Below are 121,459 nucleotides of genomic sequence, written 5' to 3' on the forward strand. Positions count from 1 at the left end.
CAACACATTAAAAAACATAAATTTCTACCACAAACCAAAAAGCACCCTTGAAATTAGAAGATAACATGAAATAAGACAAGAGTGAAATTCGAGCCTCAAAAAAAAGCAATTAAATTAAGTGTCTCCCTTGACGTCCTTTAAACAGATGACCTAATGCGCACCTTGTACCACCGATCGGCCACTCTTCATTACCTAATTTCTCATTTAAAGCTGCAGACAATCGTCGAAGCTGTTTTTGATGTTCTGGGTGCAGGTCACACATCTGCTGCTCCGGGGTACCTCCTTCACTTTTATTAAGAGACTGTCCCATTCTGATTTACGTCTGATGTCCGAATCACAATTTACCCTGGCCTCACTGCCTCAGATCGAATTACAATTTATCCTAGACTATGTTTCCAAATGAACAGTATTTCAAAATGAACTCTGTTTCCCAAACGAACTCTGTAGTACTACTTTATTTTTCCAAATGAACTTATCTTATTTACCGTACAAAGTTACTTATTCCATATGACCTTATTTATACCAAACAAACTTACTTATTCCATACGAACTTTAAGTACTTATTTCACCACACGAATTTACTTCTTTTCAGACCGTACGACAGTCTTAAAAATAACACACTCCTACCGTAAATCTCTGCTGGTTCTTTGGGATTTCGACAGGGGAACCAGATCAACCTCGGATGAGGGACCACAGTGTTCTCGGAGATCAATGTAGGAGTCAGGCACAAGGGGTCTGAAGGCACCTTGTTTCTCCCGTTGACCTTCCAAATGCTGTCGGCCACTTACTCAGTCCAGAGGTGTCCAAGTCCCTGTGAAATCCTGCCGACTAATGCCAATGTCAAAGTCGACCCGTGCTTCTGTAAAGAATCAGACAACAGCAGAACCAAAGAACTTACGATAAATGCTTTATTAGTTTCGCTAGTGGGAGTGGGGGAATACAGAGAGAGAGTAAACTATGTAACCCTAACTCTATACTGAAACCCACTCAAAGAAGACTCCGCTACAGCGTCTCTTTACACTCATTTTCGTGGGAAAGCTAGGTGGGAAGTTACACTTACACAGGCAATAAAGTTTCCAGCATAGCAAGATATGTCTAAAAAACTACTTCTTTCCCACTTGCACCTGGCGTTAAAACTAGACAAAACTAACTCACGCCATGCCTGAGATCATTCTTTACCTTGGGAACCCACTTACAATGAGAAGCATACTAAGAAGCATACTATTAACTCTTACACTACCAGTCATTAACCCTTGCGTTTCCAGCAATCTTTCACAGGCTGGAGGAATGGGCGGATGCATGGCAGATGAAGTTTAATGCGGAGGAGTGCAAGGTGCTGGATTTTGGTAAGAAGAATAAAGAGAGGCAATATAGAGTCTTGTTCTAACAGGGGTGCAGGAGCCAGGGGACTTGGGGTTTGGGTGTACAAATGTACAAAGCACAGGAACAGGTCAATAAGGCATACACAATTCTAGGTTTTACCAATAGAGGCATAGAGCGTAAAAGCAGGAAAACCATACTGAACCTTTGGAAATGACCTGGTGTCAGCTGGATTATTGTGTTCAGTTCGGATCCTCTCAACATAGGATGTGGAGGCACCGGAGAAGGGCCAGGGGAGAGTTATGAGAACGGTTCCTGGGATGAGGGACAACAGTTACAAGGGTAGGCTGGAGAGAATGAGACCGTTTTCTTTGGAGAGAAGACCGAGGATAGAAGTATATTAAATAATGAGGGGTCCGGATAGAGTAAACAATGAGAGGCTGTTCCTGTTGATGAAGGGGGCAAGGACTAGAGCTCATGGGTATAAAATAAAGGGGAAGAGAATTAATAGTGAGGTGAAGAACAACTTTACGCAGTGTGTGGTTGGAATCTGAATTGCATTGCCTACCGATGTGGCAGAAGCAGGTTCTATAGTGGCCTTCAAGAGGGAATTGGATAAATATCTGGTGAGGAAAAATTTGCAAGGTTATTGGGAAAGGGTCAGGGGTGGGAGTGATGAGTTGCTCTGGTAAAGAGCCAGGCCAGAATCGGTGGCCTCATTCCATGCTGTGGCCCTTCTGGTTCTATGATAGGAGTGACACAGGTTTAGAGATGGCTTCAGCCAGGAGTTACTTCCACCAGGCTTCCACCAGGAGTTAGGAAAATTCAAAGCAGTCTTTAACCTGACTCCTAGAGAGTAAGAAGAGTTAGGCTTTTATCAAGAGTTCCTGACTTTAGAACATAGAACATAGAATGGTACAGCACAGGAACAGGCCCTTTGGCCCACCATGGCTGTGCCGACCATGATGCCAAATTAAACTAATCCCTTCTGCCTGCACATGATCCACATCCCTCCGTCCCCTGAATATTCATGTGCCTGTCTAAAAGTGTCTTAAACACCACTGTCATATCTGCCTCCACCACCACCCCTGGCAGTGCAATCCAGGCACCCACCAATCTCTGTGTAAAAACCTTCTCCTCTCACCTTAAAGCTATGCCCTTCAGTATTCAACATTTCTACCCCATCAATGCCTCTTGCAATTGTATAAACTTCTATCAGGTCTCCCCTCAGCCTCCAACGCTCCAGAGAAAACCCAAGTTTGTCCAACCTCTCCATGCCCTCTAATCCAGGCAGCATCCTGGTGAACCTCTTCTGAACCCTCTCCAAAGCCTCCACATCCTTCCTGTAATGGGGTGACCGCAACTGCACACGATACTCCAAGGGTGGCCTAACCAAAGTTTTATACAGTAGCACATGACTTCCTTAATCTCTATGTTCCTAGCGATGAAGGCAGGCATGTTGTACACCTTCTTTACCACCATATCCACGTGCTGCCTCTATCTACTTTGGTCAGGAAGTGGGGGCATTAGGGGCTGGGTTTGAACTAATGTTAGGGGAGGCAGGAGTGGGCTTTGAGGCAAGTTAGGAGCAGGATTTGACCTGGATTTATGAGACTGAGAAACTGTCTTTGAGCAGGATTGAGGAGTGTTTGGAGCTTGCTTTGGTCAGGATGAGGAGAGGGGAGGTGGGTCTTGTTAAGAGAGAGGAGCTTTAGGGGCTGGTTTCAGCCAGGAGTTCAGAGAGTAAGGGTTGGGTTTGACCAAGATTTGCTAAAGAGCAAATCATGTTTAACCAATTTAATAGAATTTTTTGATAAGGTAGCAGATTGAGTTGATGAGGTTAATGCAGTGGATCTGGCATACATGGACTTTCAGAGGCTTTTAATAAGGTGCTGCATTATAGACTTATCAGCAATATAGCATAAGGCAAGTAACGTCATGGTGAATGGATGGTTGTCAGACTGTAGGAAAGTGAACAGTGATGTTCCCTGGGGATCAATGTTAGGAACATTTCTTTTATTCTTCATTAAAGTCCAGGATTTGGAAATGCTGGGCACAGGTTCTAAATTTGCAGATGACATGAACCTGGCTGTATTGTGAAGCGCAAAGAGCTTAGTGATAGGTTGCAGCAGGATACAAAGAGGCTGCTGGAATGGGCAGATGGGAGGTGAAGGAGTTTGGCAGGAAGAACGAGGACAGGCAATTATAGAATAAAGTAATTAAACCAGAAAATGCTGGAAAACCTCAGCATCTGTGGAGACAGAAACAATGTTTCAGGTTCAGGTCCTTCATCAGAAATGGAGAAGAGGGAACGAAGTTAGTCTAGGTAGGAGAGAAGGTGGGGGAAGGTGATGTTTCTCTGATGGGGTGAAATAATGGGGCACTTCTTTGTTTTGCTCATGTTGTATAGTCTGTGTGACACTGTATGGTCTGTGTAACGTTACACTATTACAGCGCCAGCGACTCAGGTTCAATTCCGGCCACTGTCTGTCAGGAGTTTGTACGTTCTCCCCGTGTGTCTGCGTGGGTTTTCTCCGGGTGCTCCGGTTTCCTCCCACATTCCAAAGACGAATGGGTTAGGAAGTTGTGGGCGTGCTATGTTGGCGCCGGAAGTGTGGCGACACTTGCGGGCTGCCCCCAGAACACTCTACGCAAAAGATGCATTTCACTGTGTGTTTCAATGTACATGTGACTAATAAAAATATCTTATCTTAAGTTGTATAGTCTGTGTAATGTTGTCTGGTGTTGTGAGACAGATTCGAAAGGTCTCGAAAGTAAAGGACTCCGAACACAGTCTGGCAAGGAAGGATTTTATTTACAAAGACAAACACGGGAAAAGATAACAGGGGCAATACACACACGCACACAGGTGATCGCGAACGTGGGGGGGAATAGTAACAAGGGTGAGATGCACGCACGCGCGCACACACACACACACACACACACACACACACACACACACACACAACAAACTGGGTACAAACGAATCAAGGAAGAAACGATACGATGCCTGCCTCCCTTCCATCTCAGTGCAAGCACGGTTTTATGCTAGAGGGATATTCTAACTAATTTCTCTTAAGCAGTGCACAGCTTACTTCGGCATCCCTTGTAGACAACAAAGAGGCAGAACCAAGCATGTGGCATTCTTTATACTGCTGGAGGGCTGGGTGGTCCAGCCCAGGTAGTTCAAAAGGGCCAATGGTCAAGTGTGCCAGGTACAAAGGTGTTTAAAGCAACCAGTCGTCAGGTGTACCCTGAGGGGCAAGGGTGGAGTCAAACCTTGATTGACAGTGGTGTGTCTTCCAACCAGATGAGGGTCAGTGTTGTCATGTGACAGCCATGACCCTCCACAATACATATGGTCTGTGGGTTCGATTCCCGTCACTGTCTGTAAGGAGTTTGTACTTTCTCCCGTGTCTGCGTGGGTTTCCCCCGGGTGCTCCGGTTTCCTCCCACATTGCAAAGATGTATGGGTAGGTTTATTTGGGTTTAAAATGGGCGGTGAGGACTTGTTGGGTCGGCAGGGCCTGTTACCACACTGTAAATAAAAGTTAAAATTTAAAAAAAAATCTGTGTAATGTTGTATGGTCTGGCTATATAAAAAAATGTAAAAGAAGAAAGCATGGCAGAAAAAATGGGCAGTTCTTATACAAACAGAAAGAAAGAGAATAAATGATCTAATAAAGAGAATGAAGGGTACTTTCTATCAGGGTGCAGCTGCAGAGGTATAGGTGTACATGTCATTGAAACGAGCAGGGCTGTTTGAGAAAGTGGTTAATAATGCATACACAGTTCTGGGTTTTATATACAGAGGCATAGAGAGTGGTGGACTCAGCCCAATACATCACAGGCACATCTCTCCCCACCATCGGGAGTATCTACAGGAGGCGCTGCCTCAAGAAGGCAATACGTATCCATCATCAAAGATCTCCACCATCCAGTCCGTGCCATCTTCTCCCAGCTACCTTCGGGCAGGAGGTACAGAAGTCTGAAGTCCCACACCACCAGGTTCAGGAACAGCTACTTCCCTTCAACCATTCGGTTCTTGAACCAACCTGCACAACCCTAATCACTGCAGTATAGCAACACTGTGACCACTTTCAACTACAATGGACTTTTTTTTCTAATTGTGTTCTTTCTTGTATAATTTTATATAATTTATGCTGTTAATTTATGTTTTTCTTGTGAATGTTGTGTCTCTGATGCTGTGTGCCTGTGATGCTGCTGCAGGGAAGCTTTTCATTGCACCCGTGCTACATGTACTTGTGCATCTGACAATAAACTCTTTGACTTTGACTAAAAGCAGGAAAGTTGTACTGAACCTCTATACAATACTGGTCCAGCTTCAACTGGATACTGTGTTCAGTTCTGGTCACTACGTTACAGGAAGGATGTGAAGGTGTCAGAGAGAGTCCAGAAACTGACAGTCTCTGAGTTGGGGGATGACGGTTACAAGGGTCGAATGGAGAGACTGCGGTTGTTTCCTTCAGAGGAGGATGAGGGGAAAGCTGATAGGAACCCACAAAATGATAAGGAGTCTGGACAGAGCACAGGGTGAGCGGATGTTGCCACTGATGGAATTGTCGGGGACTAGTGGTTACAAGGATAAAGGGAAGAGAATTAAGACAGACATGAGGAATAACATTGTTACACAGTGCATGGCTGGAATCTGGAAAGTACCTCCTGACCATGAGGTGGAGGCAGGTTCCACTGTGGCCTTGAAGAGCAAATTGGACAAATATATACTGAGGGAAAGTTTACAAGGTTACGGAGAAGGGACCCAGGGCCGGAGCGAGTGAGCTGCTGACTACGATCTGTGCTGGAGTTCCAAGTCTCAAGAGCTGCCCTTGATCAGGAGATCGGAACGATAGGAGCTGGTCTTTGGTTAGGTGCGTTAAAAAATTGTTTTTGTATGGAGTTAGGAGAATTAAAAAGCAGGCATTGGTCAAGAGTTAGGAGCGTTATGAGCCGGCATAGATCAAGAGCGAGAAGATTTAGGAGTCAGCCGTGGTGAGAAGTTACAGGAGGAGCTGGAGTTCGTCAGGAGTTGGAGAATTAGGAGCTGATAAGGCCTCAACGGTGGTGAAGTTATTGCTTACAGAGGTTATACCAAGGTTTGGGGTACCCCGACAGATAAGTTCAGACAATGGCCCCCACTTCATAGGGAAAATAAATAAGGAATTGTGCAAGGAACTGCATATCGAACAGCAGTTCCACTGCACCTACCACCCTCAGTCAGCGGGTGTAGTAGAACGAGCTAACGGCACCCTTAAGAATAAACTAACCAAATTAGTGTCAGAGACAGGTCTAAACTGGCTGAAGGTTCTCCCTTTGGCATTATACCACATGAGAATTACCCCCCACTTGGCCACCAGGGTATCGGCTGCCGAAATCATCTATGGACGTCCGGGAAGAACCCCATGGGACGCCGACACCCAGCCCCCCACCCAGGTTGACCTTAATATCATGGGGGATGAACTACAAAGGTATTTCAGACAACTTACGTCCTCTTTAAAGTTTCTTCATTCACAGGTGGAGAGCACCTTGAAACCTCTTGAAGGACAGAACGCGGAATTGCCTGACCTGGAAATCGGAGACTCGGTACTGATACGAGATTGGGAGTGCCCTAAACTGGGACCTCGGTGGAAGGGCCCCTTCCAGATACTGCTCCAAATTCCAACAGCCGTGAAAGTAAAGGGCCAGGAACGCTGGATTCATCTGAGCGACTGTAAACGATGGCCACCGGAGGAAAGATGATATTTCTTAAATTCGGACTCCTTACCGTTACTAGTACTCTTGTGTGGGCATTAGAGGAGAATTTGTTTTACAAAGTACATATGCAGCTACATGGGAATCGCACCATTTGCTACCCCTTGGCAGAGTCAGTGGAAGGTCTTTCTGTAGCCACACCAAGCTGGAGCCCCAGGGCCCTCTTAAAGTATGAATACTCAAAAACAAAGTGTATTGGGCAGACGGGAACTTACTGGAGGGTGCTACCAGGTAAATGCTTGCAAAGAACAGTAACAGGTCCTAGTAGTACAACCCACTACCAGTCCTTCTCTCGCTGCTTCACCGGCAGAGGATGGGGTTGTGGGATAGCAATTGTACAGCACATGATATTATGTGCCACCACTACTTGTACAGAGAGGAATTGCAGGTTTAAGGGGGGATGGTTTAGGTGTGAGTGCGCTGCCACTAGGTGTGTTAGGTTACTTGCAGGAGGGCGATGGGTTTGTGGGGAAGGGAACGGGACCCATGTGAGATTGTCTAATGTCTCTTTGGAATGGCTAACCAGGGAGAATTACCTAAGGGAGCATGAGAGAGATGTTGCTGGGATCTCGGTATTCTCAGATGCCCAGTCCACGGCAATTGGGTAATGTAACCTGCTACTGGGCTAAGGAAGGGTATATGTTCCTCTTTAATGGCGCTTACACCACCGCCACCCCCACTCTGCCAGCCTGGTTTGCAATGGGGACGATTGGGCCAGTCACGGTCCCCTGCCCCCAGAAGGCTCATGTCCGACGAAGACCTGTGATGCAGTCAGTTAGTGAGGAGTTCTGTGAGGATTGGAGGGATCCTATGTCATTGGGGTCTCCCTTATCATCGTTAGGCTATGGATTCCTGAGTGTACTCTCTCTCTGGGGGGGTTCGGCAGGAACTATAGCCACAAAAAACCGGAACTACCTTATTTGTAGACTGGCCGCACTGGGAAACAGTACTATGGAGGGCCTGAAGGCAGTGAACCGGGAACTGACGGAGCTTCGACTTTATGCCCAGCAGACCCGGTATGCTGTGGACTACCAGTTGGCTCAGCAAGGAGGAGTACGTGCCATAGTAGGGGACAAATGTGTCACTAATGTGAGAGATGAGTCCTACAACATCTCCCATGCCATTCAGGACATTCAGAGGCAAGTAGATAGTTTTAGGCAGGGATTTTCGGGAGGGACAGGTTGGTTGGGGTGGCTACTAGGAGGATCGTGGGCATCACACCTGCTGCATGGAGCGGTGGGACTAATCCTTATTATAATAGTATGCTGTGTGGTGCTGGCCTGTCTAAATACCTGTTGCAAGGTCCTTGTTAATAAGCTCTCGGCCCCGTTCTCTGCGCCGCTCTGGTTTATCATGTAATGATAAAAAGGAGGGAATGAGGAAGAAAAGGGTTAAGAATTGTGACCATACCTAAAGCTGATAGAAAAAATACCTCTCCAGCAAGAGCAAGCAAGCCGCTGACTCACTAGATGGAGTGTTAAATACTTTGTTCCGGGTATTGATCTGTCCTGATCTGCTAGACTGTAGCGATACTGGGTGCAATAAACCTCGAGGTGGGAGCTTGGTCTAAACAATGACGGGTGATACCTGCCTTTGAATTTCTTGATTATAACCCAATTATAATAAACAATAGGTGCGATGTCTGTCTCGGGTTGACCGAAACACGCGGCACCGTATGCATTAAGTGTGCGTGATAATACCTGTATAAACCCCTGTCTATCCCTTTGTACCGGGAGAACTCGGCAAGCGACTCTTGATGAGTGCTGAAGAGCCTTCTCCTTAGTGGTGCACTGCTAATAAACATGTTTTATCGAATCGACCTCGTGGCACTGAGTAACTTTACGTCGGACAGCAGTGAGGATTGAATTACAGGACAACAGCAGGAGGAGCTGGTGTTTGTCAGGAGTTGGAGGGTTAGGAGCTGACTTTGACCAGAAGTTAGGAGGAAGTGAAGCTGGCTCTGGGTAGCAGGCAGGGGAGGTAGGAGCTGCCTTCGATCAGGAATTAGGACATTAGGATCTGGCGGGATTAGAAGACTTGGGAGTTGACCAAGCGATTGGAGAAGCAGGAGCAGGCTTGATCAGGAGTTAGGAGAGAAAGGACGTGGTCTTGACTGGGAGATGGGAGAGTTAGGTCCCAGCCTTGATCAGCAGTTTAGAGAGCTGTTAGTTAACTTTGATCAGGATTTCAGAGGTTTGGAGCTGGATTTGACCAGGAATTAAGATAGTTTGGAATTAGATTTAACCAGGAGTTGGGAGAGATCGGAGGTGGCTTCAGTCAGGGGTGCGGGGAGCTGTGAGGCGGTTTAGTTCATGAGCTGGCTTTGATCAGAAGCTATGAGATTTCAGAGCTGACTTTGACCGAGTCTTTAATCAGGCCACAGTTCTGATTTCCACTACATTTGTATTTTACTTCTAGGTTCTTTAATTCTTGTCTTTTTTCAACACCTGCTTCATTTCTTCAAGAAAGAATTTTCTCGTAAGTCACCTCTGACAGGAATGCATCTTCGTCACTGCTGCTTCAAGGTCAGTGATCTGGAACAGTCATTGGGTAACATTTCTCCAAGTATTGATGTTCATATCTCCGGAAACATTCAGGCACCTCTTCAATTATTTTATTGATTTTCTTTTCCTGTATGAAGATTCTGTGGGAATGACAAAACCATTTGAAATGAAATTCTGCATTGCAAATCAATGGTCTCCCTTGCTGCAGTGAAAAGCTCAGATAACTTTAGACGCAAGCTGAGACATTGGGAAGGAAGCAGAGGACTGTGCTGAAGTAGCCAGTGCGGTCTCATGGCAGGTAGCGCTGCTGTCTCAGAGCTCCAGGTTGGGTACTGTCCATGTGGAGTTTGCATGCTCTCCCTGTAGCTTCCTCTGGGTGTTCCAGTCTCCCAGAGGTTGGTAGGTTAACTGGCCCCTGTAAATTACCCCTAGTGTGGGTGGGTGAAGGGAGAATTGGAGTTGATGGGAGTGTGGGCTTTTGTGTAGGATTAGTGGTGGTTGGTGGTCAGTGGTCAGCATAAACTCAGTGGGCCGAAGGGCCTGTATCTGTGCTGCATCTTTCTGCGACTCTATTAGAAGGACTTATTTTCCTGTCATAGATGGCACTGTAAGCGTTATGTGTCACCTGGGCAGCCCTGCTCCCACCCTACCACACATCACCTGGTAGCCGTGACCACATTGGACAGACTTACTGCTCCAGAAAGAATTATTTTAAAGATGGTAAGCTCTCCACGACTATCTACAGACAGTCTATGGTTTACGACTGTCTGTGCACGGTCTGTGTCAGGGAGGAGGGGAGGAGGACCTCTCTGTGAGAGCCCACCATCTCACAGGGGCCAGCGGTAGAGCTGGAGCTGACATCAGGATTCAGCAAGTGAGGACACACACCAGACGGCAGATGCTGGGATCAGGAGCAAGAAGGAGGAACTCGGCGGGTTGAGCAGCATCTGCGGAGGCAGAGGGATGGCCGATGTCTCGGGCCGAGGCCCTGCCTCAGGGCTGAGAGTGTGGAGGGGAGGTACGCTGGCTATCTCCCCTCCACACTCTCAGACCTGAGGCAGGGTCTCGATCCCTCTGCCTCCACGGACACTGCTTGATCCGCTGAGCCCCTCCAACAGTTTGCTTCTTGCTTCAGAAAGTGATGCTGGACAGAGGAGACAGCTGATTGGTAGGAAAGATGAGCATTTCCCCTATTTTTAGAGTTCAATAGTTTTAGCTAAAATAACAACAAGGGGATTAGTAGTGCGATTAGAATTTTTTGATTAAAATGAGTAACTTAGGGGTAATTTTCTTTCTACATATTGCTCTTTATGTAAAGGGCTTTTTAAGCTAAGAAGTATGGTGGGGAGCTCAGTCCGTGTGTTCTACAGTCTGCAGTACATGGGAATTCTTGCAGTCAGGTTGTCTGTGTGCAGGAAGTGTCACCAGTTTGACCAGCTGGAGCTCTGGGTCTCCAAGCTGCAGCCAGGACCAAAGACGCTGTGGTGCATCCGTGATAGTGAGAGCTATATGGACATTTCTGGAGATGGTCATGCTGCGGCCGAATGGAATACAGTCAAAGAGAGAACGGGTGGAGGGACGGAGGTAAGTAAGTGGTCAGGGAAGCACCTCACTGTGATAGAAAATGGTGGGAGGTGAATGTTCCTCTGGGGTGTGTCGTCAGAACCAAGATCACGGCCCTGGGGCTGGTTTAGTTGCACAAGTTGAGCAGGAGTCCAAGGTCAATACCAATAGGAGACTTGAACCAGATAGGCGTTCCCGTGACTGCAGACGTGAATCCAGAATGGTGTGTTGCCTCCCTGGTGCCAGGGTTAGGGATATCACTGAATGGTTGCTGAGCTTTCTAAAAGGGGAGGGTAGACAGTCAGAGGTTGTGGTCCATCTTGGTGCCAACAACAATGTCAAATGAGGGACGGGGTCCTGCAGCTTGAATTTAAGGAGATTAAGAAGCAGGACCTGTAAGGTTCTTATCTCTGGGTTATTCCAGTGCCCTGTGCTACTGGGTCTAGGACTAAGAGGTTCAGTCAGAGGTGTGTGTGGCTGAAGGGATGGCCCAGGGAGGGCTGCATCACAATGACTGGTTTGAGGAGGTGGAACTTGTGCAAGTTCAATGAGCTGCACATGATCCGGAACAGGTCCAACCCCCATCCCAATGGGGAGGCTGAGGGGGTGGGGTGGGGGGGTGTGGGGACAAGCTTACTATTGCTGATGGGGAGGGTGCAACCTAATGTGGGAGATGGATGGGACACAGAGTAGGTGAGGAATGTGGAAGGAAGGCTAAGTCAGTCTTGTAGGCAGAACATACAGAGCCATGGCAGGAGTACATCTACTCTAATGCATGCAGCCCGATTGGTAATGCAGAGGTACTTAGAGTATTGATCAGTAGTGTGGATGAATGAGGGCGGTGTGGTTGATGTAGTCTACATGGACTTCAGTCAGGCCTTTGACGTTCGAGACCGGTCCAGAAGATAAGAGCTCACAAGGTCCAAAGCAATTTGGCAAGTCGAATCTGAAATTGGTTGGTGGAGGGATGTTTTTGTGATTGGAAGCCTGTGGTCAGTGGTGTAGCACAGGGACCAGAGCTGGGACCCTTACACTGGTTACATACATTAATCATTTGGATGTGAATGTGGGAGATATATTCCTAAGTCCACAAATGACACAAAGATTGATGGTGTCGCTAACAGTGAGGCGGGTAGTCTCAGCCTACACAACAACATTGGTGAGTAGGTAAGGTGGGCAAAGCAACGGCAGATGGAATTTAATCCCGATAAGTGTAAGGTGATGCACTTTGGGAGGCTGAATAAGGCCGGGAAATTCTCAGTGGATGGTGGGACTGTGGGAAGTACTGAAGGACAGTACATGTTTAAGCAGCCACGAGGTGGCAGTGCAGTTCATTATGTGATGAAGACAGCATCCGGGATACTTGCCTTCATTAGCTGGGGCACATGAAGTTCAAGCAGAGAGATTATGGTGCAACCACATAGAGTTGTACAGCAGGGAAAAAGGTCCTTCGGCCCATACGTGTCCATGCTGACCAAGATGTATATCCAAGCTAATCCCATTTCCCAGCACTTGGCCCATATCCCTCTAAACCCTTGTCATCCATAGAACTGTCCACATACTTCTCAAATGTATCTGATGTACCTGCCTCTCCCACTCCCTCTGGCAGCTGGCCCCGTGTACCTACCACCCGCTGTGTAAAAAGTTGCCCCTCAGCTTCTTACTGAACCTTTCACCTCTGACCTTAAAACTATGCCCTCTGGTTTTCAATTCCCCAACCCTGGGGAAAAGACCACTCACCCTATCTATGCCCCTCTTGATTTTATTTACTTCAATGAGATCACCCCTCGGTGTCTAAATCTTTAATATAGGTGACAAATAACAATGGGCCCAGCACCGACCCCTGGGGCACACCACTAATCACAGACCTCCAGTCTGAGAAACATCCCTCCAGCATCACCCACTGTTTCCTACCAACCAGCCAATTCTGTCTCCAGACAGAGGATACAGATTCTTCACTGTCTCTACACTGTACCTTCACTGTCTACAGAATCTGTATCCAGTTTGCTCACTTTCCTTGGATACCATGTGATCTAACCTTCCAGAGCAGCCTACCATGCAGAACCTTACCAAAAGCCTCACTGAAATCCATAAATACTATGTCTACTACCCTCCCCTCATCAACCTTCCTTGTCACTTCATCAAAAAACTCAATCAAATTCGTAAGACTGGACACGAAGCCATGTTGGCTGCCTTGAATCAACCCCTGCCTTTCCAAATGTAAGCATATCTTATCCCTTAGAATGCTTTCCAGCATCTTACCTGCACTGATGTTAGGCTAACAGGTCTATAATTACCAGCTCTATCCTTACAGCCCTTCTTAAATAAAGACACAACATTTGCTATCCTCCAGCCTTCTGGCACCTCACGCGATTGGTTAGATTGGTAAAGCACTGGTTCGACCACAGCTGGATTTCTGTGCACGGTTCTGGTCATTACACTATGGGAAGGATGTGTTTGCACTGGACAGGGTGCAGAGGAGGTTCAACAGGAGGTTGCCTTGGATGGAGCTCCTCAATCATGAGACCATAAGATACAGGAGAAGAATTAGGCCATTTGGCCCATCAAGTCTGCCCTGCCATTCAATCACGGCTGATTTATTTTTTCCCTCACAAACCCATTCTCCTGCTTTCCCCCTGTAACCTTTGACACCCTTACTAATCAAGAATATATCAACCTCTGCTTTAAATCCACCCAATGACTTGGCCTCCACAGCCGTCTGTGGCAATGAATTCCACAGATTCACCGCCTTCTGGCTAAAGAAATTCCTCCTCATGTCTGTTCTAAAGGGACGTCCTTCTGTTCTGAAGCTGTGCCCTCTGGTCCTAGACTCTCCCACTACTGGAAACATCCTCTCCACATCCACTCTATCCAGGCCTTTCAATATTCAGTAGGTTTCAAAGAGATCCCCCCTCATCCTTCTAAACCAGTGAATACAGGCCCAGAGCCATCAAACACTCCTCGTGCGTTGACCCTGTCATTCCCGGGATCATTCTCGTAAACCTCCTCTGGACCCTCTCCAACGCCAGCACATCCTTCCTTAGATATGGGGCCCAAAACTGCTCACAATATTCCAAATGTGGTCTGACCAAGGTCTTGAGGACAGACTGGGATTGTCTACACAAGCGAAGAAGGCTGTGGTGACCTGACTGAGGTGTATAAAATTATGGGAGGAATCGACAGATAATGAGAAACTGTCCCCTTAGCAGAGGTGTCTAAAACCAGCTGGGAACATCCTCCACTTGCCCTGTATACCCTCCCTCCTCAGTAGAAACTTAATGTAAATAGGAATAATGAAACTATGGCAGCCACAGGACCAGCAATGCCAGTGCTGACCAACTCAAAGTCACTGAAAGACAACATTGTAGAGACGCTCTGCAATTCCTCGTTTTCCAGGATAACAGATTTGCTTTTTCTAGTGTTGTTTACAACAGGCACTGCCCTTGTGTCCATGTCCTATGGTAGCTTACTTGATATGTTTGCTCTGGGTTGTCCAGGCAGCTCCACTGACCAGTGGTTCAGATTATTAGGCATCATGACACAGGATGGTTTGTTTTCCTGCAGTTAACCAGTCCCAGAATCGTCATCCTCTGCTGTAGTCAGACCCTTCTCTCGTCCTTACACTTGAAGAAAATTTCTACTGCAAGGAATTGCATTTGGGAGCCGATAGCTGACTGGACGGGGATCTGAGGACAGCAATAGGACCAGTGGCTTACATCTTATCCAATGAAATTCAAGATCTGGAGGAATGATAGAGCAGGAAATAGGGTGATGTAGAAAGAAATAAAGAGAGGGAAAGATTAGATTAAGACAGACAGGAAGAAAGGGACACATGAAATGTAAGAAAAGAATTAAAAATATAAATTTGAAATAGAAATTTCTTTTAAGAACAATCTACCAAGAGCATGAGTGTGATTGCATGGTTTTGTCCTCTTTCTGGGCCAAAGAGGTTGTGTTGGGAACACACCCTGTTAGTATCAGGCCCTGGTTTTCTGCATTGGCTTTTTTTGTCATCAGGTCCTTGATGGCCACGGATCAGACGATGGCCCCCATCACTTTCACAAGACGATCAGCGGAGCAGCATTAGTTCCTCAACTTAAGGGGCTTTCTCTACTTCAGAACAAATTGTTCAATGAGTTATACTTTTGTGGTGGTGTGTGCCATTAAACATCCCATTACTTTGGCCCAGAGGATTCCTCATGGGCCCTTCTGTTCATTCAGGTCTGACAGTTGCCTGCAGATGTGTGTGTAAGGACAGCCCCTTCCCTTTGACTGCCTTCTGATAATTACTTTGTTTCTGATGAAAGCTGCAGTTCCACTTCCAATTGAGTTCTGAGGTAAAACGTTAGCTCTGTTCTTCTCTCCACAGATGCTGCCTGACCTCCTGAGTACTTCTAGCATTTTCTCTTTTATGTTTTGTTTGTGAACATTTTTTGAAGTTTATCAGGCCCCTTGGTCATTATCACATTACTAAGGAATGGGGACTTCTATCTAAAGCACACATTGAAATTTGGAGGGATAAAATAAGATAGTTATTTATTAGTCACATGGACATTGAAACACACAGAGAAATGCAACTTTTTGCGTTACTGAGAATGTGCTGGGGGCCACGCTTCCGGCGCCAACATAGCATGCCCACAACTTCCTAACCTGCATACCTTTGGAATGTGGGAGGAAACATGATTCCTGCACCAGGGCACAAGCTAGAGTTCAGTAGGAACAAATCAGAAGATGGCAAACATTGAACATGGAACTGACCCACCATCCGGGCCGTGCCATCTTCTCGCAGCTCCCATCGGGCAGGAGGTACAGAAGCCTGAAGTCCCACACCACCAGGTTCAAGAACAGCTACTTCCCTTCAAATTTTCGGTTCTTGAATCAACCAGCAAAACCCTAATCACTACCTCAGTGTAGCAACACTATGACCACTTTGCACTAAAATGGACTTTGTATTTTTTTGTTCTATTTGTGTTCTTCCTTGTAAAAATTGTGCATAATTTATGCTTAATTTATGTTTTTCTTGTGAATGCTGATGGTGCTGTGTGCCTGTGATGCTGCTGCAAGTAAGTTTTTCATTGCACCTGTGCAAACCTGTACTTGTGCAGATGACAATAAACTCGACTTTGACTTGGAAACTCAACTTTGATTTTGACCTGTTTATTCCTACTCTCTGTGCTCTGTCTGTTAATTTGCCAAATAATTGCAAATATATTATCCCAGCTCTAATTTTGTGTAATAACCTTTCACTCTCAATGCATTCTGAAATTGAAATATACTATATCTACTGGTAACCCATGTTGCAGTTGTATAAAACTTTGGTAAGGCCATACTTGGAGTATTGTGTGCAATTCTGGTCACCCCATTGCAGGAAGGATGTGGAGGCTTTGGAAAGGATGCAGTAGAGGTTCACCAGGATGCTGCCTGGATTAGAGGGTATGAGCTATAAGGAGAGGTTGGACAGACTTTGGTTGTTTTCTCTGGAGTGTTGGGGGCTGAGGGGAGACCTGATAGAAGCTTATAGGATTATGAGAGGCATAGATAGGGTAGACAGTCAGAATCTTTTTCCCAGGGTAGAAATGTCAAATACTAGAAGGCATGCAATTAAGGTGAGAGGGGTGAAGTTTCAAGGAGATATGTAGGGCAATTTTTTTTTATGTAGAAGGTGGTGGGTGCCTGGAACAGACTGCCAGGGGTACTGGTGGAAGCAGATACGATAGAGGTGTTTAAGAGGCTGTTAGACCCGTGAGTATTCAGGGATTTGAGGGATATAATCATGTGCAGGCAGAAGAGCATCAGTTTAATTCAGCATCATGGTCAGCACATACATTGTGGACCGAAGGGCCTGCTCCTGCGCTGTACTGTTCAATGTTCTATGTAAACAGCTTGCATACAAGATAAGATCAGGCAGGCACGGTAGTGTCGCGGTTAGCGTAACACTTTACAGCGCCAGCGACCCAGGTTCAATTCCCGCCGTTGTCTGTAAGGAGTTTGTATGTTCTCCCTGTGTCTGCATGGGCTTCCTCTGGGTGCTCTGGTTTCCTCCCACATTCCATAGACATACAGACTAGGAAGTTGTGGGCATGCTATGTTGGCGCTGGAAGCGTGGCGACACTTGCGGGCTGCCCCCAGAACACTCTACGCAAAAGGTGCATTTCACTGTTTCGATGTACATGTGACTAATAAAGAGATTTCATCTTAAGATCAGGAGCAGGCCATTTCGCTCTGACATTCCACACAACCTTCAGGAGCCTGTCCATGTTTTCTCCCTGTACAATGGGCTGTGGATGCTACTCAGCAGATTCACGAGGCTGGGACCCGTTCTACAGGAGAGTCGAGGGCTACAGGGACCAGGCAGGAAAGTGGAACTGAGGCCAATGATCAGCCATGATCTTATTCAGTGGAGGAGCAGCACTGAGGGATTGAGTGGCCTACTACTGCTCTTGTTCTGATGTGTATGGAAGAGCTCGGTGGGGCTTCTGAAGTCTGGGCAGTTGTGGAACCCCTTCGAGTTGGCAGCACTCCACTGGAGGATCTTTGCTCGGGGACGTGTGGTGGCTCTGGGTTTCCTCTTGCTGGGGCCTCCTTCTGACCCATCACTGGGAGAAGGGCCTGGGGTCTGTCAGCACAGAGGGTGATAAAGTCAGAGGTGCACACTGGCACAGAGACGCAAGAGACCGCAAGTGTCCATTTCCCTCCACAGATGCTGCCTGACCCACTGAGTTTTTGTGCACACTTGCATCATCTGCAGGAGTACAGGAAGAGGCTAGAGAGCCTAGTGGCATGGTGTCAAGGCAACAACCTCCCCCTCAATGTCAGCAAAATGAAGGAGCTGGCCATTGACTTCAGGAAGCAGGACAGAGCACACACTCCTGTCTGTATTAATGGGGCTGAGGTGGAGGTGGCTGAGATCTTCAAGTTCCTGGGTGTAAATATCACCAACAACTTGTCCTGGTCCAACTATATAGACATGATAGCCAAGAAAGTGTCACAATGTTGAGCAAAGAGCAAGCTCGCAGAGAACCCAAATGTGGCACACTGGTACGAGACTGGAGTCAGGATGCTTCCTCAGAACCAAACACAGGCAGCAATGGGAAGGAGTCTTGCCTTGGGGATCTGAGGTGGGGTCCCAACACAAAAACTGGATATCCTAAGAGGAACAGTGAAACCAGGACTGCTCTAGAACCGATAACTCCAAGCAGCCAGGAGACAAAGTATACCCAAAGGTTGACCGATATTCTAGCAACTAGTGCTAGAGAAACCCAGGTACTTATGCTAGGCCCCTGATGGGGCTCAGGTGTGTGTCATAATGCAATTAGTCGAGCATGGAATCCATGTGCTGTACAACAAAGCACCATCAATGGAGCCAAATCGAGGGCCAGTACTTGGAACCATGGCAGAAAGTACACCAATGTCTCTGCTTCCTCAGAAGGCTAAGGAAATTCGACATGTCCCCAAAGACCCTCAGCAATTTTTACAGATGCACCATAGAAAGCATCCTGTCTGGGTGCATCACAGCTCGGTATGGCAACTGCTCTGCCCAAGACCGTGAGAAATTGCAGGGAGTTGTGAACACAGCCCAGTCCATCACATAAACCAGCCTCCCTTCCATTGACTCCGTCTACACTTCCCGCTGCCTCGGGAAAGCAGCCAACACAATCAAGGACCCCTCCTGCCCTGGTCATTCTCTCTTCTCCCCCCTCCCATCAGGCAGAAGATACAAAAGCATGAGAGCACATACCACCAGGCTCAAGGACAGCTTCTATCCCACTGTTGTCAGATTCTTGAATGGACCTCCCAAAGGACAAAAAAAAACTCTTGAACTCCTGATCTCCCAATCTACCTCATGTGGCTCTTGCACTTTATTGTCTACCTGCACTGCACCTTCTCCATAACTGCAATACAATAGCCTGCATTGTGTTTTCTTTTTTATTACATCAATGTACTTATGTGTGGCAGGATCTGTCTGGATGGCCCGCAAACAAAAATCACTGTATCTCGGTACATGTGACTATAATATACCAATACCAATCTGTGGATTTTTTCCAAAGGTCACGGGTTAGTTGAAGGGTGAAGGAGCAGAGTGCTTTTATTGGGTCACAAAGAAAGGGCTGTTATCATAATTATCACAAAATAAAGAATGAAACAGACACACAACCCGTCACAGAATGGAATGGAGAGGTCAGTCAGACAGTGAACGGTACATCAGTCACAGGCAACAGGTTCACCTTAAACTAATCAGGGTGTTAATCCAAGGTCAGCATGGAGGACACACCTGAGGAGCTGCCTCCTGTCTATACCCTGTACAAACTTACATTTTAAGAGATTGGCAAGTGCCTGGGTTGGTGGTTGGTGTGGACTCAATGGGCTGGAGGCCTGTTTCCGTGCTCTATCTGTCTATGACTCTATGACCATAATCCCATAGGGAGCGACTGTGACTCACTGCTGCATCCTTCAGGCCAGTGTGGGTATTGCAGACTTAGATCCCAAGCTTTGAGGCCGGTGACCAGCTTGAATGACCAGAACTGGTGGAACTCTGTGATCCCAAGCATGATTGCCAATGCCTCCTTCTCTGTCTGAGTAACACGAAGGCAACGGGCTCTTCCTGGCTGCTCCCCGTAAACAGAGGCATCACAAGGGAGCTCTGGTGCGTGAGTGGTGTCGCAGTTCACTGTGGAGGACTCACCGCTCGGATGTTGCTCACCTTCCTCCGCCATCCTGGGACATCCTTCGTCAGCATGAGGAGCATCGGGAGGTCAGCCAGAGACCTGGCTTAACATCGGACGGTGCAGAGGATGAACCAAAGTTCAGAGCCATAGAGCGGTACAACAAAAAACAGGCCCTTTGGCCCATTATGTTCATGCCAACCATTGTCCATCTAGTCCCACTTACCTGTGTTGGGTGTACAGCCTTTCATGCCTTGGTGATTAGAGTCATAGAGTCACACAGTACAGAAAACAGGCCCTTTGGCCCAACTTGTCCATGTCAACTAAATTGCTTAACTGAGCTCGTCCCATTTGCCTGCATTTGGATCTTATCCCTCTAAGCCTTTCCTATCCATGTACCTGTCCAAATGTCTTTCAAATGTTGTTATTGTACCTGCCTCAACCTCTTCCTCTGGCAGCTCGTTCCACACACCCACCACCCTCGGTGTGAAAGATTGCCCCTCAGGTCCTTTTAAATCTTTCCCCGCTCATATTAAACCTTTGCCCCCTAATTTTGGGCTCCCCTACTCTGAGGAAAAGACACTGGCCGTCCACCTTATATCTGGCCCTCATTATTTTATAAACCTTTATAAGGTCTCCCCTCAGCCTCCGACGCTCCAGGGGAAAAAGTTCTCGCCTATCCAGCCTCTCCTCATAACTCAAACCCCTGCTGGTAATATCCATGTAAATCTTATTTGTATCTGTTCCAGTTTAATGACACCCATTCAGGCTCTTGTCTGTGTGTTTCTTAAATGTTGCCTCCACGCTGACCTCAGACAGTGGGTTCCAGATTCCATCCACTTTCTGTGTGAATAATTGTCCCTCAGGCACCCTCTACACCTCCGACCTGTTTCGGTTGGGTTCTCAGGTTCTCCAGCCTTCATGACAACCTCGACCTCTTCCTCAATCAGCTATTAACGGTGTTGTCCTCTCTCAGGCACGGTCGCTCTTCATGAGCATGAAGCCTCCAGGTTCCCTCTTCAAGTATTCAGAGAGTGTGCTCCCCTGCCAGTTGTGATAAAAATCTCACCTGGTCGTGAGGACAACGTTAGAGTCCCTTCATCATAGGCGGAAATATCTTGGGCAACGATTTCATGCTATAAAGCAGCTTGGTAGAAGAATAAAGCCCCAGATGAGTGTAAATTGTTAGAAGGTGCCGGCTTTCTTTGTACACGCTTAATTGTGTGTGACAGGTCCAACGTGGCAAAGGCCTCGTCCTCTGCTAATGCAGTGTACAGGTCCATAAGACCATAAGACATAGGAGCAGAATTAGGCCATTCAGCCCTTCGTCTGCTCCACCATTCAATCATGGCTGATTTATTTTTCCCTCTCAAACCCAGGGGCAGGCAAGGTAGTGTAGCGGTTAACGTAACGCTTTACAGTGCTGGTGACCCAGGTTCAAATACCGCTGCTGTCTGTAAGGAGCTTGTACGTTCTCCCCGTGTCTGCATGGGTTTCCTCCGGGTGCTCCGGTTTCCTCCCACATTCCAAAGACGTATGGGTTAGGAAGTTGTGGGTGTGCTATGTTGGCACCAGAAGCGTGGCGACACTTGCGGGCTGCCCCCAGAACACTCTACACAAAAGATGCATTTCACTGTGTGTTTCGATATGTAAGTGACTAATAAAAATATCTTATCTTATCTTCTCCCTGTAACCTTTGACGTCGTCACTAATCAAGAACCTATCAACCTCCGCTTTTTATATACCCAATGACTTGGCCTCCACAGCCGTCTGTGGCAATGGATTCCACAGATTCACCACTCTCTGGCTCAAGAAATTCCTCCTCATCTCTGTGATATGGGCAAAGGATATTGTCAGGGTAGATGCAGGGAGGGTGTTTCCCCTGGTTGGGGTATCTAGAACTGGGGCTCACCATTTCAGGATGAGGGGTCATCCATCCAGGGTGAAGGTGAGAAGTTCCTTCACCCAAAGGGTAATGAATCTCCAGAATTCTCTACCCAATAGGGCTGTGGGCACCCAGTCACTGAGGTTAACTTGTACACAGATCAGTAGATCTTTGGATATTGCGGGAAGCAGGGATGATGCAGGGAAGTGTTGCTGAAGTAGCAGATCAGCCGGGACCTCACTGAAAGGTAGAACAGGCAGGAAGGACTGAATGGCCTCCTTCTGCTCTCCTACTTACACCATTATTAAATTCTTGTGTCCGGGGTTCAGGAGAGGGTCAGCGAACCGGATTGTCACCAGTCTTCCCCATTGTGGGCCCCTCAGTGAGTATTGCCCCACCCCTCTCTGTGGTTTGGGTGACACACTGAGTGGTCCCAGTTAGTTCCCCTCCTCCTCTGACCGGTGTGGGACCAGTCAGGGTCCAAGGAGAGCGACGGGATGTCCGGCTTAATGCACATCTGGGCCTTGGGGCCCCTAACGTAAGGTCACCAATCTTCGATGATGTCTCAGTACAGCTCCAGATGTTTGTGTGGGCACGGGTGTGAGGTGGTGGATTCATAGAGTCACACAGCACAGAAACTGGCCCATCGACTCCGTACTCACCATCAACTGCCCCTTTACACTGATCCCATATTATTGTCCCCACATTGCCATCATCTGCCCCTACATTCCACACTCACCTATGCCAGGGGCAATGAACCCATCAACCTGCACGTCTTTAGGATGTGGGAGGAAACCGGAGCAGCTGGGGGGGGGGACCCACAAACCCAAACTCACAGGGAGAACCTGCAAACTCCACACAGACAGCGCCGGAGGTCAGGATTGAACCCAGGTCTCTGGAGCTGTGAGGCAGTGGCTCTACCCGCTGCATCACTGGGCGGGTGCTCACATTACTTTTCAATCCGTCTTTAACTCTTTGACCCAGGCTGTCCGAGCAGTAGCTTCACTTTTTGATCATTATCAGAAGTGACACATTGCCTCCGACTGTGGCTTTCCGACACCCCACCACCCCTCGCCCTCACGTTCAACACACGGTCCGTTCAGGTACTTTGCTGAAGACATATTTTCCCTGTCAATAATCGAACCGTCAACACCGATGACAACAGTCGTATCGATATTTAATTGCAGCATTTTCCATTGCAGCAATGTTGGGGAGGAGGTGAGGGAAGGGAGGGAGGGGAGTTGCGGGGAGGAGGCAGGGACGGGGAGGAGGGGCGAAGGTGGGGAGAAGGGGAAGGCAGGGAGGGGGGCAAGGTGATGGGGGAAGGTGGGGGGTGCGGGGAGGAGGGGGAAGGTGGGAATGGGGGGGAAGGTGTGGATGTGGGAAGGTGGGGAGCCCTCTCTGTCTCTGTGGTGGAAGTATCTCACTGCTCTACCTCGGCATACCTCTGCCAGCTGATCTCCACTACACCCTTCACAGGTTACTTGGGGTTAGTATTGCCTCCCCCACTGAAGCTGTTTGCCTGCACACCCCACGAATGCTAATGTCAGGCACTGACAGAAATTCTTCAGTGTTCTTACAAGTCATTTCCAGGAATATGACGCTTGAAGTACACACTCTGCCACGTACATCTTGTACAACACAGGAGGCCATTCCCCATTATGTCCATGCTGGCCCGGGGAGCCCTTGAGTCCAGGTGAAGGATCTCAGCCTGAAACGTCGACTGTCCATTTCCCTCCACAGATGCCGCCTGACCCATTGAGTTCCTCCAGTAATTTGTGTGTTACTCCAGATTCCAGAATCTGCAGTCTCTTGTGTCTAATAACTTCTCCCTCTATCCACTTTCAGTAATTGTTCTTTCTTATCGGTTTTATGTGCTTTTGATGCCTTCACTACAACACTGTGGAGGCACAGTTACAATATCAAGGATTCTTGTGTATTTTCCGGCCTACGGGCAAAATTGGTTTACGGACATCTGTAAAAAACAGAACCCATTCGTTATCCGGGACGGACTGTACTGACCAAGGGAAAACGTTCTTTCTTTATTTAACACAGCAAGACAGGCTCACGGGTCACTAATTGTACTCATTAATTAACTGATTAACTAATAACAGTGGTGGAAACCTTCCAGACCTCCCTCAGTCTGAATGTACAGTGACTGTGAGAAACCTGGTGTGGGTAGAAACGAAGGAAACTCCGATAATCCAGCATTCAATTGGAAATCCTGATGCTACAGCATCCGGCTCACTCATTAGTCCGGAATGTGAGCCGGGGGTCCAGGGTGTAAGTAGGGAGTGTGGCCGGGGCTGGGATTGGGATCCAGAACACCAGGGGTGGACCAGGGGTTCAGAGTGCCTGTGTATTTTCTGCTGCCTTGAAACTCACCAGATTCACTGGAAAATGTATTATATGGCTATGTAACGTGTAAAAGAAGTGAAATGAAGTGTGTTTGGGTGTTAATTAGCACAACAAATGTCCCAAGGGTACCAGATTGTCGGAGCTTTACTGTAACACAAGAGATTATTTTGACCTCCTATGAGAATTATTGTTGGAACTTGCATTTTTATAGTGTCTGTCACATCCCCTTCACGTGACCACAGGTGGTCCACCAGTAAAACAAGGAAACAGTAATCAGGGAAACATTGATGGGATCTTGCACAGGCTTGAGCTGACAATGGGGAGCCAGCTCAGGGTGGTCAAAGGCAAATCGTATTTGACTAACTAAATCAAATATTTGATGAGGGAGTATAGAAGGTTGATGGAGGAAATGTAGTAGATGTCATCTATATAGATCTTCAAGAGGCATTTGCACAAGTCTCACACAAAACTGATTAACAAATCAGGCCCCTGGAATAAAAAGATCTGTAGCAACCTAAATAGGAAGCTAGCTTGGAGGCAGGAAGCAGAGAATGGTGGCTGTTGTTCACCTTGGAGGATGGTGTGAAGTGTCCCTGGGCTGGGGGCTGGGTGCTGGGTGCACTGCTTTTAGTGATGTAGACATGCGTACAGTGTCAAATTTCCAAATTTGGATGACACAGAATTTAGAAGTGGAGCACAGAGTGAGGCAAATGGTAATAGGTTTGAAGAATAGATAGGCTACTGGAATGGGCAGACAGGTGGCAAAATGCAGTTTAATATAGGGAAGTGATACAATCTGGCAGAACATAAAAAGAGAGACAAAATAGATTAAAGGGCACAGTGCAGGAATAGGGGCCATTGGTGTACACTTGTGTAAATCCTCAACAGTGGTAGGATATGTTAAGAGACCAGTTCGTGAAGTTAGTAGAAACACAGAGTACGTGAGCAGACAATGCAATGTCAAAAATGCTGCATAGGCCGTAGCTGAGTATTGCGTCCTATATGGCTGTACTTTGGGAAGGATATGAATGTCCCAGAGAGGGGAAAGGGACAGTTTGTAGTGGCTCCAGGGAGGAGGGGGGTCTCCGCTCCAGGGATGGACTGGGGCGATTCTCCTCAGAGCGGAGCGGGTCAACAGAGTTGGACAAGATCATGACGGGTTTACATGTGGTAAAAAGGGAAAATCCGTTCCAGTTAGTGGAGGTTCAAGTACCACGGGGCAAAAGTTCAAGCTTTTCCACGAAGGATACAGAGAGAAAGTGAGGATAAACTTTTTTACACTGGTTCCGAAACCCTTCGTCATAGGTACACAAGCTCCCAGAGATGGTGATGTGACAAACAGCAAATGATGGTTTGGTCAGACAATGCTGGTCAGACTTCCTTGCTTTATCCACAGCAGGTGCCACCTGAGAGAACAGATTGCAGCTTCAGTTAAATGTCTGACCAAGGCACCGGCACCTATCACTGTGCAGCACTCCCTCCCTCCCTCTCTCTCTCCAGTGACGTGGGATTCTTCCGATGGTTTGTCGAGGTCCTGATGTCTTGCGTCCAGGGTGAGTCCTGTTGACATGGTTCACTGTGACAATCATTATTCTGCTCAAACTTGCTCGACCTGCCTGGACAGGAAGGTGAGGAGACTGCCCATGTGTGTGAAATTGTTTTATTAAAGGTCACAGACAAGACCTGGAACTTGACGGCTCTGGAACTGCAGGAGGAACCAGGACGTTACACCAGAGTGGAGGTTGGGCTGGAGAAAGAGTTTATTCCACTTGTCCCTGGGGTGTGCCTCACACAGGCAGTGAGAGGGAAACTGCCCGACCCAACACCAGCTCAGTGCTGATGGTTCTCCTACACTGCTCATTCATTTACAGGCGCCAGTTCAGAATGTATTGCTCCTTCCTAATTGCCTCTCAGCTGGCTCCTTGGACCACTGCAGGCCCTCTGGTGAAGGTGCTCCCACATTGCTGTTCGGGAGGGAGTTCTACGACGTAGACCAAAGCACTGAAGTATTTCTCACTTGGGATGGTGTGCCACCTGGAGGGAAACCTGTAGGTGGTGGTGTCCCCATGTGCCTGCAGTGCCCGGACCTCCTGTGGGGGCTGCTGTCAGAGGCCTGGGTGAGTAACCGCAGTGTGTTTTGGAGATGGTGTGTACTGCTGTCACCGCGTGCCGGTGGCGGGGTGATGATTGTTCACAGTGGTGGACGGGCTACTGATCCAGTGGGCTGCTGTGTCCTGGAGCTTGTTGAGAGTGGTTAGTGTTGCACTTGTCCAGGCAGGCAGAGAGAGAACCATCAGACTCCTTTTGATTTTAAAAATAAACTTTATTCATAATGTATTATACATAAGTACAAAAGGAAAATGAGCAGAAGATGGTGATATCCACACACAGGGAGGCTTTGACCTGAGTGCCTCCTCTGCCTGGCATCATCATCCCTCTTGTGCCCGGATCCTTCCTGATGGATTCAGCAAAGAGTTCTGTGCAGTACGCCAACAAGACAGGGCAACCCTGCCTGACATTGGAGATACAAAATCTCTTGGATTTGGAGATGGAGGCTTTTAGACAGGCACATCAATATGCAGGGAATAGAGGGACGTGGATTGTGTGCAGGCAGAAGGGGGTTAGTTTAATTTGGCATCATGCTCAGTACAGACACGGTGGGCCGAAGGGCCTGTTCCTCTGCTGTACTGTTCCATGTTCTGCATACTCCAAACTTGATGGGAAGCTGTCTGTTTCCCACCTATTGATGTGGGCTGTACTGTGATGTCTACGTAGAGCAGTTGCATCAATTCCTGATTCCCTCCCCAAAGCCCATTTTGATAGCACATCCATCGCGTATGGTGTGATATCCTGTCGAAGCCCTTCTCCTGGTCTGAGCTGATCAGGCAGGCATCCACCCTCCTGTCCCTGCACGTAGGCGATGGTATCCCTGAGCAACACAAGGCTGTCAGAGATTTTCCTGCCAGGTACAGCACAAGTTTGGTCCAGGTGAATCACCTGTCCCAGAGCAGACTTGACCTGGTTTGCAATGACCTTGGGCAGGATCTTGTAATCCACATTCAACAGTGAGATGGAGCTCCAATTCCTGATGTCTTCCTTCTGCTTGGTGATGATGCCCTTCCCTCGTGGATTCTGACACTCTTGACTTGTAGCAAGTGACATGTCTTTGGGGTATCAGGAGGTGAGTCACTCACCATGGGATACCCAACCTCTAACCTACTCTTACAAGTGATGGTGGCTAATCCATTTTCTGGTTTTGTTGCAGGAATTCCTCAGGACCCTGTCCTGGGCCCAACCATCTCCTCCTGCTTCATCAGTGACCTTCCTTCTGTCATAAGGTCAGTAGTGGGGATGTTCACTGATGCCTGCACAATGTTCAACTCCATCTATAGCTCCTGAGCAAATGAAGCAGTCCATACCTGCGGGCAGCAAGACCCAGATAACTTTGACAGAGAAGATTAAGGAGAATCCAAAGAGATTGGGTAAGTATATTAAGGGGAAAAGAGTAACTAGGGAGAGAATATGGCCCCCCAAAGACCAAAGTGGACATCTATGTGTGGAGTCTCAGGAGATGTGTGAGGTCCTCGATAAATATTGCTCCTCTGTTTTACCATAAGAAAGACTTTGGAACTAGGGAAAGTTAATGGGGACATCCTGGGGATAGTCCGCAGTACAGTAGAGGAGGTGCTGGACGTCTTAAAATGAATGCAAGTAGATAAATCTCCAGGGCCTGATCAGGTATATCCAAGAATACTGTGGGACTCGAGAGAAGAAACTGCAGGAGCCCTGGTTGAGATATTTGCATCATTGTTAGTGACGGGTGAAGAGCTGGTAGACTGGAGGGTGGCTAACGTTGTCCCTGCAAAGAAAAGACCAGAAAGTCTAACATCTCAGGAAGGTACGTTACTGGAGAGGATTCTGAGAGATAAGATATACATACATCTGGAAAGACAGGGGTTGATTAAGGGTAGTCAGCATGGCTTTATGCATGGGAGATCATGTCATACAAACTTGACTGAATTTTTTGATGAAGTGACCAAGGTTGATGAGGGCAGGGGAGTAGATGTGGTCTATACGGACTTCAGTAACGCTTTTGACAGGTTCCACATGGTAAGCTACTCTGGAAGGTTAGATCGCATGAATCCAGGGAGAGCTGGCTAATTGGATACACATTGGCTTGATAGCAGGAAGCAGAGGGTGATGGTGGAAGGTTGTTTCTCAAACTGGAAGCCCGTGACTAACGGTGTGCCTCAGGGGCCAATTGTTATTTGTCATTGATATCAATGGTTTGGATGAAAATGTACAAGACATGGCTAGTAAGTCTGCAGATGAACCTGAATCAGGAGGTTTCGTTGACAGTGAGGAAGTTTATCAAAAATTACACAGGTATCTTGATCAGCCAGATAAGTGGGCAAGGAATGGCAAATGGAGTTTAATTCAGATAAGTGTGAGGTGCTGCATTTTGGAAGGTCAAATCAAGGACTTTCACGGTAAATGGTAGGGCTTTGGGGAGTGTTGTAGAACAGAGGGACCTTGGAGTACAAGTACAGGGTTCCCGAAAGTGGGGTCACAGGTAGACAGGGTGGTGAAGGCGGCTTTAGCATGCGGGCCTTCATCAGTCAAGGCACCGAGTATAGAAGTTGGGAGGTTATGTTGCAGTTGTACAAAGCACTGGTGAGGCCACACTTGGAGTATTGTGTTCAGTTTTGGTCGCCCTGCTACAGGAAAGATGTTATTAATCTGGAAGAGTGTAGAAAATATTTACAAGGATGTTGCCAGAACTCAAGGGACTGAGTTCTAGGGAGAAGTTGGACAGGCTAGGATTTTCCTTGGAGCGTAGGAGACTGAGAGGTGATCTTATAGAGATGTATAAAATCATGAGGGGCATAGATAGGGTCTTTTTCCCAGGGTTGGGGAATCAAGAACTAAAGGGCATAGGTTTCAGGTGAGAAGGGAGAGATTTAACAGGGACCTGAGGGGAAGATTTTTCACACAGAGGGTGGAGGGTGTATGGAACGAGCCACCAGAGGAAGTGGTTGAGGCAGGTCCAATAACAACTTTTAAAACACTTGGACAGGTTCATGGATAGGAAAGGTTTAGAGGGATATGGGCCAAACCCGGGCAAATGGGACTAGCTTGGATGGGCATCTTGGTTGGCAGGGACCGGTTGGGCCAAAGGGCCTGTTTCCGTGCTGTGTGACTCTATGGCAACATTCAGGCACCAGGCGATCAATGGCAGGTAACGTTCATGCCAGGCAAAGAGAAATAAGAGAGAATCTAAGCACCACTCCTCAGCATCCAATGGTGTGACCATCGCTAGTCCTCCCTGGGGGAGAAAGGCTGCTAATGTGTTGGAACCAGATCAGAGAAGGTTCCTGGACCAATACCTGGAATGGGTGGGGTGTCTTGTGAGGGAAGGTCAGACAGGCTGGGCTTGTATCTGCTGGAGTGTAGAAAGTGATAGGGGAGTAGATTGAAACGTAAAATCCTGAGGGTCTCAGTGGTGTGGATGTGGAGAGAATGCTTCCTCCTGTGGGAGGATCTACAATGAGCGGTCACTGTTAGAATCATGGGTCAGCCGCTAAATGGAGGAGGCAACTTTCTTTTCTCCTAACGGGCTGTGAACCCAGAGCTCTCTTCCTCAAAGGATGGCGTAAGCAGGTAACCAAGACCTGGTTTAAATGGTGGAGCAGGTTCGAGGGGCTGGGGCCTCTTCCTGCCCCTGATTCATTTGTCTGCATGTAATAGAACATTAGAGTGAGGGACGAGGAATGCAGCAGGGCAGGGGAAGATGTTGTCCCTTCCCCAATATTCCAGGCAGCAGGATCCCTCCACACCCAGAGTTGTTGTGAATTTCCCTGGGAGACTGCAGCCTGTAGAAGGCTTCACTCTCACTGTGGGCAACTCATAGAACAGTACAACACAGGAACAGGCCCTTCGGCCCACTATGTCTGTGCTGAACACAATGCCAAATTACAATAAGCTTGTCTGCCTGCACATGATCCATACGCCTCCATCCCCTGCCCTGTTCATGTGCCTGTCTAAATGCCTCTAAATGCCTTTATTGTATCTGCTTCCACCACCACCCTGACAGCCCTGTCCCAGGCACCCAGCACTCTCGGTGTAAATACTCAGCCCACACATCTCCTTTAAACCTTCCCCCCTCACCTTAAAGCTAAGTGTTCGACATTTTCCACCCTGGGAAAAAATCTCTGATTGTCTACCCTATCTGTTCCTCTTGTAAACTTTATAAACCTCTGTCAGGTCTCCCTCAAACTCCGATGCTCCAGGAAAACTCGTGGGCAGAGGTTCAGTGCAGCAGTCAGCACAAGCCCAGGCTCTCTCCCCAGCTCCCACATCACTGGATCCAGTATCTGCATAAACAAGTTCACACAGATACAGACAATGGGACTATTGATGGAATCACCAATCATTCAACGCCGAGTGAGGTCTTTCTGTCATCACACCAGTGCTTCCTCTAATTAGTCCCTCTCCCCCACATTCTCCTATTACTCTTCTCTGAGAATATTTTTAACTTTCTTTGGAAAATGCTGTTGAATCTGCTTCCACCAATCTTTCAAGCAGCACGTTCCCCAGTCTGATTCGCAAGCTCTCTCCTGGTTGCAAATTATCCTCCAACCAGAAAGAATTCCTCCTGATTAATTCCATGCAAACCCTTCCGAATGTTATACACAGCAATTAACTCTGCTCCAACCACCATGCCTGACCTCTAACGGACAGTCTGCTCCTGTAGCTGGTCTCTGGTAGCTAGACCAGTGCAGTAAACAGAGCGGGTTGCGGGCAGGTGTGAGGGTATCCCCTTGTAAGATGTGAAGCATTGTTTACATGGCTTCAGACTATTACACGACTGTAGACTGTACCACCTGCAAAGTCACCACTGGTACATGTCTAGGCTACTCTGACAGCACCTCCCAACCCAGTAGGTAAAGGGAGGTGAGAATATCCCTAGGTCCCGAGGGGAAACCCTATTTCCAGCACCGTTTCTGGGAACCCATCTGGAGGGTCTCCTGCACCCCCTCTCCTGAATGTTCACTGTGCGACCCGTCTACATCAACAGTGCTGAGGTCAAGGGGGTTGAGAGTTCAAGTTCCAGGGAGTGAACATCACCAATAGCCTGTCCTGGTAAAATCACATAGATGCCATGGCCAAGAAAGCTCACCAGCGCCTCTACTTCCTCAGGAGGCTAAAGAAATTTGGTTTGTTCCCTTTGACTCTCACCAATTTTTATCGATGCACCATAGAAAGCATCCTATCTGGATGTATCACGGCTTGGTATGGCAACTGCTCTGCCCAGGACCGCAAGAAACTGCAGAGAGTTGTGGACACAGCCCAGCGCATCACGGAAACCAGCCTCCCCTCCTTGGACTCTGTCTTTACCTCTCGCTGCCTTGGTGTAGCAGCCAGCATAATCAAAGACCCCACCCACTCGGGTCATTCTCTCTTCTCTCCTCTTCCGTCGGGTAGAAGATACAGGAGCCTGAGGGCACATACCACCAGACTTAAGGACAGCTTCTACCCCACGTGATAAGACTGTTGAACAGTTCCCCTATACAATGAGATGGACTATGACCTCACGATCTTCCTTGTTGTGACCTTGCACCTTATTGCACTGCACTTTCTCTGTAGCTGTGACACTTTACTCTGTACTGTTATTGTTTGTACCTGTACTACATCAATGCATTCTGTACTAACTCAATGTAACTGCACTGTGTAATGAATTGACCTGTACGAACGGTATGCAAGACAAGTTTTTCACTGTACCTCAGTACAAGTGATAATAATAAACCAATTCCAATACCAATAAAACACAGGCAGTCCCCGGGTTACGACAGGGGTCCATTCCCGAGAACTGTTTGTAACCCGAGCTGTCCGTAAGTTGGAAGTGAACAACTGTGACGGGGGAGTGAGCAGGCGCGGGGAGAGGGGCTGCCAGCCGACCTCACTGACTCAGCGAGTCTGTACAGCGCTGCCGGCTCTGCTCGGCTCCACCCAGCCCCCGACTGTTGCAGTTCGGTGGGGAGAGGAAGGCACACGGAAATGCCCCATTCCCCACCTGGAGAAGATGGCCTGCAGCTCCAGAAAATCCACCCCGCCGGTCTCCCAAACGCCCGCTCTATGTACGGGCTGCCCATAAGTTGGACGTCTGTAACCAGGGCAGGACCTGGACTGGGGCAGTTACATCAAATAGCTCCTCTTGGTGGTTCTGCCTTTTACAGAGTTCCTGTAGAACGAGCAGACTGAGCCTCCTTCACCTCCCCCTCCAGTTCTAGGCACGTCTCATACACCCAGATTTGAATTCTTTGCATGTAGCAGTAATTTAAAAACTGATTGTAAAATTCAGTCTAGTAGTGCTATGGGTAACGATCCCCCAGGAGAACCTGTCTACAGTTCATCTTATTCTGCTCTCTGGTAACTGAGGTACGTATTACCGCAGCTGCAACAGTCTGAAAACGGAATAACAATTTCTGTTCGTTAGGAGGCAATGCACTGGCATTGCATTTGTCATAAGCTGCAGCCGGTGAGCACAGAATCCCATCTTTGGAAATCCAAGCTCTTACATTCTATTGTAACCACTGGTGGGTATGATAAATGCCAATCACACAATGGTCACAGCTCCCTTCACATAATGAGGGGCAGACAATGGACAAAACGTGAAAGGGGTTTAGGCTCTGTAGCCATGAGTGTGACTCAGTCAGATCCAAAGCCAATTAAATACTTCTGGGGCACAATTACTGGTGTAGTTTGGAAACACAGCAGACAATATACTCCCAACTAATAACAAAATAAAAACAGAAAATGCCAGAAATTCTCAGCAGGTCAGGCTGTGTCTGTGGAGAGAGAAACAGAGCCAGGACACCCTCTGTCAGAGACGTCTCTGAATCTGAATGGCAGTGGTAACCTAGATCAGCGATGCTCGTCCAGAAAAGCACCATTTTCAAAACAGTGCTGTAGTAATGTCTCACTCACCTTGGAGGGCAGAGACAGCCTTGGATTGAACTCTCACACCTCGACCTTCAGCACCACTCCCTCGTGTAACAGGCTGGACAATGAACTCCGCACTGAGACTCAGAGACCAGGAGCAAGGACAGATTATTTCCAGCAGTGATCTGTTCCCCCACCTGAGGTGTGTCCATCAAATTCTGCTCTTCAGCAGTCCCACAAATGAACCCATAGGACATAAAATATAGAACACACAGTACAGGCCCTTCGGTCCACAATGTTGTGCTGACATTTTATCCTGCTCCAAGGTCTATCTAACCCTTCCCTCCCACATAGCCCCCCATTTCTCTATCATTCATGTGTCAGATAGAGACTCTTAGATACTCTTAAATGTCCCTAATGTATCTGCCTCCACCACCTCTGCCGGCAGTGCGTTCCACGCATCCACCACTCTCTGTGTAAAAAACTTACTCCTGACATCCCCCTTATATTTTCTTCCAATCACCTTAAACTTGTGTCCCCTCGTGTTAGCCATTGTCGCCCTGGGAAAAAGTCTCTGACTGTCCACTCAATCTATGCCTCTTATCATCTTGTACACCTCTATCAAGTCACCTCTTATTCTCCTCTCCAAAGAGAAAAGCCCTAGCTCACTCAACCTATCCTCATAAGACATGCTCTCCAATCCAGGCAGCATCCTGGTAAATCTCTTCTGCACCATCTCTAAAGCTTCCACACCCTTCTGATAATGAGGCGACCAGAACTGAACACAATTCTCCAAATGTGGTCTGACCAGAGTTCTATAGAGCTGCAACATCACCTCGTGGCTCTTGAACTCAATACCCTGACTAATGAAGGCCGACACTCCATACGCCTTCTTAACAACCTTATCAACCTGCGCGGCAACCTTGAGGGATCTATGGATGTGGACACCAAGATCCCTCTGTTCCTTCACACTGTTGAGAGTCCTGCCATTAACCTAGCATTTTGCCTTCAAATTCGATCTCCTGAAGTGTATCACTTCACACATCCAGGTTGAACTCCATCTGCCACTTCTCAGCCCAGGTTTGTATTCTATCAATATCCTGTTGTAATCTACAGCAACCTTCTGCACTATCCACAACACCATCAACCTTTGTATTATCAGCAAACTTACTAACCCACCCTTCCATATCCTCATCCAAGTCATTTATAAACCCAATCATGCTAACCACCTTCCTCACCGATTACGCCATGTTCTGTTCACATTGATTCATCAGCCATCCTGACTCTGCTCAAAGCTCCCTCGTTCTTCTTCTGTGCACCATCCGGTATCGGAGTCTGAGGAGCGAACCCAGCACGTTGTGGAGGTCAGCAGCTCCCAGTTCCTTGTCATGTTCAAGAGCTTTTAGTGACAGTCACTTTCATGCATAAAACCTCCTCACCTCCTATGATATATCCCCAATATGTTCAATTGGCTTTGTTATGGACCCATTCACTACACCCGCTGTTAATATTCCTCCCCTTTGAATGGATCAGGAAGGAAGAAGTTCTTTCAAATCATGTTGCAGCTGTGTAAATCTTTGGTTAGGCCACATATGGCGTATTGGGTGCAGTTCTGTTCACCCCACTACAGGAAGGATGTGGAGACGGTGCAGAAGAGGTTCACCAGGATGATGCCTGGACTGGAGTTTATTAGCTTTAAGGAGAGATTGGATAAACTTGGATTGTTTTCTCTGGAGCGCCGGAGGCTGAGGGATGACCTGATCGAAGTTTGTAGAATTATGAGAGGCAGAGACAGAGTAAATCATCAGACTCTTTTTCCTAGAGTGGAAATGTCAAATATTAGAGGGCATAGTTCAAGGTGAGAGGGGGGTTGTTTAAAAGAGATGTGTGAGCAAACTTTTTACACAGAGAGTGGTAGGCGTGTGGAACACACTGCCAGGGGAAGTGATAGAACTAGATACAATAGCAATGTTTAAGAGGCATTCAGACAGACACATGGATAGGCAGGGAATGGGGGATATGGACCATGGGCAGGCAGATGGGATTTGTTTAGATTGATACCATGGTTGGTGCAGACACGATGGGCTGAAGGGCCTGTTCCCGTGCTGTACTGCTCTTTGTTCTATTATTCAGTTCTGGACATTGTCTGAGAATTTTAAGTTAAACCAAACCTTTGCCCCATCACTGACAATGTAACCTCTTTACACTGAACTCTAAGCCCTCTGCCATAGCAATCATCCACATTGTTTGATCTGTAATCAGCAGAGGGTTAATAGTTTACTAGTTTATTATAAGATCATAATAAGATAAGACCAGAAGGTACAGGAGCAGAATTAGGCCATTCGGCCCATTGAGTCTGCTCCACCATTCAATCAGGACTGATATTTTTTTCTCAACCCCATTCTCCCACCTTCTCTCTGTAACCCTTAACCCCCTCACCAATCAATAACCCATCGATCCCTGACTTAACTATACTCAATGACTTGACTTCCACAGCCCTTCTGTGGCAACAAGTTCCAGAGGTTCACCACCCTCTGGCTGAAGAATTTCCTCCTCAGTTCTAAAGGGACGCTCCTGTATTCTGGGCATCTCCAGAAAATGCGTGTGGACCCAGCAAGTCCATGCCCATCCATCCCACCGGTCTCCCAAATGCCTGCTCTATGTACGGGCTGCCCGTAAGTCGGGTGTTGTAACCTGGGGAGGGCCTGGGTTGGGGCAGTTACATCAAATAGGTTCTGCCTTTTACACAGTTTCCTATAGAATTAGTTCAGCAGACATTGTCGCCGAAGCCTCCCTCACCTCCCCCTCCAGTTATAGGCACGTCTCATACACCCAGATTTGAATTCAAATTTGTATCATCCACACAAGCCTCTGGATCTCTTCCTTAGTCCAAATCCCGAATCACAAGTGTTTCTCCGCCCTGCTCTCTGCCAAGTTGCTGCCCACTTCAAACATCTCCATTGAATTCATTCACCATCTGCTCTCCTTTTGTTATCATACAGCACAGAAACAGGCCTTTCAGTCCATCATGTCCATGCTGACCATCAAGCACTCATCTGTACTAATCCCGTTTAGCGGCACGTGGGCCGTACCCATCTCTGCCTTAGTAATTTGAGAACTTCTTCAGATATTTCCCAAATGTTGTGAGAGTCTCTGCCTGCATCACCCCCTCAGCCAGTTCACTCCACCCCCAGGGTGGAAATATTCCTCTTCAGATCTCCTCTAAACCTCTTACCCCTTACCTTGAACCTATGCCCTCAAGCTCTGACCACCTCTGATAAGGGGGAACATTTCTTACCATCTACCCAATCAATGCCCATCATAATTTTGTACACCCCTACCAGGTCTCCACTCCTGTAAGGAAACCAAACCCAGCCCCAGTCTCTCCTCGCGAGGAACGTCCCGCCCCAGGCAACGTCCTGGTGAATCTCCATTGTACCTTCTCCAGTGGATGGCGTCCTTCCTACAGTGTAGCGACCACATCTGCACACAGTACTCCAGCTGTGGCCTGACCAGCGTTTTATGAAGTCGTTATAGAAACATAGAAAACCTACAGCACATACAGGCCCTTCAGCCCACATGTGCTGAACATGTCCCTACCTTAGAAATTACTAGGCTTACCTATAGCCCTCTATTTTTCTAAGTTCCATGTACCTATCCAAAAGTCTCTTAAGAGACCCCATCGTATCTGCCTCCACCACCGTTGCCGGCAGCCCATTCCACACACTCACCACTCTGAGTAAAAAACTTACCCCTGACATCTCCTCTGCACCTACTCCCCAGCAACCTTAGACCTGTGTCATCTTGTGGCAACCATTTCAGCCCTGGGAAAAAGTCTCTGACTATCCACACGATCAATGCCTCTCATCATCTTCTACACCTCTATCAGGTTATGTCCCACTTAGTTTTAGCTTGGAGGGAGAGAAGGATGCAGCACAGGAGCTTCCTGTGTGGCCAGATGCACACGCGTCACTTTGCAGAAATGTTCCTTCGCTTTAATTTACCAATAACTGAGAGCTCAAAGAGCAAAAAAAACTGCAGATGCTGGAAATCTGAAACAAAACCCAAAACTGCTGGGAGCATTATCTGAAACATGAACTATTTCTCTCTCCACAGATGCTGCTCGACCTGCTGAGTTTTTCATGCATTTTCTACAACATTGGAATTAGTTGGAATTGGAGTTGTTTTATTATTGTCACTTGTACCGAGGTACAGTGAAAAACCTGTCTTGCATACCGATCGTACAGGTCAATTCATGACACGGTGCATCGAGGTAGTACAAGGACATTAGCAACACTTAGATAAGATTTCTTTATTAGTCACATGTACCTCGAAACACACAGTGAAAGCATCTTTTACGTAGAGTGTTTTGGGGGCAGCCTCATAAACAGGTAGGGAATGGAGGGATATGGGTCATGTGCAGGCAGATGGGATGATAGATTGACATCATGGTCAGCACAGACACGATGGGCCAAAGGGCCTGTTCCTCTGCTGTACTGCTCTGTGTTCTGTGTTCTGATCAAAGATGTATATTTTGAAACAATTCCTTTTCAGCTGATTCCAATTCCCTCTCCTGGTAGAATGACCACACTGCTGCCTACCTGTTCCTTCCTGCCATCCACCTGAGCTCCCGCTTTCCTCCCTCAGCTCCCGGCTACCGAGAACTTCCCTGTGACTACACTTCTACCCTTCACCCTGGTCTACAGACTGTTCCCGCAGCTCCTCGCTGCCTTTTAACAAAGCCTTCTTCCTGTACTCTTTGGCCAGGACTATCAGAGAGGCCTCTCCCCCCTACCCCGGCACCTCTCCTTGACCTACAGCAGGGGCAGGGGCAGGGTTCCTGGTTTAATTTAATTTGGCATATTGGTCAGCACAGACGTTGTGGGCTGAAGGGCCTGTTCTTGAATTGCATTGTTCTGTATCTCTCAAAGGTGTTCTATGCTTTGGATATTTAAAAATCCCAGTATATTAAGTCAGGAAGATCTTTATGGAAATCAATGTGTCACCACACACACGAGGTGTAACATGCTGTTCCTGTGAAGTGAGGCTCGGAGGATGGCGAATTTTGCAGCTCATTAATCACCGGTCACGTCGGCTTGTATCAGCTGATTGCTGGGTCCCTGAATGAATATCGACAGGCAAGGAGGAAAGTCATTGCTTCTTAATAAAAAGTAATTGTAGAGCAGTTAATAAAGGAGCTGTGAGGCAAGGGATGAGACATCTCACATAGGGACGCGGAGGCTGGAGAGGACCGGGTGGGTTTACAGAGACAAACAGCTGGTCAGCAGGCAGATGTTTCCAAACCTCACAGAGCTCCGTAGTCTGACACCTTCAGTTTTAATTTAACAACAGAGTCTGACTGGCATTCCAAATTAGACGGGATCAGAGGCATGAGACTGGAGGACTGAGTCTTCACCATTAGCCTTGGTATGGTGGGTAGTGCCCCCACCACAGAGGCTGTGGGTTCAAGTCCCTCTCCAGGTGAAACCTTGAATTTAAGACCATAAGACATAGGAGCAAAACTAGGCCATTTGGCCCATCGAGTCTGCTCCTCCATTCACTCATGGCTGATTTTTTTCCCCAACAGTATTCTCCTGCCTTCTCCCTGCAATCCTTAACTTCCTGACTAATCAAGAACCTGTCAATCTCTGCCCAGTGACTTGGCCTCCATAGCCCTCTGTGGCAACGAATTCCACAGACTCACCACCCTCTGGCTGAAGAAATTCCTCCCCATCTATGTTCTAAAGGGACGTCCCTTTATTCTGAGGCTGTGCTGTCGGATTCTAGACTCTCCTACTGATGGAAACATCCTCTCCGCCTCCACTCTATCCAGGCCTTTCAATATTCGGTAGGTTTCAATGGGATCCCCCTCATCCTTCCGAACGCCATCGAGTACAGGTCCAGAGACATCAAACGCTCCTCATATGTTAAGCCTTTCATTCCCGGGATCATTCTTGTGAACTTTCTCTGGACCCTCTCCAGGGCCAGCACATCCTTCCTTAGATACGGGGCCCAAGATTGCTCACAACTTGGCCTGAATCAAGAGCATAATCTGAAGAGAAAATAGTGCAAGAAATCTGGAATAAAAACAGAGAGTGCTGGGGACACTCCACAGCCAGGCAGCATCTGTGGTGAAAGGAACCGGGTGAACGTTCGGAGCTCCAATCACAGATATTCCGTTTGTCCTACACATCCCTCCTGCCTCCTCCTCTGCACCTTTCTACCTCTCCTTCTCAGTTCTCTGACCTGAAACATTACCTCTAGTTCTCCCTCCACAGATGCTGCCTGACCTGTGGAGCACATCCAGCATTTTCCGGCTTTATGAAGGTTTGGATTGGTGACCTTGGACCAGAACTGGGAAAAGTTGGAAATGGAACAAGATCAAAGTTGCAGAGAAAGCCGGTGGGGGAGGGGAGAAAACGACAGGGAGAGGCTGCAACAGGTCGGGAAGTCAGGAGAGACACAAGCGATGGAGTGCTGGCTGAGAGAGGGCGGGAAAGGTGAGTGACTATCGAGGAGGGGGCAGTCGTATGCGGGACAAAAACGCTGACGGAAATGTGCAGAACTTGGTTGGAAAAGTTGGTTTTCTGGCTTCTTATCTGTTGGTGCGATAACATGTCTGATATGGTAATTGTGTCTTAGCAACGCACCATGGCAACCAAATGTTGGAACTGCGTCTGCTCAAAAGGAGCCGCTGCCCAGCCTAATTTTCATTGAAGGCACATTGTCATCCCGCGGAGTTGATAGAGAGGCTTCTGTTCACATCTGTAAACACCCGAGGTGAGGTGGAAGGCTGTCCTGAGGGCCCATCAGCATGGAGTGGCTCCCAGTACGCACACCGGCAGGTCCACAACAGGATCAGTACTGGGCAGGTACTGTATCAGCACGGTTCAGTTACAATTAGGCAACGTTAAGCCTGGCAAGGAAACGTGTTAACGTGTTGATGTTCTGTCCACTGTCTCCCCACCCCTCCTGCAGAAACCTCCTCCTGCTGAGCGAGCAGAGATGGTGTTCAATCCGGAGAAGTGTGGGGTGGTGCACTTTGGAAGGACAAACTCCAAGGCAGAGTACAAAGTTAATGGCAGGATTCTGGGCAGTGTGGAGGAGCAGAGGGATCTGGGGGTTCATATCCACAGATCCCTGAAAGTTGCCTCACAGGTGGAGAGGGTAGTTAAGAAAGCTTATGGGATGTTAGCATTCATAAATCGTGGGATCGAGTTTGAGAGCCGCGAGGTAATGATGCAGCTCTACAAAACTCTGGTTAGACCACACTTGGAGTACTGTGTCCAGTTCTGGTCGCCTCATTATATGAAGGATGTGGAAGCGTTGGAAAGGGTGCAGAGGAGATTTACCAGGATGCTGCCTGGTTTAGAGAGTATGGATTATGAGGAGAGAATAAGGGAGCTAGGGCTTTACTCATTGGAGAGAAGGAGGATGAGAGGAGACATGATAGAGGTGTACAAAATATTAAGAGGAATAGGTAGAGTGGACAGCCAGCGCCTCTTTCCCAGGGCACCAATGCTCAATACAAGAGGGCATGGCTTTAAAGTAATGGGTGGGAAGTTCAAGGGAGATATCAGAGGGAGGTTTTTTACCCAGAGAGTGGTTGGGGCATGGAATGCGCTGCCTGGGGTGGTGGTGGAGGCAGGTACATTGGTCAAATTCAAGAGATTACTAGATAAGCACATGGAGGGATATGTGGGAGGAAGGGGTAAGATAGTCTTAGGTGAGGTTTAAAGGTCAGCACAACATTGTGGGCCGAAGGGCCTGTATTGTGCTATACTGTTCTATGTTCTATGATTCTATAACAGGCCATACGTGGGCCACAGGGTAAGGGACGGGTGGGGGGGAGGTGGAGGGGAGGTGGCTGGTAGGTTTGGAGTGGGACTGAGGATAGGAGGAGGAGGTCGGGGACGGGGGCCTTCATGGATCAGGTCTGGGCAGTAGGATGTGGCAGGGTGGTTGGTTTGGGGTGGGGATTGTGATTTGGTGGGGTCCAATGGTGACAGAGCAGGGGGAGGCAGTGAGACAAGATATCTACAGGAGGATCCACGTGATAAACTCAGTGAGCACTGACCAGGTCCCTAATGGTGTGGATCAGGTCTGACGTGCACTGTGAGAGCCACTCGTACATTGATGGGTCATGTCACTGGTGCACACTGAGAGGCTCCCCTGCATTTATACAGAGAGAACCCCCCAAGAACAAAGTCCTCAGTACGTGGGACCCACACAAAAAGGACCCAATCACCTGCAGTGGGGACTCTGAATAAATCCTCTTGTTCAGTACACTCAGTACATTGAAGACTTTCAATCTGTAATGCAACCTTTGCACTCGAGCATCTACAAGACTCAAGGACGTTGTCAGAACTGGAAGGCTTGAGTTATAAGGAGAGACTGGATAGGCTGGAATGAAGGAGGCTGAGGGGTGACCTCCTAGAGGTTTATAAAATCATGAGGGGCGGAGATAAGGTGAAAGCACACAGTCTTTTTCCTAAGGTAGGCGAGTCTATAAACCAAAGGGGCTGGGTTCAATGTGAGAGGGGAAAGATTTAGAGGGGATCTGAGGGGCAGGTTTTTCACAAGAGGGTGGTGGGTGTACGGAACGAGCTGCCAGAGGAGGTGGTGGAGTGAGGTACAATTACAGTGTTTAGAAGGCATTCAGACAGGTACATGGATAGGAAAGGTTTAGGGGGACATGAGGCAAACGTGGGCAAATCAGATTGGCTCAGGTCGGCATCTTGGTCGGCATGGATGAGTCGGTCTGAAGAGCTAAATAACTCTGTGACTCTGTGACCCTACCTCCAACCAGAACAGAGCGGTCCCCATGATTGACAACCCATCTGCCATTTGAAACAACCACCCAAAGTATTTGATAGAAACATAAGAGGTCTTGACAGATTGGATGTGGGGAGGAGGTTTCTTCCTGTGGGAGGATCTAGGAATGAGGTCACCACTTAAAAATGAGGTGTGGGCATCCATTTAAGATGGAAATGAGGCAAAATCTCTTCTCTCAGAGGGTCCTGAGTCTTTGGAACTCTCTTCCTCCAACAATGGTGGATGCCGAGTGTTTTTGAGGTTGAGGTGGACAGATTGAGGCAGAGGGGTGAACGGGAATGCGAATCAGATCAGCTATGATCATCTTGAATGGCAGGGCAGGCCAGAGGGGCCAAGTGGCCTACTCCTCTTCCCTATTCATACATCTACATGCACTCCCTCTACCACAGTGGCCCATCGCCAACTCTTCTCCAACAGCACCTCCTAATCCCACAGCCTCCACCCACCAACAAGGTCAAGGGCAGCGGACGCAGGAGAACACCTCCAGACCCAACTTTCCCTCCGAGCCTCCCACAGACCGACGTGGACACTTTGGTCTTCCTTCTTCGTCTAGGTCCTGGGAGCTCTGGCAGTTCTGTGCAAGTCACTTCAACACACAGATTACAACCGATCAACACAACCCAGGTCTTCCTACAGTGCGCTGGGGGAATGTGTAGTGCACCCCCGCAAGGCACAGTCAGCTGGTTAAAAGGGCAATGGCTCAACTCGTGGAAAATAAGGAACAAAGGAATTTGGAAAGAGACTGAACAAAGAACTTAAACCCCCTGCCCTTGCTAACCAATGGGCACAAGGGTTTGAAGGAATGAAGTCTCCCTGTTCCATCATCTATATCTTAGTCCTGATGCAGGATTTTGACCTGAAATGTTGATAGTTCCTTTCCTCCCACAGAATCTGCTCGACCCGCTGAGTTCTTCCAGCAGATTGCTTGTTCCTACATTCTTCAACTCATAAGAACTGGAAGCAGGAATGGTACATTCGACCTCCGCATCTGGTCCACCGTTCACAAGATCACGGCCGATCTTTTGCCTCAGCACCACTTGGGCCTCCATTTCTCCCTGGTCCCCTTCATACCTAAAAGTCTACAGAAGTCTGCTGGATCTTCACTCCGCAGGGTCACCAGGTCTCAAGGTCTGCTCCATGGCCTTCCGCCCTTTGTTCGGGCTGGAACTCCAGTGCAGGTCTGGGGCGGTACAGACTCCCCCACATGTCAGCCCTTGGGGGGGACTGGAACAGAGACCTAGTTCCAGGTGGGGGAGTGTTTATCCAACCAATCTCACTCAAATGACAAACAACAGTCACCTTGCCAAATTTATTGCCGTGTTTCCAGAATTACAATAGTGACCACACCCAAAGGTTTTGCATTGTGGGTGAGATGCTGTGGAACGGACTGAGGTCCTTCATGATCCTTAAACCTGGCAACGTTGTAAAGTCTCACCCTCCAGTCCCACTCCGACGGATCGGTCTGTGGCCTCCTGCTGTGACAGTTCCACTGAGGCCCAACACAAGCTTGAGGAACAGCACCTGGTCTTCCCGCTGGGCACTTCGCAGCCTTCCAACTCAGTGATGAACACTCCAGCTTTGAGTAGCACCCTCCCTCTTTCTGTATCAGAACTGGGCGTCTCTGCCCGGCTTCATTCTGGCTCAGATTTTCTATTTTTGCCCCACAGCCTCACCACCAGCAACACATTACACAGACAAGGAAAACTAATCTGATCTCAGCTGCCAATGACTAAAATCGGTGGTGTAGCGGACAGTGAAGAAGGTTGTTTGAGGATCTAGATCAACTCGGCCAAAGGAACGGCAGATGGAGGTTAACCTGGACGAGTGTGAAGTGATGCATTTTGGGAAGTTAAACCAGGGTAGGACATACACGGTGAACAGCAGAGCCCTGGGGAGTGTCGTAGAGCAGAGAGCCTCAGGGGTACATAGTTCCCTGAAAGTGGTGACACAGGTAAACAGGGTGGTGAAGAAAGTGTTTGGCACACTTACGTTCATCAGAAGGAAGGGCACTGAGTACAAGAGTTGGGATGTCACGTTACAGCTGTAAAAGACATGAGTGAGACCGCACCTGGAGGATTGTCCGAAGTTCTGGTCACCATAGTATAGGAAGGATGTGATTAAGCTGGAGGGTGCAGAGAAGTTTCACAAGGATGTTGCCGGGACTGGAGGGTGTGAGTTATAAGGAGACACTCGATAGGCTGGGACTGTTTTCCCTGGAGTGAAGGAGGCTGAGGGGTGACCTTATCGAGGTTTATAAAATCAGGAGGGGCATCGATAAGGGGGATGGTCACAGTGTTTTTCCCAAGGTTGGGGGGTCTAAAACTAGAGGGCATAGGTTTAAGGTGAGGGGAGGGCACCCGAGGGGCAACTTTTTCACAGAGGGTAGTGGGTATATGGAACGAGCTTCCAGAGGAAGTGGTAGAGGCGGGTACAATTATGACATTTAAAAGATATTTGGACCAGTATATGGAGAGGAAAGGTTTAGAGGGATATGGGCCAAATGCAGGCAAACGGGACTAACCTTGGTCGGTATGGATGAGTTGGGCCAAAGGGCCTGATTCCGTGCTGTGTAACTCCACAACTCTATGCTACTTACCTGTCACACTAAGTCATCTGGTCTCACCCTATCAGAGATATTCCCTTTGTTCCACCCGTCTGTGGCAATGAATTCCACAGATTCACCACCCTCTGGCTAAAGAAATTCCTCCTCATCTCTGTTCCAAAGGGACATCCTTCTATTCTGAGGCTGTGCCCTCTGGTCCGAGAAACATCCTCTCCACAACCACTCTATCCAGGCCTTTCAATATTCAGCGGTTTCAATGAGATCCCCCATCATCCTTCCAAACTCCAGACCCAGAGCCATCAAATGCTCCTCGTATGTTAACCCTTTCATCCCTGGGATCATTCTCGTAAACCTCCTCTGGACCCTCTCTGCAACTTCACACGCTCTTGTTTTCTCACAGCCCCAGTTCTGATGAAAGGTCACCTACATCAGACATTAACCATTTCCTTATCTACAGGTGCTGCCTGACCTGCTGAGTGCTTCCAGTATTTTCTGTTTTCATTCCATGTGTTAGCATTGTGCAGTTCTTCAGTAGAGGTTAGCGGGTCACGGGTATTGGAAACATATTGACCATAGCACCATGCTGTAATATTCTATTCCTTGTTAATGGTGTCTGTGTAGGGTGAATTGAGTGCATAGAATCACTAATTGTATTAATTGCCGTTACAGGTAAACGCTGCGAACGAACCTGGCAAAGTTTGCCGGGATACGTAACCACCGTAAGAGCTTTGGGGGAGATGTTTGTCTAGCGTTGGCTGGTCCAGTTGTACCAGACGGCCCAAGGACATGTAGATAAGAACATTCGGCACAGGAATGTTAATTGCTTTACTACCTGGAGAGTTGGGAGATAAGGGTGAAGGGAGAAGAGATGATTGGGACTGAACATCACAGGTGTAAGGGGCTGCTGTCACCGAAGGAAACAAAGACCTCCTGTCCCAGCAGACAGATAGGGTGCTGAGAACATCATGGGGGTTAGTGGGGTAGTCACCTGTGCATCAATACTCAGGAATAGCCACATCCCCTTCTGTCAACGGTCAATCTTAATTGTGTAGAAGAACCAATCAGGGAGATTCTGGGCGGAAATTCCCTCTGCATGCTGCCAATAATGGAACAAAGACGCCAGGCTCCTAACCCTGGTATCCAAGAGGTGAATGACACACATCACTGTGTGTTTCAGCAGGGTTTGTGGACAGCACTTGCCCCTTTCCTTAGCATGTGTTGGGTCCAAGATAGATCAGAGGATCTATCCTGGGCACAACACGTTGATGCAATCACAAAGAAGGCACACCAGTGGCTCTACTTCATTAGGAGTTTGAGGAGATTTGATAAGTCACTAAAGAGTCTTACAAATTTCCACAGATGTATGGTGGAGAGCATTCTGACTGGTGTGGAGGCTGCAATGCGCAGGATCACAAGAGGCTGCAGAGGGTTGTAGACTCAGCCAGCTCCATCATGGGCACACCCCTCCCCGCCATCAAGGATATCTTCATGAGGCGGTGCCTCAAGAAGGTGGCATCCATCACTAGGGACCCTCACCATCCAGGACATGCTCTCTTCTTGTTACCACCATGAGGGAGGAAGACCCACACTCAACGATTCCACCATCAGGTTTCTGAACAGTCCATGAACCCATGAACGCTACATTGTTATTCCTTTTTTTTTGCTCTATTTATTTATTTTTGTAATTTATAGTAATTTTATGCCTTTGCACTGTACTGCTGCCGCAAAACAATAAATATCATGTTATATAAGTCAGTGACAATAAATTCGATTCTGATTCATTGGAATTGGAATATTATTGTCACTTGTACTGAGGTACAGTGAAAAACCTGTCTTGCATACCATTCATACAGATCAATTCATTACACAGTGCATCGAGGTAGTACAGGGTAAAGCAATATACAATATAGAGTAAAGTGTCACAGCGACAGAGAAAGTGTAGTGCAGGTAGACAGTAAGGTGCAAGGTCATAACGATGTAGATGGTGAGGTCAAGAGTCCATCTTATCGTACTAGGAAACCATTCAATAGTCTTACAATAGCAGGATAGAGTCTGGTGGTTTGTGCTTTCAGGCTTTTGTATCTTTTGCCTAATGGGAGAGGGGAGAAGAGAGAATGTCCGGGTGGGTGGGGTCTTTGATTATGCTGGCAGCTTTACCAAGGCAGTGAGAAGTGTAGACAGAGTCTATGGAGGGGAGGCTGGTTTTCGTGATGTGCTGAGCTGTTTCCACAACTCTCCGCAGTTTCTTGCGGTCTTGGGCAGAGCAGTTGCCGTACTAAGCCATGATGCATCCAGATGAGATGCTTTCTATGGTGCATTGATAAAAATTGGTGAGTGTCAAAGGGGACATGCCAAATTTCTTTAGCCTCCTGAGGAAGTAGAGGCACTGGTGAGCTTTCCTGGCTGTGGCATCTATGTGGTTAGACCAGGACAGGTTATTGGTGATGTTCACTCCTAGGAACTTGAAGCTCTCAACCCTCTTGACCTCAGCACCATTGATGTAGACAGGAGCATGTACACCGCCCCCTTTCCTGAAGTCAATGACCAGTTCTTTTGCTTTGCTGACACTGAGGGAAAGATTGTTGCCATGACACCATGTCACTAAGCTCTCTATCTCTTTCCTGTACTCCGACTCATCGTTATTTGAGATACGGCCCCCTATGGTGGTATCATCTGCCAACTTGTAGATGGAGTTAGAGCAGAATCTGGCCACGCAGTCCTGAGTGTATAGGGAGTAGAGTAGAGGGCTGAGGACGCAGCCTTGTGGGGCACCAGTGTTGAGAATAATTGTGCTGGAGGTATTGCTGCCTATCCTCACTGATTGCAGTCTGTTGGTCAGGAAATCAAGGATCCAGTTGCAGAGGGAGGTGTTGAGTCCCAGGTCTCGGAGTCTGGTGACAAGTTTGCTTGGAATTATAGTATTGAAGGTGGAGCTGTAGTCAATAAACAATAGATGGAATTCTATGGAAAGCAGAGTGGAGATTGTTACCATCCTGAATTAGTCCATACCTCTCCCAGAGTAGAGACTAACCTCTCCAGCACAAAGCAGGTTATACTCTCTCCTCCATTTCATCTGTAATGTGGAAGGTTATTTTTTGAAGCAACACTAAATTGTAAGTTAAGAATATTTAATAATTCATTGCACATATAACAAGCCACAAGAGTTGATGATATATTTTAGCTTGGCGTCAAGAAGGGATTTATATGCTAACTGACTAGGGTTGAATTAAATGTGAGTGAATGTACGTACGAATTGTTAGGCATTAGCTGGAATGTGTTAGCAAGTTTATATTTATTAATTTAGTAACTCGGGGTGCACTGGAAGTTAGTTAATAATTTACTGCAATAAAAACAGGAAGAGCTGCATGGTCTCAGCAGATCAGGGAGCAACTGCAGAAAGAGAAACAGAGTTAAAGTTTGTATAAACCCAGATTCTCTGTCCACAGATGCTGCCTGACCTGCCGAGTGTTTCCAGCATTTCCTGCTTTAAGTTCACATTTCAGTTTTTTGATTTTTGTTTCATACTTTACGGCAGCCGGCACGACAAGTGACTCTCGTCTCTGAGCTGGAGGGATGCGTGTGCAGGAGCCACTGTGGAGTACCCAGTCCAGGCTGACACTGCTGTGCACCACTGAGGGAGTGCTGCACTGTCTCTCGGGTGAAACATTAAACTGAAGCCCTGTTTGCCCTCTCAGGTGGACAGAAGACATTTACAACCAGATTCAAATAAGAGCCAAGTGCTCCTGCCAAAGAATGTACTCAGCAGGCCAGGCGGCATCTGTGGAGACAGAACCCGAGGTAACGTTCCCTTTGACAGAACTGGGGAAGAGAGGAAGCAAGTGCGTTTTAAGTTGGAGGAGAGGGGAGAGGGGAGAGGGAGAGGGAGAATGTCTGTGGTAGGGTGCTAACCAGAGATGTCACAGTAACAATTACCTTAAAAAGCAACAGTTCAGAGACAGGAAAGAAGCTAAGAAATAAACTGAAATATTCCTTGTCTTCTATCTCTGAGTGCCAGGAGTTAAGGTCATTGTTACCATGACAACTTTGGTCTGCACTCTCTCACAGACATTCTCTCTCTTGCACCTCTTTCTCTATAACTTCAAGCACATTTGTTCCCTCGCTCTTCCTGTTCTGACGAAGGGTCACTGACCCTGAAATGTTGACTCCGTACCTCCTCCACGGATGCTGTCCAGCCGGCTGAGGGTTTCCAGCATCTGCAGTGTTTTGCTCCAAGATCTCTCGGGGTCCCCGAATATATGGTGCCAACCAGTTGATGCTCCCTGTCCCATTGCTGCCTGTGGGATCTTACTGTGCATCAATGGGCTGCTACGCTTCCCTTAATTACAATGTGCTTCATTACCTTCGAGCCAACCTGAGGTTTGTGAAAGGTGCTATACAAATGCAAGGCTGTTCCTTCTACCTACTTACTTAATATGTCCTTAATGTTATCCTCAGGGTGAGTGGAAAATGATTTGTGTTTGTTTGAAAGGCTGAGGACAAAGCACTTTAAGAAGTAGCACTGGAAAGAGTCACAGAGTCAAACGGCAAAGACACAGGTCCTTCGGCCCACCATATAAATGCTGCCTGCTGTACCTGCCGACACTAATCCCATTCACCCACATCACTTACCTGTCTAGATGCTTCCTAAGTGCCGTGAGAGTATCTTCCTCCACCACCTCTTCAGGCACTACATCCAGACTCCAAAAACTCCCCCTCAGATTCCCTCCAACTCTCCAACCTCTCACCTTAAACCTATGCCCTCTTCTCTAAGGTGGTCCTACCGTGGGAACATGATTTTGACTATCTCCCTTCACATTTTTGCATACCCCTATCAGGTCACTCCTCAGCCTCCTCCCCTCAATCCCCGCCTATCCAGCTTCTCTTTATAACTATAACGCTCCAATTCGGGCAACATCCCAGTCAATCTCCTCTGCCTGTTCTCCAGTTTTAGAGAAACTACAGGGAAGCCATTTCCCAGAGCCCAGAACACACGTGTTCCAGTCAGGAGACTAGTGGTCACTGGTATGACGGGTTGACCTACTCTTGGTGTTACCTGGGATCTGAGCACAACGGGCTTGTGTTATTGTACTACCACGGACACAGCCAACTGAGTTTGAAGGAGGAGAACTTTGTGTTGTTAGGAGACTTCAGCGACCTGTCTGATCTCAATGAAGAGGCCTGAGGTTCTTGGTGGTTCTCCATTTTGATTGGTTGGGGGCACGAGGATTCCCAGGAGCCGCTGAGGGTGTAACACATTTTCAAAGAGACTTTGAGAACATCCTTGAATCGTCTCCTCGATCTGTCTGATCCTCTCTGTTGCTCTGGGTAGTGAACCTGTTTCAGAAGTCTGGTGTTGGGCATTGTAACTACCCACTGGGGCATCAGACTGTGATCAGAGCCTCAGTGCAGGGGAGGTTGGTCTGGGAGAAGTCCTGATGTTGGTTTGCTCATCCTGCCAGTGGAGTCGGAGGATTTTTTAATCTGTCTTTCAATTTCCTTGTGACATAGAAGGAAGCCATTACAGCTCGCTGGGTCCACCCTGACTCACAGGGTAAATCCGTCCCCCACTAATTTTCCCCGTAACCTATTCCCTCACATTCCCAACAACCACACACAAGCTGGGAGCAGACACACCCCCTCCGTCCCCAGCAGGTCCCACTGGTCACATGCCAGGAAACAACTGCATCGACAATGTTTGATATGTGGTCACGGCAGAGGTGCCAGTCTCACCAGAACCTTTACTGTAGTTCGGCACAACGTCATATCATGGGCCAAAGGGCCTGTTCATGTTCTCACCTAACGACTATCCCACAGCTCAAGGAGTGTGTCCACCACACTCCAGGAGGTTTGACAAGGTTGGAGCTTTGGAGCAGCCCTTTGGAGGTTGTCCCAGGAAAGCCTGACTAGATGACAGAGTGTGTATGTGAGTGTGTGTATAAGCACGTGTGTACACATGTGTGTGTGTGTGGGGGCGGGTATGTGTGTGCATGTATGTATGTCTGTGTATGTGTGTACATGTATGTGTGTACTTGTATGTGCGTACATGCACACATACGCACACAACTTGGTGTTGAGGGGTGGGAGATGCCTGTGCATGAATTCTTCAGGCCAGACTGTTTGCAACTCAGCATCTTATGTGGATAACCTGTGCTTCTCAGCCCCAGTCGTCCCCGACACATCTGCATCAGTGACATTGCTCACCCTCCTGCCCCAGCCTAGCTGCTGGTGGAACTTCCCAGCACACCTTTGTCCCTCCAGACACACCCGTTCCCTGATCCTTGTCCACCCCCACCCCATCTTCGCCCCACCATTCGATGTTCACACAGACCTCTGCTTCCCCAACCCCTGCACGAACAGGTGTGACCAACTCCAATGAAGGTAGAATGAAACACTGAGAAGGATCACAGGGACATCATTGTTACATTTATTAAACCAAATGAGAAAAACAGGCAGGTATTTCTGATGAGCAAGAGTGCAGCCAGTGTATGAAGCCCAAGGAGAGCCCAGACCCGGTTTGCAGGTTAGAACTTGACTGTCAGAAATGCAACCTGTACATCAAAACTCTCCCGATTACCTCGTTGGGATTTACAACCCAAATGTTTCACCATTTCACAACCCCCAGTACGGGGGCTCCACGTTCCCCTTTGCTGAGTACTCACACCTCAATGCTGAATCACTCCACCGTCACTCTGACACATTCCCACATCCCGCTGGCCCTTCCCAACACAGACATGTGTCTGCCCGCTGCACCTTAAAGCAATTTCTTCTCTTAGCCTTCTTATCTTCTCAGGATACTCAGCAAACATCCATCCACAGCGTACGGTGAGTGGCTCTCCCGCTGCTCACCACTCTCCCTCCATCAATGGCCCTCCCTCCATGCTCTCTGGCTCTTGGTCTTTCCTTCCACCAAAGGCTCTCCCTCCAAGGCATCCTGTGGTGGTCCCTCCTGCTACTTGCTCCATCGGTGGCCATCCCACCCCTCTCTCCAATGACGACCCTACTCCCCACTGATCACCATCATGTTCAAGGATGGCCCTCCCTCCACTGACAGCGCTCCCTCCAGCAACCTCCTTCCTTCCACTGACCACGCTCTCTCCACACCAGGAACAGACGTTGTCTCCCTGTATCACTGAACACACGAAAGGGTCTGTTTTTAATTACTGTAACATTCACATAAAATCCAAAGGTGGGTCCTTTCACAACGTAAATGGCTGCAAACGCTTCTTCTCGAGATGCGGAGAGCACAGTAACAACCAGTACCTGGTGAGCGAAGATGTGGAACAAAGCGAGGCAGTGTCTGGGCCAGGTCAGTGGTACAGTTTATTCAGTGGGTGGGGAGGGAACACAGAACTTGCACCCTTCCAGTGTCGAGGTGCCGATGATGTGCAGGGGACTGAGAGCTCCACTCCGCTCGGCTGCAGTCTCCTTTGCTGCATCAGAAGGCCGTGTCTTCCATTGCACAGTGAGTGGTGTCACAAATGCCTCGTCAACAACTGGTCCTGGTGTCCAATTCACAAATGATTAGAAGCAAGGAGAACTCTCAAGTCTAGGGGTAGCCAGTGCTGGATTACCTAGCATCAGGGCAGTAGAGGTGACTTGGAGATACTTTAACCTTTTGAATGGACTGATATCCCAGAATGTCAATCCCTCAGAAATTTATTCAACAAATAAATTAAAAATTAGGCTACTTTTTGGGTTTTGTGCAAGTCCTCCAATGTTGAAGGCTTTGTGCTGTGGTAACAACACAGTGCGTTGGAGACGTGAGCTGGTCACAGTCTGTGAGTGGCAGTAGACGGCTTCTTCCAATTCTGGTCCCATCCAGTGACTACAAGAGGTAATAGAGCCTCTGTGTTGTCTGGTCCTTTGCTGAGTCACTGCGAGCCAACGGCTTCATCAAAACCTCAGGAACCTACTGTACTTGGAACATAACAAGACATGGGAGTGAGCAGATCACATGGTGTTTCACTGGGTTCCAAAGCAAAATCCCACCAGTTGTTTGATGTTAATTGAGGATAAACATGGAGTGATCATTTACACAAAATCAAACCCCACTTCCGACCTCACTGCAAACAGTGGCTGCTTGTCTCTGCATGAAGCTACAGCCAGCAGCGTCAGGGGACAGGCAGGTTCCATCTGCACACAAAGCGAGCTCCAATGACATTGAGGACAGACCCTGACCCCTCCGCTCCCCAATACCCCAAGCTCTCCCCACATGTTGGGATCACCCTGATGCCATTACCTGAGGAAACCTTGAATCTGTTGAGCAGTAGATTGGAAGAGGTGTCAGAAAATGGCCTCAGCTACTGTGCTGAAGTCTTTGCTGTGGTTGATGGAGGGGTCTCAATGGAAAAAGACAAGACCTTTTTGGATTTTAGGAGGTGTCGGAGGACCAGAGGATTTCACCTTCTACAACCTGTCAACAGAAGTAGGGCTGGGGTGAGGATGAACCTGGTAACTAGAGGTCAATAGTGGGAAAACAGTTAGAGACTCTCTCCAGGGACCCTCGGTGAAGTGTGGGTTAATAACAGACACCCAGCACCGATTGCGTACAATAACCTCACCCTCTTTTTCATGAAGTGATGATGAAGTCCTGCAGGCTCCACCATAGGTGTTGTACATGAGGGTTCTCAGGACAACTCAGTCGCACCTCATGGAGACTCAGACAATGGAGCTCATTATACAGACAGAACGCTGGTAACTTCAGTGCCGGTAATTTCCTAGAGTGAATGGTTTATTTTCAGACTATAGTGAAGTGTGCGGTGGGGTCTTCCCAGAAACCTTCTTCACCCAGAGAGTGGTGAGTCATAGAATGTACTGCCAGAGAGCGTGGTGGGAGCAGAGTCACTGACAGTGTTTAAGAAATGTCCCGACCAGCACTTGAATCGCCCAGGCAGAGAATGTGAGGGGTCAAGTGCTGGAAGGTGTGATCGATGTGGATGGGTGCCCACTGGTTGTGGACGTGGTGGACCGAGGGCCTGTTCCATGCTGTATGAATCTATGAGTCTACAGTAGGACCACAGCGTTTCTTATATATAAATGATCTGGTTATAGGGAGTGATACAAAACTCATCAATGTGGTATATAGTGAGGAGAATGGTGGGGAGCTTCATGAGACCTGGGCAAGTACTTGGCAGATGCAGTTTAAGTTGGACAAGGGTCAAACTTTAGGAGAAACAGTTGGTATGAGTAACTAGTTTGAGGTGGGTGGATATTCTTTGAAGGTCAGTAAGCAAGTGGATGAGGTGATTAAGAAAGCACTTGGAGTACACCTTTGTAAAGAGGGGAATTGAATATAGAGGTGTACAAAATCGTGAAGAGCATAGATAGAGTCAATACGCAGAGTCTTTTTTCCAGGGTTGGAGAACCAAGAACTAGAGGGCATAGGTTTAAGGTGAGAGGGGAGAGATTTAATAGGAATCTGAGGGACAACTTTTTCACCCAGAAGGTGGTCAGTATATGGAACGAGCTGCCAGAGGAAATGGTTGAGGCAGGTACATTAACAGCATTTAAATAGTAGTTGGATGGGTACATGGATAGGAAAGGTTTAGAGGGATATGGGCCGAACACAGGCAAATGGGACTAGCTTAGACGGAAAATGTGGTTGGCATAGACCAGTTGGCTGAAGGGCCTGTTTCTGTGCTGTATGGCTCTATGACTCTTATAGAATTACTATAGGATCAATGGGTGCTCGATGGTCATGTGGAATTGGTGGGCTGAAGGATCTTTTTCCTTGCTGGAGGAATCTATGACTCTGAGGAAGAGTAAGTCATGCTGACCTTTACAAATCACTGGGTGGCTCTCAGCTGGAGTCACCGCACAGCTCCGGCCCCTGACTTTAGGAGGATGTAGTGAACTGAGAAGGATATGTGGAGACTTACACAAGTGACAGTAGGTATGGCAGGAGGGCGGGAATGAAGCAGAGGGAAACAGCTTTCAATAGGAAGCTGAACAAACACTGCAGGAGAAACAATCGGCAGGGCGCAGGGAAAGAGTGGGGAATCGGACTGAACAGACGGTTCTGCCGGGAGACCATGGCTGCCTCCCCCACTGGAAAAATTCCACACTCACACGTTGTTCAATTGGAATTCAGTAACCAGAAGTTATCAGATTCGATGGGACCCATCAGAAGCCAAATGAACAGCCGGCTTACAGATTTATTGGAAGAAAGCTGGGGAGTAGGACTAAATCAGACAGGTTTTCAAAGAGCTTCCACAGACACGAAGGGCTGAATGGTCTCCTTCTGGCCTCAGAAAAGATACTGCTGGAAACACTCAGCAGGTTAGGCTGCACCTGTGGAAGATGAAACTGGGTTAACCTTTCAGGTTGCAGACCCTTCGTTACAACCAAGGAAGTGAGAAAAACAAAGTTAGCTTTGAATGACACGAGGACGGCAGAGTGAAGGTGAACAGGATAGGGGGAATATCTGTGATAGGGCGAGACCACATCTAATGGGTTAATGTGGCAGTAAGAAAAACATTATGCTTCTTCGTCTGTGTTGTGTATTGCTAACAGCAGGACCATGGGACGTGAGCTGTGGGTCAGGCTGTACTACCAGAGAGAGAAAAACTGAGCCAAAATCACAGACGGATAGTTACTAGAGAGATGAAGGGCCTTCGACCTGAAATGTTAACTCTGTTTCTCTTTCCACAGATGCCGCCTGACCTCCATTTCCAGCACTTTCTGTTTTTGTTTCAGATTTCAAGCATCTGCAGTTTTTAAAAAATTCTCCTTCTGAGTTGTGAGATTCTGACATGTGAAGTTCCCTTTCTCCAGTTCTATGAGCGTGGTTTCACTCAGTAGAACTGAAGCCGGCAGATCAACCAGCCTGCTAGATACCATGGAGACACGAGAGACTGCAAATGCTGGAATCTGGAACAACTCACAAAAGGCTGGAGGAATTCAACAGGTCAGGCAGCATCTGTGGACGGAAGTGGACAGTTGACCCGAAATGTTGACCGTCCATTTCCCTCCATAGATGCCGCCCGACCTGCTGAGTTTTTCCAGCCTCTTGTGCGTTGCAGCTAGACCCCAAGCAACAACCTTCAAGCTTGGAATTTTGACATCAACAGGAACATTTTTCTCCTCTGTTCCTCTGGGAATCATATTCACTCTCCTCCCCTTCCCTCTGACGCCAGATGTAGATAACTGGCCAGATCCCATGTCTAGATTTCTTTGTGCACACCTCCATTACACTGACTTCCACCAGGGTCCGACTACAAACAATTGGCAGTAGATGCAACGTTCACAGATAATTCAGAAATGAGAAAATTGCTGGGTGATATTCAAGTACAGAGCGTGAAGGGGGCTCCTTCTCTGATATTTTGTGGGGACAGAAGGTCAGGCAGCTTCAAGGGGCCTGAGGTTTCATTTGAATGGGTTTCAACACTACCTCAATGCTTGAGCTACAACATGGAGCAAGATCACTCCCCACTTCTAGAACCCTGTCCTGTCAAGTCACCACAGAGCAAAAAGGTCCCTGCTCTGGTGCATGGAAATCAAATGGTTACATTTGTTCAGATGCTGGCTTCAAGCTTACCTCTTGTGGGAGGTTGACTGGGAGGCTGCGTCCAGGAGTCCCAGCTGTTGCTCTAGTGAGAAAACTCTGTATGTCATGTAAATGGAGGATGCCAAGAGAATAATGACTCTGGAAAAATATATACCAGCAAATCCGTAAGTCCATAGGGTTTTAAACAAATGAACCCGTAATACATCCTTCAACAACAACAGCCAACTGTTGCACAATTTTGCATCAAGATCTGGGAGATACCAGTGTTCTTATGCAAACCATACCTGGAAGACCACAGTCTGTGATGCTCTGCCTGTTGGAGGCTGTGTGAACACTGTGCTCCATAAGATCATAAGACGTAGAAGAATTAGGCCATTCAGCCCATCAATCAAGGCTGATTTTTTTTAACCCCATTCTCCCACCTTCTCCCCTTAACCCCCTTTACCAACCAATCAAGAACCTGCCTTAAATACACCCAATGACTTGGCCTCCACAGCTCTCTGTGGCAACGAATTCCACAGATTCACCACCTCCAGATGCAAAAATTCCTCCTCATCTCAGTTCTAAAAGGACGTCCCTTTATTCCGAGTCTGTGCCCTCGGATCCTAGACTCTCCTACTGATGGAAACATCCTCTTCACGTCCACTCTATCCGGGCCTTTCAGACTCCAGGCTCCTGTCCCTGTTCCTCAGTTCCTGTTACCCTCTTCTATACAGACTGCCAGCCATGCTTCAACTCAGGCACTGGCCTGGCTCACATCTCACAGAGGCCTCCAAGACAGCCAAGTCTGTGCTACACAACACTCTGCCCCCAAGGTTGACTGGGATTCAGTCTCTGACCTCTGGGGTTGGGTTACATAGAGGAAAATGGAGCCACTTCCCACTTGGAGAACCACAAAGTGAATGGTCGGAGGTGAGAAGATTACGGACAGATGAGTCACGACTGTTCCTCCAGGGAACAAGAGGGAGCATCAGTTGAAGGAGAAACCACCCACAGTCGAAGCCTTTTCTCAATGACAGTACATTCAGCAATCCTGCAGCAGGGCTGGCCAGAGTTATCAGTAGAAGCAATGGGCTCTTCCCACCATCCCACTGAAAAAGGCAGCGGGTGCAATAAACCTGGCCTTGACAAAACCTTGGCAGGTGGAAAAACCTTTCCTTCAGTCACTGACCTGCCCATGGGTGTGAAGACCCTCAGCAGCATTATTTGGTCTCCATGATCTGGCATCACTGGCAAAACCAGAGTTTCAGCCAACTCCAATGGCCCTTGTACTCCATTAGTGGGTCTGGAGTCACATAAAGGCCACACCAAATTTCCTCCCCTGCACGGCATTAGTGATCTAGGTGGGAGTTCTGACAAAGAGTCATTGACCTGAACTCACTTTCTCTTTCCACAGATGATGCCTGACCTGTTGAGTGCTTTATTTTGGGTTTTCGACAACAGTTCAGTCACTTTCATTTACATTTCAGATTTAACAATTTAATCCCTCTGAATTTAAGTCTCTCAGCTGCCGAGGTGGGATTTGAACTTGGGTCTGGATTGTTAGTCCAGTCTCTGTGTTACTAGCCCAGTAATTTAACCTCTGCACAACCATTGTAACCTATTGTCTGTCATCTATACAGTGAGGTTTTTTAACTCCTGTTAACAAGTAACCTGTTAACAACATTTCATAAAGGACAACAATTAGTCTTCTTCCAATGCACAGAGGCAAACATTTTGAGGAACCGAGCACCCTTCTGTTTCAGCAGCATCAGTCTCGGGCATCTCCTTCACCGTCTCCATCTCAACTGATCCACAATGAGTTGTTTTTTTTTGCATTTAATGAGTGGCACCCATGTTGGGAGGCATTTCTTTGCCTTGGTCATCCCCAAATGCCCAACCCATCACACTAACACAGCAGCTGTAATTTATAAAAAGCCTGGGAGTGAACATCACCAACAACTTGTCCTGGACAAACCACGTGGATGCCATGGCCAAGAAAGCTCACCAGCGTCTCTAATTCCTCAGGAGGCGACAGAAATTTGGTTTGAAGATTGCAAAAAGCTGCAGAGAGTTGTGGACACAGCCCAGCGCATTACGGACACCAGTCTCCCCTCCTTGGACTCTGTCTTTACCTCTTGTTGTCTTGGTGTAGCAGCCAGCATACTCAAAGACCCCACCCACCCGGGACATTCTCTCTTCTCTCCTCTTCCATCAGGTAGAAGATACAGGAGCCTGAGGGCACATACCACCAGACTTAAGGACAGCTTCTACCCCACTGTGATAAGACTATTGAACAGTTCCCTTATACAATGGGATGGACTCTGACCTCACAATCTACCTTGTTGTGACCTTGCACCTTATTGCACTGCACTTTCTCTGTAGCTGTGACACTTTACTCTGTACTGTTATTGTTTTTACCTGTACTACATCAATGCACTCTGTACTAACTTAATGTAACTGCACTGTGTAATGAATTGACCTGTAAGATCGGTTTGTAAGACAAGTTTTTCACTGTACCTCGGTACAAGTAACAATAATAAACCAATACCAATAAAAGATAAGAGAGAGACTGCAGATGTTGGAATCTGGAGCAACAAAACATCTGGAGGAACAGCAGGTCGAGCAGCATCTGTGAGAGGAAAGGGATTGTCAATGTTTTGAGTTGAAACCCTGCATCAGGACCTGAAACATCGACAATTCCCTCCCTCCCACAGATGCTGCTCGACCCGCTGAGTTCCTCCAGCAGATTGTTTTTAGTTTCAAAAATAATCATTGCTCCCTTTAAGAGTGACATCTTGGTGCAATCTAACATTACTGAAGATGATTTAATACATTTGAATCACAGCATCAATTCAACACCAGGTTTAAAATACTGAAGATTGCTAGTTATACTGGGGTTCACTGATCAGTTTTTTAGGAAATTAAAAAACAATCTTCATTTGCTTTAAGATGTTGCTTCTTGGAGCTTTTGTGTCCAGGAATCTGTCGGTCCTTCAGGAGGGTTGAGGAACTCCTCCAGGAGGTGACAGAGTTTACAGTCCCAACAACAACCACAGTTTGCCTTGGGAGACACACTACCACATTCCTGCTCCTTTCACACCATGTGATACATGAAGCATCCCGATCCATTGTTCAATACTCACATGACAATTAATATCCTGAGGATTCGGTATTCTACTTTGCTGATTCCTTCGACTGAATCTAATTCAAGTATTTTTTCTTTCTTCACCAGTCTTTCTGCATGGTGAAAGCACACAGAATGTGGAATGAGAGGCAGCAGGGCACCCACATATGCAACTCATTAATAAAGGCACACATCTTATCCTCCACTGTGGCCAATACATTGACTGCAGATCTGCTCCCACGTCTGTAGCCACTGACGTACTTTGGCGTCAGATGCAGCCACATCTGGGCTGCAAATGTTCTCATCTTGTATTCAGATCCCTGGGTCTTCCCCCCTCCTATCTCTGTAACAACACCCCCCCCCCCCACACCTCCCCACCAAAGGGTCTCACTTCCTTCCCCTCTGGCCTGTCAGCAGGACCTCTAGCCTCCCTGGGCTCTGGCTCCCCCTCGCATGCTCTCGTGCTCTCTCTTCCTACAACCTTCCTCTGGGCATGTTTTGCTCACTTCCCTCTTTAACCTGGTGTCAATCGTTCTTGGTATTTTTAAGGCCATTCTAGAAATATCAAGGAAACAGGCCCTTTGGCCCAACTCACCCATGCCAACCAGGTTGCTTATTCCATTTTCCTGCAGCAACACACAAAATGCTGGAGGAACTCAGCGGGTCAGGCAGCGTCTATGGAGGGAAATGGACAGTTGACATTTCGGGTTGAGACCCTTCATCTGGACTTCGACCCCAAATGTTGACTGTCCATTTCCCTCCATAGATGCTGCCTGACCTGCTGAGTTCCTCCAGTGCTTTGTGTGTTGTTCCAGATTTCCAGCATCTGCAGTTTTTCTTGTGTCCTATTTTCCTGCATTTGGCCCATATCCCTCTAAACCTTTCCTATCCATGTACCTGTCCAAATGTCTTTTAAACATTGTGATTGTACCCGCCTCTACCACTTCCTCTGGCAGCTTGTTCCATACACCCACTGCCCTCTATAGGATAAAGTTGCTGCTTGGGTCCCCTTTAAATATTTCTCCTCACACCTTAAACCTATGCCCTCTAGACTACCCTACCAGGCAAAAAGATGATGACCATTCACCTTATCTATACACCTCATGATTTTATAAACTTCTATGAGGTCACCCCTCAGCCTCCTACACTCCAGGGAAAAATGTCCCAGGCTATCCGGTCTCTCCTCAAACCCTCCAGTCCCGGTAACATACTTGTCAATTTTTTCTGTACCCTTTCTAGCTCAATCACATCCTTCCTATCGCTGGAAACAATAGTCCAGGTGTGGTCTCACCGCCCTTGTGCTACTCTCACATTCTACTGAGCCCACTTCTCAGTGAGGACAAATTTGTCCACCCCCCAACAGCTAACTCTTGAATTGGAAGCAGAGAGGAAGTGGCATCTGCCCCAACTCATTTTATTCTCATTGTCAACTCCCCAATCTACCACTAATGCACACAATTTACTGCGGCCAATTAACCTATTGACGTCTTTGGAATGTGGGAGGAAACTGGAGCACCCGGGGGAGAAGGGGAACTTGCAAACTCCACACAGACAGCACCTGGGGTCAGGATCGAACCTGGGTCACTGGAGCCGTGAGGCAGCAGCACTACCAGCTGCACCGCCCCGTGTCGTCTGTGCTGACACACACTGGTCCCTCCCTGCATACCAGTGCAGACAGCTTCAGCCGCGCGGGGACCTGCTGCTGGCTGCGTGCTGGCAAGGTGTAACCCATACCCCGCATCCGTACTAACCTCTGAAGGTCTGACTGCTGCAACTGGAGCTCTCCACCTCTGGAGTACTCAGGCTGCTGGTGGAGTTTCCCAGCAGTGACTGGTGTTCTGTTTCAGGCTGTGAGGATGAGGAGCCATTAGATAGTTTTCTTTTCCAGTCCAAATGTAACCTATAGTCTTCCTGAGAAACAGCACAGAAAGTGATCTCACCCGATAACAGCGCCACAGAGTGCAGGCACTATCACTGTAGGCAACCATAATGTCGAGAGTAAACAAGTACAACACCACTCCCCTCCTCGGGCTTTCTATCTACTGTCTAATAAATGTGGGGCTAATTAAAAATAAAGAGGGAAAATGCTGGGGATACTCAACGGGTCAGGCAGCATCTGTGGAGAGAGAAGCAGAGTTAATGTTTCAGGTCAATGACCAATTGGGAAGGGGTTGTACCGGAGCTGCTGACCATCGGATGATGTGCCCAAACCTCGGCCCAGTCTACTTTGGGTAAGTGTAATAAAGATTTGCTATTTGTTTTGAGTACACAATAAGTAGCAGAATACTGAGTGGTGCGGAGGTACAGAGGGAGAACATGTCAGCAGATCCATAAAGGTAATGCTGAGGTTGGTTCGAGTCTGACCTCTGAGGCCTTCCGGCTGCACGTTCTCCCTGCGACCTTGTGGGCTTCCTCCGGGTGCTCTGGTTTCCCCCCACGTCCCAAAGACGGACAGGTCGTTGGGTTAATTAGCGGCTGTAAGTTGTTGTTAGTGTAGGTGGGTGGCGGCAGAACCAGGGAGGGGAGCTGAGAGTGTTGATACAAAGTGAGTGCAAGAATGGGACTGATTGGATTGCTCTGTGAAGCAGCACAGACTTGATGGGCCAACCGGCCTCCTTCCAAGAGGAGAGTAGTTTGGCCACAGCTCCAGTACTGCGCGCAGGTCTGGGTCACCACACTACAGGAAAGGAGTGACTGCACTGGAGAGGGTGCAGTGGAGAATTACAAGGAGAGTCCAGGATCCGAGGGCACAGCCTCGGAATAAAGAGATGCCCCTTTCAAACTGAGATGAGGAAGAATTTCTTCAGCCAGAGGGAGGTGAATCTGTGGAATTCATTGCCAGGGCTGTGGAGGCCAAGTCACTGGGTGTATTTAAGGCAGAGATTGATAGGTTCTTAATTGGTAAGGGGGTTAAGGGTTACGGGGAGAAGGCAGGAGAATGGGGTTGAGAAAAAAAATAAAATTGGCCATGATTGAATGGTGGAGCAGACTCGAAGGGCCGAATGGCCTAATTCTGCTCCAAAATCCTATAGTTGCCTGGACTGGGAAATTTCAGCTGTGAGGAAAGGTTGGATAGGCCCGGGTTGTTTTCTTAGGAATAGTGAAGGTTGAGGGGAGACTTGAGGTTTATAAAATTATGAGGGGCCTGGAGGGAGTAAATAGGGAGAACCTATCTCCCCCAGCTGAGGGGTGATTAACCAGGGAAGAGAAGATTTAAAGTAATCAGTAGAAGGATTAGAGGGGAGATGAGGAAAGGGAGGTGGGCTCGGGAACTCCGTGCCTGAAAGGGAGGGGGAGGTAAGAAACCCTTGTCGTTTCTGAACAGTACTTAGGTGTGTAGTTGAACAGCTGTGACCTCCAGGGCTAAGGATTCTCTGCTGGAAGGTGGGATTATGTTGGCTAGCTTTATTTTGACCAGCACAGACCCAATGGGCCGAATGGCTCCTTTTTATTGCCAGAAATTTTCCACCGTTCTACCTCATCCCAGTCTGACTGTCACTGTGTGGCTCCCTGTCCGATACTCCTGTGCAGTAACTGCCAGGTCAGCACCATTCCACCATCAGGTTTCTTGGGACAGAGGAGAAAATTAAGGAATGTTAGAAATCTAAGCACCTGGAAAACAACTTACCGAGGGATGGGAATCCAATGTGTCTGCACCCAGGCCCATACTCAAGCTCTTCTTACTGTTATCCTAAAACAAAGAATGGCCAGTAAACAAGCTGCCAAGAAGAGGAACAATCCTTCTTGTACAACACCAAAAGAGAACTAATGTAACCCTTCAAAGTGGAACGTTTGGACTCAGATGGTCACGTACTTATGATATGAAATGGCACTCTGTGGAACTTCTCACATTTATCGTGATTACACTTCAAAAGTACGTTGACTGTAAGGTGCTTTGTGCTGTCCTGATACGGATGTGGATCAGAGGTGTGACTCACCTCCTGACATCGAGAGGCCTTTCCACCATCTATAGGTCAGGAGTGTGATGGAGTTCTCTCTGCCTCCCTGGATGAGTGCAGCTTCAGCAACTCTCAAGAAGCTCGGCACCATCCAGGACAAGGCAGCCCACTTGACTGGCACCCCATCAGCGCCCCCCCCCAAACGTACACTCCCTTCGCCACTGGCACATAATGGCTCCAATGTACACCATCGTCACAATGTACTGCAGTTAGTCGCCCAGGCTACTCCGACAGCAGCTCTCAAACTCACAACCTCTACCACCAGGGACAAGGGCAGCGGGCACAGGGAGACATCATCACCTGCAGGCGGGCACAGGGAGACACCATCATCACCTGCAGGCGGGCACAGGGAGACACCATCACCTGCAGGTGGGCACAGGGAGACACCATCACCTGCAGGCAGGCACAGGGAGACATCATCATCACCTGCAGGCGGGCACAGGGAGACACCATCACCTGCAGGCGGGCACAGGGAGACACCATCATCACCTGCAGGCGGGCACAGGGAGACACCATCATCACCTGCAGGCGGGCACAGGGAGACACCATCACCTGCAGGCAGGCACAGGGAGACATCATCATCACCTGCAGGCGGGCACAGGGAGACACCATCACCTGCAGGCAGGCACAGGGAGGCACCATCACCTGCAGGCAGGCACAGGGAGACATCATCATCACCTGCAGGCGGGCACAGGGAGACACCATCACCTGCAGGCAGGCACAGGGAGGCACCATCACCTGCAGGCAGGCACAGGGAGACATCATCATCACCTGCAGGCAGGCACAGGGAGACATCATCATCACCTGCAGGCAGGCACAGGGAGACACCATCATCACCTGCAGGCGGGCACAGGGAGACACCATCACCTGCAGGTGGGCACAGGGAGACACCATCACCTGCAGGCAGGCACAGGGAGGCACCATCACCTGCAGGCGGGCACAGGGAGGCACCATCACCTGCAGGCGGGCACAGGGAGGCACCATCACCTGCAGGCAGGCACAGGGAGACATCATCATCACCTGCAGGCGGGCACAGGGAGACACCATCACCTGCAGGCAGGCACAGGGAGGCACCATCACCTGCAGGCAGGCACAGGGAGGCACCATCACCTGCAGGCAGGCACAGGGAGACATCATCATCACCTGCAGGCAGGCACAGGGAGACATCATCATCACCTGCAGGCAGGCACAGGGAGACACCATCATCACCTGCAGGCGGGCACAGGGAGACACCATCACCTGCAGGTGGGCACAGGGAGACATCATCATCACCTGCAGGCGGGCACAGGGAGGCACCATCACCTGCAGGTGGGCACAGGGAGGCACCATCACCTGCAGGTCGGTAAGAGCATCAGAACTGGGAGCAGGAGTAGGTCAGCTGACCCCTTACTCTGCCCCGTCATTCATCAAGATTGTAGCTGATCTTTTCCCTCAAACACTTTATTCCTGCCCCATCCTCATCATATCTTGTCCCTTAATACTCAGAAATCTAACATTTAAGAGGCATTTGGATAGGTACTTGGATAGGAGATGTGTAGAAGAATATGGGCAAATGGGATGGGCATGGACAAGGTGGGCCATAAGGGCCCATTTCTGTGCTGTACAAGCCTATCCCTTCTGAATGAAGTCAATGACCAAACCTCCGCAGCTCTCCAAAGCTGGAGAGAGTACAGAGGAGATTCACCACGATGCTGCCTGGATTGGAGGACTTTAGTTATGGGGAGAGACTGGAATAGGCTGGGCTTGTTTTTCCTGGAGCGAAGGAGGCTGAGGGGGGACCTGATAGAGATGCATAAAACTATAAGAGGTAGAGATATTCAGAATCTTTTTCTCAGGGAAAGGGTATCAAAAACAAAAGGGCATAGGTTTAAGGGGGAGGGAGGAGTTTAAGAGGATGTGAGGGGAAAGGTTGGTATTGGTATTGGTTTATTATTGTCACTTGCACCGAGGTACAGTGAAAAACTTGTCTTGCAAACCGATCGTACAGGTCAATTCATTACACAGTGCAATTACATTGAGTCAGTACAGAGTGCATTGAGGTAGTACAGGTAAAAACAATAACAGTACAGAGTAAAGTGTCACAGCTACAGAGGAAGTGCAGTGCAGGTAGACAATAAGGTGCAAGGTCATAACATAGATAGTGTTGTTTCTTTTAAACAGAGAGTGGTTGATATCTCCAACGTTCACCCGAGGAGGTGGTGGAATCAGATACAGTCACAACATTTAAGAGGCATTTTGACCAAATAGGCAAGGCATAAAAGGATACGGATCTAACCTGGGATTAGTGTAGATGGACAAGAAGGTCAGCACGGATGAGATGGGCTAAAGGGCTGGTTTCTGTGCTGTACGACTCTTTGAGTCTCCAACTTCCTCTATGTTTCCCACCTTCCAGGTGAAAAAAAATTCTCCTCATCTCAGTCCTCAGCAGTCTAATTCTGAGACTGTGACCCCCCCCTGGTCCTTGGCTGCTTGGCCAAGGGAAACATCCTCTCTGCAGCCAGCCTGTTGAACCCTGTAAGAACTCGAAGTTTCAATGAGTCCTCCTCACCTCCTATTAAACTCGAAAGAACACAGGTCTGGTTATCAATCTCTCCTCTTACAGCAAACCCATCCAAGGCACCCACAATCCTGAATGGAAATATATTGCTGCTCGTTCATCGTCACTCGTTGGAAGCCCCCCGACAGCACTGTGGGAGCACCCACCTCAGATGGAGTGCAACTGTTCACCACTATCTTCTCCCATCAATTCTGGTCCCCCACCCATAAATGAATGCTTAAAAGGGGCACTATAAGAATGCAGTGTTTACAAATATCACGTGCCCATCAACTTGTCACAGTCATGGCGTTGTACAGCACAGAAACAGGCCCTTCAGTCCAATGTGTCTATGTCAACCACCATGCCTATCTGTACCAATCGCACGTGCCTACATTAATTCCATATCCCTCTATGCTCTGCTCGTTCAAGTACCTGTCACAACGCCTCTTAAATGTTGTTACTGTTCTTGTCTTCATCACCTCCTCTGACAGCTCATTTCAGTAACTAGCTACTCTTTGTGTGAAACATTTACCTTTCAGATCCCCTTTAAACCTCCTCCCTTTCACCTTAGCACTATGCCCTCTAGTTTTAGACAGCCCTACCACAGGAAACAGACACTGGCTATCTGTCCTATCATAACTTCATATACCTCTATCGTCACCCTCTCAGCCTCCTTCACTCCAGAGAAACAAGACCTAACCTACTCAGTCTCTCCCAATAACTACTGTGTAGCGGATCTCCTACTGTGACGGTTACAGCAGAACAGGTCTGTGGGGGTCACTTTTCCCAACTGTTCTGTAAGAAGTGACCCCGCCATGCTAACGGAGGATGCACTGAGCCGAGCTCAGCCTGGGAGATGATGCACCTTTTAGACAACAGAAAGACTGTTTAAAATGTGATAACATCTCACACAACTCCACAGTCAAGGGGAACGAGTGTTCAAAGTCCTGCCAGATTTAGTGCACACAACAAAGGGAGTGACCAGCCATAATCACGTTGAACAGTGGAGCGGACCTGATGGGCTGAATGGCCTACCCTTTCTCCCGTTTTCCACGTTGCTATGTTTTACCTCAGTGCTGGTCAATCAGCGAAGCCTCCAGCTTTGGCCAACCTCCAGGGCTCTGCACACCCAGCCTGATGGGGACATGTTGCTGTAAACCCACCCACACAACACAGGGGCATTACTGATGCACGCCAGCCACTGTGGCAGTCAAACCAAGAGAGGGCGATTTTTACAATGTAAACATACAACACTGTTGTATGTTAAATGATCATTGGGGACAGGGATGACATTTAATCTATCGGATCTGTGCTGGCTCTTTGCAAGTCCTCCTGTACAAATACTCCCATTGTTTGAAAGCCAGACCAGACTCAAGAACAGCTTCTTCCCCACTGCGATCAGATTCCTGAACCAACCACCTCTCTCACATCCCCTTCCCGGTGGTGCTGCCACGTTCTCCAACCCTTAATTCTACCTCTTCTGTTATTGTCACTTTGGCATTTCTGTTTGCATTACCTCAGCTTGCACTACTGTACTTTGCACCATTCTGTTGTTTGCTGGACTTGTCACTGTTTTATTGTATTTATTATTAGCATGTATATACTGTTTGTTCTGTGAGCACGCAAGCAAGAAATTTAATTGCAGACACAAGAGACAGCAGATGCTGGAATCTGGAGCAACACAAAAAGCACTGGAGGAACTCAGCGGGTCAGGCGGCATCTGTGGAGGGAACTGGACAGTTGACGTTTTGGGTTGAGATGCTTCATCTAGACTGGAAAGAAAGAGGGGAGATGGCCAGTATAAAATGGTGGAGGGAGGGGGTGAGATAGGCAGATGCAGGTGAGGAGGGCTGATAGGCAGATGAGGGCGGGAATGATGAGGGACGCTGGGAGGTGATAGGTGGAATTTCATTGCACTCTGCTGTATAATGACAATAAACTAATCCAAATCAGAATCATTTCCCTGCTTCTTCTACACAGCCCTACTAAACTTCGCTCTTCCAGTAAATATTTAATCCATCCTGAGCTTATGAAAGGTGCAACATAAATGCAAATTCTGTCTTGTCTTCCCGAGCGTTAGGCAATAATGAAATGTCATTGGCTTGTACCAAACTGAACAATCCCCTCCTCGTTAATGATTCAAGGCCAGTCCATAGTGCACAGAAGAGTGGTTAAAATCAAAGGTTGCAGTAATTTCTAGTTTAATATAGTGTGAGATGTACATGGTTAATATTTGATTGTCAGCTGTGATAGACTCATGCAGTCCTTTCTTAGTACAATTGTTACTGTGCTGGATATAGACAGGATGTGTATGGTTACCATGTAATAGACAGACACTTCCTAAATGGTGCAGATGTCATTTATTTTATACATTCTTTCACAGGATGTAGTACACCCATCATTTATGTGCAGCTGCCTCTGAAGTGGATGGCTTCCCACGCCATTTTAAAAGGCCAGTTAGGAACCAACCTCCTATATGTGTGTCTGTAGCTGCGTGAGGTCCAGAATGGTTAAGGACAGCAGCTTCCATTCTCTGAAGGTCGTTAGACAACTAGCTGGGTTTTTGTGACAATCTGGTGGTGTCATGATGCTAACTTTGTATTCCAGATTTATTTAAATAACTGAACCAATTTCCCCAGATGCTGTGGCGGGTTTTAACCTCATCTGCAGACCATTAATCCAGATCTCTGGATTACGTCCAACAACCCAGCCACTATCATACTGCACCCCTTATGTGTGTGGTACACAGTTCCCTTATGATGCATGTACCACATGCTTCAATACAGCTTCTGTCTGAGGTAATCCTGAAAAATATGAGTTGGTTCGTTTTGAAAGGAACAAAATGCGCAATGAATGGTATATGCGCAATGTGTAATACCATAAGCGCAATGAATGGTAGGGCCCAAGGGAGCACAGAGGAACAGAAGAACCTCGGTATACAATTCCAAGGAACCCTAAAGGTGGCAGCACAGGTGAAGAAGGCATACGTGATAACTCCTTTTATTAGCTGGGCCATAAAATATAAGAGCACAGTTCTGGAACAACTTTATAAAACTTTGGTTAGTCCACAGCTGGATCTGTGTGCACAGTTCTGGTCACCACATGACTGCACTGGAGAGGGTGTAGAGGAGATTCACCAAGATGTTGCTTGGGACAGGAGTGTTTCAGTTACGAGGAGAGACTGGAGGGGCTGGGTCTGTTGTCATCGGCGTGGGGAAGGCTGAGGAAAGGAGCTACAGAATTATGAGCGGCAGAGATAGGGAAGATAGTGAGAAACTTTTCCCCATACCAGGGATGTCTCTGACCAGAGGCTGAGGTTGTGGTAAAGGGTAGGTGGTTTAGAGGGGATTTGAGGAAGAATTTATTCACTCTCGGGGTGGTTGGAATCTGAACACGCAGCCTGAAGGGGTAGTGGCGGCAGAAGCTCTCACCACGTTTAGACGAACCCCTGAAACACCATGGCATAGAAGGCTACAGACAAATGCTGGAAAATGGGATCAGTATGGATAGGTAATCGATGACGAGCAAGGACATGGGATCCAAAGGGCTAGGTTCCATGATGTAGGACTCTGTGTTTAATGCACATACACCACGTTGGACATCCATGCTCCTACATGGTGCATGCTTTACACCTCAGACATACGCCATTGTGGGCAGAAGCAGATCAACGATCTGAATCGTTTCCAAGAACTGGTCACAGGGGTCGTAAACTTCACTCCAACACTGGATTCCTCCAGGAGTCTGGCCAGCTTCCTGCCGCTGCATAGGGATGTCTGCATATTGAACCCATTCCAGGTTCAACTGGGGGCTGCTGTTGCCACAGTTAAAAGAGGGCAGGAGAGCAGTGAGGGTCAGTGGCATCATATTGACTCAGTTCATGGGCAACTGGGCTACCACTGATCTGCAGTGCAACACACGGGCGACTGGAGTCTCTGCACAGTGCACGTGTCAGGGGTGAAACAGAGACAGCGAGTCTGTCTGTTAACCTGCCTCTCCTCACAAAGACCACAGCCATGAAGGAACTGCATACCTTGACGCTGGGTGAAAGTGTGGTTGAAGAGCAATTACAGAGGGGGAGGGATAGCAGAAATCACACTGAAATCACTCTCCCCTCCTCCACTTGCCTATCGCCTGCCAGCTCTTGCTTCACCCCTTCCCTTCACCTCTTTATACTGGCCACCTCCCTTTTATCTTTCAGTCCAGATGAAGGGTCTCGACCCAAAACATCGTCTGCTCATTTCCCTCCACAGATGCTACCTGGCCCGCTGAGTTCCTCCAGCATTTTGTGTTGCTCTAGAAACTGCATGTCTAACATGTAAAACACACACCATATATGATTATGTCCAATCTGTAAAATATACACCACATGGAAACTGTGTACGTGTTAAGTATTGAATGGGTGGCACAAAGGCACAGCTGGTAGAGCTGTTGCTTCACAGCTCCAGGGACCCACGTTCTATCCTGACCTTGAGTGCTGTTTGCACGGTCTCCCTGTGACCGTGTGGGTTTCCCCTGGGTGCTCCAGTTTCCTCCCACACCCCAAAGATGCGCGGGGTTGGTAGGTGAATAGACTGCTGTAACTTGATGCTGGTGCATAGGTGAGTGGTAGAATCTGACAGGGGGTGGAGTTGATGAGAATGTGGGGAGAATAAAATGAGATTAGTGTAGGATTAATGAAGGTGGCTGCTTAATGATCTCGATGGGCTGAAAGGCCTGTTCCCATTCTGCGTGGCTCTCTGTATGTTGTGGAATTCCCCGTATACTGCTGGATTAATTCTGTTTACTGTTATTTACCGTGAAGATAGTTCATCACTGACAATTCCCTTCTCCTTTCTGATCCGAGTTGTTCTGCCGTGGGTCATTGTAAGGGGCAGCAGTCAGCATGTCAGATCTAGACCAGAGAGCAGCAAGGCATCTCACAGAGGCTCCTGTTGGTTAGATCGGTCCCCTAAGCCTGAGGAACGTTCCTGCACAAGTAGCTATAAGTGCGCACTCATACCCACTGCAATAGCACTGGGCACCCAGACCTCACTGAACAAAGGTCTGATTACCTGAACAGGTGAGACTTGCAGGTGGAGGGGGAAACGAGCAAATTGAAATCAAACCAGTTACCGGAAACAAAATAAACCGGGAAGTATATTGATGTGAATAAGATAGGGAGGTAAAGAGAGTCTGACATGAAAAATATTAAATATTTACACTTGAATACTTCTGGAAACATTCCAGTATCTACAGGAATGAGACTACACTTCAGCTAAAATCCTGATGCAGGGTCCCAACCTGAAACATTAACAATTCCTTCCCACCTCCCCAAAGATGCTGTTCGACCCACTGTTCCTCCAGCAGATTGTTACACTTTCAATGTTCCCTTTTTGGGCCAGAAACATTGAGCAACATGGCAGGAACATTTAAAGGTTCCTTTTGCTCTAAGTATTATCTAATCATAAATAGACAAGTATCAGGCCTAACTTTCTGTGCACAGATGCAGCAACCTCTTGAAAGCTACAAGGAGAGTGAAGGCATCCACAGAACTAACAACAGGGCAGCACAAATTATCCAGCAACTAGTGGCCATTTGCAACTTGTGGGACATCCCTTATTGTTGGCCGTCAGGTCATTTACATGTAGGTAGTGGAGAATGTTGAAGCTTGCTAGTCAGTTCTGCCCTTTGCTCTTACCTTGAGTAGATCTATCCAGAAAGGAACTGATTAATGCTTAAAAAACTTGCTCAGATCACCAGAACCATCCAAACCTGTTATACCATTGAGATGTTGGATGCACACCAGAGAGATGTACTGGCAATGATGTGTAGACCAGGAGTCCTCTACAATAATATCCGCACAGGCACAGGTAGAGCAATCTGAGTGCTTGATGACAGGGAGCACCAGTGCCTGTAGGTCCACAGTCTCAGTATTGAGGTAACCATTAAAAGATAACTCAATGCTTTAGCATTGTGTTGATCCTAATAACAGAATAGAAGATAACATACAGGAACTGGAAACCTTTCTCACAATAAACTTGAAACCACATACGAATTTGAAATATTCCAAGTCAACACGTACACTGTATAGGAACTACATATTTATATAATAACAAAATGCCCAAAGGCCGTTCACAATAACAAGCTCAAATGCAATTTGGCAGATAAGGAAGTGTCTTAAAGAAGGAAAGAAAGGGGGAAAGGTGGAGATGTTTAGAGAGGGATTTCCAGAGCTTGGGGCACAGCCACTAATGGTGGGCGATTATACAGTAAGCGGGGATAGAGAAGAAAGCTTGTACTTATCGTTTAAAGTGCCAGAGAATTTCAGTTACAGCGTAAGCACAGTTCATCTGTACTCAGTACCTTGTAGTGCACTTTCTATCTGATGTTTGTCTTGTGCAGGACAGACACCAGAGAAAGCAGACTTCTTTTTACACAGCATGTTCTGCAGTCTCAACATGTCCCCAATTGTAATTTTATTTTGAACTGCTGTAATGTAGAAGACTGCCATTTTACACACAGCAGGCTCCCACCACTTAATGTGGCAACCACCGGCGGATCTGCTTTGATGGGGAATAATTAAATGTGTTGGATTCCAGGGAGAACACCCCACTCTTCAATATGGTGCTGTGGGATCTTTGTGGCCTGACTCTTACTGGAGAGTTGGCCACACTCCCTCAGTGCCAGCCCACAGTTCTATGTTCACGGTTGTGGATTGGAACCAAAAGGCAGCTCACTGATTGTGCAGTGGTGGAGGACAGGAACCGATCAGCTCCGACTATGATGGAGACCCTACCTGTAAGTGGGAGCAGACTTGCTTCAACACGTCGTAGACACTGTCCCTCGAGATGAAGGAGACGAAGATGTACTGCAGTAAAGAGCAGAGAGCCTTATTAAACAGAGCACAAATCCACAGTGCAAAGCCCACACTCTGATACCCTGCACGTGACTTAAATCTTTACACACTCTGTACATTCAACTAGCAGCACAGAAAGAGGCCACTTCACACTCCCTTGCCCCCTTTCATCTCACTCCAGTACCACATCCTCCCAAACCCTCCAATACCTTCTGTTGTCATTTCTTTGTCTCCTTTCCTTTTCTGTATCCCTCACCCTAATCTTTCTCTCTCCCTCCATAACTTCCTCTTCCCCTCTCTCCCTTCCCCTTACTCCCCCCCTTCTCTGTTCTGTTCTATTACTAAACTCCAGCAAAAGAGAACCCCATTCACTAAACCATTTCCATCCTTGCTGATGCCGGTAATTAATTTCCTTTTCTACTTGTGTTTTATTCTGAAATGCCACAGTACCTTTAGCCCCTGCCACACTGAGTGAGCTCCTGACGCTCCTGCTGGTTCTGTAACCCAGTGCAGTGAATGCACAGACTGGATACTTGGATGTAGTCCTGATGTACCAGAGGAAGTCCAAACACCTGGAGGCTGCTTGAAAGACCAAGGGGATGGCCAAGATCGGAAATGGGAGAGCACCATTGGAATACTGCTGATGATAGAAAGCTAGGTAGAGGTGTGGGCTGTGAGGAAGATGCAAAGAGGCCTCAGGGGTAGAGAAACAGGATAAGTGAATGGGTGATGAGAGTGCAGACGAATTTGAGATGATGTGGAAAACGTGAGGTAGAACAATTAGGTATCTTTTAATGATGAGAGATTTAAAACTGTCAGTGATCAGATGGACCTTGTACACAAATTATTGAAATTTGCAGCAAATAATTAGAAAGGAAACTGGTTACACCGGCCCTCATTAGGCAAGGACTTGAGCACATGAGTAGAGATGGAGACACAAGAGACAAGGCCTCTCAGCTTCTGGCACTATGTCCACTCTCCCCTCCCCCACTGCCTATCACTCCTCCTCACCTGGATCCACCTATCGTTTGCCAGCTCTTGCTCCCCCCCACCCACTTCCCTCCACCTTTTTATACTAGCCATCTCCCCTCTATCTTTCAGTCCAGATGAAGGGTCTTGACCCAAAACGTCGACTGTCCATTTCTCTTCATAGATGCTGCCTGACCCACTGAGTTCCTCCAGCATCTTGTGTGTTGCTAAGAGTACAGATGCCTTTCTTCAATTATAGATGGCCATGGTGAGACAGCACCTGGAATATTATGTCAGATCTGGGATCCCTACCCAAAGGAAGGATGAACTTGCGATATAGAAAGTGCATTGAAGGTTCACCAGACTGACTCCTGGAATGGTGGATTTGACCCACGAGGAGAGATTAAGCAGAATGAGTCTGAGTTTAGAAGAATGAGAGGTGATCTCATTGAAACATTCCTAAACATTCCCCTGGCTGGGGTGCCTAGAACCAGGAGTCACAGTCTCAAAATACAGGGTTGGCAGTTCAGGACTGAGATGAGAAGAAATTTCTCCATCCAGAGAGTAGTGAACCTTTGGAATTCTCTACCTAACAGGGCAGGAGGCTCAGTCACTGGGTGTACACAAGACAGAAATTGATTGTTATTTTGATTATTAAGGAAATGAGGTTAGTGCAGGAAAATGGCACTGAGGTAAAAGATCAGTCACGTTAGTATTGAATAAACAGATGGGAGGGACTGAATGGTCTTTTTTACAAGGAACATTCCTCAGTTTCCCTGTCTGTCAAAGGGTGTCATTTTTTCTTTCTTACTGTTTTTTTTTACTTCCAAACACTACACCCTGCAGACAACAGAAACTATTGATAAACAATGTTCCAGGGGGGTGTTGGATTAGCTGGACCTGCATGTATATGCAAATGTTGAGGAAGTGATTGGTAAAACAACTGGATCCTGGGATTCATAAACTGGCAGAGTAGAAAAGCAGGGCGTTTATGATGAAACAAAACCAGAAAATGTTGGAAACACACAGCAGGTCAGGCAGCATCTGCAGAGAGACACAGTGAATGTTTCATCAGAGCTGGCGAAAGTCTTCAACCTGAAATCTTAACTGTTCCTCTTTCCACAGTTGCTGCCTGACCTCAGAGTCATACAACAGGGAAACAGGCCATTCGGCCCAACTGGTCCATGCCGCAAGATTCCTATCTTAGCTCGTCCCATTTGCCCATGTTTGGTCCATATCCCTCTAAACCTTTCCAATGCATGTACCTGTCCAATGTTGTTCAAGTACCCACTGCTGAGTATTTCCTGCATTTTCTGTTTTTACTTCAGATTTCCAGCATCTGCATTTTTTTTTTGATTTGCGTGCACGTTGAACAAAATACCGATCAGATCATTACTGAATTACTGGGTCCAATTCAGGTCACTTTGGGAAGGATGTGAAGAACCGAGGAGGGGAATGGGCCTGTGGGAATGACGTACAAGCTGCTGGAATGGACTAAATTTCTTCCCTCTGCAGCTTCACCAGCATTGAGGCAGGAACCAGGGATCGGGCGCGCAGTGAGCACCAGGGGGCAGGAGGTCTGGGGAAATTCAGCAGCCCAACTTTCCTTGTGGACCTGCGACACCAAAGGGTTTTGCTCTCTGCCAGGCACTCCCCTCCCACCGAGCGCAGGGCTGGCCCGGAGCCAACCTTTGGCCCCACCTTCTCATTGGTGCTTGTCCTGATCACAAGCCCGTTGGGTAGCAGCCCTCCTGTCCGATGTTTCTTGACCAGCACGACTGACATAACCGAAGCCACAACCTGAAAGGGAAACAGCAAAGGTTCATTCTTTTCCCCATCTGCCTTGCATTTCAGGGCAGAGGGCTGTAGTGAACAGTCAGGGAAGTTGGGGTATACCTGTGTTCAAGTTCAAGGTATACTTTATTGTCAGTCACCCATATGCTGTAAAAACACATGAAGGAACGAAATGTCATTTCCCCCAGACTCTCACAACAGAGAACATACATAGAACAGAGGACATACAATAAACGCAGACAGAAACATTGTGCAAGTACAAATAGTGCAAAAAATGGTATAGACAGGATAGAAATTTAGTGCAGAACTGAGTTGGACGAAGAAAATACAGAACTCAGTGTGTTGCACTAAATGTATAAACCTGTTCAGCAGCAGCCAAGGTTCTTGCACGCCGTTGTGCAAACCAGGGCTTTTGACGCGGCATTTGTCTGAAACTGCCTCCAGGATATTCAGGAGCCTGACAGCCTGGGGGAGAAAGCTGTTGTACAGTCTAGTAGTTCCGGCCCGGATGCTCCGGTACTGCTTGCCAGATGGCAGTGGGACAAATAGGTTGTGGGAGGGATGAGAAAGGTCATCTATGACCTTGCGTGTAACAAGCCTGATATCAGACCTGCTGAAGACACTGAGACTCATTTCAAGAGTCGGAGAGCCAGAGCCGTCCAGCACAGAAACAGGCCCTTCAGCCCACCATGTCCAAGCCAACCTTTTTGCCCTTCTACACCAATCACATTCGCCCACATGAGGATTGTATCCTTCTATGGAAACACGAGAGACTGCAGATGCTGAAATCCGGAACAATGGACAATCTGCTGGAGGAACTCAGCGGATCGAGCAGCATCTGTGGGAGGGAAAGGAATTGTCGACGCTTCAGGTCGAAGCCCTGCATCAGGACCGGTCGACGATTCCTTTCCCTCCCACAGATGCTGCTCGACCAGATGAGTTCTTCCAGCAGATTGTTTGTTGCCATGCATCCTTCTGTGCCTTGCCTCTTTAAGTGCCTGTTTAAATGCCTCTTAAACACAGTGATTGTATCTGATTCCACCACCTCCTCTGGCAGCATGTTCCAGATATCACCCACGGGTGCTAGGTGTGTCTGGACGTGAAATACCATACCATCTGCCCCCTGGTCCCAAACATGTCTGATTCACTTCTCAAGTTGTCCCCATGTGATCATCAACAAATCACACCAATCCCAAAAAAGTACTGTGCTGTTGAAAACTGGGTTACTGCTGTGCAAAGCAACTTTGCAAACACTCCTGGTATCTCAGCACCCATCAGGAAATCCAGCTCCTCGATTTCAATGGGACTTTTCATCTCCCACCATATTACTCCCTCAAATGGATCAAAAGTGTTGCAACATTTGCAATGAAATGGTCTCATTGATCTCCAAACAATATTTCTTATTTACTCCCCGAACAGTGGGCCAATGGCGCAGGGGGTAAAGCCGCTGCCTCACTGCTCCAACAACCCAGGTTCAATCCTGACCTCCAGTGCTGTCTGTGTGGAGTTTGCATGTTCTCCCTGTGAACACGTGGGTTTCCTCCCACATCCCAAAGATGTGCGGGTTGGTAGATTAATTGGCTGCTGTAAATTGTCCCTGGTGTGTAGGCAAGTGGTAGAATCTTGGGGGGAGTTAGTGGGCAAGTTAGACCACACTTAGAGTACCGCGTCCAGTTCTGGTCGCCTCATTACAGGAAGGATGTGGAAGCATTGGAAAGGGTGCAGAGGAGATTTACCAGGATGCTGCCTGGTTTAGAGAGTATGCATTATGAGGAGGGACTAAAGGAGCTAGGCCTTTAATCTTTGGAGAGAAGGAGGATGAGAGTAGACATGATAGAGGTATACAAAATATTAAGAGGAATAGATAGAGTGGACAGCCAGTGCCCCTTTCCCAGGGCACCAATGCTCAAGACAAGAGGGCATAGCTTTAAGGTAATGGGTGGGAAGTTCAAGGGAGATATTGGGGGAAGGTTTTTTTTACCTGGAGAGTGGTTGGGGCATGGAATGTGCTGCCTGGGGCGGTGGTGGAGGCAGGTACATTGGTCAAGTTCAAGATAAGCATATGGAGGAATTTAAAATAGAGGAATATATGGGAGGAAGGGGTTAGATAGTCTTAGGTGAGGTTTTAAAGGACGGCACAACATTGTGGGCCGAAGGGCCTGTTGTGTGCTGTACTGTTCTATGATTCTATAATCCTAAGTGGGGGAATAAGATGGGATTTGTGAAGTGTAACCGAGTGGTTGATGGTCAGTATTGCCTCAATGGGCTGAAGGGCCTGTTTCTGTGCTCTATGACTACGATTCTATATCATCCAAGTTACTATTTCAAGTACCAGCATTCAAACTGCTTTGCCCTCACTGAAGTCTCTGACCTCCTCAACCTCAATTACAACCTCACGTGTGCCTACACCTCCTACCCATCGAGGAGACTCTGTCTCCTTGTACTGCAGCTCACAGGTGCAGACAGAATGATCACGGGCATTTGTCTTATTTCAGCTCTTCCCCAAAGTGGAAGTGCTTTCAGGTTCCTCCTTGGCAACCACTTCAGGCGAAGTAAACGCGGCCCTCACGCACAATGAACATTCCCCCGTAGGCACTGTTCTTCAGCAGCCTGTGCAGATTCCAGTGTCCCTGTGAGAGCACTCCCCCACTGCCCCCCTGACCCCATCACTGCATTCAGTAGCAACACCCCCCAGTAGTTGGAAGAGTGCTGATTGTATTATGGTGTTCGCCTTTAAAAGCTGGCTACAGAGTCTGCACCTGCTGGACTACCCATTGAGAACTGGTCACAAAGCAATGGGGAATGTTGTGCTAAAACCAACGAGATCAGTCCCAGTGCATATTACACAGGGAAACCCAGCGACTCTGGTCGATGAACCTCAATGTTGTTGCTTTTTATGTGACTCTCACAGGTAGCGTTAGAGTGACCTGCAGCCCTGTTTAAGGTCAGAAAATCCAGTGTAATCTCTCATCCATGAACTTTAATAAGGAACAAATCATTGTTAAAATGAATGGAGATTTCCCTTAATCATTTAACTACTTAAAATAATCCTTAGGAATATTTAGTGCGATGTATTCATTACATGTTGTGGTTATTAGTCAAGTTCTAAAAGACATACTGTAAAATGAGCTGAACATCACTCAGATGGGTCACACACCTTAATGTCTTTTCCAAAGAAGTTAGCATAGAAGCACACCCAGTTGCTGGAGATGTAGAGACGACCCTGGATTAATATGTCTTTCTGCAGAGCACAGGAATAGACTGGGGGACAGAGAGAAAGCGTCAAACACAAATACTTTGAAACGTTTCTCGTTCTGCTCAGCTCTGTGCCTCTCGACCCAAGGAGAGGACTATATATGTTGGGTAACGGCACACTTTTGGGATAGTTTTCCCCAGACTCTGGAAGCAGGCGTTCAGAAGAGATTTCTGGAGTTGTTCACTCACTTGAACCGTGGCCCTTTACACTCTACTTCTCAGGGATCCCTTCCTCTGCCATCTTTCCTTTTACCCATTAATCTGTACCTTGGAGAGGGTCCTTCCCCCCATGACCAAGGGTTCAGTCACCTGTCATCACATTCCTATTGATGCTGTCAGTTTTTGTCTGACAATGCTCCGGCAAAACTCCTTGGGTGACTTTTTTTAATTAAAAGAATGCAAGTCGTCTTTGATCTTGCTATAGGACTGAGCACTGAATTCTTACCCCATTTCTGAAGCAGAATAAATGCCTGACCTGCTGAGTTCCTTCAGCACTGTTTGTGTATTGCTCCAGATTCCAGCATCTGCAGAATTTGTGTCTTCAAAATGAATGGGATTTTTATTCCCAGATCTTCTGTAACACACCCTGGAGTCTGCTCAACCTTTCAAAAAGATCATGACTAATTTGATTGCAACCTCACCCCCATTTCCGATAACCTTTCGCTTCCCTTGCTCTTCAAGCATTTATCTACTGCCGTCTAAAAAAGATTCAGAGATGTGCTACGAATGTGTTCCTGAGATCCAGGGGCTTGCCTGCTGGGAGCAGCATCAGGAAATTGTGAACACCTGAATTTTCCCAACACAGTCTCCACATACCAAAAAAACTCAGCACCGTTAAATGAATCTTTAACTCCATTCAGAGGCTCAAGATGACCTGGGAGCTGTCTGGTAATAACATTGTATAGAGCATATATAACATCAAAAATATTCCAGAGGTTATAGCTCTCCCGTCTGTAATACATGGTCTTGTCAAAAGCCCTCTGAGAGATGGTCAGACTACAATGTTCACCAAACCAAAGGAGCAGATAGTGGAACAGCTGACTGTAAGCTCGGCCAGAGAGGCAGCTCTTAAGGAGGGAGGTCAGAAATTTAGGCTGGAAGTCAATAGTGTGGGGTTGTACACAGCCACACAGTGCAGACGTAAGCTGATAGGGATAGACTGAAGACTTTTTATGCCATTTAAAAATAGCCATGCATTTAACTGTAATCCAAACCAGAAACAGGTTTTTTTGGGTCGATCAGTCTTTTCCTCATTCTGAAGTTATTTACACAGCAACAATTCTTACCCTTTGTGCCTGTGAATGTTTCTCCATCAACACCCAGCTGCCTGCAGACAACCACAGATTATATCTGTCTTTCAGGCAGCCTGAGAGCTGGGGGTAACAGGAAGTTCAATGTGCGACAGGGCAGGTATTTTTCCACCTTACCTTCCATTACAGGAACAAAGAGTAGACAGGGCATAAGTTGTGTAGTATGGAGCTGTTTTTGTAGAGTCATAGTTATACAGCAGGGAAACAGGCCCTTCGGCCCAACTTATCCATGTTGACCAAGATATCTATCTGAGCTGCTCCCATTTGCCTGTGTTTGGCCCATATCCCTCTAGGCTTTTCTGACCATGAACCTGTTCAAATGCCTTTTTAATGTTGTAATTGTACCCATCTCTACCACTTCCTCTGGCATCTTGTTCCACATACCCACTATCCTGTGTCTGTGAAGCAGTTGCCACTCAAGCCCCTGTTAAATCTTTCCCCTCTCACCTAGAACTATGCCGTCTAGTTTTAGACTCCTCTACCCTTGGAAAAAAAACTGTGACCATTCACTTTATCTATGCCCCTGATGATTTTATAAGATCACTCCTCAGCCTCCTTCGCTCCAGGGAAAACAGTCCCAGCCTATTCAGTCTCTCCTTATAACTCAAGACCTCCAGTCCTGGCAGCATCCTCATGAATCTTTTCTGTGCCCTTTCCAGCTTAATTACATCCACCCTGTAGCTGGATGACCAGAAATGCACACAATACTCCAAGTGTGGTCTCACCAACATCTTGTACAGCTGTATCATGACGTCCCAACTCTTGTACTCAGTGCCCTGACTAATGAAGGCAAGCGTGCCAAAAACCTTTGTCACCACCCTATCTACCTGCCTCACCACTTTCAGGGAACTATCTACCTGTACCTCTCTGACACTCTCCAGGGCCCCAGCACTTACAGTGCAAGTCCTGTCCTGGTTTAACTGATTAAAATGCAACACCTTGCACTTGTCCGAGTTAACTTCCATCTGCTGTTCCTTGGCCCACTTCCCCAGTTGATCAAGATCCTGTTGTAATCTTAGGCATTGTTCTTCATTGTCCACCACACCACCAACTTTGGCGTCATCTGCAAATTTACTAACCACGTGAGCAACACTGTCATCCAAATCATTAACAGAAGTGACAAACAACAGTGGACCCAGCACTGATCCCTGTGGCACACCACTGGTCACAGGCCTCCAATCTGAATAACAACCCTCCACTCCCACCCACTAAGCCAATTTTGTATCCAAGAGCGATCTTTGTAAAAGAAAGCAGAATTAACCAATAATCCAGGTACGTGTACGAGAGAGCAGACAGGCTAAAATACTCGTCTGATATTGTGCCCTTCAATAATAATCCCCTTGCTAATGTCTGAGCCAATTTGTAATGTAATATTGGCTTTTATTTCAGTATCTCACCAAGAGGAAAGTTCTTGCAATAGATTAACACAGGGGGACTTGAACTTCCCAGGTCTAATCAATGACCAATGTTCTAACTCTTTGTCCACTTGTGCACATTGAATTCTCTGAGGTGATCTAGTGTCAGTATCTATGTCACCATGTCCCAGAAAGTAACTCGCACAACACGAGATACTCACCTTTCCTCAACGTCTCCTGCTCAGGGACATCCTTGAAGAGTTTGTGATACTGAGAGTTGTACTTTTTAATTGTCTGAAAAGGAAGAGAGACTTTCAGTTGTATGGGCAGCAGAACACTTCACAACCAACTGCATGCTTTATCTTGTCTTGTAACCAACTTGGGCACAATATAGCACGCAGAGCAGGTCTTCATTTTACTCACAATACAGATCTGGGTGTCAAAGGCAAGGCCAGCATTTATTCCCCACCACTAATTGTCCTTGAATTGACAGGCTTGCCAGGCCATTCCAGGGGGCATTTAAGAGTCAACTACATGAGGTGAGTCAGCTGTCTCATATAGACTAAATCGTGAGGATGGCAGACTTCCTCTCCTGAAGGACATTGGTGAACCAAATGCGCTTTTTTTTACAACAATCCAATAGTTTTTGTGGTCATTATTTTAAGGCTAGATGTTGTTCCATAGAACAGAGAACACAAGGCTAGATGTTCTTCCAAATTATTAACTAAGTTAAAGATCCCAGCACCACTGCGGTGGGATTTGAAGTCCAGGCCTGTAGATTCCTAGCCCAGTAATTTATCCACCACACCACCACTGTTTCAGTGCTGACAATGCAGGGATAATAACTGTTGAGGAATGGCCTGGCCTTCTTCAACAAGTGCCACACAAACTCACACCTTCAGACGTGGTCTCAGCTTAATACCTCATGTGAAGGACAGCATGCCCAACAGTATGGCACTCTCACTGGCAACACTGGCCTGGATCCTGAGCTCAAGACCACCTTGACCTCAGGAGGTTCTGAAGGTGGTAATGTGTCCAGATGGAAGATGGAATGTTCTTCCTAAAGCTTACATTTGACTTATTGGGACGGTGCTTGGCCTGCGCATTGGAAAGGCATACACAGGTAGAATGAAGCATCTAGACTCAATTATTTACCAAGCGCTCAGTTGGTGGCCGATGGAATCCATGGGTTAATAATCTATCACTGATGGACACAGGAAGAATTGGAGAGTAAATCACAGAAACCACTCAATTACCTGATTCTGTGGCAATTGTGAATTCTCTATCAGCACTGCCAGCAACATTGAAGCAGAACTTCAAAAGTGTAATGTTACTGGCAGGTGGGAAAGGAGCCGTGTCTGTTCTACGTGGGAGTTAGTTAGTTTGTTGCCATATACACCAGGGTGCAATGAAATTCCTTGCTCACATGAAGCCGACAGAGTAAACAGTGTACATGGTGGTGATAAATACAGCAACAAGAGCAAAACAACAGAATGGTGCAAAGTACAGTAGTGTAAACTGACGTAGTGCAAAAACAAATGCTAAAGTGACATTATCGAGAGAGGTAGAGGTAGAGGTAGAGTTCGGAGTCTGACAGCAGTGGGGAACAAAGTCAGAGTCACAGCAGTCTGTGACTTGGGGATGGCGAGGGGTCGGGGAGCACATCCATGAACTACGCTAGCCTGACCACACCTCCTCCCACCCTTCTTCCTGTAAGGACTCTGTTCCATTCTCAGTGTCTCTCTGGCTAACACATCTCTTCTGATGATGACACTTTCAACACCAGTGCTTCCTTACCCATCGCTTCCCCTCTACCACAGTTGATGGTCCTCAATCACGTCTTATCTATTTCCTGCACTTGCCCCAGTCCTCACCTTCCATCTCACGAGCCTCCACATTCAACAGATCCTCCTCCAGAGTCTCCACCACCTTCAACAAGATTCCACCACGAAACACGGATTCCCCGCCCCTCCCCTTCAGTAATTCCAAAGAACCTTTCCCCTTGAGACTCCCTGATTCCCTCTTCCATCTCCACCAACCACTCTCCTTCTCACAGCACTTTCCCTACAACTGCAGGAGATGCAATACCTGCCCTTTTGCTCTTTTACCTCTTCCCTTCCCACCGTCCTGGGACCCATAGGAATCCTCCCAGCTGACGCAGTGTTTCGCTTCCAATTTAGGATATTGCATTCATGATGTGGTCAGCACCACTCTGGAGATTGGAGGTTGGTTTGTGGAGCAGCCATGCTCAGTTCACAGGGGCAACCTTGAACTTCCAGTTACCCATCAGTTTGATTCCCTGTCCCTCTCCTCCTTCGCCGTCCTACACCATCCCAACTAATCCAAACATAAACAATAGCATCCTATCGTCCATCTGGGCTTGAGGACTCAGTAATGCATTCGACAACGTCAGATAACCAGCCTTTCCTGTTTGTGCCGGGAATGCCCAGTTCTGATGCACAATCACCCACCTGTAACATTTGCTCAGGTTTTCTCTCTCCACAGATGCTGTCTGAACTGATGGGTAATCTACATTTCTCTTATTTCACATTCCCAGCAACTCCATTGTTCTGTATCTCACATTCCCAGCAACTCCATTGTTCTGTATCTCACATTCCCAGCAACTCCATTGTTCTGTATCTCACATTCCCAGCAACTCCATTGTTCTGTATCTCACATTCCCAGCAACTCCATTGTTCTGTATCTCACAGTTCCAGCAACTCCATTGTTCTGTATCTCACATTCCCAGCAACTCCATTGTTCTGTATCTCACATTCCCAGCAACTCCATTGTTCTGTATCTCACATTCCCAGCAACTCCATTGTTCTGTATCTCACATTCCCAGCAACTCCATTGTTCTGTATCTCACATTCCCAGCAACTCCATTGTTCTGTATCTCACATTCCCAGCAACTCCATTGTTCTGTATCTCACATTCCCAGCAACTCCATTGTTCTGTATCTCACATTCCCAGCACTCCTTTTCCTTATTTTCTCTGCTCTCCTGTCATTCACCTCCCTGTTTCCACCTCTGCCAGCTGTCATTAGCAAGCATTCATCACCCTCTCTTCCTTCGAACCGAAAACACTGACTCTTGTTTCTCTTCCCGCAGCTGCTGCCTGACCTGCTGAGTATTTCCAGCATTTTCTGCTTTTATTTCAGATTTCCAGCATCTTCAGTTTCCTTGATTTTCACCCATTGTCCTCTCTTTTGACAGCATCGACAGCACTTGTGCCACCCGGGCAACCTTGGTCTCCAACCTATCACAAACCTTTCCTCCGTTCTCTCCTCCCATCTCCCTCTCTGCAACATAAAGCACACTTTTCCACCTTTCCAAATCTAGTGAAAGGTCAACAACCTGAAATGTTTATCCCTCTGCCTGGCCTGCTGAGTAGTTCCAGCATTTTTTGTTTTGATTTCAGATACTCACAGATCCGCGGTGAAATTTCTTGAAGTCGTCAGAGTTCAGAGAGTCACTTAACTTCACATCTCTAAAATAAACAGAGCAGAATGCTGACAAACAGTGGATCACTTTAACCAGCGCGTTCTCATATACTGTGGTTTCATCTGTCTCTGTTGACACACATGTGGGAAGAGTCTGGCTCCCTGTGTAAGATTATTGATTTACAAGGAAAGATATTATTAAACTGGAAAGAGTGCAGGAAAGATTTACAAGGATGCTGCCAGGACTTGAGGGACTGAGTTTTAGGCAGGGGTTGGGCAGGCTAGGACTTTATTCCTTAGAGCGTCGGAGACTGAGAGGTGATTCTATAGAGGTGTATAAAATCATGAGCTGGATAGGGTGAATGCACTCAGTCCCTTTCCAAGGGTTGGAGTATGAAGAACCAGAGGGCATAGGTTTAAGGTAAGAGGGGAAAGACTTAAGAGGAACATAGAACAGTACAGCACAATAACAGGCCCTTCAGCCCACAATGTTGTGCTGAACCAATTACATTAGGAATAAGATGCTCAACTAAACTAAACCCTTCTGCCTTCACAATGTCCATATCTTACCATGTGCCTATCTAAGAGCTTCTTGAACGTCCCTATCGTATCTGCCTCCACCACTACCCCAGGCAGCACATTCCAGGCACCCACCACTCTCTGTGTAAAAAACTTGCCCTGCACATCTCCTTTGAACATTCCCCCCTCACCTTAAATGCATGCCTTCTGGTATTAGGCATATCAACCCTGGGGAAAAGATACCAGCTGTTTACCCTATCTATGCCTCTCATAATCTCATAAACCTCTATCAGGTCTCCCCTCAGCCTCTGCTGCTCCAGGGAGAACAAGTAAAGTTTGTCCAACCTTTCCTCATAGCACATGCCCTCTAATCCAGGCAGCATCCTGGTAAACCTCTTCTGCACCCTCTCCAAAGCCTCAACATTCTTCCTATCATGGAGCGACTAGAACTGAATGCAACACTCCAGATGCGGCCTAACTAAAGTTTTATAAAGCTGCAGCTTAACTTCCTGACTTTTGAACTCAATGTCTTGACCAATGAAGGCAAGTGTGCTATATGCCTACTTTGCTGCCCTATCAACCTGTGAAGCCACTTTCAGAAAGCTATGAACTTGGACCCCAAGATCCCTCTGCTCATCAACACTGTTAAGGGTCTTGCCATTAACAGTGTACTGTCTCTTTACATTTGATCTCCCAAAGTGCAACACTTCACATTTGGCCAGTTTAAACTCCACCTGCCATTTCTCCGCCCATATCTGCAACTGATCTATATCCCACTGTATCCTTTGCCAGTCTTCTATACTATCCACAACACCACCAATCTTTGTATCATCTGCAAACTTACTAACCCACCCATCTACACTTTAATCCAGGTCATTTATATTCATCACAAACAGCAGAGGTCCCAGTACAGATCCCTGAGGAACGCCACTAGTCACAGACCTCCAGCTAGAATAAGTCCCATCAACCACTACCCTCTGTCTTCTATGGGCAAACCAGTTCTGAATCCAAACGACCAATTCACCGTGGATCCTATGCATCTTAATCTTCTGGGTGAGCCTCCCATAAGGGACCTTGTCAAACGCCTTACTAAAATCCATGCAGACAACATCCACAGCTCTACCTTCATCAATCACCCTCGTCACCTCGTCAACAAGCTCAATCAAGTTAGTAAGGCACGACTTGCCCTGCACAAAGCCATGCTGACTGTCAAGGGACCGACTGTCCCTCTATCTACCTACCCCACGTGAACTTGAGGGACAACTTTTTTTATATATATACAACGGGTGGTATCTACGTGGAATCAGCTGCCAGAGGAAGTGGTTGAGGCAGATACGATAACAACTTTTAGAAGACAGTTGGACAGGTACATGGATTGGAAAGGTTTAGAAGGTTGTGGGCCATATGCTGGCAAATGGGACTGGCTTGGATGGGCATCTTGGTTAGCATTGGCCAGTTGGGCCGAAGGGCCTATGTCTGTGCTGTATAACCCTAACACAAACAGGCCCTGGGTGACATTAGGGTTCTGTTCTTGAGAAGTGTCCATAAGTCGATTTCCCATAAGTCGGAAATGTCCATCTTCTGTAGTAACCTACATCCTATCGCTCTACATACACTTGTTATAATTCTTTCATTTAATTCAATAATCACCATAACACTACCCATAATTAAACTAATGGAATATATACTGTATCCCATCATTAATGAATACCATGAAACATCTTATTTTTGTTCTTACCAGATTGAAAAATGCTTTAAAAATGTATGGGAGAATTTGCATAAAGTCAGATTTCCATAGGTTGGGTCATGTAGCCTGAGGAGACCCTGTATCTATGTCCATGTTAGCTGGTACATATGTGTAAGCGCCAGCTGTCAGTGGGGTAAAACCTGTCTTTCTAGGGCCTCTGAGTATGGGTAACACAGTGGGATCTGAAGCAGCAAGTTATGGGTTTAAGCCTTTCTCCAAGGTTTGAGAAAATCCTTAGTGCAGCTGCCCAGGGAGACAAAGTACTTTGGAAAGATGGTAAAGAGGATGTTTTAGGTGGTAGCTGAATGAATTAAAGCCCGATGTTCCTCACTCAGCCAGCATCATCGGCAAGTCTCAGATTCACCTGCTCTCCCTTGATCCACAGGGTGCGACAATGGACCCGCAACTGTTGGCCTGTTTAGGTGCAGCAGAGATGGGTCTCACTCCCTGGTGTTGGCTACATTAGACAGACAAAAGCCCCAAGTCTCCATGAATGACTTACTGGCTTCACGTAGGGGATCTCATGAGCTGTGACACATTTGTCACCAACTGCTAGTGAGACCCTTATATATATGCTGTATATACACAGTATATATGGGAGAGAGATACAGCACAGAAACAGGCCCTTCAGCCCATTGAGTCTGTGCCAACCATCAACCACCTATTTTACACTGATCCTATGTTAATCCCAATTTTTTTTTATTCTTCCCACATTTTGCATCCCCTGGTACCTGACCCATCTGCTGATCTGCTACAGTTTCCCTCACTCTACCCACCCCAAACTAATCAGAGGCCAGTACACCTCAAATCTCCTCTCAAGCTTCTCTTCTCACCTCGGGAAACATGAACTGATTTCAGTCCAGAAATGGCCAAGTTCTAATTTCAGGATTATGATTATTTTGGCTTGGTTTGTAGAGTCAGTCGCTGCCTCACAGCTCCAGGGAGCCAGGTTCAACGCTGAGCTTGGGTGCTGTCTGTGTGGTGTCTGTCTGTGCCCACTGTGGCCATGTGGGCTTCCTCCCACAGCCCAAAGACCATTGTCAACTGCCTCTAGTGTGTAGGTGAGAGGCAGAATCTGAGGGAATTGATGGGAATGGAGTAAGAATGTAATAAATTTGGAACTTACTCTAAATGGGCTTGATGGTTGACACGGACTTGGTAAACCAAATGGTCTGTTTCCAGATTATATGACCCAAATACTTCATCCCCAATTCTTAATTTCCCAGCCAAAGGAAATTATGTTCCATTCCCTACTCTATCGTATCCTTTAAATATGTGAAACACTTTAACCAGAGCTCCCCCAATCCTCTCTTGCCAAGGTTATTCTACCTGTCCACATAATTATCCCGCTAAACCCCGGCATCATAATGAAACGTTCCACTGCAATGTAGATCAGAGGAAGGAAATCCTTTACCTTCCACGTGAGCGTGATTCAAAGCTATCCTCTTCCACAGAGGTCTCAATCGCATCCAGGTTTGGGGAGGGGCTGCGGTCACTCTGTAAGGGATCAATTTCCAATGGCGATTTCAGCCTGTAGCAATAGAAGAACTCATTGGCATTGTCTGTGTGTGATGGTTTATGTCAACAACAACAACAATTTGGGTATATGTAGCATCTGCAATGTAGTGAACTTCCCAAGGTCCTTTGCAAGAGAGTAATCAGACAAAAATACTTGGCACATGGCACAGAGATTCCAGGTAAAGTGACAGAGGTTCTAAGAGAGGTGGCTGAAACCTTAGTGGAAAAGGAAAGTTTTAAATGTCTTCAACCTGAGGCAGTAATTCTGTTTCTCTTTCCACAAATCCTGCCCAACTTGCTGAGTGTTTCCATCATTTTCTGTTTAGAGAGTGAGAGGGCGAGACAGAGAGCGAGAGAGAGAGAGGCAGAGAGGGAGGGAGACAAGAGGCAGAGAGAGTGACACACATACACACACACACACACACACACACACACACACACACACACACACAGAGGCAGAGAGAGGGGTCAAGGGGGTGTGAAAGGAGAGGGATGGAGCGGTTGCAGGAGAGACATAGAGCTTATAAGCAAGAAAGCTGGAGAGAAATAGTGCAAGCCTAAGATGCAATAGGGGGAAATCAAGGAACTTGGAGATTTCCCTCCAGAGATGCTGCCTGACCTGCTGAGTTCCTCCAGCATTTTGTGTACGTTGCTGATGGTAACAGGTAAACAGGAGTAACATGGCAGACATCACTCACGTGGATTGTTACGCATACATTAACATTAACAGTTAAAATTATTTACAAGAAAGACTTATAAGACAGAAGAGAAGCAACAGTATAACATCTATATTGGACATAAACTGGTTTAAAACAATAAAGAGCTTAAAACAATAAACAATAGAGACACAAGAGAGACTGCAGATGCTGGACATCTGGAGCAACACACACAAAATGCTGGAGGAACTCAGCAGGTCAAGCAGCATCTATGGAGGGAAATGAACAGCTGATGTTTCAAGCCGAGACCCTTCATAAATCCGGATGAAGGGTCTTGGCCCACGATGTTGACTGTTCATTTCCCTCCATAGATGCTGCCTGACCTGCTGAGTTCCTCCAGCACTTTTTGTGCTGCTCAAGAGTCCAATTAGAGCAGGCAAGTTTTCAGCAGCCTTGAAAAGCGAGTCTCAGATTATATTTCACAGAAGGGATGATTACACTAGCACCTCATCAGAGGGGAACAGAGAAGTGAGGACCACAAACCCACTGCTTCACGCTGCATCAGACTTTCTCTAGCTGTCGAAGCAATGTTAATGGAATAAAAAGCAAATATTTCACAACACACGATCAGTCTCCTGGGCATAAACTGCTTCATTTGATTTTCCTATCTGACCACACAATAATCATCTGACAAGAGATTAAATCCTTCAGGGGATGCCTAATTCCATTCTGCTCTTTCAGCTAAGTCACTGCATTCTGTCTGATTCATTTAATCAATCAGCTGCTCATGTAGAAGTGATGGTTACAGTCCAGGCCATTCTGTGAAATTGGTTTGCAAAATCAAACAAACTTTCTTCAGGGATGCAGCTGATCAAAGTCGGCATTAATCCACCACAAAGTCACAAAGGAAAATGGGCAAGGAAGGTTCAAAGACTTGCCACACAAATGAAAAACAAGCTCATTGGTGCAACATTCTTTATTTAAATGTTATTTATTTTCCAATTCTTAAATCTCAATTCTTAGCAAACTGACCGGAAAAAAACAGCAGTCACCTAAACAATATTCCATGAAACAGCAAGCTGTCACTGAGACGTCATTCAAGCATGGCCTGGTAGAAGCCAACATTCACACCACAAAAGAAGCAGGCAATGGCCACCTCCAGTGAGAAAGTCTAACCAGAGAAATAAAGGACTGCAGATACTGGAATCTAGATGAAAAACACAATGATGCTGGAGGAACTCAGCAGGCCAGGCAGCATCTGTGGAGAAGGTCCTGAAGAAGGGTCCTGACCCGAAACGTTGACTGCCAGCTTTTCTGCCTGGCCTGCTGAGTTCCTCCAGCATCATAGTATTTTTCAATCAGAGAGTCTAACCCTGGACATTCAGTCACCACGTCCTCACCGTCAACAGCTGGGGGATCACCATCAACCAGAATCTCAACTGGACGAGCAACCTTAATGCTGTGGCTGCAAGCGCAGGTGAGAGGCTGGATATCCCAGAGCCAGTGATTCACTTCCCAACAATCCAAAACACTTCCACAATCTAAAAGCATAGATCAAGCACGTAATACAATATTCTCCAGTTGCCTGGATGCATGCAACACAAACAACACTCAAGAGGCTCCACACCAACCAGAACAAAGCATCAAGTAGATTGTTACTCCATCCATCACCCTAAACCTTCATTCTCTTCACCACTGGCACACAGTGGCTGCAGTGTGTAACATCTATAAAATCACAACAGCATCGCTGAAACACAAAACCTCTGCCACCAAGGAGGACAAAGGCAGCAGATGCAATGGGAACACCACCACCTAACGGTTCCCCTTCAAGGTGTGCAGCATCCTGGCACGGAAATACATCGCCGGCTCTTTGTCGTCGCTGGGGCTCAATCCTGGAACCCACCCCCCGACCAATGGCACTGTGGGAGCACCTTCACCAGAGGGACTACAGCGGTTCAAGAGGCAGCTCACCACCTTCTTCGAGAGCAGTCAGGGATGGGCAATAAATGCTGGCCTTCCCAGTGATGCCCCAATCCCAAGGAGTGAATACAGAAATATAAAACAAATTAATACTAGTCACAAGTTGAATGTAGCAAATCTTCTGCCAACGTAAAAACAAATAGACTAAAAGCCACTATTTATTAAAGTATCAGTCATAGCCTCAGGACATCCCAAAGTGCCATCAATATGATGTTGTAGGAATTCTGAACTATTTCTGCACAGCGAGATCCGCACAGGCAAAAAAATGTACAAGGATGTGGAGGTTCACTTGGAGAATAAATACCAGAAAACATAGGATGGCTAATGGATATAGGACTGAATGTCCTGACTTGTGTTGTGAGTCTTACCTCACTGACATTTGATTCGGGACCTTGTATTGTGCTCATCTGTATAGTTTTCTTCCAGGTCACTTTACTTTCATGTCTTTGTTTAAGATCCATGACATAAAAAGAAACACATCTTCACAACCTTGGAATGTCCCCAAACAGGTTTATAATTGAAGAACAATGGCCATTTTGATGTAGAAAGTATGGCAGACAATTTTCAAGGAGCAAGAACGCACAAACAGTAATGGACACAGAGCAGGTTACCTCTTGGATGAGAGGTACATAATGATCTGTCTCAGTTTAATCTCTCACCTACAACTCAGCACCTGGTTGCAGCTCCCCCTCAGTAATGCAGTCCGATAATGAGCTGATTTATTCAAATCTCTGTGATGAGGATTGAGATTACAATTTCTGACTCAAAGGCAAGAATGCAACACACTAAATCACAGGATCACTCCGGTTGTTCCGTGTTACATGCCCTCTGCCTCCAACCTTATTCCCACTGGGAGTAACAATGGGCAGAGAGCATGGAGACTTCTTTATTTTCAACAGAGCTTGTCCCACGGCAATATCACGGATATGAAGGTTCCTGAGAATAGAAGACGTCGTTCTCATTTCATATCTCCCAATTACATATTTGGTCCATCAAATCCATGCTAGATCCCAGAACATTCCCATCAATCTTACTGTTTCACTTATTTCCCTGTAACCCATTCTCTCCCATATGCTCATCAGCTCTCCTTGGTTATTTATAATAACTGATTAACCCACCAGCCTATGCATCTTTGGGATGTGGGAGGAAACCAGAGCACCCAGAGGAAACCCATGCAGACCCGGGGAGAACGTACAAACTCCACACGGACAACAGCGGGGATTAGGATGGAACCCGGGTCACGGGAGCTTTAAGCAGCAGCACCACCTGCACTGCCACCATGCTGCACATTAACGTAGCAACCTAACAACAAGGAGCTCCCACACCTCAAAGACGTGCTGGTTCATAGACTAATTGGCCACCGTAAATTGCCCCTGGTGTGGAGGTGAGTGGTAGAAACCTGCGGGGGAATTGATGGGGATGTGGGGAGAATAAAATGCGATTGGTGTAAATAGGACCAGAGGGTCTGCCTCGTGCTGTTTGCTTACAACCCTATGAAAGAAACACATTCAGGAAGACCGCACGTAAACTGTGGTGCCACAACACAGTGTCTGAATAGAGTACTTAAAAACTTCTCAGCAAAGGTTGATCTCCTTTAAATAGAGCCCATACAAAAGGGATTCTAATTAAATTACAGCCACATTAAGGCGTCAAATACCAGCTGAGGAACACAAATAAAGTACTTAAATCTGTCTTCTTCTCTCAGCATCTGTGAGTAACAGTGGGAGAGATTGGCCCACTCTGCTGACACAGAGCTACCACACAATGGGACCAGTGTCCTCGCTGGAGCCCAAACCCCATCTACAACCAAGGCTCCAATCAGAGTACATACTGAGGAACAGTCTATAACTCTCCACTGGAAGGGGAGGGGAGCGGAAATTTCCACTGCACCAGAGAAGAAGGCTGTTTTTAAAGTTTCTGCCTTGCATTGAAAAGGTAACTTAAAGGAGGGAATAAGAAAAGATTTTGCTGAACTTTCCCCGGTTGAAGAGGTCACCTAGAAAATCCATTATCAGGGAGGTCATACCAAAGTGATAATCTGTGTGAGAAGAATAATTGCCAACATTTATTTAGTTTTCACTAATTGGGATAATAATCGCATGCACTAATAGCAATGAGAAAAGGCTTCACACAACAAAGCCTTTTTAAATTGCAAAACACAGCCAACATTTCATCAGGTCATAATCCAGCTCCAACAGTCCACTAACCACCTAGGAAACTCCATTAACTAGCTGCAATACTCCACTAACTAGCTACAATACTCCACTAACTAGCTGCAATATTCCACTAAGCACCCCTGATAGTTAAGTTACCTACCAGCCTGAATACTCCACTATAATAACAACAGAAAATACTGGGAAAAAAAGCTCAGCAAGTCAGGCAGTCTCTGTGGAAAGAGAAACAGTCAATGTTTTGGATCTGTGACCCTTCATTGTATCCGAAACATTGATTGCTTCTCTCTCCACAGATGCTGCACGACTTGCTGCACCTTTCCAGCATTTTCTGTTTTTATTTCAGATTTCCAGCATCTGCAACTGTTTTTTATATATTTATGGATACTGGCTGCAACACGCCACTAGCTACACCGATAACCCACCAACCCCAAAGCCACATTACTTGCTGCCCCACGGATCTCAGGCAGTGCTCCAGTCTTCAGGCCCTTACTGAGTGAGGTTGCCCAGTTTCGGGAAGCTGTCTCGGGGGGGGGGGGGCGGGATTTAAATTCGGTTCATTAGATTGGAGTGAAAAGCCAATATAACTGATGGTGAACACAGAACTAGTGGGTTGTCTTAAAAACCCTACTGGCTGACTGAAGCCCTTTGGAGAAGACAGTCAGCCTTTCCCTGATGAATCTATGACCCCAGACACAGGGAAATGCTCAAGCATGTCACCTGTACCCACCCACCCCACTACTACAAAGGGCCCACGGCATCAGTCTGTGCACTGGATTCTGACGCAGCAGAAACACCGGTCAAGCCTGCAGGGCTTCGGTGAATATTGGGGCATTGTGGCTGAATTAGGAGCTTTAAAACCAATTGTCCATGCATCAACCTGACACAGTTGTATCGAAGCATCATACTATTCAACCAATGTCCCAGATCCCTCCATTACAGTCACTGGTTATGTTTTGGCCCACTAGCAGGGCGGACTGTGTCTCTACACTTCTCGCTGCCTTGGAAAAGCAGCCAACCTAATCAAAAACCCCTCCCACCCCAGTCATTCTCTCTTCTCCCCCTCCCATCGGGCAGAAGACACAAAAGCCTGAAAGCACGTACCACCAGGCTCAAGGACAGCTTCTATCCCGCTGTGTAAGACTATTGAACGGACCTCTTGTACAGTAAGATGGACTCTTGACCTCACAATCTACCTTGTCATGACCCTTGCGCCTTATTGTCTGCCTGCACTGCACTTTCTCTGTAACTGCAAAACTTCATTCTGCATTCTGTTATTGCTTTTCCCTTGTACTACCTCGATGTATTGATGTGATGAAATGATCTGTATGGATGGCATGCAAATCAAGGTTTTTCACTGTACCTCTGTACATGTGACAATAATAAACCAATTACCTCGGGTGCTGTCTGTGTGGAGTTTGCACATTCTCTTAGTGATAGTGTGGGTTTCCTCCCATACCACAAAGGCGTGCAGGTTGCTAGGTTAATTAGCCACTTTAAATTGCCCTGAGTGTGTAAGTGTGTGGTAGAATGTGGAGAAGTTGACAGGAATGTGGGAAGAATAAAAAGGATTAATGGAGGATGAGTGTGTGGTTGATGGTCAGTATGGACTCAATGGGCCGAAGGGCCTGTTTCTGTGCTGCATCACTCTATGAATCAGTTGTTAAGATAAGATTTCTTTATTAGTCACACGTACATCAAAACACAGTGAAATGCATCTTTTGCGTAGAATGTTCTGGGGGCAGCTCGCAAGTGTCACCACGCCTCCGGCGCCAACATATCTTTGGAATGTGGGAGGAAACCGGAGGACCCGGAGGAAACCCACGCAGACACGGGGAGAACATACAAACTCCTTACAGACAGCGGCCAGAACTGAACCCAGGTCACTGGCACTGTAATAGCGTTACGCTAACCGCTACACTACCGTTACCTTCTCTCATACAACATCCACCTCTTTGTTAGGTTCAGGGCCTTCTCTACACTCTCCTTTCTCACACACTCTCCTCCCAACCACCCTGCGTAACACACTTACACACTACTACTGGAGTTTCCTACTTCCAGTGGGAGAGCTGGTGTCAGGGCCAGTGGAAGCAGCTGGACAGGAAGTGGGATAATTGGTTGGCCCTGGAATCTGCAAGGTTACCTTGTAGGAATGGATGAGGTGATGACTTTGACACATATGGGAAAGAGACAGAAAAGTGAAAGTAAGCAAACACAGATCGACTCTGCATGCCAGGAAGAAAATTAAGTATTTTTATCCCTGCAAGGAGGTGTACAGCATGTGTCTCTACACCATCTGAAGTGTTAATAAATAGTGAATAGTTACACTGCCCCAACCCACATCCTCCTGGGGCATCACGTCACATCCTGAACTCAAGTACCTGGTCTTTATGCGATAACGAATTCAGGATGAGACCTGTGACCCCTCTTCTCCCACCCCCCCCCCCCCCTTCCCCAGGAGAATGGATCAGTGCCCTTGATATGCCCCTGAATTCTGTGGTCTGGATGAAGAGGCGAGAGGATGGCTTGTGTTTCAAATCACCCTTTAATCGGGCACAAGGATGACTGTTCTCACCCGTGGCTGGGTAACAGTCTCACCTCCCCGTCAGACTGCTTCATTCCCAGAGGGAGTTAATCCCAGTCTCCTGGCCGATAGTCACCCCTCCACCATCACCAAATCAGACTGGGAGAATGTTTACCCCACCAGTTTCTGGGAGTTTGCTGTGCACAAATCACCTGCTGTGCTTCCGACAATATTGGGTACACCTCAGAGATTTGCAGCTTTGGGGAGATCCCAAGCTTCTCAAAAGTGAGGAATAAGTGAAGCCTTTCTTTACTTAAAGTGCATTGCCAACAGAAAAACAAATGCAATGGACACTAACTGAACCAGGCACACTGAGCAGTGCTTTTTGTGTCTGTCTCCTGATTGTTCACCTATGTCGCACATAATATGAAACCCTAGGCTACTTCTAGTATGCTTCAAACCTTCTCCATTAACAGCTATGTAGCAGAATGATTACCCTTTCCATATTTCCTTATGGCAGAGAAAGAGGCTATTTGGCCCATTGAGTCTATGCTAACTCAGAGCAATCCCACTACCTCAATAATTTGCCCCTGTAACTTATTCTTGCCTATTTTCCGTGAATCCTACCACTCACCCACACATTGTGGCCATCTAAAGGCTGAGAGAGGCAGGTCCGAGCTGTAGGAAATGCCCAGCAAATGAAACAGCAAAGGTAATATTACAGATGGATAACCTACAGCAGAACAGGCGAGCTCTGACAAGCAGAAAACGTCATAGAGCTATACAGCATGGAAACAGGCCCTTCGGCCCAGCTTGTCCAATGCCAACCAGTATGGCCAATGCCAACCAGTATGTCCATCTGAGCTACTCCCACTTGCCTGTGTTTGGCTCATATCCCTGGAACCCTTTTCGATCTAGACTTCTGTCTTTTAAATGTTGTAACTGCACCCAACTGTCCCACCTCCTCAGGTACCCATTACCCTCTCGGTGAAAAGTTTCCACCTCAGATCTCTTTTAAATCTTTCCCCGCTCACCTTAAACCTGGACTCCCCTACCCTGGTGAAAAGACTAGGGATGTTATGACTCTCATGATTTTAAGGTCACCTTCTACGTTCCAGGGAAAATAGTCCCAGCCTATCTCGCCTCTCCTTATAACTCGAGCCCTCCAGTCCCAGTAACATCCTCATGAATCTTTCCTGCAAACAGTGAGCTACCTGAAAGTGTTGAATCAACACTGAGTCTGGAAGACTCCAACCATCCAAGTCAGAAAGTGAGACGTCGTTCCTCACAGTTACGTTGGGCACTATAACAGTACCGGGGACCATAGAGAGGTCAGAGCGCGAGTGAGGTGGGGACAATGTGGCTGGCAACAGGAAGCTCAGGGTTACTCCTGCAGACTGAGTGTGGGTGCTCTGCAGAGTGGTCATAGAGTCATACAGCATGGAAACAGGCCCTTTGGCCCAACTCGTCCAAGCCGACTGTGTTGCCCAATGAGCTAGTCTCATCACCCAGCGTTTGGTCCACAGCCCTCTAAACCTCCCCTATCAATGTACTTTTTTAGATGGCTTTTACATGTTGCTAATGTGCCCGTCTCAACCACTATTTCTGGCAGCTCATTCCAAATAAGTTCCATCCTTCGCATGAAGGAGCTACCCCTGCTGTCCTTTTTAAATCTCTCACCTCTGATTTTAAACCTATGCCTTCCTGTTTTTAGCAACCCCTCTCTGCAAAAAAAAGACAATGTGCTTTCATCCTGTCTATGCCCCTCATGATCTTTATACCTCTGTCAGTTCACCCCTCAATCTCCTACATTCCAGGGAATATATAGAGGTATATATATAAGTCCTAGCCAATGCAACCTCTACTTGGTTTCTCCAGCGGGGAGGGGACTGCATTGTGAGTACCCAATGTATTTGTTTATCACCTTTCACATCTCAAAACATTTCAGTCTATGAAGACTTTTGAAGTACAGTCATTGTTTTTACATGGCAATATTGAGATGCATTTGCATAAAGTTTAAATACAATGTCAAAAGTACAGAGCTGTTAAAAATCCAGCCATTAGTTATAAATGCAGCAATTCTTCACCAAAGCTTGTCTGGGCACAGAGTTTGTCAACCAGTTTGTACAAGGCCACAACACGTTCTTTCACACAGTGGATGAGATCACGATGTGATTGTTGGAGACATCCTGGGCTGATTCACACTGTACAATCCCCCACCCTTCCCAGAGTGGAGATTGCTGGGCCTTTCAGACAAGAATCTTCCTCTGTCACTTGATTCTTCTTGCTTGTGTGTGGTGTTTTGTTAACACAAGCCCGTGGCAAACAGTAGAGTAGTTCTCTGGTTAGATATGTGCTTGTATATTTCTTATTATTGCCTGCTTAAGAAATAAGCCATTGACATTGTAAGCCTGCTCTGCTATTCATCAAGGCTGATCTTATATCTCTGTGCCATTTTCCAGCACTATCCCTGTATCCCAATGTCCAGAAAGCTATCATTCTCCACTTTCAAAGAATTCAGTGACTAATCCTTCATAACTCTGCAGTGTAGAGAATTCCAAAGATTCACCATGCAGCAAGTGAAGACACATCTCCTCATCTCTGTCTAATTGACCTACCCCTTATTCTCAAACTGTGGCCGCCCCCCTCCGGTTCTAGAGTCCTCAGCCAGGGGAAAACACCCTCCCCACAGCCATCCGGTTGAGTCCTTCAAGAATTGAGTCCTTCAAGAATATGCCAAACCCCTTTGACAAATCATTGATACAGATCATGAATAGCTGGGGCCCCAAGCACCAGATCCATGTGGTCTCCCGCTGGTCACTGCCTGCCAGCCTGAGACTTGTTTGTCCCCACTCTCCTCTCTCTCCAATAACCAATTCCCAATCAACAGCAGTAATGGTACACCCAGATTCCACGTACTCTAGCCTTGCTGGCCAACCTTCTACATAGGACCTTATCAAAAGCCTTCTGAAAACCTGCTCATCCACTTTTCCCCCCATGTATCTATTCTACTAGTCACACCTTCAAAGGACTCCTACAAATTAAATGACACATAATTGACCTTTCAAAAATCCATGCTAATACTGCTCAATCTTATTATTCTTTTGAAGTTGTTTTGTTGTTATATTCTTACAGAGGTGTATAAAATCATGAGGAACATAGATAAGGCAAAAGGTCACAGTCTTTTTCCCAGGGCAGGTGAGTCTAAAACTAGAGGGCATAAGCTTAAGGTAAGAGGGGAAAGATTTAAGAGAGACTTGTGGAGCAACTTCTTCACACAGAGGGTGGTGTGTATATGGAACGAGCTGCCGGAGGAAGTGATAGAGGCGGGTACAACAAGAACATTTCAAAGACATTTCACAGGTACATGGAGAGGAAAGGTTAAGGGATTTGGGCCAAACATGGGCAAATTGGACTAGCTTAGATGGGCGTCTTGGATGACATGGAAGAGTGTGGCTACTTCCGTGCTGTATGACTCTATGACTCTTCATTAAAGATTCCAGCAATTTCCCTACCACTGACATTAGGCTAACAGAACAGCAGTTCCCCATTTGCCCTCCCTTTGTCCTTTCTTTAATTGTAGGGTCACATTTACTGTACCGGGCAGGCACGGTAGTGTAGCGGTTAGCGTAACACTTTACAGCGCCAGCGACCCAGGTTCAAATCCGGCCACTGCCTGTAAGGAGTTTGTACGTTCTCCCCATGTCTGCGTGGTTTTCCTCCGGGTGCTCCGGTTTCCTCTCACATTCCAAAAGACGTACAGGTTAGGAAGTTGTGGGCACGCTATGTTGGCGCCGGAAGCGTGGCGACACTTGCGGGCTGCCCCCCAGAACACTCTACGCAAAAAGATGTATTTCACTGTGTCTCGATGTACATGTGACTAATAAAAAAATAAAAAGATAAGATATATAAAGATCCACAGGAAGAGTTCCAACAGCTATAGGTTTTGGAAGATGGCACCAGAGCATACACTATCTCTAAAGCCAGCTCTTTCAGAACTCTGGGATGGAACTTCAGGTCCTTGAGATTTATCAGCTTTCAAACTCACCAAATCCTTTCCTATGATCATTCTCACTGGCCCATTGAGTCTATGCTAACTCACAGAGCAATCTTCATTCTCACTGGACCCTTGGTTCTCTAAAATTTCAGACACTTTCTTTGTACCTTCCTCTGATGCTTCCTTATTCCCCATTACAAGTTCTCCATCTCTCACTAGTAAATATGCTGAAGTTTATGAAACCTTGTAAACATATGCAGCAGTTAGCAGAGTCTCTGACCTGTCTGTAGAAGGAATATGTACAATTCTAAGCTTTAGGAAGGATATCTTGTCTTTGGAGAGAAGCTAAAAAGATTTACAAGCATGGTGCAACAATGAGGGACTTCTGTTTTTGTGGATGTTCACACTTCAGCAGAGAAGACTAGGGGAGGTTTAAGGCAGATGCTGAAAATTATGAAGTGCTTTGACACAGTAAGGAAGGAGACCCAGTTGCCAGTGCCATAAGATAAAATAACCAGCAGTTTTATTTACATGCAGCCAGATGTTACGAAGGGCAAACCCACATGGTCACTGGGAGAACATGCAAACTCGACACAGACAGCACCCAAAGTCAAGATTGAACCTGGATCGCTGGAGTTGTGCGGTAGGTGCACTACCTACAGCACTCTCATAAACTTTTAACTTACAAGAGCGGTAAACCTTTTATAATCTTTTATAAAACAATTGGGTAAATACTCCAAAGCAAAGATTTCCGAAGGTATGAGGAAAGATGAATAGTGAAATTAAGACAGCTCTATAAAAAACGAGCACAGCTGCACTGCGCCAAAGGGCCTGTGCTGTATGACCTTGTGATCCTCCATCTTTTGTGGAAAATAAATTCCTGTGAAATACTTCCATAAAACCACTCTAAACCAATAAATCATTCTATAAACCTTACATTTGCATGCATTTCCTGGTTATAAAGCATTATTTCCATTGTATCTCTCTATTAGCTTTGGTAAATAAAGTGATACATCCACATCAATAATGGTGTTACACAGGCAGATAACAGTGTAATGTTAACCCTCCACTCTCAATCTGTGCTGCATGGACTTAGATTTAGGTTAGATTTTTTTTCTTGACTCGCTTGTTAGAATCCCACAGAAGATTGAGTGGTTTATGTATTTAACATATGCCTTGCTTTAGACACACACTGCCCTACATAAGCGAGGTATATGTCACAGTTACACCTGTTTGGGTCAAATACCATTTTCTAGCAAAACAACATATTACCAAACAGAACTGGAAGCTACCAAGAATGAGGAGAAAAACAATGAAAATTTGCACCTTTAGAACACCTTTAACATCCCAAGGCCAAAGATGTTTCAACGGGAGGATTAGCAGACGAAAGTTTATACTAAATTTCATGGAGTGATGAGGAGAGGTCACCAGAAGAATCTCAGAGAGCACTTTAAGGAGCAGGAAGAGAGAGGTGAAATAAATGGGAATTGTCAGAGCAACTTCACAAAAGACTTCAACATTTCAAGATGAGCTCAGAGGACAGGCAATAAACCAGTGATGCCAACACCTCCTGAATTAATGTATAAAACAAAAAGATTGGCAAACAGCTACCAATGAACAACTAGCAGGAAGAAGACCCAAACTTCAGACCACATCTCAAATATGCCCACAATTGTGAACACAGCCACTGAGTAATGATCCCATAAAGAGTAATACAATAATAGTCTGGGCACCCCTGGTCTTTTCAAATGATTGCAGTGAGAATAGTTCCCTTGAGAGGGCATATGGGTCCTAGTTTGACATCAGATCCTAAAGGAAGCACTTCAATGCTGTGGTGTTCCCACTGTGCTGCACTGGAGTACCAGTCTGGGGTTTGATCTAAACCTCCCGAATGGTTCGTGAAACCACAGCCTAACCTGAGGTGAGAGTGGAATCCATTGAACTGCTGCTGCAGTAAGAGAGGCAGAGTTGTGGGGGGATGGGAGGGAGAAACAAAATATAACCAAGTGGAGAACAGAGAACAGTAATCCAATCTAGCATGCTGTGTTCCAACATAAAGCACCTGGGCTGTGTGCTTGTCTAAATGATGCACTAATAGATCATACGACCTGCCACAGTGACGCACCTGTTGGATTGCTGACCTCAGCAAGAACGCACAATCAGTTGGCAGGATAAACCCATCCAAGTCCAGAGGTCACAGGTAGTCAACAGTGACCCAAGGAAAAAAACTTATTCTGTGTGCAGCATGTGGTTTACATCTGGAACGCACTGCCTGCAGATGCTGTGGAGGCACGTTCTCCTGTAGCTTTCCAGAGGGAACCGAATAAATGTACAGTGGAGAAAATCTTAGAGGCTATGGAGAAAGGGCCGGACGTGGAACAAGCAAGTCACCCTGGTAGAGAAATGGTTCACAGACAAGATGGGCTGAATGGCCTGCTTGTATGTTGTAACCATGGTATGATTGTATAACTTCACTCTGCTTGTGGGGGCAGGGGCCGGTGTGCCTGGCTACAGGCAGAGAGCCCCCACCATCCCAAGGGGCCATGGCTACAGGCAGACAGCCTCCCTCTCCTGATGGCCCTAGCTACAGGCAGGCAGCCTCCCACCCCCAGGGGCCCTGGCTACAGGCAGACGACCTCCACCCCCGGGGGGCCTGGCTACAGGCAGACGACCTCCACCCCCGGGGGGCCTGGCTACAGGCAGGTAGCCTCCCTCTCCTGATGGCCCTGGCTACAGGCAGGCAGTCTCCCACCCCCAGGGGCCCTGGCTACAGGCAGATGGCCTCCCACCCTCAGGGGCCCTGGCTACAGGCAGGCAGACAGCCTTCTACCCTAGGGAGCCCTGGCTACAGGCAGACAGCCTCCCACCCCTGACGACCCTGGCTACAGGCAGACCACTGACACAGGCCTGTAAACCCGCTGTCCCCCATCTCCACCCCATCCTCTCCCCTCCCCTGGGGGGGGAAGGGGGAAGGCAGGCACCTGGCACACGCCCCCGCAACAGCTGCTCCCCTTCTGCCGACGGAAATGCCGCTTAAAGGGGCAGTGACGGCCGGCCGCCTCGGGACCTTCCCCACAGCCGCTGCTCGGCCTGCCGCGTCCTCCCGCCATTTACTCAAACCCCTGGCATTGGCTGCTTTTAAAATCAATCAATCAATCAATCAAATAAATAAATAAATAAATAAATAATCGCAGCTCCAGAAGTACAAAGAACTCCTCGGGGAGTGCGCTCAGGAGTAAACTGTCTGACCGGACACGTTGCCATGACAACCACACACGGTGGGCCCCAGTGTCAGGATCCCGGCACCAACAACAACACCGCTCTCATGTCCCGGCCCGGCTCCTGCTCCGGATTTTTATTCTACCGCCGCCAAAGCTTTTGAGGAGAACATTAACGTCCCGCCCAGCAGCTGTGTCTGGGATCCGGGGTCCGGGATCCGGGATCCGGGGTCCGGGGCCTGGGTCCCGGTCCCCTCCCACGGGGCCAGCTTACAAACTCCTGCAGAAGTTAGCAGGACACGGAGCGGCCGTCCGGGGCACGGGTAGAGGGGGGGGGGGGGCGATCACGGAGCGACAGGAGTCACTCACCTCTGGCTGTTCATCTTGCCTCTCCTGAGAGCAGTCATTCCATCCTCCGCGGCCACAGTGTGTGTGTGTGTGTTGGCAGAGCTGCAGAAAGATTGGAGGAAATTGGATCCGAGTTCAGCAGCGCAAGCCTGGCAGGGTGTGGTTAGAGGAAAATATTTTAAGCCACCTCCCACACCAAACCACAAGCTGCAGAAATAATACCAGGGCACGACAGAGATCCGCCTCGCACCTGGGAGATGATCCTGAGAAGGTTCAGGTGACCTTTCACGCCACATCTGACGGTCTTCTTTAAGCTGGGAGCTGAAGATGAATGGGATTCAGGAGGGAGCCCGAAGATCTGAGCTAGCACCAGACCCAAAGCCCAGTACCATAAGATATAGGAGCAGAATTAGGCCATTCAATCATAGCTGATTATATTTTTTCTCAACCCCATCCTTCTGCCTTCTTCTGGTAACCCTTAACCCCCTCACCAGTCAAGAACCAACTTCTGCCTTAAATACACCCAATGATTTGGCTTCCACCGCCCTCCGTGGCAACAAGTTCCACAGGCTCACCACCCTCTGGCTGAAGAAATTCCTCCTCATCTCAGTTCTAAAAGGAAGTCCCTTTATTCTGAGGCTGTGCCCTCAGATGCTAAACTCTCCGACTAACGGAAACATCTTCTCTATATCCAGGCCTTTCAGTATTCAGTACGTTTCAGAATTACACTCAGATTTGATCAGGGATTATCTGTAGAGCTGGACTTACCTACCTGAGGCTGAACCCAGATGCAGGGAAAGATCCCATGGGATGTTTTTCTGCAGGGAGTGACTGCCCACACTCAGAGCTGGCATGGTCCCACCCTCAAGAGCTCCAATTAAGAGACCAGCTTTCTGAAAGGTCCCAGAAGTGAACGCATCCAATACTAAGATCCTCCTTTCTGACAGAATTCTGTGGGGCAGAGTAAATGTCCCACGCATAAAAACACCTTACGCTGCTCCCTCTTTGACTGTTTGAGGATGCAATTGTCTTGGAGAGAGTGCAGAGGAGATTTACAGGTCCTTCAGCCCACAATGTCTATGCCAAACACGATGCCAAATTAAACTAAATTTCTTCTGCTGCACATTATCATATCCCTACATATTCATGTAGCTAACAGCCTCTTAAATGCCACTATTATATTTGCTTCCACCACTACCCCGGCAGCATCTTCCAGTCATCCACCACTCTCTGTGTAAAAATACTTGTCCTGCACATCTCTCGTAAACTTTCCTCCTCTCAGATGGCGATGAGGAGGCATACAGGAGTGAGATAGTTCAGCTGGCTGAGTGGTGTCGCAACAACAACCTCACACTCAACATCAACAAAACCAAGAAAATGACTGTGGACTTCGGGAAGGGGAAGTCGGGAGAACACACACCAGTCCTCATTGAGAGGTCAGCGGTGGAAAGGGTGAGCAGCTTCAAGTTCCTGGGTGTCAACGTCCCAGAGGATCTACCCTGAGGATCAACACATTGATGCAATCACGAAGAAGGCACACCAGCAGCTCTACTTCGTTAGGAGTTTTAGAAGATTTGGTATGTCACCAAAGACTCTTGCGAATTTCTACAGCTGTATGGTGGAGAGCATTCTGACTGGTTGCATCACTGCCTGGTATGGAGGCTCCAATGCACAGGATTGAAAGAGGCCGCAGAGGGTTGTAGACTCAGCCAGCTCCATCACAGGCACAACCCTCCCACCATCAATTTAGGAACAGCTTCTTCACCTCCGCCATCAGATTTCTGAATAATCCATGAACCCTACTTCATTATTCCTTTTTTTTGCACTATTTATTTATTTTGTAATTTATAGTTAATTTTTATGTCTTTGCACTCTACTGCTGCCGCAAAGCAACAAATTTCACGACATATACAGTAAATCAATGATAATAAACCTGATTCTGATCTTAAATGCATGTCCTCTAGTGTTTGACATTTTTTACCAGGATGTTGCCTGGATTGGAGGACTTTAGTTGTGAGACATTGGATAAGTTGGGCTTGTTTCCCCTGGACCGTCAGAGGCTGAGGGGCAACCTAATAGTATATAAAATTATGAAAGGCCTATATAGGGTAAAGGTATCAAAAACAAGAGGGCAAAGCCTTAAAGAGTTTAAAGGGAATCTGAGGGGTAAATTTTTTTAACACAGAGAGTGGTTGATACCTGGAACGTGCTGCCAGAGGAGGTGGAATCAAATACAATCACTGCATTCAACAGCCGTTTAGACAGACGCTTAAACAGGCAAGGCAGAGAAGGTTACAGTCCTAACACGGGCAAATGGGATTAGTGTAGAAAGGCAAAAAGATGGGTATGGACATGGTGGACCAAAGAGCACTTTGCTCTGCTGCACAGCTCTATGACTCTATTTAGCTTTTCTGTTGACAAGAACACAGGAATCACTGGCAGGGTCCAGAACTCCAGATGCCAACAGCTCCATTGTCATCCAACATGTTGCAAAATATAAATAGAAAATGCAGGAGATACTCAGCAGGTCAGGCACCATCTCTGAAGTGAGATATTCCATCAGAGCTATGTTATAAAATGTGGCATACAGTTTTATGGTCTTTGTCAAACTGCCCAATGTTGTTGGTTTGATGGTGTTTTATAAAGTGTTTTAATTTTCATTTGTAGTGGATGATTACAGAAATGATTTCAGAATCGAAGGAGGCAATTCAGCCTGCAGAGTCCCTACTAGCTCTACATAAGAGCAATCCAACCAAGCGCACTCCTCATCACTCTACACATTCATTCACATACTTGTCAGGCTCTGTTTGCGATGGTGCCTAGCATTATTACAGTGAGGGAAGATAGGTGGTGAGGAATACCACTGGTATGGCTCAGGGTCACCAAGTGCGTCACTGTTTTATTCCCTTCAAGACATTCACAGGATAAATTGGAAAACTCACACTCAGATAAGGTTGGTAAGCAAATAATTGTCACATAAGCAAAAGTTATGCTTTACATATTTGTCAGAATACTTTGTGTCCTACACGCCACCTATTATGAATAGCACGTATACAATATTTGTGTAGTAATGGAGTAATAGACAGGCTAATGGAATGGGCAGGTAGATGATGGATGAAGATTAATGCTGGGAAATGTTAAGTGTTACATTTTTGTAGGAAGAGGCAATATAAGTTAGAGAGCAGAATTCTGAAAAGGGTACAGGAACAGAGATCTGCTGGTAAATATGTATTGTTCCTTGAAAATGACAGGGCAGGAAACAGGGTACACAGAATGACAGCAATTGACAAAAGATATCTTTATTGGTCACATGTACATCGAAACACACAGTGAAATACATCTTTTCCATAGAGTGTTCTGGGGGCAGCCCACAAGTGTCGCCACGCTTCCAATGCCAACATAGCATGCCCACAACTTCCTAACCTGTACATCTTTGTGTGAGGAAACCAGAGCACACAGAGGAAACCCATGCAGACACGATGAGAACATACAAACTCCTTACAGACAGCAGCCGGAATTAAACCCGGGTCGCTGGCACTGTAATAGCGTTACGCTAACCACTACACTACCGTGAACAGAAGGATGGTGAGAGGGTTTTAGAATGCACAGCCGGGGTTGTAGTAGAGGCAGATCCAAACAGGAACCTGATAAGTTTGTGAAAGCAAAGAATTTGTAGGGTGACGGGGAGGGAGAGTGGACTTAGCTGATCTGCTCTAACATGGAGCCAGCAGAGACTCTATGGGCCAAATGGCCTCCTTCACTGCTGCAACCATTCTGTCTCATCATCCACGAGAAATCAAAATTAGAACACTGCTTCATAAAACATGACTAAACAAACAATGCGGGTCAGGCAGCATCTATGGAGGGAAGAGGGCAGTCGACTTTTCAGGTCGAGACAGGTCTCAATCGGAAACATCGACTGTCCATTTCCCTCTGTAGATGCCACCTGACCTGTGAGTTTCTCCAGCATTTTTGTGTGTTGCTCCAGATTCCAGCATCTGCAGCTCTTGTGTCTCCATTAAACAAACAATATCGGACAGCATGTGCAAGACCATACTATAGTAATGTAGCGACTCACTGTCCGAACAAGCGAACCGGCTCGGCGGTCGGGTCGCGCATCGTCGGAGCAGCGAGGCCCAAGATGGCGCTGGGCCTTTGTCTTCCCTGAGCGACGGGGAGAACCCGCACGCGGGATAAGTTTGATGATGTAGCGCATACGTCATTTCTGTTTTCGGTGGGCGGGAACCGTTTCTCTTAAAAGGCCCACGCAAGGCAGGAAAATAAATCAGTTTTGTTCTGCAGCTCATCGACTAGTGTCTTACTTTCGCATCGTGGTAGCAGCCGCTACAGAGAGCTATATTTTGTAACATAGTTCTAACGAAACTTTAACTGTTTCTCACTCCGCAGATGTTGACTGGCCTGCAGAATATCTCCAGCATTCTCTGTTAATATCTTGCTGCATGCTGAGGATGTTGCATGGATTATACTCTCTGTGTAAAATAGCTGCCCCCACCCCTCCCCCTCACCTTAAAGCTATGCCCTCTAGAATTTAACATTTCTAACCTGGGAAGGAGATTCTGACAGTTTACCCTATAGGCCTCTCATAATTTTATAAACTTTTATCAGGTCTCCCCTAAGCCTGTGACATTCGACATTCGTCACAGGCTTAGGGGAGACCTGATAGAAGTTTATAAAATAAAGAAAGCAACCCCAGTTTGTCCAACCTCTCCTTATAATTAATACCCTCTAATCCAGGCAGCATCCTGGTGAACCTCTTCTGAACCTATGGATAGTCAGAATCTTTTTCTTAGGTGGAAATGTCAAAGACAGTGGAAGGATTTAAAAGGGACCTGAGGGGAAACTAGTTCACACAGAGGGTGGTGGGTATATGTAAAGAGTTGTGAGGGGAAGCTGTAGAGGTGGGGACAATTACAATGTTTGAAAGACATTCAGACAGGTGCATCGATAGGAAAGATTTAGAGGGATATGGGTCAAATGGGACAATCTTAGATAGGTATCTTGGTCGGCATGGATGAGTTGGACTGAACAGCCTGTGTCCGTGCTGTGTAAATCTATGGCTCTGTTGCTGGGGGGCATAGGTCTAAGGTGAGAGGGGGAAAATGAGATTTAGGAGGTGTTTTTATTTACACAGAGGGTGGTAGGTGCCTGGAACTCACTGCCAGCAAGCAAATACCATAGCAACATTTCAGAGGCATCTAGAGCATCTAGAGGCAGAGGGTGGAGGAATATAGACCAGGTGGGGTTAGTTTGGATCGGCATCAGGGTCAGCACACACACAGGGTCAGCCGAAGGTCCTGTGCTGTCCTATAATGTAGCAGTCGGCGCCCGGGGACACAAGCGCTGGGACTGAATTAGGCACCGAGCACTCGGCTCCTTCCCCCACCCCGATCGTCCAGGGGGTGGTGTGAGGTTCCGCCGCTGTCTGGGGCGGGGAGGCCGGGACCCGGGGGGGGGGGGGGGGAGCCCGCCGCCTCCTCCCCCCACCTGCACAACCGGCCCGTCCCGTCCGGCCACGGGGGGCGGCTCCGAACCGGCCGGGACAGCCCCGGCTTCCCGACCAGCTGCCCTTACCTGGCCCAGCCGAGCAGGAGAAGGAGCCCCGCCGCTCGCCCCGTCCCCACGCCGCCGGCACCGCTCACTGCACCCCGGCCCCTTCCGGCCGCCGCTTGTAGCAGCAACCTGTTTCCACCCGGCACAGGCCCTCCAACACAACACACTCGGTCAACGTGGCAGCCTTCCTCTGCACTCCACCCGCCCCACTGCACACACAGCTCTCAATGCTCCCCTCCCCCCAGAAATGCCCCGTGTGTGTGTGTGTGTGTGTGTGGTGGGGTAAAATCTGGGGGGAGTTGATGGCAATGTGGGTGAATAGGTCATGGGGAAATGTAGCAGAATGGGATTGTCCTTGGGCCAGTATAGACTCATTGGGCCGAAATGGCCATCCTCTATGTGGTAAGGAAATACAGGCCATTCCAGCGTTAGGAACACCCAATTTACGGACACCCCTACATACGAATGAGCCCCCGTAGTATTATTAAATTCAAAAGGCCGACATACCTATATCAGTTCGTTCCTATGATCGCCAGAACTAGTTTCCTCTCGCTCTCCATTTTCAGTAATTGGTCCTTCTGATCAGTCTTATGCGCTTTTGATGCTGTTCATTACAATACTGTGGAGTTACAGTTACCAGAGAGTGGTTTTTGTGTATTTTCCGACTTACGGACAAAATCGACTTCTGGATGTCTGGAAAAAATGGAACCTGTTTGTTTCTCAGGGACAGGAAAATTCCAATAATTTGGTATCCGATAGTTTGGCGATCCCAATGGTCCAACACCCAGCTCACTCATCAATCTGGAATGTGAGCTACGGGTTTACACTGTAGGCCTGCTGTGAAGCTAGAGCCCAGGTCTGGAACTCCAGGGGTCAGGAATGTGGGTGGGTTTGTGGCTGAGCTGGACACTTGCACATTCCACTCCCACCCCAGGGACTTCCCACTGCCCCCACCGTAGGTGTAACACCTACCCCTACACCACCTCCATCACCTCCGTCCAGCGACCAAACAGTCCTTTAAGGTGAGGCAGAGATTCACCCACACCTCCCTTAATATCATCTACTGTATTTGGTGCTCCAAGTGTGGCCTCCTCTGCATCGGTGAGACCAAACGCAGACTAGGTGACCATTTCATAGAGCACCTGCGGTCCATCCATAACCGCGATCTGTATCTCCCTGTTGCCAGTCACTTCAGCTCCCCCTCCCACACCATCACTGATATGTCAGTCCTCGGCCTCCTCCACTGCCGGGAGAAGTCCAAATGCAAACTGGAGGAGCAGCACCTCATTTTCTGCCTTGGGACCCTACAGCCTAATGGCATGAACATCGAATTCTTCCACTTTAAGTAAACCAACCTGCACCCCCCACCCACCCACCCACCCACCATGCCTCTTCTTTTCTTCCCTTTCCTATCCTCTCTTTTTTCTCCTCGCCTATTTCTTTTCCTCTCCTCCCCCACCCCCATGGGGCACCTGCCTCCTTACCTTTGACCCATCTCCCAGTGGATCTGCTCTCCCCTCCTCCCCCACACCTGCCTCTCACTATCTCTTAACTGCATCTACCTAACACCACCTTGTGCCCACCCCGCCTCCCCTCTTTTGTCCACCTATCACTGCTCTGTTTCTCCCCCTTATATATTGGGCTTCCCCCTTTTCCTATCTTCAGTCCTGAAGAAGGGTCCTGACCTGCTTTTCTCCATGGATGCTGCCTAGCCTGCTGAGTTCCTCCAGCATCTTGTTGTTTTTTCATCTAGTCCTTTGCATCTGCAGTCCCTTGTTTCTCTTGCATATTCCCTTTAAGCTCACCAGGTTCACTGGAAAATTTATTATACTGCAGAATGTTCCACAGGTTACAACGAGGTTCTACTCCCGAGAACTGTTTGTAACCCAGACTGTAAGTTGGAAGTAAACAACAACAGTGTGTGGGAGAGGATCACAGAAGTGGCGGTGACGGGAGAGCGAGCAGGCGTGGAGAGAGTGGCCGCCAGCCGGCCTCACTGACTCAGTGAGGGAGCAAGTGAGAGACACAAGTGACTACAGATGCTGGAATCTGGAGCAGCAAACTGCTAGAGGAACTCAGCGGGTCGAGCAGCATCTGTGCAGGGGGGGAAAGAACTGTCGACGTTTCAGGTCGAAACCCTGCTTCAGGACTGAGAGGGGAGGTAGCTGGTATAAAGAGGAGAGGGCGAGGGAGGAGATGGGGCCGGTAGGTGGACTGAGGGGGTGAAAGATGGCAGGAAGGAGAGGGGGAGGGGTGGAGTTGGGCAAGAGGCAGGCGGATGATAGGTGGAGGTAGACAAAGGCAGATGGAGTGAGGGGAGGGGAGGGTGAAGGTGGAGACAGCTGTTGGAGGGTGACAAGCAGGGACGTAAGGGCTACCAGGGTGAGTCTGTTCAGGGCTCCCAGCTCTGCTCAACATGACCCAGCCCCCCAATTGTTGCGGCTTGTTGGGGGGGAAGGGTTTGGTGGGGAGAGAAGTCACACGGAGATGCCCCGTTCCCACCCGGCAGAAGATGCCTCCAGCCCCACAGCAGCTGGCAAATCCGTCCCCATCCATCCCGCTGGTTTCCCACACGCTCGCTCCTATGTATGGGCTGTCCATAAGTCAGTTCATAACCCAGGGAGATCCTGTACTGTGTAACTTGTTCACAAAAAGTGAAATGAAAGTGTGCTTGACTATCAATGAAGTAATCCAGAAAACCTGCTAACTCAGCACCAAAGTGCTGGAGTATTGAAGTCTTACTGTAGGTGGTAAATATATTGACTTGAAGAGAACCCCTGCCCATTACATCAGCAGTGCTACTTGTTGAGTGGCATCAGTTAGACTGTAATGTGCCAGCGATGCCTTTGCAGTGTTGAACAGCCTGCACTGGGTAGCTAGTTGGCACAGGCGTGACACCAGATGATTACCCTGCCCCTCCCACTGGCCCACCCACTGACAGGAGGTATCCTTTCCCTGTGTTGTATCGATAGGGATATTGAGGGAATGGTGCAAGAAAATGGTGCTGAGGTAGCTCGGCGGCGATCGTGCTGAACAGAGGAGCAACCATCAGGGGCAAGTCGGAGCAGGAGTCCACTCGCCACTCAATGAGGTCATGGATACCTTGTGCCTCAACACTATCTACACCCATACCTCTTGATTCTGCTCATATCCAGAAATCAGTCAATCTCTGTGTAAACACAACAACACCCTCCGCAGCCATCCGAGACAGATTCACTGCCTTCTGAGTTAAAGAGATTTCTCCTCCTCTCAGAACCAAGAAGCCAACCCTTTATTCCAGGACTGTGACCCGAGTTCTAGACTCCTGAAGCAGGGGAATTATCCTGCCTCACATCCAGCCTGTTTCAGTGAGGTCACCTCTCCCCAGGCATCACCTGCTCAGCCTCTCCTCATGAGGGAAACCTGTCACCTCGGGACACAGTCTGGTGAACCTTCACTGCACTGCCTCCATAGCAAGTAGCCCAGGATGCCATGGCCCACTACTGCTTCTGCTTCTTATTTTAAACATTGTCCGCTCATGGAGGCGCCGTGGTTTGGAGCCACTTCATCCTGTCAAAGATACGCAGGCATGGTATTTCACCAGCGGAAGTGCCCTTCAGAGAGGGTGAGACCTCCATGTGGAGGGCAACCTCTCTCTGGAATCATTTCTTCAATTCTTTCCCTTCTGCACCCATTCTTGGCTCATTTCAGTCAGTCGGTGAACAGTCTTTCTGTTCTGTCAGCTCTACAACCACTCTCTCGGGGGATGTATTCAGGTACTCACCACTGTCTGGGTGAAGAAGGTCCATCTCAGATCCCCTATGAATCTCTTCCCCCTTACCCTAAATCTATTTCAGATCTGGGGAAAAGTGTCCTGCATCTACCCGATCTCTACCCCTCATAATTTTATATACCCCAACCATGTCCCCTCTTAACGTCCTCAGCTCCAGAGTGAATGGAACTTGCTTCTCCAGGCTCTCCTGATAACTGAAACACTCCATCCTAGGCAACATCCAGGTGAACCTCTGTTGTGTGAAAAGGTTCTTTGGGAATCTTAAAGATAGAAGACTCTGGACATAGGCTTAAAAGCAGTTTAATCACAAAGGCAGACGTGGGGACAGAATGAATGGGAACGGATGCGCACTTGCACACACACACACACACAAGACTGCAAACGTGAGGGGGAATCGCAACGAGGATGAGATACACCCACACACACAAACACACAATAAACAAGGTACAGCTTATCAAGGAATAAACACTTCAATGCCTGAATACCTTGACCCAAACAAGCATTGGCCCTAACACTCCCTGGAATCTGACTAAGACGCTCCCAAACCAAATGGTGATGCACACTCTTACCAGTGGTCTCTGCAGCGTTGTCTCACTACTCCTGGGGCAGTTGAAAGAGGCAGGGCCAGGGAGTGCTGGGAGGCTGGGTGGATCCCAGCCAGGTAATTTAGACAGGCCAATGGCTTGGGGGTCAAGGACAAAGGGGTTTATCAAGGTCAGGCAGGTTCAGGAACAAAGGTGCACTCCAAGGCCAATCCCTATGCCCACACCTGATGGGTGGGGTGGAGCCAAACCTTGATTGACAGTGGTGTCACTTCTGATCCGATAAGCAATGCTGTCCTCCGACCAGGGGAGTCAGTATTGTTGCTGTCACTTGACAGCCATGTGCTCTCCTACTACAAGCTCCTCTGCACCCTCTCCAGCGCTGTCGCATCCTTCCTGTTGTGTAGTGACCAGAACTGCATGCAGTACTCCAGCTGAGGTCTGACTGAGGATTTATGAACTTGGAGCACAGACCACTGTAGATTCAGAGTCGTCTGTTCCTTCCAAAACCTCCGGGATTAGTACAGAAGGGTGCCCACTGGTCGACATGGACAAGTTGGGCCGAATGGCCTGTTCCCATGCCGCAATTCTATGACACCCCACTCAGTTTCTGTTAACGTCAGTTGCCTCATTTAAATGATACCTGTTGGAGACAGCGTTTGCATGAAGGTACCAAGGTGGACATTCCCTTTGTTTCTGAATCCCATCCTTCTACTTCCTTGTGAAGGGGTTCCAGATTGCTTCAGTTCCAGCCCATCCTATTCAGGCTTCGTCTTTTGCACTCTGCTCTGCTGGGAATGTTCCTCGGACTGGAGCGGTGTGATCAGGAGGGCTCGTCGCTTAGATTAGTCTTTCTGTTTCTATTTTTGGTTCAGGTTAGAACTATACGTGGAAACACGTCTTTTGGCCCAACTTGTCCATGCTGACCTGAGCTAGTCCCACTTTCCTGCATTTGGCCCATATTCCTTTAAACCTTTCCTATCCATGTACCTGTCCAAATGTCTTTTAAATGTTGTAACTGTACCCACCTCTACCACCTCCTCTGGCAGCTCGTTCCATACACCCACCACCCTCTGTGTGGAAAAGCTTACCCCTCAGGTTCCCTTTAAATCTCTCCCCTCTCACCTTAAACCTATGCCCTCTAGTTTAAGATTCCCCTACCCTGGGGGAGAAAGACTGGACTATCTATCCTATTTATGCCCCTCATGATTTTATAAACCTCTATAAGGTCACCCCTCAGCCTCCTTCGCTCCAGGGGAAATGGCCCCATCTTCTCCAGTCTCTCCTTATAATTCACGCCCTCCAGTCCTGGCAACATCCTTGTGAAACTTCTCTGCACCTTCTCCAGCTTAATCACATCCTTGCTATAGCTCGGTGACCAGAACTGCACACAATCCTCCAGGTGCAGTCTCACCAAATACCTTGTACAGTTGTTTTTTGTGATTTCAGTTTGTATTTGTTTGGAAAAACCGGATATTATTAGTTATTAATCAAAACTTCACAAGAGAAGCATCAGTTTTAGTGTAGCTAAATCACCATCAATTACACTCTGGTTCCGTTTTACCCTAATTACTTCCTTGACAAAGTCTTCATTCTCTTTCATGAAATTCCAAACCATTTTCATTTTCCACTCATTTCCTTGTCCTACCTCTTCCTCCCTGACCGAGTGTCCTAAGGTTGGTATTTTACTCCCTTTTCCTGTCACCAAAGTAGAGGGATGCGTGACAGACTCTTGTTTGTCCTGTCTCTTTCGGAACTCTGTAGGTTGACCTGTGTGGTGCTGTTCCTGAGGCAGAAGAAATGTTGGGAAGAGCTCGGTTTCCTTAACCCAGGACAATAGACACTCATTCAACCGAAATCACATCCTCTTTATGAGCTTCCGTGTCCCTGATTTGTAATTATTGAAAAAAGGTTTGAGGTAACTAACTGTTCACACAAACCAGTTCTTCCTACTTTTGCAACTTGCTGTTTCGATTTCCACATCTAAGTTTGAGCAATCACACTTATGCAGAGTTCCAGGCGTAGCCAGTCCTATGAGCCCTGCTCGCTTGTATTGCTCACTTAAGCAACAGCTGCTCACCCCCTCCCTCATCACTGCGTGGCCAGAACATCCTCTAACTCCATGTACAAGTTCACAAATGACACCACCGTAGTGGACCGTATCTCAAACAACAACAAGGCAGAGTACAGGAAGGAGACAGAGAGCATAATGGCATGGTGTCAGGTCAACAGCCTTTCCCTCAATACAAAGGAGCTGGTCATTGACTTCAACAAGCGGGGCAGAGTACATGACCCTGTCTGTATCAATGGTGCTGAGGTGGACATGGTTGAGAGCTTCAGGTTCCTCGGTGTAAATATCATCATAGCTTGTCCTGGTCCAACCATGTAGACGCTATGGCCAAGAAAGCTCACCAGCGCCTCTATTTCCTCAGGGGGCTAAGAAAATTCGGCATGTCCCAAATGACCATTGCCAATTTTTATGAATGCACCACAGGGAGCATCCTATCTGGATGCATCACAGCTCGGTATGGCAACCGCTCTGCCCAACACCACAAGGAACTGCAGAGAGTTGCAAACACAGCCCAGTCCCATCATGAAAACAAGTGTAGACAGAGTCCCCTCCATGGACTCTGTCTACACTTCCTGCTGTCTCTGGAACGCAGCCAACATAATCAAGGACCCCTCCCACCCCAGTCATTCTCTCTTCTCCCCCCTCCCATCAGGCAGAAGATACAAAAGCATGAGAGCACGTACCACCAGGCTCAAGGACCCGCTGTTATAAGACTCTTGAACGGACCTCTTGTTACGATAAAGATGAACCCTTGTTCTCTCAATCTACCTCATCATGGCCCTTGCACCTTATTGTCTGCCTGCACTGCACTTTCTCTGTAACTGTAACACTATATTCAGCATTCTGTTATTGTGTTTCCCTTTCTACTACCTGGATGCACTTATGACGGAGACACAAAAAATTCTGCAGATGCTGGAATCTGAAACAATACACACAAAGTGCTGAAGGAACACAGCAGGTCAGGCAACATCCACGGAGGGAAATAAACAGTCAATGTTTCGGGCCGAGACCCTTCATCAGGATTGGAAAGGAAGAGGGCAGCAGCCAGAATAAGAAGGTAGGGGGAGGAGTCCAGGTGACAGGTGAGTTAAGGTGAGAAGGGGAAGGTAGGTGGGTGGGGGAGGGGGAGAAGATGTAATAAGCTGAGAGGTGATAGGTAGAAGGGCTGAAGAAGAAGGAATCCAGTTGGAGAGGGCAGTGGACCATGGAATAAAAGATGGGGGAGGGGAGGAGATGGGCAGGTCATCAAGGTGGGGAAGGGAGCCACAGGAATAAGGGAAGACAAAGGAGTGGGGGGGGGGGGGGGAAGAAGGGGTGGGGTTACCGGAAGTTAGAGAAACATATGTACTTATGTTTGGAAAGATCTGTCTGGATGGCATGCAAAACAAAGCTTTTCATTGTGTCTTGGTACATGTGACAATAGTAAACCAATTACCACTTCATTATTGGCCCATTAAGGACGGGAAAACTCGTCCGTCCTCTTTTGCCGTTCATGAGGCACCCCACCCTTCATCCTACAAGGTCACCGGGAAAGCTACTTTGTGGGAAGGACTGCAGTCTGGACAATGCCTGTTCTCCTGCACACCCCATGTTGGAGCAGTTACAGATGCCTTACTGGCCTCTGAACCAAATGGCAATGAGGTAGCAACCTCAGCTCCGGCACTCTTCTTTCCAATGAGACACCAAACTGTCCCACAGGTGGGATGGGAAAGTTCCCATGTCACCTGAGTCCAATCTCCAGACTCTGCAGTGGACACTGAGAGTGGCCCTCAGCACTGGCAGAGCAGTTAATGGTGACACCCACCGAGGTGTCTCTGTGCTTCAGTGTATTGGCGTGCTGTCCACCACAACTTCTCCATTTCCAACGCTGCTCCTTGAGTCCCACCACCCTCGAGCACAATTAGTCGACCAGATCAGGCACGAGGGGAACAGCCCTCTCCATGTTCTGGCAACAGGACAGTTGTTAATACATTTTTGTGTTGTTGCACTACAAGTAAGATTACGATAATTACAAGGAAAGCAGATTGCTGCTCCTCAGACAGTTCACTGAGCAACATTGCTTCAGACAAAGCCCTCTGCTGCTTTCAGCTCTGCAAGGCGATTGTTTGCATATCAGTGAACCAGCCAAACGTTCCACAGGCAGGATGTAGCTTGGACCTACTGCACGTTAACGAGGAGGTGAACGTTTGTTTGAGCTCATCCTTTATGTCTGAAGTTTCACTGAGTAAAACACAACGACCAGCCCCAACTCTTTCATGTGGCAACACAGGCAAAAAGGAACAGGCAGAGGCTATTTACTCCGCTCCAGTCTGCCTCACAACCTACCAGCAACAAACTATCATCATCAGCTTACCTGGCCTCAACCTACACAGTGTCAACTGACCTGTGTCAATACCCCTAGCAACAACCCACCGAATGTTAACCCCACCCAGCGACAAACCACCCAGTGTCGACCCCACCTAGCAAAAACTCACTCAGCAAAAACCCACACAGTAACAACCCACCCAGTAACAACCCACCCAACAACAACCCACCCAGCAAAAACCCACCCAGCAACAACCCACCTAGTGTCAACCCCACCTAGCGACAACCCACCCAACAAAAACCCACCCAACAACAACCCACCCAGCAAAAACCCACCCAGCAACAACCCACCTAGTGTCAACCCCACCTAGCAACAACCCACCCAACAAAAACCCACCCAGTAACAACCCACCCAGCAACAACCCACCCGGCAAAAACCCACCCAGTGACAACACACTTAGCACCAACCACCCAACATGAATGACCATCCATGAGAGAAATCTCCAATTTTCTACAACCCTCTCTTCCTGTGGGAAAGTTTCCAAACTTCATTCCTGAACATCCCTGGAACCTGTCACTAACATTCTGCAGGATAACCAGTGATTTAAACTAGCAAAGTGCTCTACTAAACAAAAGAACTTATCAAGACAAGCAGTAATTCACTAGAGTGTGTCTGCTAAAACCCAGACAGCCAGGAACCTTCTCAACAGAGACAGACTTTCTGGAACCCTCTCTGTCAATATTGTTACGATATTTGCACAGAAAGCAGTCCGTTGCATGCTATAATTCTTTCAGTGATACAAGCAACCCTAAAGTAATCAAAAGGAAAGACCCCAGGTAGCCTGCCTGGAGAAGACATAAATAGAAGGCACTGATGGATGGGCTGTCTCTCAGCCTGCACCACTCCTACTTGGCTCACACTCAGTCTCTCTTGGCCCCCATCTTGTTGCAGACATTCACCTGTTCCATCCACATCTCCCCCCTTCCCCACCCCCCGCAATTTAGAAGATGACTGAGACATAAATTTTCTTTGTCCTGATTGTTGACCTGAAACCTAACTTTGTTTCTCTCTCCACAGTAGTTGTTAGACCTGCCAGGTTTTTTCTATTTCCAGCTCTATTCTTGACTGCCGCACAGTCACTCGCATTGTTGTATTGTCATAAAGGTCATACGGTTGTACAGGTCCTTCAGCCCACTGAGTCTGTGCCAGCCCTTTACACTAATCCCACTTCTCCAAGTGGGGTCCTCCAGTATGAAGCACTCTCGTGTTGTGACCGTGTGTGATTGGGGGTGCGGTGTGTGTCGAGTTACCACTGCCTTCTGTCGCACGAAGAGGGCTTCAACCTCATGGTGTCTCCAACACCGCACAGTGCCTGTCCTTTGGTGGTGGTGTGCCTGACTTCCTTCAGCTGGTTTCATCTGCCATCCTGCACCTTCTTCTACTTCTCTGTTCCATTAGAAACATTGACATTCATTCTGGAGCTGGATGGTTGGAGTGGTCACATGGATGATCTGGTCAGGACACCCATCTGTAGGACCACACCACACCAGATATGGCATGACGTCTTTCTACTCATAGTGCCAGTTCTCTTGATTCTTTGGGTTCACCTCCTTGAGAGGCCACCCCCCAGCCCATCTCAGTGTAGTCTTGTACACCCATATCACAGGACATGTTGGGTTCTACTACTGAGACTGATGGTTTGCCTCAGGTGGACATTACCTGTTGCTCCCGAGTCAGGTTGAAATGTCACTGGTTGGCAAAGATAAAGTCAGTGGGTGTCCCTTCCTCAGAGCCGACCTCGATTGGCACCAAGTACATTGTCTTCAAGCAATGCTGTGTCCCCAAGTTGCTCCCTGTCCCACATGGCTCATCTCAGCCACTCTGTGGACCTCTGATATCTCCTTCATGGTGCACTGTTTGTAGGGATGATCTTCCGGCCCACATTCCCAGACAGGACATTTCTCTCTCAGCCCTTCCCACTGCCATCCACAATACCTGTAATATCTGGGCTGCATCGCCTGTACTTTGCCTGTTCCGTAGTTTGTCCCGCCTCTCACCACACATTCCAGCAACGTTTCCAGTCCAGCTTTGCACAGTTCCACAGCTCTGTACGTCAGGCTGGAGTTACTTCTGTCTCATGCACCACCTGTGCCTCAGGCTGGGTTGCTGCATCCTCCAAACCATCCAATCCCTGACCGATGAGTCCTCCAAACCCGCAAGACTTCAGTTATCTTCCTCAAGAAAACATCAAAGGATTCTTCGTGCTCTGGACTGCAAATGAAGAACTGGTAACTGAGGCTCATGAGGTACGACCTGCCCCTCACGAAACCATGCTGACTGTCCCTAATCAGCCTAAGCTTCTCCAAATGCCCATAAATCCTGTCTCTAAGAATCTTCTCCAGTAATTTGCCCACCACTGAAGTAAGACTCACTGATCTGTAATTCCCAGGGTTATCCCTACTTCCTTTCTTAAACAAAGGAACAACATTTGCCACCCTCCAATCATCTGGCACTACTCCTGTGGCCAGTGAAGATACAAAGATCATTGCCAAAGGTACAGCAATCTCCTCCCTCATTTCCCTTATTAACCTTGGATATATCCCATCTGGCCCCAGTGACTTATCTATCCTAATGTTTTTTTCAAAAGTTCCAGCATATCCTTTCTCTTCACATCGACATGTTCTAGCGTATCAGCCCGTTGTATGCTATCCTCACAAACATCAAGGTCTCTCTCACTGGTGGATACCGAAGCAAAATATTCATTAAGGACCTCCCCTACCTCTTCTGACTCCAGGCACATGTTTCCCTATCCCTGATCAGTCCTACCCTCACTCTAGTCATCCTCCTATTCTTCAGATCTGTGTAGAATGCCTTGGGGTTTTCCTGAATCCTACTTGCCAAGGCCTTCTCATGCCCCATTCTAGCTCTCCTAAGTCCATTCTTAAACTCCCTTCTGGCTACCTTGTAACTCTCCAGAGCCCTGTCTGATCCATGCTTTGTAAACCTTAGGTAAGCTTCTTTCTTCCTCTTGACAAGATATTCTGTCTCTTGTCAACCACAATTCCTTCACTTTACCATCCTTACCCTGCCTCAGTGGGACAAACCTATCCAGAACCATGCAAGTACTCCCTAAACAACCTCCACATTTCCGTTGAGCGCTTCCCCAAGAATATCTGTCCACAATTTACACTCCCAAGTTCCTGCCTAAAGCATCATAATTCCCCCTCCCCCAGTTAAATACTTTCCCATATCATCTGTTCCTATCCCTCTCTACGCCTATGGTAAAGGAGTTATGGTCACTGTCTCCAAAATGCTCTCCCACTGAGAGATCTAAAACCTGATCAGGCTCATTGCCTAGTACCAGGTACAGTACGGCCTCTCCTCCAGTCCGCCTGTCCACATGCTGTGTCAGGAATCCTTCCTGATGCACCTAAAAAACTCAGTCCCATCTATTCCCTCTACACTAAGTAGATGCGAATCAGTATTAGGGAAGTTGAAATCACCCATGACAACGACCCTGTTATTTTTGCAACTTTCTGAAATCTGCTTCCTGATCTGCTCCTCAGTGTCTCTGCTGCTATTGGGGGGGTCTGTAGGATACTCCCAATAGAGTGACCGCTCCCTTCCTGTTTCTGACTGCCACCCACACTGCCTCATCCCTCCAGGACATCCTCCCTTTCTGCAGCTGTGACACTGTCCCTGATCAGCAAAGTCACTCCCCCACCTCTTTTACCTCCGTCCCGGTCCCTTTTGAAACATCTAAACCCCGGAATATCCAGCAGCCATTCCTACCCTTGTGACAGCCAAGTCTCTGTAATGGCCACCACGTCATAGTTTCCAGTACTTACCCACGCTCTAAGTTCATCACCCTAGTTCCTGATACATCTCGCATTAAAGTAGACACACTTCAGCCCATCCAACTGACTGCAATTTTGCCGTTTCAACTGCCTATCCTTCCTCACAGACTTTCTACACTCTGCATCTACTTGTACACTAAATGCACCAACCTCTAACCTATCCCCTGGTAGGTCATCCCTCCCCCCTAACAAT

At 47.6% G+C, this 121,459-nt stretch overlaps 1 protein-coding gene across 1 annotated transcript; it reads right to left on the reverse strand.

The window, feature by feature from the left end:
- Positions 1 to 50,804: 50,804 nt before the first annotated feature.
- On the reverse strand, positions 50,805 to 108,893 carry gramd2aa (GRAM domain containing 2Aa). Its single transcript, XM_052042580.1, has 13 exons — positions 108,741 to 108,893; positions 103,170 to 103,250; positions 88,151 to 88,267; positions 84,457 to 84,517; positions 81,250 to 81,322; positions 78,266 to 78,369; positions 75,016 to 75,114; positions 72,286 to 72,357; positions 62,644 to 62,706; positions 60,767 to 60,926; positions 59,035 to 59,128; positions 55,940 to 56,047; positions 50,805 to 52,315 (listed from the first exon to the last, which is right to left on the reverse strand). The coding sequence occupies exons 2-13, from the start codon at positions 103,205 to 103,207 to the stop codon at positions 52,297 to 52,299; spliced, it is 1,008 nt and encodes a 335-aa protein (XP_051898540.1). The 5' UTR covers positions 103,208 to 103,250; positions 108,741 to 108,893; the 3' UTR covers positions 50,805 to 52,296.
- Between the last annotated feature and the right edge of the window lie 12,566 nt (positions 108,894 to 121,459).

Source organism: Pristis pectinata, chromosome 32, assembly GCF_009764475.1.
Source record: "Pristis pectinata isolate sPriPec2 chromosome 32, sPriPec2.1.pri, whole genome shotgun sequence".
NCBI classification, from domain to species: domain Eukaryota; kingdom Metazoa; phylum Chordata; class Chondrichthyes; order Rhinopristiformes; family Pristidae; genus Pristis; species Pristis pectinata.

Excerpts from the sequence above, each read along its gene's own strand:
- gramd2aa (XM_052042580.1), bottom strand. The coding sequence starts at position 103,207 with ATGACTGCTCTCAGGAGAGGCAAGATGAACAGCCAGAG. Across the intron at positions 84,518-88,150 it reads GAATCACGCTCACGTGGAAG|AGATGTGAAGTTAAGTGACT; the intron begins GTAAAGGATTTC and ends TGTTTATTTTAG. Across the intron at positions 56,048-59,034 it reads CTCAGGATATTAATTGTCAT|AGTCATTATTCTCTTGGCAT; the intron begins GTGAGTATTGAA and ends ATATTTTTCCAG.